Raw genomic sequence first — 121896 nt, 5'->3', positions numbered from 1 at the left:
GGGGAGCATGTGCAGAGAAGGGAACCCTTGTGCACTGTTAGTGGGAATGCAGAGTGGTGCAGCCACTGTGGAGTTACAGTAAAATCTCGATAGAACAGACTAATTCAGGCGAGGGGTATCTGTTAAAGCCAGAAGTCCATTATATATTACAGTAGGTTTTCCCAATGCATATGTTAAAAGATTGACAAATTAGTTTACCTGTTTTTACTTATGTAGACACATTTGGGTAATTATGTATGAAAAGTTTAATTTCACAGAAAAGTTTTCTATATGTATTATTGTAATTCTAAATTGATACTGAATAGGCCTAGTAAGTGTGTGCATTCACCTGTCACTGAGTGTAAACAAATGCACACAGCTGGGGCGTGGCTTAACACACATCAGAATATCTGCCTACAAGTGTTAAAACTGCTGCAGAAAGTCACACCATGCTACAACAGAACCAATCACCTGGCACGATGCGGTGTGATCACGTGCTAATCATTCCCTGAATTGTTTACCAGTAGTGACTCTTGGGTTTATATATGTATAGTTGTAGATAAGTAATATTTATGTTGGCAAAATTACTAGTTTTTTTCCAAACATATGAACTATTCACTAAATTTTGTTAAAAATAACAGTGAATCAATAACAAAAATAACCTGTTAATTTGATTATAAGTAAACCTTCGTTAAAAGCATTCTAAAATTAACGGTGTTAATTTTCACCTATGACATACAGACCAGAAATTTTGTCCATTAAATCTAAAGTCTGTTAAACTGAGGTCTGCAAAAATCGAGGGTTTACTGTACCTCAAAAAATTAAAAATGGCTCTGGCCAGTGGGCTCAGTGGTTAGAGCATCGGCCCTCACATGGAAGGGTCACAGGCTCAGTTCCCAGTCAAGGGCATGTACCTGGGTTGCAGGTTTGGTACTGCCCAGGTCAGGGCACATGTGGGAAGCAACCAATCAATGTGTGTCTCACATCAATGTTTCTCTCTGTCTCCCCCCCTCCCTCGCTCCCACCCACTCTCTCTAATCAATAGAAAAAATATCCTCAAGTGAGGATTAAAGAAAAAAGTTTTTAAATGGAACTGCCTTAAGACACAGCCATTCCACTTCTGGGAATTTATCCAAAGAAACCTGAAACACTCATTTGAAAGAATATATGCCCCCCTATGTTAATCGCAGCTTTATTACAATAGCCAAGATCTGGAAACAGCCCAAGTGCCCATCAGCAGATGATGGATAGAAAAGCTGTGGGACATTCACACCATGGCAAAGTACTCTGCCGTAAAAAGGGAGAGAATTTTACCCTTTGCAACAGCATGGATGGACTTGGAGAGCATTATGCTAAGTGAAATAAGCCAGTCAGAGAAAGATAAATAGCATATAATTTCACTCATGTGGAATTTAATGAACAAACTGAACTAACAAAGAAGAGACAGACTCAGAGAGAGCAGGCTGACAGCTCTGGTGAGGGGAGTGCTGGGGTAGGGGTAACGGAGGAATTGAGCAAAAATGAAAAAAAACCCCTCGTGAACAAAAGTGTCGCGATTGCAGGTGGGAGGTGGGTGGGTGGAGGTGGAAGAGCGCATAGAGGGGATAAATGGTGATGGAAAATAAAACAGGAAATGTATACATCATATGAATGGACCAGAACCCTTAGCTGGCACACCCACAGAAGCTGTGTGCTGCACTGAGAAGCTGCAGCTTGACCGCATGCTCTGCCATTGCCCACAGGGACAGGAAATGGACGTGGTGGTGGCGGCTGACTCAGGAACACACATTTGGGGTAATGCTCTCCTCTTCCTTTTTTATTCCCATCAGTCCCAGGCCAGGGAGAGATCCGTGAGTGCTGCAACGAATGAAGCGCAGAGACGAGTTTCATCCACAGGGTTGAATGGTTAGAAACACACAGGGGAGGCAGGGCTCTTCTGGGGGTATGTGTACGTGTGCCATGGGGCAGGGGTGGGGGTGGGCAGCTGAATCGCTATGGAAAGCTGCCTGCTGCAAACAGGTTCAATGGAAAGAACACTGGCCCTGGTTGGGCAGTTCAGTTGGTTAGTGTAGTCCCAATACGCCAAGGTTGTGGGTTCAATCTCCGGTCAGGCCACATGCAAGAAGCAAACAATAAATGCACAAATAAGTGGAACAACAAATTGATGTCTCTCTCTCTCTCCCCCTTTTCTCTCTCTAAAATCAATAAATTAAAAGAAAGAAAAAAGAAAATACTGGTAGTGCTGGAGGCCTAGAATCAAATCCTAGCTCAGTCAACAGATGCGAGGCACATCTCAACCTAAGGTGAATGACCTCAAGCTGAGCCTCAGTTTCTGCAACTCTTACACATTTAAATTACTACATCACAGGGCTTTTGTGAGGACTACAGATGATCACAGCGAACATATGGAGGGAGCACTTACCACATGGCCAGCATCGTCTAAACTCTTTCTTTTTTTTTAATGATCTTTGGGGGGGAGGAGGGGGAAGAAAGATTGACTGGTTGCCTCCCTTACTTGCCCTGATCAGGAACTGAAGCTGCAACCTTTTGGTATACAGGATGATGCCCCAACCAACTGAACCACACTGGCCAGGGCTCTGAACACTTTCTATGCGTTCTCATTTAATCCTCAAAAGAACTCATATACCTGGTGTAGGTACTGATACAGGTATAATCATTATGTCCACTTTTCAAATAAAAGAGGCTCATAGGCATAACCTGCTCAAGGGATATGACTTAAGTGACAGGTAATAATGGCAACATGCCACCCAAGTCCTTTTAAATTGCTGTTAGAGTTTATTCTTTTGTTGCTTTTACTTAAAACACCTGTAGCACCTACCATGTTGCAGGCACTGTTTGAAAAATTTTACAGAACATTAACTTACTTAATAATTTGTATTGTAAACTATCTAGTCAGTGCTTAGAATTTAGGAGTCATCTAACCCATGTTAGTTCCCAGCCACCATGTAGTCAATATTCATGGAACTGGGTTAGAAGGTGGCAGAGCTCTTCAGGCAGAGCAGGCAGAAATAAGCAAAAACAAACCCAGAAGCTGTCTCCCCTGATGCCTTAACAGAAGCAAAGCAGCATGAGGCCTTCTGGGCTCTGAGTGCTGGAGTGGCTCAGGAGTCACGTCATCACAATTCACCCCGACTGCATCTGCCATCTGTGTGACCTCAGGCCAAGTTACTTAATCTGAGCCTTTTTCTCCACTTGTTCAGTGGTGAGGTTCAACAACCTCAACCAAACATGCATATCAAAGCATTTAGCACAGTGCCTGACACTTATTAAGGGTTTGATGAATTATACAAAATATTAATATTTTCAATATTAATTTTAGCAGCTACCAGAAATAGTGGAGTCAGACCCCCAGCATAAACAAACCTTCTATTTTCGCCCTACCAGGTTTTGCTCAGTGGTTAGAGCAACAGCCCGTGGACTGAAGGGTCTTGGGTTCGATTCTAGCCAAGGGCATGTACCTTAGTTGCAAGCTTGATCCCTGGCCCTGGTCCGGATGCGTGTGGGAGGAAACCAATCCACGGTTCTCTCTCACATCGATGCTTACCCCCCCCGCCCCCCCATAATTTCACTCTCTCTGCAAAGCAATGAAAAAAATAAATATCCTTGAGTGAGGATTGAAAAAGAAAAAAAAAAGCCCGGCCAGTGTGGTTCAGCAGTTGAGCATCAACCTATGATCCAGGAGATCGTGGTTTGATTCCCAGTCCGGGCACATGCCTGGGTTGCAGGCTCAATCTCTGGTAGGGGACGTGCAGGAGGCAGCCGATCAATGACTCTCTCATTGATGTTTTTCTTTCTCCCTCTCCCTTCCTATCTCTGAACTCAATAAAGACATATTTTGAAAAAACAAAACAAAAAAACCCATTCTCTTTGCTGTCTTCCTGAGTCACTTTTACGCTTTTCCCAGGGTTGTCTGCTGGCATCATGCATACAGCTGCAGACAAGGCCCAGAGTAAGCTGCATGCTCCTGCTGGTGGTTTCATCAGTACCCACAGAAATCAGAGGGCAACTTACAGGAAAGGAGTAGTATCAGGTTTCCTTACTGTAGGACTTGCTATTTCCAGAGTTTTCTCCTGACTTATCGAACATATCTTAGGACCTATGGTTTAGTCACAGCCTAAGCCTTTTTGCTCCCTGACCCCAACACTCGCTCCTTCAAGACCTCACCTACTGAAGAACATCTTGGCCACTTCTGAAAAGAGAAAGCTTTGGCCCACTCTTGGCTATTTACCTGCACCATGGGGAACATGAAGACCAGTCTCCTATTCTACCCCTAGTGCCATACACTGGACATGAGAAGCTGGCCAGGGCAAGTCTGTCTGCTGCCCAGTACATGTTCTTCACCAAAAAGCTGTGTTGGCAATTTTCAGTCACTTTTTAATCTCCTGCTGTTAGCCTCCCCACATGCCTGTTTAAAGAATATCAGTCTGAACACCTAATACTTTTGTTTTTCAGAGACAGCAGTCCCCTAAAGCTGCCCAGCAGGTAGCCTATCTAACTAGTGGTCCTGAGATGCCTGTGACAAGGATTTTATGACAGGAAATTTCTGATGCAGGATTCAAAGCCTTAGGCACTGTTGTTCTGTTACCTGGGACTTAATTTTAAGGGACTTTTTAGAAATAAGATCCAATGATTTTCAATTTATGCTCAAAGAGCAAATGCCTTCCCTCCGCTCACTCGAAATACAGACTCCTTCATCCATCCCCTCCCTCCCAATACAGAGATTCCTTCATCCATCCCCCCTCCCTCCCAATACAGACTCCTTCATCCATCCCCCCCTCCCTCCCAATAGACTCCTTCATCCATCCCCCCTCCCTCCCTCCCAATACAGATTCCTTCATCCATCTGTTCCCTCACTGGCTCCAACTGCCTGTCTTACACTTTAAGATTTAACACAAGTTTTTTTGTAAAGAAAACCTTTATAGTTAAAAGGGTTTGTAAATCACTGCTTTACTCCAAAAATCCCTAATTTTACCGAAGGGAAACTGAGACCCAAAGTAGGAAAGTAGCTTGGCCATGTGTCAGAGGCCATAGGTGACAGAGCTGGGACTGAAACCTGAGTCTTGCTCTAGTTTTCCTCAAGTTTAAAATCAGCAAAACAGACCCTATCACAAATTAACAGAGGTGGCAAAGGGGAGGAAGGGCAGAGAAGGCAAAGGCACACTCCTCTCATGTGTGAAAGGGCCCCAGTCACAGTGAAGCCTGCGCACTGCCCTAGAACTTGAACTCAAGTGGAGTCAGGCAACTGCCTGCTGTCCAAGAGAGGCTGTGGGACCTAAGACTTCTGCCTTTAAACTGGGATGAGTCACCTCCTTGAGGGACCTGTAAGATTATAGAAGAGTGTTTACATACTATTTATATGGCTAGACATCAACAAAAGGCCTTTCTCTAAGAACAGCTGAAGTCCTGGGGCCAGAGTCACAAAGGGACAACCCTCAGACCTTACCTCTGGGTTCCCGGCAGCAGGACGAGGCAGAGGGTGCCTGCGCTCAGGATGTCGTAGAGCTTTCCTATCTTCCGGCCCCAGTGCCAGGCTGCTATCTTCGGGTGGTCCGACTTCAGAGTCTAGGATCAAAGCCATGTTGACACTCAGCCAGAGTGCCATCTGCTCACCTTCACAGAGGCTGTCAGGCTCCAGGGCAATGGGGTCCCAGAAAGGCCGTGTGTAAATCCTCACTCCCAAGCTGGAACTCACACTGCAGGGTTCCCTGTCAATCCAGCATCCCTAGGCCATCAAGTCAGCTTAGGAGAGGACACCTGCTGCTCTTCCCTTCAGATGGGTCCTCAAGGTCCCTGAGCTCTTGGAGCTAGAGCACTAACGAGAGCTCTGGTCCTGCCACTGCCATTAGTAACTGTGACCTGGGGAGGTCACTCACCAGCTAGGAAACTAGACTAAGACAAGAGTTCCCAAACTGCAGCTGTTCACATTCCACCTGTACCTTCTGCTTGTGTATCCCTCTGAGGGTTTTTCTTAATAGTCACTTTCTTCCTTAGCATCATTAAAATAATACTGTCCATGTAATCACAGGTTCAATGAATGTGGTTGTTGTATATCTTAATGGGTGCTTATAAACAAGTTCATAACTATGAAAGTGAAAAAAAGTCCATTTAGGACCACCAAAAATCGTGTATGTATACTTTTAGAAACCCCAGATCACTAAAGACTTGTCCAGATCTCCAACCTCCTAAATCAATACCTCAAAGTCCCAGAGACAGCCACCTCAAGGACAAAAACCAGATTTTAGCATGTATGCAGAAGGCAAGAGAGTATGAGATCATGGAGAAAAAAATGATGGAGAGTGAAATAAGACTAGTGCCAGGGCAGAAAAAGACTAAAGGCTGAGTGTCACTTGACCAGGACTCTCCTAAGGTCCATGACCATCAGAAGGCCAGGTAAACCAGCTCCCTTTCCAGGACGCCATGACCCCCTCCTTCACTCACCTGCAAAACCTGCTGCTCTGAAGGAGGAGGTACGACGCGAAGTCCTGGGGGCCTTCCAGATTCAAGAGGAAAGCCCCTGAGCCATGTGTGGAGGTGCCTCGGGGTTAGGGCATGTCTGCCTTTCAGCTTCCAGTCCTTGCCTGTGAGAATGTTGAGGGCCCTCTGGGCACTGCCAAAACTTTTGAATTCTGAAAGCAAGAATACCAGTTTTGTTATTCTGGTTGCCAGAAAAGCAATCTGATCACCAAGCCGGAACCCAACCAGAGTCAAGGGAAAAGAACAAAACCAGAGCTGCTGGCCTGGTCCAGCCCAGGAGGACTACCTGGGAAACATCTTTCTGATGTCATCACGTCCCCCGTATTCCCCAAGGCTACATTCAGTGGCATATACTTACTCAGGAAACAGTATTTTTTCTGCTTTCCACTTTTAAGATCTTTAGGCAAGATCACAGCTTCCAGGCCAAAAAAGAGGTTGGAATGCTGCAACAGGTGTTCTCTGAAGGTTTCGCTCACTCCGGACAGGTAAATGGTACCTCGGTTCTCAGAGTCTCGTTCCAGCTCATTCACAAAGGTGTCACAATCAAGGGTGAGCTCCGTCACAGGCCTCTGCACCTAACCAAGGAAAGATGGCATTGGTGGTAGAAAGTCACCACCTCAACCCCCATGCCTGTTATATACTAGCAAGTAACTTCACTTTGCAGTTTCCTCATCTGTATAAGGAGGCTACTGGTAACTGCCTAACGGGACTATGGCAGAGACTTAATAGGCGATACGGATATGTAAATATTTTATTTAAATACACTCCCTCCTCCTTTCCTCCCCCTCACCACCCAGCAATGGAAACCAGTTCCCTGTCTTCTATCCCATGGGATTGTTTACTTGCATAAGAAACTTCAAAATAGTACCATCTGATCCCCTGAAAGTCAAAGGAAAAGTCAACCACACAAAAAATCACTCTGAATAAATAAGCTGGGCACTAAGCAGTGATAATGAGTACAAGGACGACCCCATGTTGCCCAGGCTGATTTGACAAAAACAAAAGCTGTCACGTCTTAGGCAACCGTAAACACAGGCTGTGCTACGCCAGGGCTGAGGGAAGGGTGCTGCTTTTTGCCTTCTCTGGCCACCCTACCTTGATGCAGGTATCATCTACCAAAATGCCATCCAAGGACTCTATGGCCAGCTGGGCAGCCTCCAGGACTTCGTATTGTATACAGAAATGTGGCTGCAGAAAAAGCAAGATTTCCTTACAATTGCTCTCCAGGCTCAAACTGCCAGAGAAGGGGCTGGCAAGAGGATCAAGCTACAGTGGTCAGAACCACCAGACCGGATGTCCTTGCTGCACTGGGCTAGACAGTGATGAAATCAGGTCTCAGAGATGCCCGCACACCCGTCTTCACAGCAGCATTATTCAGAACAGCCAAAGCGCAAAAACAACTAACGGGTGGATGAAAGGATAAACAAAAGGTGGCATATTGACACAATGGAATAACACTCAGGATTGAAAAGGAACGAAATTCTGACACAGTTCAACACGGATGAACCCTGAGAACATATGTGCTAAGTGGAAGAGCCAGACACGAAAGGACAAATACTGTATGACTCCACTTACATGATGGCGTACGGTAATCAAATTCATAAAGACAGGAAACAGAACAGCGGTGACCGGCCTGGGGGAGAGAGGACTGGGGAGTGATTGAATGGGCAGTGTTGCAGTGGGGGATGACGAACCAGCTCTGGAGAAAATGTACTTAGTAAAAATGGTTAAAGAGGCAATTTTATGTATATTTTACCAAAAAAAAGTTATAGAAGTTAGTCCTTGGACATACCCTGCCCATCCTTCAGTCTTTACCGACTTCCTGCTACAGCCATGAAGATGGAGGCTTCCTTGTTGAGTCCTTTTAAATAGTATGAATTTTTTAAACCACCCGCAAGTATAACTTTTTTTGAAAATTAATTTAGAGAGTTTTAATGTAAGTAACAAAACTTACTCCAAGAGACTGGAGAACTGACAATAGCAGCAGCAACAAAAGCCCAGCCATAACGTTCCTCCCACATCTCAATCCAGCTATAAGCCCAGAGAGAGTAAAGCCCTACAGAGATTTCCCAAGACGTGGAAGTCACTACTCTTTTTTTGTTGTTGTTAATCCTCACCTGACGATATTTTTTTCCACTGCTTTTCAGGGAGAATGAAAGGGAGGAAGGGGGGGGAGAGGGGGAGAGAGGGGGGAGGGGGAGGGGGGAGAGAGAGAAATACGATGTGAGAGAGACACATCAATTGGTTGCCCCAAACATGTGCCCCAACCAGGGGTGGGGAGCAAACCCACAACAGAGGTACATGCCTCTGACTGGGAATCGAACCTGAGACCCTTCAGTGCTGGGGGCCAACGCTACTGAGCCACATCTGCCAGGGCCACTGCTCTTTTGGAAAGGGCATTTTATCACTTAAAGCTAAGGCCATGAGCAGGAAGTCCATAGGCTACATTCAACCAGGAGCCATACTTTTTGCCTGGCTCAAGTGGTATTTAAGAAAATTGGAGCCAACCTACAAAAATTGGCAGATTTCTCAATTCTCAAAACAAAACCAAACAATCAGACCTGTCAATACTGAGTACATACTCTTGTGGGTCAACAACTGAACTGCTGCCATCAGATAGACCACGGCTCATACTCCAGTTGGTGACAATTAAGCTCACATCACTAATATTTGTTATCCAAATGGCCCCAGTTGGAAACTAAATTTCCAGAGCTGGTCTAAAAGGTCAGAATCTGAGTTTCATTGTATCATTACCTGATGGGTTTCAAGAACAAGAGACATTGACTGGATTGGGCCGAAGCTCTTAAATAGCCTCTTCAGGGCCCCGAGGTTGCAGTCGTTGCTAAACGGCCCAGCATAGACAGTTGATATCTCTGTCCACTTGATCCTCATCTACAAGGAACAACAGAACATGGTGAGGGGCGGATGTGGGACAGAATTCAGTCAAGTCTAAGGAACCCTAAGTCAGAACATGGGATAATTCCACTTCACGGAATTTCTCATCACAAACCAACATCTGGCAAATTGCCATGATCATTTGGAAGAGCAAACACTTATGGAGCACAAATGATGACAATGAACAGGTCTGTCACACAACAGGACACTACAGAGCCACTGAAAACAAGGGAGGTAAGTTGATGTGCTGACATGGACAGAGGTACCAGGTATACTGTTAAATGAAAAAATAAAGCTGCAAAACAGTATCTGTGGTCTGAATCGGATTTTTATAAAAGTGTATTTTCTAATATGTTAAAATACACATACAAAAAAATCTGGAGAAATAAACAGTCAACTTCATTAAGTACGTATTACTTTCCTTGAGGCGGGAGATTATAAGTCATTAAGTCAGTCACTCAGTAGAACCCATTCAACTTACCCTATTGTTCATCTCCTCAGTGAGGGTGGGTGAAAAGGGTTCAAAGGAGAAGTGGACAATGCTGAAGGGAAACAGGGGGATTTCCACTCTGGCCTGCTCGAGGACCTGCAGAGGACAGCACAGCCTGGGTGAGGCAGGCACCTAATAATCTGCTGTGGCTCCTGGAGGTGAGCCATGATAATAGAAACAATGCTTATCTCTTTACCCATATTAAGAAGAAATATAGGGCTGACTTCAAGGTCTGGAAGAAAATGGTGACACCACACAGCCTCCTAGAAAAACCATACAGTCAGTAAAGAGAATAAAATCACATATGACCCATACCTTTAGCATTACTAAGAAACAGAGATGACTACAACCTTCAGATTTCCTCTAAGGAAAGAAATAAGTTCAATTCCAACAGAGCTCCCACCATCTCACACTGGTGCAAACCTGTGAGTAAAGAGAGCAAGGAGAAAAGGCTTGAGAGACTCTGGAAAAAACCATGGGGCAGGGAGACTTACATGAAGCACAAACCAAATCACCTGAGAGAGAAAAAGCACAAGTAGTGAACACAGGTCAGAACTGGCAGCCTCAGAGAAGCAGTGCTTCTGGAAGTATCAGAAACAGAGAAGAGGTAACAGTTCCTTGGAGACACTGCAATGAAGGGAAATAAGGAAATAAGGGGGAAAATGAAGGATCTTGAAAAAAGATAAACAGATGAACACCAATCCCTCTCAAGAACATTATAAACCCCTAAATTCTTCCCAGCACCACAACATCATTCTCAAAAGAAACACTTTTAAAAAGCTTCAGGTCCTCTCTCTCCCAGACACCGAGTTAATAATACACAGACCAGAATACCTTTGTGAGAATTCCAGAGGCCAGTTGAGAAGCTACAGCACCCAAACCAACATCAAATCAAGAAGGGAATCCATCCAAAGGCACAAGAAAGGCTGTGGTGCTTTGCATGCCCCATTCGTGCTCCTCCCCAACCTGACCAAGTATAGAGCAACCTGGAGAAAATATGTTCATGCCCTGACGCATCCCTCCTGCTTTACACACACAGCAATGACAGATAAAATAGAAAAAGAGAAAACAGAAAAGAAGTCAGGTTAAAGACCAAGATAAACATCTCTATGAACAAGAAACAACAAAATTTCAAAATAGTGTGCAAGGCCAAAGCCACAGGCCTGCTAGGCTCTGGAAGCAGACACTAGAGGCTGACAGTTCTGCTCCTGTGGGGTACCTGGGACAGAAAGTGCTCAACACAAGATGTGAGACAGAAGCCAGGCTTCTATTAGTAGTCAACGTGCTAATGAAAAAAGCTTGACACTTGTAAGAGTTGCAAAGGGTTACATTCCCCTCTGCTCTGGAAGCAACCTTCAAAGAGGCAGCAGGCCACTCACCTCTTTATTTGAAAGGCACTTAACAGTTTGACAATTTCTGGAAGAAGAAAGTTCACTAGTATCTTCCTCCCGGGTCAAGAAAAGGAGCTTCTGACCCATTGACTCCAAGCATTCTAGAACACTGTAAAGAAGAGGCCAAAGTGAGAACAGTTTTCCCAAACCCTAGAGTTATTCCTCTAGACTCCTGCCTGTCTAATGTATCAGCCACTAGCAACACGTAGCTATTAAGATTAAAATGAAATAAAAAGTCAGCTCCTCACTTGCACTAGTCACACATACAGTACCCAACCTGTAGAACTTACTGCAGAGACAGCACATTTCCATCACTGCAGAGACCACACTGGACAATGCTGCTCTGTGCAGGGAGAACAAACACACTCAAACGCTCCCTATCAGAGCTCGGGCCAGATTCTACGGACCTGACGTGTGTATCATGGTGTAGACAAACCTCTTCAGAGTTTGTGCTTTGTTTCCCCCCCAATCTGGGCAATACATCAAAGCTGTAGAGGACTTCCAGAGTTCCTTTGTCTTCTAATCAAAACACCTACCATCATCTCTCCTAAGGCTACTTACTTAGTTCAATGTATTTCAATGTCTTGCTTTTTTATAAGGAAGTCATTGTAAAACCAGTCACTAGATTAAGAAAATTAGCAAAACAGATACTATTTGGGGCAGACGGTGGTCTTTTCCTCTGCATGGTTTTGTGATGGAAGAATGTTACACTATTGGTAGACATTTTTTAACAGACTCAAAGGAGAAAACAAATTCCCAGGTTTTGTTGTTAAGAAACCAGATACCCCATTTGTCTTTTCTCTTGTTCGGAACTGAACACTGTTACCTTGCACTTGGCTGCTGAACAACATCTGCTGCACCGCTCCGTGCCGGGCCTGCTGCTTGCAGCTCTGGGTGATAAGCTAGTGCCTCCAGATTTAGTTCTGCAATCTTGATGAAAATAAAGTGGTAAAAATCATCTAATTTCTTGCAGATCATTTGAGGTAAAAAACAAACTAACTAAATCCAAGAAAAATCCACTCAAGTGGTGTTCCCTGCTTCTGTAGACAGTGGCTTTGCCATTGTCCTGGTCCCAGGCTGGCTTCAATAGTTACCAGATGGTTTCAGATGGCCTAGACAGAACGGCAATCTGTTACCAGCTGTTGATGTTGTCACATGCATATGGGAAAAGGCCAAGTAGGGCTAAGTGAAAAGGGATGGCAATTTTGGCTCATGATTCATTCGTCACTTAAAATTTACTCCTCCGCAAACACGCATTTGGAAATGACAAAAGAACAGCTTTTACAGCAACATCAAAATAAGACTTTTTATTGGTTTAATTCAAAACCATGAAGTCTATTCTAGTTTACTCTGCTTCCATACAGTGGGAGACCACTTGGGAGTTATAATGTAGGCAGTGAGATACAAACTTTTTATTTAGAATCGTATTACATTTACAGAAAAATTACAAAGATAGTACAGAGGCTTCCTATTTTCAACTATGATTAATATCTTAGATTAATATGGTACATCTGACAGTTAATGAACCATTACTGATAAGTAATTATTAACTAAAGTCAGCTTAATTCAGATTTCCTTAGGTTTTTACCCCAGTGAGATACAATTTTCACTGGAACTTGAGCAGCAGCATAATAGAACGCAGTAGTTTTAAAGTGTGGTTCTCAAAGTGTGGTTCGAGAACTCCTGAGGGTTCCAGAGGCCCTTTCAGAAGTTCATGAGGTCCTCTCCAACTAAACAACTCGAGAAAGTCACTTGTCTGCTATTAAGCTAGACATTAAAGAGATTTGCAAAATATGTAAAACAATACTTTTCACATCAATTTTTTTGAAAATGTTTTCTCAGAAAAATTCATTTCTGTGTTAACATCATTTTTGATATTTAAAACAAATTAATAAATATTAAGATGATTTTTCTTCACATTTTATTTCTAATATGGTAAATGTTGATAGATATGATCTACATAAACAAAAGCCCTTTGAGGGTAAATAGGTCCTGAGATGAAAAAGTTTAGAATTTCTGTTGTGGTTTAGATCAGGGGCTGGCACATTCTAGTCATCGGGTCAAGTCTAGCTCAATGTCTGTAAAAGTTTTACTGGAGCACAGCTGTGCCCTTTCATTGACGTAAGTTGACTAGCTGTGAGAGACAGTATGGCCTATAAAGCCTAAAATATTTACTATCTGACCTTTATAGAAAGGTTTGCCAACCCCTAATGTAGAGCAAAGATAGGCTTTGGAATCTGACAGACCTGGGTTTGCATCCTGGCTCCACCTCTCACAAGCTGTGGCACTCTAGATTAAATTATCTAACTTTTCAAAATCTCAGAACGCTCACACATAAAATTGAGATAATAAGTTAACTCACAGGGTTGCTGTAAGGATAAGATCATGTACATAAAGCATTTTAGAACACCATTCTTAGTAAGATCTTAGTGAATGGTGGCTATTGTTATTTACATGCCCAGTAGGCATTTTAGAATGCCTTTCTACCACCATGACACAAAACACTATTCTGGTAGTTTATTATCCTATGTGGACTACCATTTATTTCATAATGGAATCATGATAGAACCTATTACGCAATGGGACAATCTAATAGGTTAGAATGTGGTATAACAAGGTCTACTATAAACTATGTCCTCTTCAAGTATCTCCCATATCTAATCTACACCCACTGCACTGCTATTGAAACAATGGTATGCTCCCCATACCCACCCCAAGAGAGCAACAGTCTATGCAGATTTTTATATTTATTAGAATTAGCATCAGCTAAAATTACCAACACCACATTATGGTGCTTAATATAGTATTCAAGACACTAAGCTAAGAGCTTTATACATAATCTCTCATTTGCCCTCATCAATGTCCCAGAGAAATGTGTTCCCATTTTACAGATCTAGAAACCAAAGTTGTTCAGAAAAATTGACCCAGGTCACATATTTGAAAGCAGACTTCAGAGACTACACACTTCACCACTGCACCAAGCTAGTGATACAGGTCTTCCTTCTGCATACAGGCTTGGCTTGAATTACACTCCCATTTTTGTAAAAAAAGGTAACAGGAGATGGCAGTCTGTGACTACCTGTTCTAGTCCCATAATTTTAGGAAAAGTAAATACAAAGGTCAAGGATACTAACCTTCTTTGGGCCATATTTAAGAAAATACTGAGCCAATTCAAGGGCTGTTCTAGCATCTTCTGTGGCATCATGACCAAGTCTACCTGGACTCTGAATATCCTTCCTGGAAAAGCAACATAAAATTGACATATCTGGGAGTATTTTTTAATGATAGGTTCTTTCAACTACCTCAAATATTCTGGTTATACGTAAAATTTCAGCATTCTGATAAATCAGCTTTGCATCACAACTATCAAGACTCCTTCATTCCTAACTGCCAGGACCTGAGAGACATACTAAGGATGTAGAATGGTCAGGAATGACTTTGTCCACAGCAAGCATATCTTCTGAAGGACAAAGGGCTACCCAATAAAAAGTCTCTTACCTACTCCCCACTTCCTTTGTCTCATTTCTTAGAGGTAACCATTGTTTAAAGTTACCTTCCAGAAATTTTCTATCTGTACATAAGTGTCTGTATGTATTTAAATCCTTTTTGGTTATTTTTTTTTTTTTTAAATCTTAAAAAATACATGTTTATGTCAACAGATATAGGTAAATCTAATCTACATCATATCACTGTCTAAGCATCTATAGAGTTTGTTCTGATTTCCATTTTATTCTCAGTAGTATCATAGAGAGATTTCCTTATTAGATCCTTCACAATCTTTTGAACAACAATAACAAAGTATTCAGTAACACATATAGCCATAATTTATTCAACCAGTCCTATAGGATAGCTGCAGTTTTTTGGGCTATTTTAAACTGTACTACAGCATAATGAACATCTGTCTGTAAAAGAATATATCCAATATAGAAATGTCATGTTATGAAATTTGGTTAGCTTTTATGACCCTCCCTGTCCAAATCTATCCATCAATCCTCAGCTGTGCATATAAAGCCCTTCTAGTATTTCCAAAAATTTTTTCATTTCGTGTCATACTTCTCTCCGGAGTTAGGATCCCAGGATTCATAAGAAATAAAAAGAATAATGCTTACAAACTAAGAGGGAGAACAGAGACTCCAAATTTTTCAATATGGATTAAATAAGATACTATATGCTAACTTACATGCAATTTTGTCAGGATAATATTATAATACACAAATAAACCTACCCCAAAATAGCTTTGGCTAAGAACTTTAGCTTAAATCTTCTGCCCTGCTCTCTGACGTAAAGCAATGATGTATCAATAACATATGGATGTATCATCTGAGGAGGAAAGAGAATAGAATGAGTAGCAGCTTATGCTAAAGGAAAAAACAAGTGGGCTGGGGAAAGAAGAGCCCAAGGCTTTATATCTGAGATAAATGGAACAGGTACATATACTAGAAAAACTAAGTCCTACACCAGATACTCACTTTCAGTGCTTTGAGATCCAAGTCTAAGGAGTGGCCCACTAACACAGCATCAGGAGGAAGTAGTGCCTTTAACTGTCTCTGGATATCCTTGAGTTTGGTCGTTACTGGGTTCAGAATCTTCTTTGTGATTCCTGAGTAGCTTTCAATAAAAAAAGAGAAATGGACAGGCCAGGATATTAACAAGTTTTCCTCCCTAGAAAGTAATTTCAAAAGAATATTAAAAAAAAAAAAAATTAATATACGGTCTGTGTTGAAAGGTTAAAAATACAAATAAGAAGCCCTAGCCGGTTTGGCTCAGTAGTTAGAGCATCGCCCTCAGACTGAAGGGTCCTGGGTTTGATTCCGGCCTGGGGTGCATGCCTGGGTTGCAGCCAATCAATGTGTCTCTCTCACATTGATGTTTCTCTTGCTCTCTCCCTTCCACTCTCTCTGAAAAGCAATGGAAAAAAAATATCCTCGGGTGAGGATTAAAAGAAACAAAAACAAATAAGCAAAGAGGAAATTTAAAATTACCCCTAATCTCACCACCCGGAGATCACCACCTTTTACATTTTAGTAAATACCCATTCCTATTTTTTTATTATATTCATTTATATATTTCCTTTTTATAAAAATGCAATCATAATGCATATGCTACTTTATGGCCCTGGCAGGATAGCTCAGTTGTTAAGAGCATTGTCCCTGCTAAGGTTTCAGGTTCAATCCCTGGTCAGGGCATGCATTCAATCAATGAATGCATAAATAAGTAGAACAACAAATCGATGTTTCTGTTTCTTTCTCTTTCTCAAATCAATAAATTAAAACAAACAAATAAACTGCCCTGGCCAGAGTGTCGTCCCGATACAGTAAGGTTGCAGGGTCGATCCCTGGTCGGAGCACACACAAGATAAAAATAATAGATAAGCCTGTATGGCTCAGTGGTTGAGCATCGACCCTGGAACCAAGAGGTCATGGTTCAATTCCCAGTCAGGGCACATGCCCCAGTTGTGGGCTCGCTCCCCAGTAGGGGGCATGCAGGAGGCAGCTGATGGATGATGTTTATTTCTCATCATTGTTTCTAACTCTCTGTCTCTCTCCCTTCCTCTCTCTAAAAAAAAAATCAATAAAAAAATAATAATGCATACACTACTTTATTACATGACTTTTATCATTTATGATAGATCATGAACAAACTTTCACATCAATTAACCTATTACAGCACATCCTTTGAAAAGGTTACAGAATACGCCATTATACGGATGTTACCATATTTTAATCAACCCTCTACTTTTCAGATATTTATATTCCCTAATTTTGCAATTCTGTGACAAACACGCTTATACATACATCTATGACTATTTCCTATGAAACTAATTATCATGCCTGCTAATAGTACAGCCTTTTTTATTTAACTTCATTGATTTTTAGAGAGAGGAAGAGAGAGTGAAAAAAGAAAAACGGATCTGTTGTTCCAGTTTATTTATGCATTCGTTAGTTGATTCTTGGTATATGCCCTGACTGGGGATCAAACCTGCAACTCTGGTCCATCGGGGCGATGCTCCAAGCAACTGAGCTACCCTGGCCAGGGCCTAGGACAGTCTTTATCATTATGATGGCCTCTTGGTGCCTAAGTAAGCATGAATCTATAGCTATAACTTCAATGGGCAGAAACAATAATGACTCACTGGCTTTTCTCTGCCTAATCACTGTAGTGTATACATATGAAATTACATGCTAATCTCTGAAAAGAGAAAAATGGTTGAGCTTCAAATTTGTCATGAAAAAACTTAGTTTAGTTTAGTTTTGTTTTTTGAGGTCAGGGCAGACTAACCTCTAAGATCATTTGACTGCCCAATGATTTACAGATTTTTCAGATGAGGTCTTATCAGAAAGCAACACTCCAGCTGTTTGGCAGTTGCTAGATGATTAACTGGGAGATTCTATAACAAGGAAGATAATATTCTGTTGACTTGAGGTCACAGGAAGATTAGAGAGCAAGAAGGGTAAGAGCATTAGACACTGGCGCTGTGCAATTTCAGTATTAAAATTTACAGCTGTCCCCAGCTGACTTGGTTCAGCGGGTGAGCACTGACCTATGATCCAGGAGATCGAGGTTCAATCCCCGGGCAGGGCACATGCCCTGGTTCCCGGCTCGATCCCCAGTCAGGGGCGTGCAGGAGGCAGCCAATCAATGACTCTCATCATTGATGTTTCTCTCTCTCTCCTTCTCCCTTCCTCTCTGAAATCAATAAAGGCATAAAAAAAAGATTACAGTTGTGCCCCAGCCTTTTCTTCGATAATATATATATAAGTAGGTCATACCTAACTAAATAGAAGCTACAGGCTATTTCTGTGAAGTCTCATTCCACTTTAGTCTGACAGCTCTAGACTAAAGCTAAAGGCAAGGTAAAAAATACCTGGTGAGGTAGTCCAAAATCTTTTTGTCAGGTTTAACGAGTTCATCCATAACACAGCCACCTCCTTCAGCAACCAGTGAGATGCGTGTTAGTTCTCTTCCCCTAGATGTGAGGCACTGAAAGACCAGGACATAATCAGGCTCCTGCACTGTGGAACTTTGACATAGCCTGTTACTCAGACTATGTCAACTGCCATCTACCCTAATCTACTGGGGTCCCGGTGACAACAGCACAGCCTTTTGCTGACCTGAGGATCCAGTATGAATGAAATTAAAGCTAGGCAGGCTGCTGAGCATTTACTTAACGTGACCAATACAGTAAAATTTCTCTGGGAAGGATGTGCTTAAGGAAGATGAATGGGAATAATAACACCAATCATAATTATATCATTTATTAAGTGTATATTACATCCCAATATTAAGTTAAGTACCACCTGATAAGTTATTCTTATTAGCACACTTTATCATCACCTAATGCAGTACTAAGCCATTTTATATACACCACCTCATAATAACCCTTTGAAATAGCCTCTACTGTTGTCCCCACTCCAGAGAGAAAAGCTGAAGCTGAGGGAGGTTAGGGAATTTGTCCAAGATGACAAATCCACTAACAGGCAAAGCCAGGATACACACTGTGACATGACAGATTCCAAAACTTTAGCTCTTAGCCACTCTGAAGAATAGAGAAACTGTCACCTAAGCACTAAATGAGAGGGGATGCAATGTCTTTGAAGGGAGACTTACTAATTAGAAAAAGTAAAACACAAGGGAGCTTAAGCAGGGAAATCCTACTTCTGATCTTACATGTACAAAACTAAGCCTAACAGATGGTAATTGAGGCAAAGTCTTCAAGGCAACAACAAATCACTTGTTCAAAAGACAGGAGTTAATGTACAAAGGTTTCATTAAACATAGCAACTAGAAAAAACTTATGTGATAGTTAGTCTTCATCCTGGAGCACAGATCTAAGTTTTCTAAAATGTGAGTGAAAGAGTCTATTTTCAGTTATTTAAAATGAACACTGGAACTGAATGCACTGGTTCACTGGTGCACTGGAATCAAGACATCATCCACTAGGCCCTAGTTTGCAACACTCCAGTTGAAAAAGTAGTACTTACCATTTCACAGTCAAGTCCAAAGAGAGGACTTTTGTCTGTTACAGGACCATTACATTTGGTTGGTACGAAGTTTTCACACTCAGGAAAACCTAGAAGAAAAGGTTACCTTAGAACCAGAGATGATAAACATCATTACATTCATCCTGGGAAACCTGAAATAACACATTTGCTGGGCACCTTCTTTAAGTGAGACACTTGAAAAATAAAGATTAAAAAAGAGACCATCTGTCCTCAAGTTTTCTCCATCCCCTCACTTTTAGATTCTGGAAGAATAACAAACATTGCTGTTACAAGAGAGAATAGAGCCTGGGCTTCCCGAAAGCTACCAAGGAACAATTTTTCCTCCTGTTAGAAAAGAGACTGTAACTAAACTGTGGCTGAGTCCAAAGGCACTAGACATTTCCAAGTAGGCACTAAGGAAGGATGAATAAAGTATGCAAATGACTGGATGTGGCATTTTTCTTTCCTAAACAAAGCAAGAGACACTAGGGATGAGGTTCTATCCTGTCAAAGATCTAAAAGGATTTCACTGTAAGCAAAAGGTTTATGTAATAGTCACCAGTGCACCCTGCACCCAACTCTACCCTGGAAATCTCTCTTGAAATCTGTGTCTAGAAATGTGCTTCCATTTTCTGAAATCATACCCTGAAGACTTCCTACAGAAGTTCAGCTAGGGTACCCCCCCTCCTTGTGTACTCTAAATCAATAACTAGGCATATTTAGCTCAGAGGTCTGAAAGCATTTGGATCACTGAAGACTCCAACTTTCATACAGAGGCTGCCAATAAAAGGTCATACCTAGATCTTGTCTGACTAGAAACAAAAGAGAGTTTGAAAAGTTTTGACCAGTTTCTATGCCACAGTATCCTGAAATTGCTAACTGATTACAACTGAAATCACCCAAATATGATCCAGGTCAGAAAAGAGAAGCATCCTCAAATCTGGGAGACATACACTTGCTGCCCTCCTCACCTATATTATCAGTGGCAATAATGATAAAAAATATCTAACATTGTATAGCACTATGTGCTAGCCACCACTTTTGTACAATAACTCATTTAGTCCTCATAGAAACCCTAAGGTATATAAACTATTTTACAGAGAGCGTTTTCACTTAAATTTATTTTAAAAGGAAATTTGTTTCCAGAATATATAAAGATCTCTAATAACTCAATAATAAAGACAGCCCAATTAAAAATTGGACACAGGATCTGAAAAGATATACAAATAGCCAATAAGCATAGGAAAAGATGCTCAACATCATCAGCCATCAGAGAAATGCAAATAAAACCACAATGATACCACTTCACACCCACTACAATGGGTGTAATAAAAAAGACAGAGAATAACAAGTATTGGTAAGAATGTGCAGAAATTGGAACCCTCATACATTGGTGGGAATCTAAAACAGTATAGCTGCTTTAGAAAATAGCCTGGTAGTTCCTCAAAATGTTAAACAGAGTTACCTAATGACCCAACAATTCCACTACTAAGTACATATAACCAAGAAAAGTGAAAATATATGTCCAAACAAAAACTTGTACCTAAATGTTCATAGCAGCATTACTCATAAAAGCCAAAAAGTGGAAACAAGCCCCGTGTCCATCAACTGATGAATACTTAAATCAAATGTGATATATTCATACACAGAGCAGGATTAGAATAAAAATAAATGAAGTACTGATACATGCTACAACATGGATGAACCTTGAAACTTTATGTTAAATGAAAGAAGCCAGGCACAAAAGACCACGATTCCATTTATATGAAATGTCCACAGGAGGTAAATCTATAGACAGAAAATAGATTAGTGGTTGACTAGGGCTAAGGGTGTTGTGGGAGAAACAGTAGTATGGGGTTTCTTTTGGGATAATAAGTGTCCTAAAATTGATTGTGGTGATGCCTGTAAAGCTCTTAAAAACATACTAAAAACTACTGAACTGTGTACTTTTTTTTTTTTAACTGTACACTTTAAATGGGTGAATTGTATGGTAAGTTAGTTATATCTCAATAGAGCTGATTTAAAAAAAAAAAATTAACATCACTGCTGTGATTAAGAGCTAATAAAGAAAATAAAATAAGCCCTGGCCAGTGTAGCTCAGTAGACAGAGCTTCGGTCTGTGCACCTAAGGATCTTGGGTTCAATTCCCAGTCAAGGGCACGTGCCTGGGTTGCAGGTTCGATCCCTGGCACATGCAGGAAGCAACCAATTGATGTCTCTCTCTCATATTGATGTTTCTCTCTCCCCCTACCCCTTTACTTCCACTCTATCAATGGAAGAAATATCCTAGGGTGAGGATTAACAAATGAACAAACAAACAAATATGTTAAATGAAATCAAATCATTTCTATTAAATTCTTGCTGACCAAGGCTGAGCCCAGGCCTGCTCTATTTGGTGAAGAAAATGGGGGTGGAGGAGGGAGGATTAGAAGTATTGAAGAAGTGTTAAAGACATAATGACTTTTTAATATACTAAGAAGAAATGAAAGAAAACTGAGAAAGGAATAACTTTCCCATTAAATATTTCAATGCTATTTAAGGTCCCATTCATGTACTACCTCAAATCATCACTATACCAACATGGTACACATCCTACACTTTAGGAAACGTTGCACTTAAAATAATTCTCCATTAACAGAAGACAGAACAAGTCACTTGGAAAGTAGCCAAAAAGAAAACCAAAAAAAATTTTCAACAGTATTATTTTTACATAAACTGCTAGATATTCTTATATTGTTACCAACATCAGATTAAATCTAAACCAACCTTGTAATGGAAAGTGAAATGTTTTCATTTCCTCCTTTGTGAGCAGGCATTGGGTCAAGCCCACTTTCTTACAGCCATACTTTTGAATGATGGGGTCATTCTGCAGATTGATGCTGACTTTTGAACTGGCAGAAGGTAAAGACCCTGAAACAAGAAGGACAACTGAGTGTATCTCATTCAATCTGTGTTTAAGAGACCTCAAAGGACATGGCTCGTAATATTGTAAAGGTAAGTATGGAGAAAATCAAAAGATGTGCAAGACCCAACCCCAACTTTTTTAAGGAGCTTGCACCCTAATACAGTTATAGGAAAACAAAGAAAGTAAGTTCCAAATGGTCTATAATAACAAGGGCTATAAAAGGAAAAGGAAGACAATACACTGGCTGGAGTGGTCAGAGATGGTTCAAGAGAAGAAAAGATTAGCTGGGTCTTGAAGGCAGAATTCATATAATTGGTATATTAGACCTGTCCATTACAGTGCCTGCGACTCCTAACAGCCCATTCTAGCAAAATCTACTCCATCCCTAGCCACTTAATTCAAGCATCAGCCTAGCTTAGGAAAAACCATCTATAAACTGACCAATGACTTGATATTCCTTGTCAAGACATGTTCAATGGTAGCTAAGCTGGTCAGATTGCTCGCTGCCAGAACTGAACCAGGAAACACAGAAAACTGACTAGTTAGAAGAGAACAGAAAAAAGAAGCTGCCCTGAAAGAGATAGAGAGCAGCTTTTCACTAGAGGCACCTAAGATTCCTGATGTATTTCTAGTCCACTTGTATCCTTCAAATAATACCCCTCTCACTTAAGGTGCCTAAGTTTTTGGTCCTTGCAACCAAAAAAGCCAGTCTCCTAAGTAGAAAGAAGGCATGCCAAGCAAGACAGAAATGTATAAAGCAAGGCTGGTATGGCAGTGACTAGACCAGCTGGGGAGGAACAAGGGTCTGTGTGGAGAGAGGAGGAGAAAAGTAAACTGTAGGCCACAGTGAATGTCTGGCTTGAGTCTGGACTTTAGTCCATCATTCAATACGTAATGGGGAGCAAAAGAAAGTTCCTGAGAAGGGAAGTGGCATAACCGAACAGTATTTTAAGCAAGATCAATCTCAAAGGTACATAGGAAACAGCGCAGGGAGAGAAATGAGAAAAGGTCTGGATTAGGACGGTGGAAAGGATGGATGAAAAGGAATATATGAAAGAAACATTACACAAGAAAAACTGGTAGAGCACAGTGACAGAACAATTCAATTCGGTCAACAAAATACTTACATGAAGTACTTGTATACCTGACAATGTTTAAGCTACTAGAGATTCCCCAATAAACAAGATCAACAAAACTCTCCATGGAACTTTTTCTAGTTGGGAAGATGAACAGTAGACTAATAACATAAAACAGCAGGTGAGGACAAGGGTGATGGAGAAGGTAAGAGGTAGAGGAGGAGCTGTGGGGCAGGAAAGGAACTGCTGCCATATTATAATGATCAGGGGAGGTCCCTTGTAAGGTGACATCTGAACAGAGTCAGAGGAGCAAGGGAAGGAGCCATGCAGATTGGGTATGGGGAGCCAGAAGAAAAATAATTCTTAAACTCAAGACTGGTGTCTTAGAGAAAAATGGTACCAACAGAAAAGGGGATTGGAAGATGGAAGTCTATTATTTAGGGATGAGAAAAATGCTTTTAGCTATTTTATGATTGAGGGGACAGTGGACTATCCAAGTAGCAACATCCAGCAGGCTGTCAAAAATGCAGCCCTGGAATCTGGGACACGAGTCCTAGAGATAAAAATAAAGGAGTTACCCACAGAAGAGTGATAGGTAAGCCTGGAAAGAATAGATGAGTATTCCAAAGGAGGATAGGAGTGCTACAGATTACACCTTGGGAGCTTTGGTATTTAGGATGAAAAAACAAAGTGAAATCTTTAAGGGGACAGAGAAATAGCCATGACCCTATGACTCCTCAATGCGTACATAATAATCCAAAGTCCTTCACGTGGCCTTTACAGCCTACAGGACATGGCTTTAGTCTACCTCTCAAGCCTCATCTCTCACCATTCCCTCATTCCATCCCTGTCCCACCTAATCATCCCAACCATCTAGTCTTCAGTCATGTCGAAGTTATTTTTCCTTATTATATCTTTTCTTTTATAACTTGCCATTTTTACATGAGCTTTGACTCTCATGACGACTACTTTGTGATTTACTAAAAAATGTTTATAGTTCAGGTTCAATCAAACATAGCTGAAGTCAGATATGGGGACCTACTGGAGAGGAGTCATGGACAGGTAGGAAATTAGATGCCTTTGAGACAGAGGATAGTAGGAAGCACAGTACTGGAGGAGATGGGAGGAAAGCACTGCTTATTCCTCACCACTTTTCCATGTCCCCTGAGTGCAACTACTCAACTATTTATTTTGAAACACAGAAAAAGCATCACTGAACAATACTTACCTTACTATGTGTAATGAACTCTGATGAGTTCTAGTCTATTCCACCACTTGCCTCCTTCCCACCCCAAAACAGGTTAGCTAGAATTTGCTCATGAGACACAACCCACAGTTTGAAAAACACTGCTATCAGTGAAAGGCAAGATCTTCCTTCCCATCTGTACACTTGTAGGTACAAAGGCCCAGTGACAGTTTAAAAATTATTCACAATAATACACAAGAGTCCAATGTCAGTGATAACCAGAGGAGCCTTAGCTATCTAACATAACCAGATGGTTTCTGAGGCATTAAATCCTAGCTATGACTTCTGTTGTCTAATCTCCCTACATACTTACCCATTTTTTCCTTTAAAAAACTGCTTTCTGCCCAGCCAGAGTGGCGCAGCAGTTAAGCACTGACCTAGGATCCAGGAGATCCAGGTTCGATTCCCGGTCAGGGCACATGCCTGGGTTTCGGGCTCGATCCCCAGTAGGGGGTGTGCAGGAGGCAGCTGATCAACGACTTTCTAATCATTGATGTTTCTATCTCTGTCTCCCTCTCCCTTCCTCTCTCTGAAATCAATAAAGACATTTTTTTAAAATATTGCTTTCTGCTGAAGATAGTTAGAATTGAGTTTTGTTGCTTGCAAGAATAAAAATGACTGATAAACCTACTCAATATCTTTTAGAATGAGCAAATAAAACTAGAATCACAGCCATACCTGCAATTGTCTTGGACAGATCCCCGGTTGTTCGTTTTTTTTGCAGCCCAATGATATCAGCTAGAAAATCAGATGATGGAGGAGGCAAGCGGAATTTCTGCAAATAACATAACAGGTGTTTATAAAAATGCTTCAAAGCTGTTAAAAGACTGTCAAAGACCTGGTCTTTCATTTCATTGTTATCTCAGTGCTAGAGAAGGTCTGGACCTTAATCGCTTGCATTGTAAAATGAGGACTGCTTCCTTAATGTGTAAAGTGACTAGGTAGATGAAGCCACATTTATCTCACTCCAGAAATTTTCTTTGCCTCTTCAATTATACACTGCAAGTAAGACAAACACTACAGAAATGTAAAACTTAGAGAAGTCCCTTATATTTTCAAAGCACTCCCAAATGTATTACTTTAGTGGACAGCATGAGGGTAGGTTAGGACAGATATACAGCAAAGCAAAACAGTTGAGAGCTCCAGCCTCAGGCTCACCTGGGCTTAAATTCCAGGTCCACTATTTGCTGTAATTTGGACAAGTCATTCAGTTTCCCTATGTATAAAATGGGAATAAAAGATTTATCTCTTACAAGACTATTGTGAGAATTAAAGATGATGCACGCAGCATGATTAATGTATGGCTTAGCACATAGGTAGTGTTCAATAAATGAAAGCACAAAAGAAAATGGAGACCCAAAGAGATTAAATTAGGGCTCACCAACTCAAATGCCCTCAGGGGTAAATAGATGAAACAGTCCAACAGAGACCGGTTGAGGCTATGAGAGAATGGAGAGCACATGTCTCTTCTAAAGATGACAGCTGCTATTCAGCTCCAGATACTGTTCTAAAAGGGCCCAATCTTGTGGTGTTGTCAAGAGAAACTGAAAAATATAGATTTTACAATTTTTGAAAACACCATAGCCCAAATAAAATAGGACAAAATCAACCTGGGAACTATACACTACAATCTGGGAATAAAAGTTTTGCCTAGATTACCAAAGAAAATCAAAGACAAACCCAATCTCAATACAAGATCTCTGCATCTTGGTCTTTTTCACCTTCTACAACCCCTATTGCTTTTTAAATCAGGTCGCCAAGGAGCACGGTTTGGGACATGTGCACTAATGTCTGGGTGGGAGAACCTGACTCCAGGCTCCAGTATAAAGTTTTGTTAACTTACATGTCTGAATGCCTTTCGGAGAAATCCAAACTCCAAGTAGAACCTGTAAAAGTGTAGCTGACTCATTCCCTGCAGTACAAAAACCACGACGTTGTTCAGGTGGTTTTGGTGCAAAAGCTGGCACCAGCTGTTGAAAAATCAAACCAACACATCTAAGAGTGATACCATTGAGTTGGTTACAGGCACACAGAAGGCAAGTGTGGAAAAAAAGCAGTGAGCAACAGCTAATGGAATTTCTCATCACTCACTGCCTACAAATGGAGAACTGCTATTACTGCCCAGAATTCAAACACAGAGCTCTTAATTACTGCATTCAAATCAAGTAGAATAGCATGTGAAAAGTAATGTACTCAAACCCAAAATTCTGTTAAACTTTGTTTCAAATCCTAAATTCGGATTTGTTTTAAATAGGAACTAATCTCAAGATACTAAGCTGCTTGGTAGTTCTTCCTACGCAGGTAATCATATAACTGGCTGAAAAAAGCTGGTTTTGGATAAACTGGCAGACTGATGGTAATGTCTGTGAATACAGAGGATGGCTTTTGAGGAATCTAGCCAACCTCCCCCCAGACATTTGAAAATCTCTCTATTGGTACATATAAAAAAGCAACTTTTATTGCACATTTAATAATGGCATTAAGGATATCAGAAGAGTAAATTCTCTTTGCCGCTTATTTGTAAAAGAAGGAAAAAAGACTGGGATTCTTGCCCTAGCCAGTTTGGCTCAGTGGTTAGTGTGTCAGTCCTCAGACTGAAGGGTCCTGGGTTTGATTCCAGCCAAGAGCACCTACCTTGGATGCAGACTCAATCCCCAGCCTGTCAGGGTGCATGTGGGAGGCAACCAATCAATGGATCTTTCTCACATCGATCTCCCCACCCCGTCCCCCAAAAAGCAATGGAAAAAATATCCTCTGGTGAGGAATTAAAAGAAAAAAAGGTTGGGATTCTTAACATATGATCATATTATTTCACTTTTTTTCTTTTTAATTTTCAATTACAGCTGACATTCAGTATTATTTTATATTAGTTTCAGTTATAAGCATAGTGGTTAGATATTTATGTAATCTACCAAGTGATCCCCCCACGTGGCACTACACCTAGTTACTACAATATTATTGACCACATTCCCTATGCTGCACTTTATATCCCCTTGACTATTCTGTAACTACCAATCTGTCTGTACTTCTTAATCCCTTCACCTTTTTCACCCAGCCCCCAATCCCTCTCCCCTCTGGCAACTGTCAGTTTGTTCTCTGTATCTATGAGTCTGTTTGTTTTGTCCCTTTATTTTGTTCTTTAGAATCCACATAAAAGTGAGATCATACAGTGTTTATACTTCTGTCTGATTCATTTCACTTAGGATAATACCCTCTAGGTCCATCCATGTTGTTGTAAATGGCAAGATTTCCTTCCCTTTTTCCGCCACCTAATATTCTATTGTATACATATGCATTGTATTTTTTTAAGTCTTCGACCCATTGATGGACACCTGGGCTGCTTCTGTATCTTGGCTATTGTAAATAATGCTGGGGTGCAGATATCTTTTCAAATACTGTTTTCATTTCCTTCTGATAAATACCCAGAGTGGGATTGCTTTGTCACATGGTAGTTCTACTTTTAATTTTTTTTCGAGGAACCTCCACAGTGGCTATACCAATTTGCAACCCCACCAACAGTGCAAGAGGGTTCCCTTTTCTCCACATCCTTGCCAACACTTGTTATGATCATTTTATTTCAATCAGGTCTCCACTGGGGGTTACAAACCAAAATATCTATAGCAGCCAGATACTGTAAACAAGGAAAGCTGGCCAGGTGGGACACTGAAGTGCATATGCCCCATCTAAAGGGGGAGGCCACTATTCAGCTTTGACAAATTGTTCCCATGTGGGAATACAGGGACAGTTGCAGATCTTTGAGTTTTTGAAGAAGTAAAAAAATCTGAATTTTTATAAAGGACTTCCCAAATAAAATTGTAGGCAACTATCATAATTTTTTTAAAGGAAATTCTGTATGGCAGACAAATAATGTCAGTTAAGGCAGGTATAGCCCTCTAGACACTGAGGTTTGAAACCTAAGGTCTATCCCCACCTTTTAAGTTCATCTCATACCTAGGTTTGGGAACACTGGATTTGCCCAGAACTGCGTACTTCAGCAATTCACATAGCTGGTTATGGGTTACTTCACAGTTTTCAGCAAATAAAATGGTAGATAAGCGTGCTTTCTGTAAAGATTAAATCGGGGCATATCAAATTATGATTATCAAGAACAGCAACAAAGCAAGGCATATTATTAAAATATTCTAGTTTCTGATGATTTTAGCATATATCTGAACATGAGGGTTATAATTAATCAGAAAGGAAGGTCTAAAACCACCACCTGTGATATGACATTATTAATGGAATACTTAATAAACATTGACACATAACCTTAATTACAGATACTTGGTTATGTACTAGGGGTAGCAGGATGAATAAAACATGATTCATGCTCTCATGGAGTCCATTCTACTAGGGGGAAAGTACAGAAACAGGTAATTCCAATACAATGTTGGGTATAGGAGCCAAGAGGCAAACTGCCTTGAGGGTTACTGTGTTTGGGGGACAGCTTCACTGAGATAAAAATAATGGGGTTGAGCCCTGAAAATAAAGAGTCAGCCAGGTAGCAGGAAACACTGTGTCTAAACATGTACTGTAGTATGGTTTGGCCAGAGCCAAGATTGCATGTTGCAGAGCAGTAGAGATATGAGAGGAGAGAAGTGGGAGCTAGACGACAAATCATATTGTCTAAGCTAAGGAGCAACAGGGAGTTCACTGAAGTTCCACCCCTCCTTTAAAATAGCTAGGCACTTATATCTGGTTATTAAAGTATATTGTACTTGTTTAAAAAGAGTCAGATAATAGAGAAAGGTAAAATAGATAAAAGACAGACAATAAATGAAAATAAAGTCACCTGCCCTGTACTTGAATAACTCAAGAGATAATTACCACTTTCATTTTAATCAGGGAAGCAGCAGAGTATAGTGAGGAGCTCACATCATGGACTCACACAACCGGAGTTCAAATACCAGCTTTACTGTCTGGGACAAGTGCCTTAACCTCAAGATGCAGTTTCTTCATCTATATAAAGTAATTATAATTCTACCTCGTGAGATTATTGGGAAAACCAATGAGGTAGTGCAAGTACAATAGACTGAAGCTAGTGCCTGAAGTATTGTAGTACTTAATAAACAACAGATATTGCTATTTTTTCCCCTATGACTTTTTAATTTTGATAGTCCATTCTCTAAAGTTACCCAAAAACTTGTAATTTCTCTGGGGGGAAAAAAATCCCTAATGATGACACTGTTTTTTTAAAAATTATAAACAGTTTTGTGAGTATCCTTGTATAGACATCTTTGTACATTTATTTTCTTAGGATAAATTCTTGGTCAAAATAAGCATGTATATATGATATTCTGACAAAGATTGCTAACTCCTAAAGAAATGTACCAATTTATATTTACCAACCAAAAATGTGTGAGATTGATAAGGTGGAACTGAGTAAGGCGGGGGTTTATATGGTTGCTGAGCATGGGCAGTCAGAACCTGAGAAGGGAGAAGAGGACACCTATATAGGAGAGACGACCCAGGATTGGGGGTAGGCATGCAGTACACACGCGTGGGGAGCCAATGTGGGGTGTCAAAGCCTGAACAGTATAAGGGCATCCATGCAGTGGGAAGGGAAGAGCAGCGACCTGGCATCAAGTCAGAAACTGTTTAGGATAAGGAGGGCATAAATGCTGAGGGACAACAGTGGCATGTATCACAAGATTCAGAGCCTGAACAGGGTGAGGGTGTCCATGTGAGAAGGATGAGGGTAGCAGCCTGTCACAGTAGTGATGAGGGCATTCACACAGGAGGGTAACCTGGTATAAGGTGCAGTGTGACAGAGCCCAAGCCGGATGAGGAGGGTGTGGGCAGATGCAATGGGGGACTAACCAAATATATTAAAGATAATGGGAGTTAGGTTTTTCAAAGGAAATTATGAATACGAAAAGGCAGAAATTCACAATGAATCATGTGGAATTGGGTTGAAAGTAGAGCTACTGATATGAATTCATGGTTTTTCAATATGTATGGATCCATGTTTAACGCAATATGAATTATATGTTTAAATATTAATTTAATTAAATACTTTTATGACTAAATTACAAACAACTTTTATAAATAAAGTTAATTTGGTAACATGAATTACACATTTAAATATAAATATTTAATGTCATAAGAATTTAGCTATAAATGTGTATGTGTGTTTGTGTATATATTTCCTAGTTCTTTTGGGAGTATTAACATCCTAATAGCAATGAGCACATCTAGTACCCAAGTCTTGAGTTTCTAAATGTCATTCGCTACTGAAATAAACCAAATCTCCCAGGAGAAAGAGCTGATTCCAGGGCTGGGGCAGGGAAAGCACAGATGAGCCTGGAACACCTGTGCCAGAGAAGTGAGGAAATGCTCCAAGAATGATGGGGTCACGTCAAAAGGACAAGCAGCTCCCTCAATGGCCAAATCTGGGATATTTTCAGCATCAAAATATGAGAATGGATTATAACCCACTGAATACAATAGGTAACCATGAGTTCACACTGAGAAAAAAATAAGTAAATTGCTAGTTTAATGAGAAAGCATTTCCCCACAAAATTAGAGAAAAGGTAACTTTAGAGAAGTTTAGCACACACTTATCTTAATCAACTAATCATGGTTAATATGACCAAATGGGACAATCAAAACCCTGTGCAAGCCGAGGCCAGTTTGGCTCAGTGGTTAGAGTGTTGGCCTTAGGACTGAAGGGTCCCAGCTTTGATTCCAGCCTGGGGTGGGTGCCTTGGTTGCAGAAGGCAACCATTCGATGTGTCTCTCTCACAGACGTCAATGTTTCTTTCTCTCCCTCCCCCTTCCACTCTCTCTAAAAAATCAATAGGAAAATATTCTCGGGTGAGGATTAAAAAAAAAAAAAGTGTGCAATCTGATAAAATACATGAGAACAGTATCACTTCTGTGCTACTTCTGCCAAAGATTTATAATCTGAATCCAATCACTAAGCGAACAGGCCCCCGGTGGCCCAGTGGGTTGGAGTGCCCTTCTGTGCACCAAGAGGTTGGGGGTCTGATTCCTGGTCAGGGCACACACCTGGGTTGCAGGTTCCATCCCCTGTGGGGGTGAGAACAGGAGGCAACTGATCCATGTTTCTCTCTCTTTCGAAAAATCTAAAATAATCATATAAAAAAAACTAAAAATCATGTAAGAAAATCTCCCTCTCGCCCTAAAAATCAATAAAAGCATACCCTCCGGTGAGGATTAAAAAATAATAAGCAAACAGACAAACCTAACTTGAGGGACATTCTGGATGATAACTGTTCCAGGATTCTACAAAAGCAAGGTCATGAACATCAAGGAAAAAGACTGGGGGACTGGGCTGAAGGAGACGTGGCAACACAACAGCACAACACACCATTCTGCTAAAAAGGACAGAAACTCAAAGGGGTCCGAGGATGAGGCGGCAGGTAACACCTCTCCACGTTACCTCCTGATTCTGACGGTGGCACTGTCACGTAGGGCTGTTTGTAGAAAACACAGCCTAGGACACCCGGGGGGGCGCACCGTGTTGTCAGCTGGTTTCAATGTGTGAGTGTGTGTGTGTGGGGGGACTGTTCTCGCAACTCTTCTGTAAGTTTAAGATTGCTTCAAAATAAAAAAGTGATGAGGCCCAGCCGGGCGTGGCTCAGCGGTTGAGCGTGGACCTAGGATCCAGGCGATCGGGGTTGATTCCCGCTCAGGGCACAAGCGCGGGTTGCGGGCTCGATCAATGACTCTCTCATGATTGATGTTTCTGTCTCTCTCTCCCCCTCTCCTTTCCTGTCTCTGAAATCAATAAAGATATATATATTTTTAAAAAGTGATGAGGCTGTCAATTTCCTTACACTTCTTACATTAACCTTTAAAAAATTGTTTTGCCAGTCTGACAGGTAAAAAATGGAATCCCATTTTAATAAAGGATGCCCCACAGCGCCACTTCCCGGCTAACCTCTACCCGACTTACTCATCCTTCCAATGCTTTCCCCCCGTCTCTGAACCCCCAGCGCCCGGGTGCCCACGGCCCGGCCGGCAGGGCGCTCGCAGCTTCGCCCGGGGGCGGCACCGGCGCCCGAACCCGGAGCGCCCCCGCGCGAACCTCGGTACCGGCCGAGCGCGCGTTCCTCCCGCCGGCCGGCACCTGCCCAGCTGGAGGTCGCCGGCGGGCGCCCGAGGGAGGGGGCGGCACGTTCCCACGTTACGGGTCCGAAAGCAGGTCCCCGGAGGCCCGCGGGAGCCTGACCCGCGTCCAGGGCCCGCGGCGGCGGGGCGAGGGCCCGGCCGCTCCCACCGGCGCCCGGCGCTCACCTTGGCCGCGGGCGGCCTCTCCTCACGCTCCCCACCGGCTCTCCTCGCCTCGGCCGTGCCGACCAGCGCGCTCGGGGCGCGCCTCCGCTTCCTGCCCTCCTCGGGGCGCCTCCCGGCCTTCCCCCGGGCCGGCTCCATGGCTGAGGGGAGAGGGCACCGCCGAGGGGAACCGCGCCGCGCCTGAGTATCCGCAGCCGCCCTCCGCCCGGAGCTCCGGGCACCGAGCTCTCCCGCTCGCCGGGAGAGAGGGCGCCGCCACCGTCCCGGTCCCGCGGCGGAGAAAACCCGCGCCCACGCCTAAGGGCTTTACCGTCGGCGCCGAGCGGGGCCCAGCCGCCGACCGCGCCCCCACACGTGGGGAAGAGGGAACGGGGCGGCGCCGCGTGGCTCCCCTACCTACTGCTGCTCCCCTCAGCCCCGGCCGAGACCGCTGGGAGAAGCGGGGGGCGTGACGCCGCCGGACTCCGCCCCGGCGCGCCCACCGCCCAGCTGCGCGGGCCGTTAGAACGGACCGGAAGTGAGGGCCCGGAGACTTCCGGAAGCTGGGCCGCGGGGCGACGTACGGGGAATGGCGACCAAGAAGTTGGCCCGGTACGCGGAGGGCTGAGGGCGGGCGTCGCTCCGGCGCGGGCGGTGCGGTATGAGCGTCGCTCCTGGTGTGCTGCGAGCAGCGCGGCCGTCGCTCCCGGTGCGGGGGGCGGGACCGGGGCTGCCGCGGGGGCTGCCTCCGTCCTCTGCAGCCCGGCGTCTCCGACCTGGGCTTCGAGCGGGTCTAGGCCTCCGGGGAGGACGACGCGCGTGTGGCCGCCCGGAGGTGGCAGGCAGCCGGCCCCCTCGTTGCCCAGCCGCCGCCCCCTCGCGAGCCTCCGGCCGCGGCTCCTGCCCGCTCCCGGTTGACTCCCCGCGCGGGCCGAGGTAGCAGCGAGCGGCGCGGGCGCAGGGCACCATCCTGCGCTCCCGTACCAAGCGTGCTCCTTGGCGGCTTACTGACTTCATCTCCTCATCATTAAAAAGCGACCACCTCGTACCGCCGAGGATTAATTAAATGAGGTCACGCGATGTAGTTGACCGCGGGCGTCTGTTTTTCTTTACCCAGGTATTTTAAGTCCCTAGAAGCCTAGACCTGCCCTGTCTCCTCAGAACTGTGCTGTGCACACTAGCGAGGGCTTGAAAGGTGCAGAGGCAACAAGAACAAACGCCTCGGCGCACTTTTACCTCTACAGTCACTCGAGTTCCTCAGCATTGCTGTAAAATAAGGGAAGCAGAAGGAAGCAGTCTAGGTTTGCAAATGTGTACTTTGAAGTCCGTGTAGGTCCATGGTTACTAAAATCGAGAGAGAGTAGCGGTTAGTGCAAGAGCCGAAGCCTTTTGCGCTCAAAGTCTAGGTCCGTTTCCCCTCGGCCCCAGCCCGTCGGTAATGAGTTACACCGCGAGTCTGTCAGCTGTTCGAGCGGGTGTGCCTGAACGTGTTCAGCAGGGGGGTTGCTTTCCGTTCTTTAGGCAGCTTGGATTAATCAGGAGAAAGTCAGTGGCGCCAGCAAATGCACATCTAGGAAGGAGCAAGTTCAGTAAGTAGTGTGCCTCGTTTCTTCATATTTCGTGCCTTGCACTTTTAACACTGGTAAAGCGTTCGGACACCCTGATCTTTTGCAGAGCAGTTATTTGACTACTTGATTGTTATTGATTTTGAGTCGACATGTTGGAATGATGGGAAACGCCACCAGACCCAGGAAATAAGTAAGTCTGGACTGCCCATGGCCAAAGCTGGCTGTCATTAGATGTCACTTTAAAGTTTATAGATATAAGCAAACAGTTAAAGAAAACAAGATCGTCTATGAATTGGTAGCTTACTATAAAACCTGACCCCCAAAACAGAAAACAAAAACCTAATGCCTAAATGTGTTGTCATATAAAATGATTTTTTTAACGGGGCAGGTAGAAAAGGGTATAGGGGGGATAAATGGTGATGGAAGGAGACTTGTCTTGGGGCGGTGAACACAATACAGATGATGTACTATAGAACTGTGCACCTGAAACGTATGTAATTCTGTTAACCAATGTCACCCCAATAAATTGAAATAATAAAATAATTGTTTTAGGATTACCTAAAATCTAAATTGCATAGAAACTGGGGGAAAAATACCTTTGCAAAAAGGAGTATGTATATTTTAACTTCCACATGGTCATTATATTTAATGGTGGAAATATATTGAAGGGTTTTAAGTAGATACACTCAACTTTAAGGTTTTGACATTCTTTGGCATAACTTTAACCATTACATCATACTGCTTTAGTCATTCTAATATGATTTTACCGAAACAGTGATTGATTAAGGGTCAATTGATGATTCTCCCATGTAGTTGAATTTCCAGCAGTATTGCTGAACACATCAACTGGAGAGATTGAATCTGAGTTCCATGCTTATGTTCAGCCTCAGGAACACCCAGTTCTTTCTGAATTTTGCATGGAACTGACAGGCATAAAGCAGGTATGCCCTTCCCTTTTCCCCACCTCTCTTCTCACCCCCTCCCTCCCCCAGCTCTCAAACAATAAACAGGCAGGTATGATGAAAATATTAAATTCAGAAATCAACTTCAAAAAGAAAATAAAAGCTATATACCTTTTGGAATTAGATTTATTTAGTGTTAGGAGAAATAATGTCCCCTCCAGAAGTCCATTAGAATCTTTAAAAATTAGAAAGAATAATGTAAAAATGAATAGCAAATTTATTTTGTGGAAATACATAAAATTTCTGGTGATCTGAATTTAATTATATTTCTGTGTGATTTTAAATTGGTAACCTAATTTTTCTTATTCTGTAGAGTCCTAATCATCACATTATCTCTTTCCCATGTTTTCAATAGATAAACTCTTTGTCAGTAGAACTTCTTTGTTATATACCCCACGGTGCCTGAGTATGTGCTCAATAATTATGAAATTCGATTGTTGAATTCAGATTTTGTCACTGTTCAGGCTCAAGTTGATGAAGGAGTCCCTCTGAAGATTTGCCTATCTCAGTTCTGTAAATGGATTCAGAAGATTCAGCAACAGAAGAAAATTATTTTTGCTACCGGGGTTTCAGATCTGTCTACTTCAGAAGTAAAATTGTGCGCATTTGTTACTTGGTCAGGTAAAAAAGGGTTATATCTATCAATCATAAATGAGTATTATCACCACTATGTAATTCTTTACGTCTAGTAAGAGTTATACTTGTTAACCTGGGCGAGGAAAAGAAATCCAAGTGCCCAGTTGATGTTAATCAAGAAAAGTAAATTGATTTATATTTTCAAAATTACCATTCTGGGATACCTTAAAACTGTAAGCCTTAACTTGAAGAATTTTTCTAGATTGTTTCTCTCTATTCTTCTGAATCCAGGTAAAGATGGTTTAGTGAAAACTCTAATCATGCTATTTTTATACAACCTTGACTAAAAAGATTCCTTGTTCAACTCATATCCTTTGTTTTTATTTCACACTCACTAATGTATACATCAAGGGAAAAACAGGCCATTTAGAGTAGATCTTTTGTATGCCTGTGATACAGTATTGCCATTACTTCTCATTGATAGCAACGGCTGTGCCATTGCTGCTTAGCATTGATAGTGATACTTGGTTTCAGGTGTTTGGTTTCTCAATTACATGAGCATTCTCTTAGAATGTTGAAAGCGGATAACCATCTCCATAGAGACCTTATAATTTGAAATCTTACTATTTTTGAAATGGTCATTGTGTCTTACTGAGTGCTAAATTTCATTTTGGAATTTAGTCACCAACTTAATTTCTTAGCAATAAAGTTACAGAAAGTGAATAATTGCTAGATATTAGCAAGGCAATTAAATCTTACTATTCTGTTATATTATTATAGTATGTACATAGTATTACATGTTATATTATTCTAAATCATACTATTCTATTTTATATCATTTTTCAGCATGTTATTTATAAAGGATGATTGCATAAGCAAAAACTGCCGGCATCATTAACTTTGCTCTATTTTAATATACTTAATGCAGACTGGGACTTGGGGGTTTGCCTCGAGTATGAGTGTAAAAGAAAACAGCTGTTTAAACCTGTGTTCCTAAATTCTTGGATTGATCTCAGAGTCACTTACAAGGTAAGATTCAAGGGTGGGGGCATGTTCAGTTTCTTTCTGTTGAAAAATGATTAAACTTTATTCCACACAAGGGTATGGATTCCTACAAATAAAACATTTTCTCTTGAAACATTCACTTGAATACGTTTCTTATAGTCTGTAAAAACAACAAAAATAAGCACGTTCCAAATCTAGTACTAAAAATTATGAAAAACGGTTAATACATAGCCTTCCAAATAGTAATCATTTTTTTAGACATATCTTCATTTATTTCATTAGATTTTCTATAGGAGAAAACCAAAAGGACTGCGGGGTGCCCTGCAGGAAGTAGGAATAGAATTCTTGGGACGAGAACATTCTGGTTAGTATAAATTGAAAATAATTTTATTATGTAAGTAATTTTATTTTTTATTAAGTCTTTTATGTGAATCTCATTGTTTATGATGTCGTTAATAAGGAGTATCCTTCAGCCTAGAAAAAGCTCTTACTAATCTATACAGTTTAAGTTGTTTCTAAGACTCAAATTACCACTTTCATGAAGTATTATAAGATAAAGACTGCCATCTAGTGGCTGTCCAATTGCTAAAAAAGAATGAAAAGAATTGGCCAATCAAATGGAATTAAACAAATGCCCAAATAATACAGTGGACTAGTGAAAAATTGAACAAGACTGTTAGATTACTCACAAAACATGGTCCCTGCAGAATGTTGGTCACATTTTTGTGAACTAACAAATTTTCACCTCCTCTGTAAATGTGAGAGATTTTGTCTTTCATTGGTAAGGCTGCCACAGCTTTCCACAAGACCAGTTTATCATGATTAAAACTAGTAGATGGTCATAAAACTAATAGTTCCAATTTCCATTTAAGTGGTGGTTTTTTTGTTTTTGTCATTTTGATATATTTCTGTATACTGGTCCTCCTAAATTCAGTGTTTGATATTTATTTCCTCAGGACTGGATGATTCTCGGAATACTGCCCTTCTCGCTTGGAAAATGATCAGGGATGGTTGTTTAATGAAAATCACAAGGTCCTGGAATAAGGTCAGTGACATCTTGCTCCTTGATTCTGTTATCTCAAACTTCAGAAGTAATTGTAGGGTCACTGAAAAGTAGATGTCATGTGTGCAATAATTTATGTCAATCAATGATGGCATCTGTTTCGTCATATAATAACGTATACTAAAGAAATTCTGAATATACAGTTGCTAAAGCTATTGGATTTGTCTGTGGAATCATAGGTTCCCACCAAGAAGAATCCCAACATTTTGGCCAGAAATTCTAATACCAGTCAAGTTAAAGAAACATCGGCCTGCAGTGGTAGCATTCAGGGTCCCAGCATGTGTGACAGGGAGCCTAAAAGGACAGCACACCGTGAAGAAGTTCAAATGAGGCCAGTTGGTACGAATTCTATAAAGGCACAGCAAGATGAATTGCAACCAAAGAGCAGTGTAAAAGTGGGTCTGCGCAGTGTCACAAGCTGTTTATCTCTCTTTAATGCTCAGTCCTCTACCTCTCTGGGGCAGTTGCAGTGTCCCAGCTTCAGTACACCCGTGCAGAAGCAAATAAAAAACGAACATCATGCATTTAATACCAAATCTAAGTCTTCAACAGTGGGTTCAGAATTGGTGCTTGTTTCAACTACTATTTCATCTGTTAATCATGTTTCTGATATGGAGATGAGCTCTGCTCTTGACTGTTTACCTATGTTGGCCGATTGGGAAGATGTAGCTTTATTGCCAGCATCTCAGCCTGAGCAAAATATAGATTGTATGCCTCCTATTAGTGATTCAAATTTAATTACTTCATTTAATTCTGGAGAAAGGTTAGTGGTTCTAAAAGAATCTGAAATGCTAAGTTATGGAAACTTTGGAGGCACAGAAGAAACTCCTCAAAAATCTGAGACCTCTAAGTCAATTGTCTATAAGAGTCCACATACTACTATTTATAATGTAAAAGAATCCAAAGATCCAAGTTCAGATGTTTCGAACTTTAAATTACCTGAGTGCAAATCAAGTAGTCTGAACAGTGTTAAGGCCAATATGTCTTATCCTTCAGTTTTGGGGAAGTGTCTTCTTTTAGGTGGTACTAAAAGGAATCTATCCAGTCCCCCAATTTCCCCCCTATCGAAAAAACAGACCTTCACTATTCATGAAGAAAAGCCTACATCATCTGATGGCTCCCCAGTGAGAACTTCTTCTTGGAAGGTTCCCTCCTCTGTCTTAACTCCTGCAGTTAACCTACAGGAGCCTTGGAAGAGTGGGAAGATGACACCTCCATTATGCAAGTGTGGCCGAAGGTCTAAGAGACTTGTTGTTTCTAATAATGGACCGAACCATGGAAAAGTCTTCTTCTGTTGCCCTACTGGGAAATACCAAGAAAACAGAAAATGTGGTTATTTCAAATGGGAACAAACACTTCAAAAGGAGAGGGCCAACAGCACAGTTTGGTCTCGTTCCTCAGGGGCCTTCACTTCTGGTTCTCCAGAAACAAGTCATGTTTGTGATCAAAATGTAAATGTTTCTGCTAAAAATTCATTGAGACTCAGACCTTCCATGAGGAATTGATAAACTTTCTTTGTATCTAAACCATGTTTTTACTTTAATGCGACTTCTAGTGTGGTAAAGAGAAAAGGAGTGTATACGGCTACAAGTTATGAGGACAGCATATCTGAACTCTAGACTGCACTGGGGCTATTACACACACAACACATACACACACACGAGAGAAAATAAATTTCACAGGCTTCTAATTTCAGTCACCAGCTACCTAACTTTTGTCTTCTGTTCGTGTATGAATCCTCATTGTTCCTTGAATTCCCAAACATTATGAGTATTCTTAAAATGTCTTAAACTGTTTTATTTATATTTCATATATTGACATTTGCCAAATTTATCATTCTTTTTTGAAGAACCATAAATGAAATATTTTGTAAACTGCATTTATTAGATTAAATATAATAAACAATAATAGTATATGATATCTTTCTTTTGCAGTTAGACCTTGAAACTAATTTTAAACTGTTTTAAGTTAATTGAGTAAAAATATGACTAATAAAAATCACTAGCCTGTTTTTCAGGTAGATACTTATACTTTGAGAGTAATCTGGCTTTCTTGTGTTTCTAAAAGCTTGTGTTAGTTTTATTTCAGTGCTTGAAGATTGGTTCTGGTTTGTATATTAACATATCATAAGAGTTAACTCAATTAAGATGTGAAAATCAACAGATCAGAGATTTGGTTCAGAAACTGCTTCTATACCATACGTTTAAAAATTCCTTATCAGTTGATGGTATTCTTTTTGTATTAGCAAATTATAAGAACACTGATACTAACGCAGAGGCATTTACTATTTCTTTTCAGAATCCAGCCTCTGGTGCTACGGCCACACGATATTTTAAATCAGTAGTTCATAAGCATACTGTCACAGTTTTATCACCTCTTCATAATCTTGGGTTTCTACAGTCTTTGTTTTATGGATGCTGTGATAGTTAAAAGAATGGATTTAAACAGTTTCCCATTCTTTCTTCCTCAGTTCATTTCTTTTTATCTTCCCACTGATAGTCTTTGGCAGCTCTTGAACAAATTCTACCTGTTGGTATCAAGGGAAGAAAATCAGCCCAGTATTCATCTTTAGACAAAGTCAATTCTATAGCAGCTCTATTATGAACTCTATGTAGAGAATAGGACACATTGGGGTGGGATTCTGGTAACAAGGGGGAAGGGGGGCACTGTTGAGATTTTTCTTGATATTTAATATTTTACTACCAGTCTGGTGAGCCAGGTGACCAAACAAATTTGATTTAAGAGTTTCATGTAATCTCAAAGGTTCTGATTCTTAACCATGCCGTTGATTCAGTTTAGAATATTGGGTGTAGCATGTTTGAGGAGAATTTCATTAAAATTGAAAAAATAAACTGCTTAAATTTTCCAGAACACTAAGCAAATATTTATCGTAATTAGAATACCTACCTTTCTAGGATATTTGTAGGGTGCTGTAGTTTTTTTTACATGCTCCTGAATTTCCTCTTTTAGTTGTTCTTGGCCATGTGACTGGTAATTGGGGTTCAGAACAATAAAAGCCTTGACTACCTAAAATAAATATTTGAAACACCAGTAAGATGAATTGTGTATTTTTATGCTTTAGTGTGTCTTGTTTACTTTCTCTGACTGGGAATCTAAGTGCTTGGTGGAAGGCCAGAAGGTTTAACAGAGTTTGATCCTAGCTCTGTTCTTAAGCCAGGCATTTGGTGCTCACACCTCCTGGTTTTCGTTTTGTTTTGTTTTTAAATATATCTTTATTGATTTCAGAGAGAAGGAGAGAGAGAGAGAGAGAGAGAAACATCAATGATGAGAGAGTCATTGATCAGCTGCCTTCTGCACGCCCCGACTGGGGATGGAGCCTGCAACCCAGGCATGTGCCCTGACCAGGAATCGAACCCCGATCTCCTGGATCCTAGGTCCGTGCTCAACCACTGAGCTACGCCCAGCCGGGCCACCACCTCCTGTTTATCTAATACAGGAGAGCTTCTGGGACCCCTGCTTTGTGTATGATCTACACTTGAACCTTCTCATCTAACTACATCTTGAACTCTACTTTCTCACCTGTCTCTGGTATCTCTGTTTCTGTCTTCTTGCCTCATCTTTTATCTCCTTCAAAAAATTGTAGTGTACTGGAAATTTGGCAATACACTAAGCACAGTCTCTTGTGTAGCAGCCCAGGCTTGATCTAGCCTAGCTTCTAGGTCCCCACCTTATGAACAGTATTCACATGGCCTATCACATGCTTGTTGAAAGAACACATCTTTGAGGCCATGCACTCTTTATTCGATAACTGCTGTTGACGCAAGGCTGCGAAGGTTCCCACAGCTGCTTTACTGTTGCTCTGACCCACTTTCCTGACCCTGAGGAACAGGAGTAGATGTGGGGGTGGCCTTGCTCTCTAATTGGCAGAAGACGAAAGCTTTCATCACTCTGTGCTCAGAAATCCTGCTCAGAGTTTACCCTTTCTTGAACTGCTTTGCCGAACCCTGCTCAGAGTGTTTGGACCTTTAATGGAGAAGGCAGAAGGCCACCCCTCATGTGGAGCCCCTTCAAGAGTGTATTGATATTATAAATGTTCTCTCCTGGCACTGCCAGCACTGCCTTCCCTAGAGGCAGCTCTGGGTGAGGCAAATAGTAATGCACCACCAAATCCAGATCACCAGCCAGGCCCTCCTTGGAACGATGCTTCCTCTGGTCACAGTTCCAGGAGGCTCCTGCAACTTTGATGATGAAATTTCTTGCACTTAAGAGGCTGAGATCTTATTCACAGGTCATGTACTCAGCTTGAAGATAAGCTGCCAACGTTATCTGCCCACTATAGCCTGGGAATCAGTGTTAACTGAAAGTGAATTTTTTGGAACAATAAACCACTCTGGGCAACCAGTTAATGAGAAATGGAGATTTGCAGTTATCAAGTTTTCACATGTTGACCGTTGTTTACCAATGAGCAGTTTTACAACATTTTATGAGCATTTATTTTTGTCTTTACCAAAACCCCTTAAACATTTCTAATTTACATGTGCCATAGGGCAGTTGCACAACTGTGTGAGTATATGTCTGTATATGCATGTATATAATTGTATCCTATCCATATTTTGACATTTCTTAAAAATTATTTGTATTTATGCCTGCTCTGCTGCTTTTTTAAATGTTCTTACTGATTTCAGAAGAAAGGAGATGGAGGGAGAGAGAGAGAAAAACATGAATGATGAGAGAGTCATTGATCGGCTGCCTCCTGCATGCTCCCTACTAGGGATTGAGCCTGCAACCAGAACATGTGCCCTGACCGGGAACTGAACTGTAAGCTCCTGGTTCATGGGTCAATGCTCAACTACTGAGCCACACCGGCCTGGCTTTATGAATTTTTTTTTAAATTTATCCTTGCTAGCCCTGGCCAGTGTGGATCAGTTGATTGGCTGTTGTCCCATGCACCAAAAGGTTGCAGCGCAATCCCCAGTAGGGGGCGTGCAGGAGGCAGCCAATTAATGTTTCTCACATCAATGTTTCCCTCTCCCCTCTTCCTCTCTAAAATCAATTAAAAAAATATTTTTTTAATGTATCCTTGTTTTTGTTTTTTGTGTTTTTTTTTTAAATATATCTTTATTGATTTCAGAGAAAGGAAAGGAGAGGGAGAAAGAGTGATAGAAACATCAATGATGAGAGAGTCATTGATCGAGCCCGCAACCCAGGCATGTGCCCTGACCGGGAATTGAACCCCGATTGCTTGGCTCCCAGGTCAGTGCTCAACTGCTGAGCCATGCCCGGCCAGGCTAAATGTATCCTTGTTATAAGTGACTTGTTCATTCAGAGGCAAATTATTTTTAGAACTAATGTTTGGCCCGGCCGGGCGTGGCTCAGCAGTTGAGCATCAACCTAGGATCCAAGAGATTGGGGTTTGATTCCCGGTCAGGGCACATGCCCGGGTTTCGGACTAGGCAGCCAATCAATGACTCTTTCATCATTGATGTTTCTATCTCTCTCCTCCTCCTTTCCTCTCTGAAATCAATAAAGATATGTTTTTTAAAAAAAAAAAACTAATGTTTGTAATTACTGCTTTGCATATTGGTGACTTCTGCACCTTGGATAAGCCTATCTTTATAACAGTCTTTATAAACCATTACAGAAAATGATAAATTAACAAGGAACAACCTAACCTCGTCGAGAGCATGAACTCTGAAGTGTGACAGCCTGGGTTCACGTCATACTTGTATAATCCTGGGCAAGTTAGGACACCTCTCTGTGCCTCAGTTCCCTTCTCTATAAAAAGTTGTATGGATTAAAGTAACGTAGGTATAAGGCTTACAGCAATACCTGGGATATACTAAGTCCTCAAAAACATTCGTTATTAGTTGTAGTAGTAGGAGCACAAGATTTATTTTAACCTGAAAACTAAGTGGGCTTCAAAGTTTCTCTGAAACACTCTGCAAAATTTTGCATGTTTATGAGAAGAGTCTATGTTTATACTATTCAGAATGGTAGCCACTAGCCACATGTAGCTATTTACACTTAAATTAAAATGAAATAAAATTTCCTTAGTCATACCAGGGGTGGCTATTGTATTGGATGGTGCAAATACAGAACATTTTCATCACTGCATAGGTCCAGTGGCCTTCAAATTCCAAAGAAGCTGTGTGGTCCAAAAAATTTAGGAACCGAGCACCCAAGACAAATACTTCTCAGCTCCTTATTTCACATGCCAATGTTAAAATAGTACTTAAAAGCTAAATGTTCTTGTCGGAAGAAGCAACGGTAACAAAGTCGTCCATCTCTTTGTCCCTGTTGGAAGTTACGTCTTTTAAAGAAGCCTTGTGGAAATCACACATTTTTTAAAATTATGAAAATGTAGCTAAATTAAGGTAAATGTAGGTAAATTAATTCACTGGCTGAAAATTTTTAAAAGCAAAGGAACCAGGCCTGACCAGTGTGATTCAGTGGTTAGAGCATCAGCCTGCACAGCAAACCCATCTGCTTTTGGATAGTTTACCTGAGGAAAAAAATCATAAAATTGTCCAAGTACTTAGTTAGGATTAGCAAATAGCATTAGGAATTTTTAAAGCTAAAACACTGCAAAATAGACAACAGTGTGAAAATGTACACAGTAAGTTGCAAGACTATGGAATGTAAATAAAAATGATCAATATTTTGGATATTGCCATAAAGTCTTCATTTTATCTGTTCTGTTTCTTTTAAGCCTCAACCCAGGCTATTTTTTCCATTGCTTTTCAGAGAGAGTGGAAGGGAGAGGGAGAGACATCAATGTGAGAGGCACACGTCGATTGGCTGGTTGCCTCCTACACAAGCCCAAAGTGGGGTTGGGGATCGAGCCTACAACTGAGGTTCGTGCCCTTGACTGGAATCAAACCTGGGACCCTTCAGTCCGCACGCCAACACTCTAACCTCTGAGCTAAACTGACTAGGGCCATTTTATCTGTTTTTGGTCAATTCTTCTGGAACTTGCTACTCAATCCTAGGTCTGGGAAGACCTAGCCTGGAGGAAGACTGAGCCCAGCTAAGACAGGCCTGCTACCAGAAGGAGAGGAGCTGCCAGAAGCATAGAACACAGCCACCTTGTTGAGGACACCTGGCTCAGGACACCCACCCACATCTGCCGGGAATTGTTGCTGCTCACTAATGGGAAATGGAGCTGGGCAATCTTTTCTCCTCACTTGGCTAACCCAAGCCCTACTCCAGGATCCCTGTGTGGGCAGACCCAAACCCACTTTGTTGTCTTATACTCTAGGATATCAGCTGACTACCAAGCATCTGTCTGGGTAAAATCAATGAGGACTGATGCTAGGGGAGAGGTTCAGGAGGAGCTGAGAGTCATGAAACCCTTCTGGTGGAATTCAGCTCAAAGGGATGAACTTCATTAATCACTGAATCTGTCCCCTGCTGTTACTCACCTGGAATACTGGGAGTCTGGCAAAGGGCGCCTGATGAGGGGCATGGAACCTTTAAGCCCAAACTACCAGGTGATCAGCCCCAATAGGAGTGAGCTTTCAGGACTTCTGTCTTTATAGCTTATTTCCCTTATCCTCTGGTTATTTACCTACCCAGCCTGCTTCTGGTTGCCTCGGTTCCTGCCCCAGACCTTGCTCCCACCCCCCGCTTTGTGATGCCAGCCTATTCTCGTGCTACTCCAGGGACCATGTCAGTTTCTAGACCTCTGGGTAACAATGTGACCCAACCTAGCTAAACTCTGACACCCTACCTGGTGTAAGCCTGGGCTGTGGCATTCACACCCCCTTTGCCCTCGCTCCATGGAAAGGATTCCAATTCCTTATAGTATGTATTTTGCAGTCAAATTTTGTAGCAGTTCTTTCTGACCAGCATATTTCTATCTGACTTGCACAGTAAGTGGGTGAATTATTTGGGTAATTCTGTTTTAATGAACTATTATTTAAAAGTATGTGTTAGACTGCTAACACATTATAAAATGGAGATGAATTCATTCTTGTACCTCTCCTCTGATGGGGTCTGGGCTGCTGACCACAGCTGACTCTGCCACTGCGGGATGCTCAGCCAGGACACTCTCTACCTCAAATGGTCCGATTCGGTAACTGGGAAGTAAAACATACAACAGGAATTTATAAAGGTGGGCAGCAGGTTCATTCCAGAACACTGGTGATCAGTTAATAAAGACATATGCACAGATGAAAAAATTACCCAGAGGATAATATGACATCATCCGATCTTGCAACAAACCAGAAATACCCATCTTCATCCACATAGCCTCTGTCCCCAGTGATATAGAAGTTGCCTCGTAGAGTTGAGGCTGTTTTTGTAGGGTTATCCTGTGAAACAAATAGCATTTTGTTATTGTGAATGTGACTTTTCTGTTCCTTTGAACTTTTAAATGTTCAGGAGAAAGAAGTCCGCTACCTTTGAGAAGCCCAAGAATGAAGAGGAGCCAGCATGTGAAATAAGGACGCAGTCCCAGCATTGAGCAGCCCAGTGTGAGGAAGGTAAACTAATTACAAAGAGTGGGCATGCTTCTACCCTGAGTTTCCTTAGAGAGATCACAAAATATATACTGCAGGAGCGCAAGCTCAGAGGAGCAGGCTAAGTCTTTTGCTAAGTGACTAACACCAAACACTATTAGGAAAGAGAATTGAACACTCAGAGTTAAAAGAAAGCATCTACACCTAATAATTCAAAGAAAAGACAGGATGTTTTTTCTGTGGCTTGTGGTGGTGGTTTTTTTGTATTTTGTCTGGTTTTACATGAAAACAGAATTGGTTCTGTAACTTTAGCAGGAAGAAAACTGATGTGTTGCTATATTACGTAAAATTCACCAACAAGTAGAACCTAGACCTTCGATTATGTCAACTTTGCTCTTATTTGTATACTGTGATTACAGTTGAAAATACATTTGTAAGGAGCTCAGAAGGCCTTCAGTGGAAGAAATATACTTAATGTTACTGCCGCCATTCTCTATCCGTCTCACCCCTCCCAAGAAGGGATTTCAGGAAGATGATTGGTGGTGTTGGATAGCAGAGAGGGCCAGTGTGTATTAAGAGACTATCTTCTTTCTGGGGCTGCCTCCCCGTGCCTTCGTGGGCCTGGAGCAGTGTTACAGCCCAGGGGAGCCCATGTGCCCTTCTCCAGCAAGCATTTGGGTGCTTTTTCAGTTCTCTGTCTGAGGACAGTGGGTCTCAAGAAAAGGTCAAGTACCTGGACAACCTGGATGAAATGGACAAATTCCTAGAAAAACTCAACCAGGAAGGGTCAGAAAACTTGAATAGGCTGATAACTACTGATGAAGTTGAAGCAGTAATCAAAAAACTCCCAGCACACAAATGCCCTGGGCTGGACGACTTCACAAGGGAGTTTTACCAAACATTCAAAGAATTAACACCTATCCTCAAATTTTTCCAACAAATCCAAGAGGAAAGAATACTTCCAAGTTCTTTTTACAAGGCCAGCATTAGCCTAATTCCAAAACCAGATAAAGACACTACAAAGATAGAGAACTACAAGCCAATATCCCTGATGAACACAGATGCTAAAATCCTCAACAAAATATTAGCAAATCAGATCCAGCAATACATTAAAAAGATCATACACTATGACCAAGTGGGATTTATTCCAGGGATGCAAGGCTGGCACAATATTCACAAATCAATAAATGTGATACATCACATAAACAAATTGAAAGACAAAAACCACATGATCATATCAATAGATGCAGAAAAAGATCCAACAAAATCCAGCACCCAGTTTTTATAAAAACTCTTGAGCAGAGCAGGAATAAAGGGATCATACCTAAACATAATAAAGGCCATATATGACAAACCTACAGCCAATATCATACTCAGTGGGCAAAAATTAAAGCCATGTCCCCTAAGAACATGAACAAAACAGATGTCCACTTTCACCACTCTTATTCAACATAGTACTGGAAGTCCTAGCCACAGCAATCAGACAAGAAGAAAACATAAAAGGCATCCAAGTTGGAAAAGAGGAAGTAAAACTGTAATTCACAGATAATATGGTACTGTACATAGAAGACCCTAAAGACCCCACCAAAAAACTACTAGATTTAATAAAGGAATTCGACAACGTAGCAGATAACACCCTGAAATCCCTGCCATTTTTATATACCAGTAGTGAGCTCACAGGAAACTAAAAAGGCAGTCCCATTTACCATTGCAACAAAAAAATTGAGATACTTAGGAATAAACCTAACCAAAGAGGTAAAAGACCTGTGAAAAACTACAGGACATTGAAAAAGGAGAGAGAGGAAGATATAAACAAGTGGAAGAATATACCGTGTTCATGGATTGGTAGAATTAACATTATTAAAGTGTCCATACTACCTAACGTAATCTATAAATTCAATGCAATCCCTATTAAAATACCAATAACATACTTCACAGATCTAGAACAAACACTTCAAAAATTTATATGGAACCAATAAAGACCCTGAACGGCCACAGCAATCTTGAGAACGAAGAACAAAGTTGGAGGGATGACAATACCCAATATCAAGTTATACTACAAAGCCACTGTAATCAAAACAGCCTAGTACTGGCACAAGAACAGACATATAGATCAATGGAACAGAACAGAGAACCCAGAAATCGAACCAAACCTTTACACTCAATATTTGACAAAAGAGGCAAAAGCATACAGTGGAATAAAGACAGTCTCTTCAACAAATGGTGTTGGGAAAACTGGACAGGTACATGCAAAAAAATGAAGCTAGACCACCAACTTACACCATACACAAGAATAAACTCAAAATGGATAAAAGACTTAAGAAATGTAAGTTGTGAAGCCATAAAAATCCTAGAAGAAACCATAGGAAGCAAAATCTCAGATGTCTCTCGTAGCAATATGTTTGCCAGTACATCTCCTAGTGCAAGGGAAACAAAGGAGAAAATAAACAAATGGGACTACATAAAAATAAAAAGCTTTTGCAGAGCAGAAGAAACCATCAACAAAAGGAAAAGAGAGCCCACTGTATGGGAGAGCATATTCACCAATGATACATCTGATAAAGAGTTAATATCCAAAATATATAAGGAACTCCTACAACTTAACAAAAAGAAGACAATCCAATTAAAAAATGGGCAAAGGACCTAAATAAACACCTCTCCAAAGAGGACATTCAGATGGCCAAGAGACATGAAAAAATGCTCAGTCACTAATCATCAGAGATGTAAATTGAAACCACAATAAGATATCACCTCGAACCTGTCAGAATGGCTGCCATCAACAAATCAGCAAACAACAGGTGCTAGAGCGGGTGTGGAGAAAGGGGAACCCTAGTGCACTGCTGGTGGGAATGCAGACAGGTGCAGCCACTGTGGAAAACAGGATGGAGTTTCCTCAAAAAATTAAATATGGAACTTCCATTTGACCCAGTGATCCCACTTCTGGGAATATATCCTAAGAAACCCCAAACTCCAATTAGAACTTACGCACCCCTATGTTTGTAGCAGCATAGTTTACATTAAGATCTGGAAACAATCCAAGTGCCCATCAGCAGATGAGTGGGTAAAAAGCTGTGGGACATCTACACCATGGAATACTATGCAGCTGTAAAAGAGAAGGATCTCTTACCCTTTGGGACAGCATGGAGGGACCTGGAGAGTATTATGCTAAGTGAAATAAGCCAGGCAAAGACAAGTATCACATGATCTCACTCATGTGGAATCTAAGGAACAAAATAAACTGAGGAACAAAATAAACCACGGAGCAGTCGGACAAATTTTAGAGGGAAGGTAGGGGTGGCGAGTGGGCGGGAGGGGAGTAATCAGGAACTTAGATGTATATATACATATCCTATGGACACAGACAGTAGTGTGGATAAGACCTGGGGGGGGGGGGTGGATGCCGGGTGGAGGGGATCAACAGGGGGAGGAGAGGGGGAACATTTGTAATATTTTCAACAATACTAAAAATTAAAATAGAAGGCCAAGTACCTATCCTAGGTATGTTTTGTGACAAGTATAGATAATTACCAAGGACTTTTGAGAAACAAGTAGAAAATAAGAGGTTATTTAATAAGTCTCTTACTACATAATGAGTGAAAAGGCCAAATGGTCGTTTGGGTAGAACTTGAAGGCCAATGTCTCCTTCTTGTCCAGGAGGTAGAACATTGCCATTTGCATCTAAAATCTAGGAAAAAACAGAACAATTTATTGAAGGGAATTTTTACTTAATGCCACCTCTTAAATCTTTGCTTTGCTTGTTTTGTTTTGATTTTTTGCCATTTAAGAATGCAGACTTTAAACAAATTTTAAGAATACTTTAATTCCTAATAGAAATGTACTTAGTTAAATTCTTATTGCAAAATATATAAAATGAAGGTTAGCAACATGTGAAAAAAGAATAAAAGTTTTCTTTAATTCTACCATCCAATAATAATCACATTTTGGAAATATTTTTGAAGATTATTTAGACCTAGGAAAAAATAGGATCATTTTATAATGTACTGTTTTGCAACCTGCTTTTATCATTTAGCAATATATCTTGCTTGTCTTTTCCTCTAAAACAGACATTCATTACTGGTTTTCAAACTTTGTGGAACAAACAAAACCTGACTTCAGCAGCCCAACGTAAGAAAACAGTTGAAGCGGTGGAGGGTAAGCCCTTTAAAGCCTCGCTCTCCGACCCTTTCCCCAAACCTCACGGTTCCCTAAGAGAAGCAAGCATTTATTGAGCACTTATTCCAAGTAATAAATCCTAACACTTTACGAACTGCACGTCTTATTTCCTTTAGTCCTTACAATAATCCTCTTTGGTTAGAACTATTGTTATGCTCATTTTACTCATGGGGAAACTGAGGTGCAGAGAGTTTAAGTAACAGTGCAGGATTGAGCAGGAATTCATCCCTGAGCAGTCAGAGTCCAGAGCCCATGCTTTTCGCCATTACACTCCCCTGTGGAATCTCTCCAGGGAGTGCAGCCCAAGTTTTCTTTTTCAGTCCTCACCCGAGGATATGTTTTAGAGAGAGAGAGAAGCACTGATGTAAGAAACATCGATCGGTTGCCTCCCATATGCTCCCCGACTGGGGATCAAACCCGCAACCTAGGTGTGTGCCCTGACCAGGAATTGAACCCGTGACCTCTTAGTGTACGGGAGGGTGGGCCACCAAACTGAGCCACCCAGCCAGGGCCAGTTGAAATTTTAAAAATCCAAATTAGCATTTCCAGGGTTGATTGCTTACCTTATGTACCGGATTTTGCTCTAAATAACTTTAGCTGTTCCTAAGTATGAAAACTCGACTCTGCTTTGATGTCACCCGCCGAGAACCATTAGGCCTGAGATGTGGCCGGTGTGGAAAATAAAGACCTATTACTTATCTGGCTCTTTCCAGAAGGAAGAGGGCTATGTCCTCAATGACAAATTGAAAGGCAAAGGAATTCCAAATATAAAACCTTACTGTTAAGTTCTTGTAAATTAAAAAAATATGAATTCCCACCCAGTCATCTAAAGAAATACTTGGCTCCAGGTATCAAGGAATATTGATAGAAAGGAGACATTTTAGGAGTTGCAAATACTTATCACAGACTAATGGACAGGGAAAAGACAAAATGTTCTGTCGCTGGAGAGAATCACATTCCTTATTGTTCAAGGGGTCCAGAAATGTTAAACATGAAAATTACAAGCTTTGGGCTTTGAAGTTACGTGAACTTGATATTCCTCTGGTTGGAGCACATCCCCAGAGGCTGGAGTGTCATCGCAGCTGCTTTTAGCTAGGTGAGAGCTCACCCAAAGACACTCCCCTACCAAAGAGCAGTCAGACCTGAACCACTAGGCAATCCTATCTTTAGACAAGGTTCCCACAGCAAAGTTAAGGTGAAGGAAAGGACCCAGCATCTGGTTTATATAAAGAGTGGTATCAGCAATCAATATCATCTAAACTTTCTCCAACTTACCTGATCTAAGAACTATCTGGATGCTTGTTTCATACAGATTTCAGGGGCCTGCCCTAAATGCATCTCTAGGGAAGGGGCCAGAAAATTAGTATTTTTAACAAGTGCCCATGTGATTCCTATGATGGAATAAGCTTGGGAAGCATTGATCTTGTCTACAACCTTCAGTTAAGTTTGGTTCTGAGCTCTCTATAAATTCATCCATTTTGCGTTTTTATTGCTCTTGCTTTCTTTTATTTATCAGTGTAAGTTCCTTTGGCTATACCTAGCTTTGGCTGGGTTGCTATAAGAACAGTTCCAACCCTGTACGAGAGTGCTGATGAGATAATAGGATGTCACTTAGGGCTAAGGGGTGGAAATGGCAGTGCTTACAGAGCCAGAGGTGGCCAGACAGGCCTGAGGGAAGAAAGAAAGAATGCTGCACCCATTGTAAACTTCAGCCTCTCTTGGCCCACTGAACCCTCTTAGGAGTCTTGACCTCCCTCACCAGAAGGGGCAGTGTGGTGTTGGGGTTAAGAGTAGAGACTCTGGCCCTGGCGGATTTGGCTCAGTGGTTAGCGCATCGGCCCTCGGACTGAGGGATCCCAGGTTTGATTCCAGCAGAGGGCACTTACCTCGATTGCAGTCTCGATCCCTGGCACCGGTCAGGGCATGTGCCCGAAACAACCAATTGGTGTGTCTCTCACATCGGTATTTCTCTCTCCCCGCCCCCCCACCCCCCCACCCCCCCACCCCGAAAAGCAATGGAAAACATCCTTGGGCGAATGTTAAAAAAAAAAAAAAAAAGAGTAGACTTTGGAACTAGATCACTTGGGAATGAATCCCAGCACTAGCAGCTACTGTGTGACCTTGGGTACATTCCTTAACTTCTCTGGGCCTTGCTGCAAAATGGTTCTAATATTACTATGTCTCTCATAGGTTCCTTCTGGAAATTAAATGGGTTAATTTTATAAAATGCTTAGAACTACTAAATGGAGTGCTCGCTTCAGCAGCACATATACTAAAATTGGAACAACAAAAAAATGGAGACCAACAAACTAATATTTCTAGTCCATTTCCATTTTTCCATGGAAGTTAAGATATCATGAAAGTAACATGAAATTATCGCCCAAACTAGGAGTGTAAGGGAAGGTAGAAGTGGGGGAGTGGTAAAGGTACCTAGTTGTTATAGATTCCCCTGGAAGTGTATGTACTGACCTTAACATCAAAAGCAGGAGAAGGCTTTCCCATTGAGCCAGGCTTAATTTTCATTCCCTTAAAATTTCCACAGATTAGCACCTAGTTAAGAAGAAGAAAATAAAATAACGTGACAAGTAACATAAAATGTATTCGTTCATCCACCATATTTATTGAGAACTTAGTATGAACTAGGTTCAAAATAAAACAAATTCTCTGCTCTCATGAAGTATAGAGACACTAAACAAATTATATATAATAAAGTTATAACACTTAATAAATTTATAATTGCTAAAATATCCATATTATGAAAACATTTGTACTCATATGAGCATGATACGCTGTTCCTATTTAATTTAATAAATTTGTCAGTTTTAATTTTAATTTTATTTTTCGTATTTTCATTGTTGACCAGGCACTACATTCTTATGGTTTATTAAGTTGAAGCACTGTAAAAAAGATACACTTGGAAAATGTTCTTTCAGCTTTTCCCTCACCTGCTCCATCTTACCCCTCCTCTTTTCTACATAATTACCACTTTTGTTATTATTTTTTTCATTTTCTCCAGGATTTCTTATTCCTATTTCTACAAGCTCTTTAGGTAACCCTTGTTAGGGTATGCTTGTCAAGGCGTTGTCCAGCAAACTCCTACTGTTTTAAGTAATTAGAAACTCAGGATTTTCTATTTTTGAGGCAGCCCTGACTAAGTTCCCTATTACATAAGGGGAAATCTCTCTGTAGCTCTAGTATTTTTTTCTTTTAAAAAATATTTTAATGCCTTTACCTTGGTGAGTTATACAGCAGTTTTTCTCAATGAATGGCTATTTCCATTCCAGGATGTAATGCTAGGCTGTTTAAACAACAACTGTGTCTGTTTCAGAGCTTTTTTGCAACTAGCTTCCCTCAAGCTTTATAAAAACTGCTCTGACCACTCCATTCCCTTCTTGGCCCTCAAATGATCATAGGGATATCAGGAACACTGGTTTCTAGTCATCGGACAAAGTAGGACCCAGCCCTGTCTGTCCAGTGAGGTCCCTGTACCGTTTCGGTCTGTCCGTATCCTTCATAGATGTCCAGCCCTGTCCTCCTCTTCCACTGCTCAGTCACGTCAGGGCTGATGGGCTCCCCAGCACTCACACAGTGCTTTAAGCTTCTGAACTTACAGCTTCTCAGAAGACAGATCACAGATTAAATTTAGGAGGAAAAATGGAAGGAAATGGAAATTAAGATGATTTCTAATGAAATGTCAACATTAAGTGTGTTTCAGTTCTTAACTCCCCTCTCCAATACAAAAATAAGCCATTCTAACATTATAAAGTGACTCCCCAAACACCAGTTTTCCTTTTTCTTTTCTCCCTTTTCTTTGGGGGGGGTGGGGAGCATGATTTACTGCAAAAAAAAATCCTTAGGGAAGGTACCACACATGTTGATCATATTTAATATTTTAAATCAGGATTAGAAGTTTGCTACTGATCTGAATTGGACTATAATATATTTATACAATGGAATAGTATACAGCTGTAAAAAAGAACACGGAAGTTCCTGGGTGGTGCTGTCCAATAGGGCTTTCTGTTACCATGGAAATTTCTCTAATCTGTGCTATCCACTATAGTATCCTCAAGCCCTGTGTGGCTACTGAGCACCTGAACTATGACTAGTGCAACTGAATTTTATTTTATTTTTTTAAATATATCTTTATTGATTTCAGAGAGAAGGGAGAGAGAGAGAGACAGAAACATCAATGATGAGTCAGTCATTGATCGGCTGCCTCCTACACGCCTCCCACTGGGGATCGAGCCTGCAACCCAGATATGTGCCCTGACTGGGAATCGAACCTCGATCTCCTGGATCCTACGTCGATGCTCAACTGCTGAGCCACGCCCAGCCGGGCTGAATTTTATTTTTAAGTATAATTGACATGTAACATTAAATTAGTTTCAGGTGTACAACATTTGTATATATTGTGAAATGATCACCATAATAAGTTAACAACCATCATCCTACATAGTTACAAAATTATTTTTGCTTGTGATGAGAACTTTTTAAGATTTACTCTCTTAGCAACTTCAAACATGCACTACAGTATAATTAACTATAATATGTAACTGAATTTTTTATTTTACTAAAATTTAAATTTAAACACGTGTGGCTAGTCATCACCACTCTGGACAGCACAGTTCCAGAATGTATTGTTAGGGGGGAAAATGTGCAGAACTGTGTGCACATTATGTTTCCATTTATATGTATAAAAGAGAGGGGGAGAGAACATATGCCCATTGGCTTGTGTACACATAGATTTCAGGGAGGAGAAATGAGACTGAGGACAAGGTTTGGAGGAAGACTTTTAATATATATTCTTATATACCTCTTGAATTTTATGTCATGTGAACTTCTCCTACTCAAACTTAAGTAAAATCAATTAAAAATATTTACCAGTTCACCCTTTCAAATGGAATCAGTGACACCCATCATGTTTCCTGTTTGCTGGGATAGGGTTCCAAATAGGGGTGACTTCTTCCCTTTCTCGGGCCGGGGAACACTCACCATCCACTGGGCTCTCAGGGCTACGCACATGGCTGATCCTGCCCCGGACGCAGTAATTATTATTACAGAATGGAAGCAAGAGGAGAAGAGATTGCTAAATCCCATACCTACCAGTCTGGAACTGTGTTTTTAGGCAGAAAGATCTTTTCTTTTAGAGCTTCCTTTTTGTCTCCCCTGTCCCCATTATGTGCCTGTTTACCAGCCTTTCTTACCTGGTCATATCATTCTGTACAAGCATTCGGTATACAGTTGGCACTGAACAGAAGACGGTGATGGGAAACTTGGAGAGAGTCTGCAATGTACAAGAAGCACTCTTGGTCTTTCTACAACTTTAATAAGTGCCTAAGTGTCTGTGGGAGGCACGGCACAGCTTAAACTTTGTTTATTCTAACATAAATGCACTTGCACCTTTCCTTAGTTTATCTTTTCAGGCTTTTTTACTTCCCAGATGTGAAATATCTTAAATCATGTTGTATTCTGATTTCTGCAAGCGACTCTATGGGACAGTCCTGTCAGTGGCCCTGCTAATGCATCTCTAAATGCTGACCTCTTGTGCTCTGCCTTACCTGCAAGATGCAAGTTGGCTCAAACTGCGGCAAACGGTGTGCAAATACGCATGCTCCCTGGATCCATGGCGAAAACACGCTGCTCCATGCAGACTTTGCCCAGCCTGTGTCAGAGGTATTCCACATCACATCCGAAGGCGTCAAGTCCAGCCAGAACCTGGGAAGACAAAGAATAGCCCTGATCTATTTGGGGCAACAAATCCAAAAGACCAATAAAGGAATCATCACCTTAGCACGTGTTGACACCTCCAGCTGCAGTTCTATGAACATACCTTCCGTTTACAGATAATCCTAAACCAAAACTGCTGTGGGTGTGTGCAGTCATTTTAGGAGATCCTGTTGTCCCGCTGGTGAAGTAAATGGCCATGATCTCATCGTGTTTTGTCGCCACACAGGTATGGTTGTCAGTGGCCTGCCTAGGAAGGAAGAACTGCAGTGATTCTGCAGGTTAAACACCGCAGCACAGACTCAGCACAGAACAGGACTCAAGGACCCATCTACTCGGGGCTCACTCTCCCACTGGTCAGGCCCCCAGTGATTTAGGTTGAATTCAGAAGTAAATGCCATCTCCCTCTCCATCTTTTTAGGTGCTTTGCAGAATTGGCTTAACTGCCATCGATAGCCCGTTTGTAACGGCCCATTTCATAGCCTTTTACTGTGTGATAAAAAACAGTGACAGTATTTTCGAAACTCAAGAGTTTTCTCATACCTGAAGCAGAATGAGGATTCTATGGTGGTGTAAGCATGGATTTGTGAAGAACTGCCTCTCCACCGTGGATGCTTTAAAATGTGATTAAAAAAAAAAAATTAATGTCTTAAGAGAAGTCTCGGGTAATGGTATAAAGCTGAGGTCTGCAAACTACAGCCCACAGGCCAAATCTGGCCCACCTCCTGTTTTTGTAAATAAAGATTTATTGGAGCACAGCCATGCCCACTCATTTATATATTGACTATGACTGCTTTCATTCTACAACAGCAGAGGTGAGTAGCTGGGACAGAGACTGACTGCATGGCCTGCAAAACCTAAAATATTTACTATCCACTCCTGTTATAGGAAGCGTTTGCTGACCTCTGAAAGGATTGTTTTTCTCTTTCCCATGAGTCTACATAGTTCTGAATACAGTAAACCCTAACACTTAAGGGGATCTAAGCACCCATCCAGGGATGGAAGGACCCCAGTTAAAGAGAAAGAAAACATTTAGTTCTGAAGGAGAAGCGGGCTGTATGTAAGTCGTATGTTAGGGTGGCTGAGGGTAGGTCCGCTTGCACATCCAGTGTCTAAGAAGCATACAGATTTTCTTAGGCCAGGAATGAATGAGTCAGAAACATCCAGGCCATGACAGATATAGAAAAGCTGTTTTCAAAGCCTAGCAGAGCTGGACCAAGTGTTTAGTCTATGATTCCATAATTATCTTCCTCAAAAATAGGTAGTACCTATAGCTGTGTACCTGTCACTTCTATCGCATGGCTTCTTTTGAAACCTAAGGCAGAGTTATCATACCAATCTCTCACTACTAGAGGCAGTAAGCAGCAGAGACAGGAGTGTAGGCGCAAGCCAGACTGCCTGGGTGGGAACTAGCTCTGCCAGACCCTAGCATTTGACCTTGTTCATCTGTATAATCCCAGTGCCTACACCCTCGCTTATTGTGAGATTAAATGAGTTAATGTATCTCAAGTGCTTGGAATAGTTTCTGACACACAACCAGAGCCAGAGAAATGGCAGCAATTATAACATTATTTTTATTGAAACAGTACTTGGCCTTTGGTGAGAACTCAATCCCTGCTAGCTATTTTAGAGAAGGGGAGTAAATCCACAGTTGCAAGCATGCTCACACTAGAGAGGGAATCTATTGTCAGCCTGAAGCTGAGAGTAAACCAGCACATGACAAGAGCTCTAAGTGACCCCTGAAGGCATCCCAGCAGGGCTTGGACATCAGAATAATTTAGTTTTAAGTGTTGTTCATTATTGCTTCATTAAGTGTTGTTCTTATAACCTGACAGAAGTGTTGATGTCACAGGGAGTTATATACTGTAATCCGTTTTCCTGGGAGCCACTCCCAGCTCTGTGGTTGATGCTGACACACCTCCTAAATCTGAGGTAGGAATGAAGGACATACTGCCCCAGGTGCTCGGAGCCCTATTTAAAGATGGCCTTGGCTGAAGACAGCTGCCTTGTCCAAGGTCAGGACTCCTTCTAGAGACAGCCCCCGCCCATTGCTGATCAGTCTGCGCATGTCAAGGCCAGGGCCTCTTACTTTAGCTGGGGAGAGCTTTGAGGGGCTATCCAAACTCCAGAGGTCTCAGTGGGTCAGCTGAGGGCTTTTTTGGGGGTACATGGCAGATAAATTTCTTCTTTTGCCCAATCCCACATCTTTCACCTTCCTTCACAGGTGTTGATCCCAAGATAACTCCTTGATAAACTTCTTAATACAACTAATTTCTGTCTTGGGGTCTGCTCCCTGGAAATCCCAAGCTATGAAAAACACCCAAGCTCCTTCCTGCCTCAGAGTGTTGACTGTCAGCACAATGATAATCACCAACTGTTCCCTTTGCCGATCACATCACTCGTGGGTTGAGTATCTTTTCAATGTTTCCCTTCTTTTGGGGAAGCTGTTCTACAACAATTATGACTACTCACTTCATCATCTCCTTGAGATCCCCCCACCCCTCTCTGGGGTTCTGAGACACAATTAGCTTGGAGTGCAGGTTTTCACATTTAGATGCCACAGCGTCCACTGCTGGGGCCACAACTTCGTTGGTAATAATGCACTTGGCTTTTGAAGACTGCAGTCTGTAGAGGATGTCTTTCTGGGTCAGCTGAGTGGTTCCTGGAATTAAAACTGTACCTAAAGGAGCAGAAGAGAAACAATGTTTGGAAAGAAGGATTTTCTTCATCCTGTTAGTCAGGGTTGTGGAGATAGCCCCGTATATTCTATATTTCTCAGAATGGCTTCATCAATTTCCCAGGCAAGGTATCTGTCTTCCTTTCATTATTCTGCTTTTGCCTTTCATGGGATCTCAAAGCTATGACCCTTTTGACCTAAAATGAAAGGATGTTAAATGCTGGATGATTATCTTCTATCTGAAGACCATTCATACCATTCAGTTTGAAGAGGGTTTTGATTGAAAAGTATATCATTACCCAGCATTTATTGAGTACTTGAGCGCCAGGTGCTATTCCAAGTGGTTTTGCATGTTTTAACTCAATACTCACCAAAAAACCCAAACACAAAAGCTGTGAATAACTTGCCCAGCATCACCAAAGTAGAAGGTAGCCGTGCAGGGACTGAACCCTGCAGCCTGACCCCAGAGCTAGCTGTGCACTTGACCACTTCATCCCACGTCTCTTAAAATGTACATGATTGTCTTATGGTTTCTTTCCAAAGGGAAAGATTGACACATGCACCCTTTTCTGTGCTGCTACTGCCACCTGCTGTAAATTGCACTGGAAGGTGAAGTGCAAAGGCTGAGAGTATATCCTGGAGCCAGGTACTCAAATAGGTTGGCCTTGGACAAGCCACTTCATCTCCATGAGTCCCAAGTTCTGCTTTTCTGTTAAATATCTTCTCTTTTTAAACAAGACAATGTAGCAATGTTTATGAGGTTTAACTCCAAGGTTATTTCTTTAGATGTTTCACCTAGGGATAAGCAACTACCTCACACTGCCCATGATTTAAAGGCACTATCAACAAGTCAGCACTTCATGAAGAAGCACATTATTTAAACACATCACCCTTAGATAATTAATTTCAGCCAACATAATTCATATCACATCTTTTTTTTTCTTTTTTTTTAAAGTTTTAGACATGAGTTTGGGGTGCCCATGTACCCATGGTACAGTGGAACTTTCCAGCAAATATAAGGTCTGTCTCCAGCTTAAAAGGGAGGAAACATTGGAGATATGATTTGGGCCCTTAGATAATACACAGCATTGAAGGTTTAGAGTCTCTACATATCATATCTTTAAAAGAACCTATTAACAGTGATCAATCTTACCTATTAAAAATACTTCCTGTCTAATCATTCTGGGAAGCATTACATAGTTTCTTGCCAGGGAGCAAATTGTTACTTTAATAAAAAATAATCTTTCAGCCTGGCCTGTGTGGCTCAGTGGTTCAGCATCGACCCAGGAACCAAGAGGGCACCGGTTTGATTCCTGGTCAGGGCACATGCCTGGGTTTTGGCTCTCTCTCTCCCCCTTCATCTCTCTGAAATCAATTAAAAAATATACACATACATACATAAAAAAGTAAAATAAATAAATAGAAAGAAAGAAAAGTGGACTATGGAACTCTAACATATAATTTAAATGTACATGAGATTAGAGCATATAATTCTGCAAATGCAAGTAATGATTATAATAAATTAGTAATGGCTACTTAATATGATTTATTATGACAATAGAGATAATTAAAAAAATATTTTGAGGAGCATTTACTATGACAGTCATTGGAGGTCAGAGATGAATATATTATAGGCATTGCCTTTTGGGAGCCTACATAGTCCTATGAGAATGACAGATTTATGAGCAAATAGTATACCCAGACAATATAGTACAGGTTAAACAGAAATACATGTTTTTTTGGTGAGCTTAAAAAAGAAAGCACTTGCAGAGCCAGTGCACCTGATGGCCAGCTTCAGACCACACCAAAATACAATCCTACCATATCCATGGGTGGCACACTCAAGGGGCAGACTCAGAGAGCACCAAAGTCCCACTGAAGCAAGCCATGCTCCATAGTGGTATCTCCTGCAGAGCTGCTCTTCCGCTGTAGTCACAGCTGGTCCTCACAACCAGCTGGCCTGGGAGTCAATCCCTCCCAGTGCCGCCAACAGCAATCAAAGCTCAACTACAACAGACAGTGCACATCAGAGTGCCCAGCTCAGGTAAATGGGAAGGCTGAGCCACTGGTCCCTACAGGACACCTACTACACAAGGCCACTCTACCAATTCCAGAAGACATAGCAGTTCTGCCTAATATGTAGAAACAAGCAAAAGGAGGCAGCCAAAATGAGGAAACAAAGAAACATGTCACAAATGAAAGAACAGAAGAAATCTCCAGAAAAAGAACGAAATGAAATGGAAGCAAACTACCAGACACAGAGTTCAAAACAATGGTTACAAGGATGCTCAAGAAAGTTAGTGAGAACTTCAAGAAACTTAGTGAGAACATCAACATAAAAAAGGTACGGTCAGAAATGAAGGCTACACTAACTTAAATGAAGAATAATTTACAGGGAATCAACAATAGAGCAGAGGACACCAAGAATCAAATCAGCAATAGGGAATATAAGGAAGCAAACAACACCCAATCAGAACAGCAATAAGAAAAAAAGAATCCAAAAATATGAAGATAGTTTAAGGAGCCTCTGGGACAACTTCAAGAGGCCCAACTTTCATATTATTGGGGTAATAGAAGGAGAAGAGAGGGAGCAAGAAATTGAAACCCTACTTGAAAAAATAGTGACGAAAACTTCCCCTACCTACTGAAAGAAATAGACTCACAAGTCCAGGAAGCACAGAGAGTCCCAAACAAGAGGAACCCAAAGAGGCCCACACCAAGACACATCATCATTAAAATGCCAAAGGTTAAAGACAAAGAGAGAATCTTAAAAGCAGCAAGAGAAAAGCAGTTAGTTACCTACCAGGGAGCACCCATAAGACTGTCAGCCGATTTCTCAACAGAAACCTTGCAGGCCAGAAGGGAGTGGCAAGAAATATTCAAAGTGATGAAAAGCAAGAACCTACAGCCAAGATTGCTCTACCCAGCAAAGCTATCATTTAGAACTGAAGGTCAAATAAAGAGCTTCTCAGACAAGGAAAAGCTAAAGGAGTTCATCCCCCTCCAAACCAGTACTACATGAAATGTTGAAGGGTCTTCTTTAGAAGAAGAAGAAGAGGGATTAAAAAAAAATGAACAATAAAATGCCAACAAATACATATCTATCAACAATTGAATCTAAAAATCAAGATAAATGAACAAGGAGTCTAATGAACAAAATAAACTGATGAATAAAATAGAACCAGAGGTATGGAAAAGACTGATGAATCTCAGAGGGAAGAGGGGTTGGGGGGGGGGGGTTGCATGGGAAGAAATTAACCAAAGAACTTATATGCATAAATGCATTACCCACGGACACTAGGGTGGTGAAGGCCTGGGGCGGGGTGGGATCCGGGTGGAGGGGGGCAATGTGGGGGAAAAGGGGGGGACATCTGTAATACTCTCAACAATAGAGATTAAAAAAAAGAAGAAGAAAGCACCTGGAGTGGGGCATCAGGGTGGGATTGCTTGAGGAGGTGACATTAGAGCCAAGACTTGAAAGTCTACAAATAGTTATCCAAAGAAAACAGTGTGCATAAAAGCCAGGAGATGGGAAAGGTCACAAACCTCCCAGGAAAATATTTGACACCTAGTATAAGGGTGAGAAATGAGAACAATAAAGGGAAGATGGCTAGAGCCTTCCATGATATACGTGAAGTTCAGATTTTATCTGGGAGGCACTAGGGAGTAATTAAATAATGTCAAGCAGCCAATGTTGGGATAAAATGTGTTTTCTAAAAAGAACACTGACTATGGAGATGAACTGGATTGAGGGAGGATATGGGCACATACAAGACAGAATTAGGGAGACTTTGGGGGAAATCCATTCAGGAGATGGTAAGCATGTGAAGTAAAGCAATGGCAGTAAAACAGGAAAAGACAGACTCTGCAGGGCATGTAGGAAGTCAAATTTACAAGGTGCAGGAACTGACTGGGAGGAGTTGCAGATGCCTGGCTTAGACTCCAGAACAATGGCAATAATCATGAGAGGAATAAAGCCGTGCCACAGGAGCTGGGGTGGGTTGTCTGTTTGTGGTTGCACTGAGTTTTACATGACCATGCTGTTCCTATAGGAGGAGGAAAGCAGTAGGTATGAGGGTATTTAATTGTTTTTTGGGGGTGGGTTTTTTTGGCATTTTGATCAGAATTTAATTGCATTTATTGAACAATAAAGACAGAATTGGCATATAAACAATATTAACATTCCATTAACATAGCATATTTTCTATTTATTTAAGTGTTTTAAAATGTCTTTCAAAATAATATTTTTAAAATTTTCCATATTTAATGCATATCTTTAGATATATTCCTGGGTACTTATAATTCTGTTGTAATCATACATGTTTTTTATAATTTTTAAAAATTTATCTTTATTGTTGAAAGTATTACAAATGTCCCTTTTTCTTCCCCATTGACCCCCTTCATGCTGCCCCCCCCCCCCCAGGCCTTCACCACACTATTGTCTGTATCCATGACTTATGCATATATGCATGTATGTTCTTAGGTTAATCTCTCCCCACCCCTGACTTCCCTCCAAGATTCATCAGTCTGTTCCATGCTTCTGTCTCTGGATCTATCTTGTTCATCAGTTTATTTTGTTCATTAGATTCCACATATAAGTAACATCATGTGATACCTGTCTTTCTCTGACTGGCTTATTTTGCTCAGCATAATACTCTCCAGGTCCCTCCATGCTGTCTCAAAGGGTAAGAGATCCACAGCTTTTTTATCCACTCATTTACTGATGGGCACTTGGATAGTTTCCAGATGTTAACTATTGTAAATTGTGCTGCTATGAACATAGTGGTGCATATATTCATTCTGATTGGTGTTTCAGGATTCTTAGGATATATTCCTAGATGTGGGATCACTGGGTCAAATGGCAGTTTCATTTTTAATTTTTTGAGGAAACTCCACACTGTTTTCAACAGTGGCTGCACCAGTCTGCAATCCCACCATCAGTGCACTAGGGGTCCCTTTTCTCCACATCCTCACCAGCACTTGTCATTTGTTTATTTGTTGATGATAGCCATTCTGACAAGTGTGAGGTAACCACTGTCATTTTAATTTGTATCTTTCAGATGATTAGTGACTTTGAGCATTTTTTCATATGTCTCTTGGCCATTTGTATGTCCACTTTGGAGAAGTGTCTATTCAGATCCTTTGCCCATTTCTAAATTGGATAGTTTGTCTTCCTTTTTTAAAGTTGTATAATTTGTTTATATATTTTGGAAATTAACCTCTTATCAGATGTATCATTGGTAAATATGTTCTCTCATACAGTGGGTTCCCTTTCCATTTTGATGCTGGTTTCTTTTGTTGTGCAGAAGCCTTTTAATTGATGTAGTCCCATTTGTTTATTTTCTCCTTTGTTTCCCTTACCCTAGAAGATGTATGGCTAACATATTGCTATAAGAGATGTCTGAGATTTTGCTGCCTCTGGTCTCTACTAGGATTTTTATAGTTTTACAACTTAAACTTAAGTCTTTTATCCATTTTGAGTTTATTCTTGTGTTTGGTGTAAGTTGATGGTCTAGTTTCTTTTCTTTTTTTTTATGTACTTGTTCAATTTTTCCAGCACCATTTATTGAAGAAACTGTCTTTACTCCATTGAATGCTCTGGCCTCCTTTGTCAAATATTAATTGAGCGTAATGGCTTGGGATGATTTCTGGGTTCTCTGTTCTGTTTCATTGAGCTATATGTCTGTTCTTGTGCCAGTACCAGGCTGGGTTTGTTTTCGTTTTTGTTTTTAAATATCTTTATTGATTTCAGAGTGAGGAAGGGAGAGGGAGACAGAGAGACAGAGACATCAATGATGAGTGAGTCATTGATCGGCTGCGTCCTGCATGCCCCCTTCTGTGGATTGAGCCAGCAACCCAAGCATGTGCCCTGACCGGGAATTGAACCTCGATCTCCTGGATCACAGGTCGATGCTCAACTGCTGAGCCATGCCTGGCCAGGCTACCAGGCTGTTTTGATTACAGTGGCTTTGTAGTATAACTTGATATCTGGTAGTGTGATCCCTCCAACTTTGTTATTCTTTCTCCATGCTGTGGCTATTCTGGGCCTTTTTTGGTTCCACATAAATTTTTGGAATAATTGTTCTAGATCTGTGAAGTATACTGTTAGTGTTTTAATAGGATTGCATTGCATCTATAGATTACTTTGGGCAGTATAAACATTTTAATGATATTAACTCTACCAATCCATGAACATGGTATGCTCTTCCACTTGTTTATATCTTCCTGTATCTCTTTTTCCAATGTCCTGAAGTTTTCTGAGTACAGGTCTTTTACCTCCTTGCTTAAGTTTATTCCTAAATATCTTAATTTTTTGTTGCAATGGAAAGTGGGATTTTTTTTTTTTTTTTTTTTTTTAGTTTCTCCTTCTAGGAGTTCATTATTGGTGTATAAAAATGCCATTTTTTTCTGGGTGTTAATTTTGAATCCTGCTACATTGCCAAATTCACTTATTAAGTCTAGTAGTTTTTTGGTGGAATCTTTAGGGTTTTCTACGTACAATATCATGTCATCTGCGAATAATGACAGTTTTACTTCCTCCTTCTTTCTAATTTGGATGGCTTATATTTTTTCCTTCTTGTCTGCTCGCTGTGGCTAGAACTTCCAGTGCTATGTTGAATAAGAGTGGTGAAAGTGGACAACCCTGTCTTGTTCTTCTTTTTAAGGGAAATGGTTTTAGTGTTTGCCCATTGAGTATGATGTTGGCTGTAAGTTTGTCATATATGGCCTTTATTATGTTGTGGTATGATCCCTCTATTCCCACTTTGAATTTTTACCAAGAATGGATGTAGAGGCTATTTAACTGTTTGTTGGCATTCACTTAATAAAGCTATAGCATTTTGAAAAACCCACCTACTAGTTTAGGTAAAAAGATATGGCCAATTTCCAACATATTTCTAAGGTTCTAGCAAATAATACTATATTGAGTACAGTAACTCAAATCATTTACCCAAATAAATGTCTCATGATGACTTAGATGTTTTGGAAAATCCCCCATCCAACCTACTTTAAATATGATCAGTTTTCGAACATTACTCACCTGTTCGCAGACAGGCTACATTTGCAAGCCACCACTCTGGGATCCTGGGCAGAATCACAATGACCCGATCTCCCCTTTGCAGGGCACAGGCTTCTGTAAGTATACTGGCAAATTTCCTGGACAAAGATCCCAGTTCCTCAAAACTCCATCTCACTTCTTCTCCATTTCCACTTACCCACCAGAAGGCTGGATTGGAAGGTTTCTTTCCAGCCTGAGGAAAGACAATCCAGTAATAGATTTAAAGTCTGTTATCAAACTAATGGAATATTTTCTCTGAAGAAAATTTACAGGTCATTTGTTAGACTACACATGGAGTTTTGGAAATAATTCTGGAGTTCTTATTTCTAGATGCTGGAAGCCATGTCATTTCTTCTAGCATCTGCCATTTCTTATTTAGCCCAATCCCTTTATACTTATCCCCTTAGTACTGTATCTATGCCTCATGTCCTTGGAGTCACTTTTCACTCTACTCCTTTTTGTTTTTTGTTGATTTTTTTAATCCTCAACCAAGGATATTTCTTCTATTGCTTTTCAGAGAGAGTAGAAAGGAGAGAGAGAAACATCGATGTGAAAGAGACACATTGATTGGTTGCCTCCCGCACTCACCCTGATCAGGGGTGGGGATCGAGCCTGCAACCAAGGTAGGTGCCCTTGGCCAGAACTGAACCCGGGACCCTTGTCTGCGGATCTATGCTCTAACCACTTAACCAACCAAACCAGCCAGGGCCCTTTTTGTTGTTGTTGTTGTTGTTTTAAAAAAACTAACCTATAATCATACATTTTTGTAACTCCGGCTTTTTCAACCACAGAACCATTAACATATAATGGTTTTCTGTTGGGGACTGATAATCCTTTTCTGTTGGGGACTGTCCAGTGCATTTTGGATATTTAGCAACATCCCTGGCATCTATCATTAGCACACACTCTCCCTCAAGTCGTGGCAACAAAACGGTCTCCACACATTGCCAAATGTTCCCTGGGGGCAAAATCACTCCCAGTTAGGAACTATAGACCGGCCCTTGCTACATACCTTTTCCATATGGGTCCATTGGTCCAGGACGTCCTTAGCAAAGTTGAAATACTCTGGAATCTCCAGTTTGAAGTCCTTTTTCATGGACTCATAGTTGGAAAAATTCTGAGGGGTCACTGTTCTATAATCTTTATGCAACACTCTCATAGAACCAGGAACTGCTAGGCGCTGAAAACACTTGGAACGAAGTAATATCTCCATGGTGACAAGAGACAGCATCAGTTTTGTTGGATGTTTTAGCACCTGAGGTTTCCTATGAAAACTGACACACATAGAAGACAAGCAAAATGACATGTTTGTTTCTGTCCTGAAGGTAGCCATACCCCAAAGCAGCAAAGTTTCCTTCTCCCCCCTCCCTCCTTCTCCATCATCATCATCATCATCATCATCATCATCACACCATTTTCTGAGCACTCACTAAGTTCCAAACACTGTGCTCAGCGTTTTACTTACACATAATTTATCATTAAATCATCAAAGTAATCCTGTGAGGTAGATACTATTATCATCTCTGTTTACAGACAGAGAGAATGACTAGTAAGAAGCTGCTTAGTCAGCTCTGGAGGCCATAATAAAACACCATAGACTGAGGGCTTAAACAACAGACATTTCTTTCCCACAGTTCCGGAGGCCGGAAAGTCCAAGATCAGGTGCAGACCCACTTGGTTCCCTGTTTCTGGTTTGCTGATGGCTGCCTTCTCAGTGTCTTCACATGGTAGAGAAAGAGAGAGCTCTGGTCTCTTCCTCTTCTTATAAGGACACTAATCCCATCATGAGGGTCTCACCCTTGTGACCTCATCTAACCCTAATCACAGCCGAAAGGTTCCCCCTCCAAATACCATCATGTTGGGAGGACACAAACATTCAGTCTGTAACAGGAGCATTGGTTGGATTTGAACCAAGAACCGTCTGGTTCCAGCCCATTCTCTATGTTTGTATTTCTAAAGGAAAGATCTGGGTCACCAGTTACTCTCAGTGAAAGCAAGGGCTAAGTCTTCTCACCTAATCTCTTTGACCTGGATATTTCAAAGTACAGTGGTACATCGGTTTTCTAATGTAATCTGTTCTGGAAGACTGTTCAAGGTCTGAAACATTAGAAAACCGAGGGATCAACAGCCAACAGCTAGGCCTCAGGATCTTGCACTCAGCGGAAGCCATGTGGCGTGTTTGACTTCTGAGGCGTGTTCGAAAACCAAAGCATTTACTTTCCAGGTTTACGGCGTTTGTAAACTGAAATGTTCGTCAACGGAGATGTTCAAAAACTGAGGTACCACTGTAGTGCAGAAATGTCAAGGAGAGTTTTCACTGTGGGGAATTCACAGATGAAGAAACCGAGAGTGGACCAGTACCAATTAGGAACAAAAGCACCGTCAGAGATCCTCTAGCTTACAGCTGTTGTTCCCATGCTCCCATTAGGAGCCCATGCTGCTTTCGAGTCAAGGCTTGGAGCTGCACGTGCCAGAGATGTAATGATAGGGCTTCAACCTGTGGGACTTCTGTGGGGGAGGATCCTCCAGGTCACCCAGCCTCCCTGCTTCTGTGGGAAATCATTTCATCACGTTATCATTTACTTGGCTGAGATCTCATAAATGAGGCTGTTAAAAACACAGTTCTAGGGACGTTAGGGTTCACTTCTTTATACTTTCTATAATCTTCCAAATTCCCTACAATGAAACACTACTCTCACAATGATTGAATCATTTTTAACTGCAGTTCTAGCTGTGTGGTGTGTAAGGCAGTGTGGATACATGGAAGCATTTCTGTAGTGACAAACTGCCAAACAATAATTAATAGCAGATGCCAGCCACAAGTTTCACCCTAGGTGGACCTGGCCTTCGGGCACGGTGTTGCTACACTCAGCACATCGGGGGGCCCGGGTGTTTCTCCTGCCCCTCCCACCCATTTGTGTAAGGACCTTATGAGTCAGTGAGCTTGAGCCTTCTAAGATCATCTGGTTTCAGTCTCCTCATTTCCCACCTGCAAAGACAATGGGGCCCCAGAGAGTGGAAGCAACTTGCTTCCACGTGTCATAGCAGAGAACTAGAACTTCATCATTGGATTGCCATTTGAATGTCCTCTTTATTACAGTTCAATAAGATTTTAATCGAGCAGTGATTTTCAACTCTGCTTATATATTTGAATCACCAGGAAAGCTTTTTTAAAAATACTGATACCTAGGTCTTGGACCAACGAAATCTGAATCTCTTGGGGAGGGGAAGGGGGGCATCATTTTTTAAGGTTTCCTCGGAGGATTCTAATGTGCAACCATAGTTGAGAGTCACTGATATGGAGGCTGGGATCTCTGAACCAGCAGCATGTACCTCACCTGGAGGCCAGCTAGAAATGCATATTCTCAGGCCCCAGTTCACACTTTACCAATGTGGAGGAAAACAGGCCCTCTGCCAGAGTTGTCCCGAAGACTAAATGAGACGATGCCTGCAAAGTGCCTGTCATGGTGCCTTGCAGGTCAATACCTACTAGAACAGGGACTGGCAAACTTTCTCTGTAAAGGGCCAGATAGTAAATAGTTTAGGCTTTGAGGGCCACATAGCCTCTGTTGCGACTGCTCAGCTCTGGTTGGGATAGCCACTGACAATACAGAAACCAAAGGGCATTGCTGTGTTCCCCCAAAACTGGTGTCTGGACACTGAAACTTGAATCTCACGTGTCATGAATTATTCCTCTTGATTTTTTTCAAATATTTTAAAATGTAAAAACCATTCTTGGGTCACAGTCTGCACAAAAACAGTTGGAGGGCTGGATTCGCCCTGGGGCCTTAGTTTGCTGACCTTTGCACTACAAAGTAAATGCTATGAGGATCCAGCCTAGTCTTTTATGTTCATGGTACTATCCCTGGGAATGATAACAGTTTGGTCCTAGGAGGTGCTTAATAAATATATTTTGAGTGAACGAATTACTTTAATTAAGAAGGAAGAACTTCCAGCCAGGCCGGGTGTGGCTCCTTTGATCCAGGAGGTCATGGTTCAATTCCCAGTCAGGACACATGCCCAGGCTGTGGGCTCGATCCCTGGTGGGGGGCATGCAGGAGGCAGCGGATCAATGACAACTCTCTCATCATTGATGTTTCAACTCTCTTTCTCCCTCTCCCTTCCTCTCTCTGAAATCAATAAGGATATATATAAAAAAAGGAAGAACTTCTGGATGCATTTATTTCAGTCAGTTAGGACTACAATAGAGCGTAGCTGTGCCCCCACCACTTTAAAACAGACATGTGCACCATTCACATGTGGGTATTTAGATTTAAATTAATTTAACTACTATTTAAAAATCAGTTCTTTAGTCCCACCAGCTACATTTGAAGTGCTTACTACGCAGCTAGCAGTTACTGGGTGCAGGGGGTTCAGACCTAACGCATCCCTGTCACTGCAGGACATTCTCGTGGGCAGAGCTGCTCTCTATTGATAAGGGCTCACAACTGGAGTGATCAAAACATTAAAATACAGCCCAGCTGGACGTGGCTTAGCAGGTGAGCATCGACCCGGGATCCGGGAGATCCGGGTTCGGTTCCCGGTCAGGGCACATGCCCGGGTTGCGAGCTTGGTCTCGGTTGGGGGCGCGCAGGAGGCAGCTGATCAATGACTCTCTCATCATTGATGTTTCTCTCTCTCTCCCTCTCTCTGAAATCAATAAAGGTATATTTAAAAAACAGTAACAACAACAAAAACATTAAAATACAGGGACATTGAAGGGAAGGGTTCCCAAGATCAGGTTTCTGTAAGGGTTCAGGTTTAGTCAAGTGTTGCCCAACCCTGTTCTTACCTAAGGGCCGTGGGAGGGGAAGTGTCCACATCTCAGGCTCTAGAAAAGGCTGCTCTTTAGAGGGGCATGAACCGCAAGTCCTGGAGCACACTCAGCGGCACAGTCGAGGAAGGCCCTCCCCTGCTGTGTGCTGGCAGGTGGCAGCCTGCACCCTGGCAGCTCTCCCTTCCTATAGGATTAGCATCAGGCTTCCTTCAACCAAAGGAAGAAGTTAAGTAATCAACACTAAGTTTTTATATATCACTTTTCTCCCTTCATTTTTAATTTTTTGGACAATGCTGTCAAGTGGTTCAAGAAGCAGAAAGGTGCACAGTGAGGAATCTGCCTCCAGCCCCAGCCTCGCAGCTGCCCAGGTTCATCCCTTCACTCCCACGGGTGCCACTGTTATGATTTCCATGCCTCTTTTCAGGGTTTCTTTATGCTCATTCAAACTCATAGGACTACAGATTCTAATTTCTCAACCACTTTTACTCAATAGGTAGCCTATAATATATGCTATTCTATTCATTAAAAATCTTTTTACAATGACTTTGTGGTAGTCTTCTATATCAGTACACAGATATCTGCCTCTTTCTGTTATTTTTTTAACAGGCGCTTGGCATTCCAATGAACAGCTGCACCATAATTTCTTAATTATCAATTAAGAAAGTCCCCTGTTGATCATCAGTTGAGTTGTTTCCATCATTTTGCAATTTAGATGCAATTCTGACACTATTTCTTTCACCCGCCACATTTAAACATACATTGAAAAGAAAACTGACCATTCATTCAGACCTTAAAATGAGCTCACCCATTCTGTTCTACCAAAAAGAAAACACTGCCACCCTCCTGTAGAAACTGGAAGACTGCCTTCTCCCAACAAAGTCGTGTTTCTCTCTTTTCAGTGATCTTAGCATCGTACAATATCCATTTTCCAGGTTTCCAGTATTCTTTGCTGGTGAAAAAGTTAAGATACCTTTCCTAGTGTGAGCCCAGACCTTTATACTGAGCCCCAGACAACTCTTCCAAGGAAGAGTACCACGGCGGGTCAGATGGGCTCTGAAAGAATTGAAGGTCTCATCTGAAATGCAAGCAGTACGTGCATATAAAGAGAAGTGCTTAAGTATCTCCCTAACAAGTATCCAAGCAACGACAGTGGTTTGGCATATATAGCCTCAAAGCAAGAAGCCCCTACTACTCCCCCCAACCCTAACCCTAACAAGGCCCTGCCACACACTTCTATCCAGGATTTTTGGAGCTTCCCTCGACCACCTAATGCCTTTGCACATAACAGTGAAAAAATCAGTTGCTACTCAGACTCAAAAAATTTTCCCTAAACATTTAATCAAGTTAACACATACACATAAGCTTTTAAAAAGTTAAATGGTACCAAAAGGCTTAAAATGAACAACTCAGCAGCTGCGTTTACAGGTTTGTGCATGTACATACTCCTAGTCACTCACTAAATAATATTAAGCAACAGCTAAGACATTCTAATAGAAACACTTTGGCTGCCCAAGACTTCAGAGAGAACATTTTTGACTTGTTGGTTTGTTTGCTGTATTTGCTTAAAAGTATATGTACCAGCCCAGCAAACCTTCCAATAGGAGACAGATCAGGAACTCACTGAACTGACAGGTTCCAACGCAGGTGGAGGGGATGGCAGATCTGGTTCCTAGAAGAGCAGCCCTGAGACTTGAACTTTTGCGTCTGCTTTAGTCCTGGAGTAGCCAAAAGAAGAGGGAGTAGTCTGACAGCTGGAAAAGCAAGATGTGCCAGGGTGCCTTTCCTGGATTGGTGGAGACATTCTGGAGGGAGGAGCAGGAGTGCTGGGATACATTTACCCCACAAGTTTACGCAATCCCTCAACCACAGAGTGATTTACACACCACAAGCTTTTGGAGTGTGTATGTGGTGGTGGGTGGGTTGCTGGGAAAGTAATTTATTCACAGGGAGGAAAGTGTCCATGGGGTTGCTGGAGGGTTTGTGGGAGGAAAGAAGAAAGGGTGGAAGACACAGAGGGGTTTTGAAATGGAAAGGAAAGAAGTCGAGGGGTAGGCCTGGGTTACTACTCTAGGTCTCAGCTGTGTTTATCTGTTGAACTGGTCGGGACTACACATAAACTCTGACAAACTATGAGCATAAACAAAAAAATCCAAAATAAAGTATTAACAAACTGAAACCAGCAATGTACAAAAAAATAAGAAGAAAGAAAACAGGAAAAAATCCATTATGACCAGTTTGAGCTTATCTCAAGAAAAGGTAACAGGAGAAAAACCATATGAGCATTGTAGCAAATATAGAAAAAGTAGCTCGTGAACTTCAGCCCTCATTCATGACAACCCCCTCCCCCAAGGCAAATGTGAATCAAAGGGAATTTCCTTAATGTGACAAAGGATATCTATGAACAATGTTTTGATATTGAAACATGAGACACATTTAAGGGTGACGTGTGGGAGCCACCCCATACTAAAGGCCCTGTGGGCACACTGCAGATGAACTAGAATGCAAGTACTGTATGTCTTGCTCATCACTGAGTTCCACATAGCTAGAACTGGGCCCAATATATTATAGGCAATAAGTAAATATGTATTAAATGAGTGAAAAGCCACAGCTATGAAAGCGATACAGGTGTACCTCATTTTACTGCACTTCACTTTATTGAGTTTCACAGATATTACATGTTTTTGTTTGTTTTGTTTTCTACAAGTTGAAGGTTTGTGGCAATCCAGCCTTGAACAAGTCTATCAGTACCACTTTTCCAACAGAACTTGCATCTGTGTCATGCTTTGATAATTCCTGCAAGATTTCAAACTTTTTCATTATTATTATATTTGTTATGATGACCTGTGATCAGCGATTTTCGGTGAGACTGTTGTAAATTTTTTGGGCACTATGAACTACACCCACATAAGATGAGGAACTTAATGATAAATGTTGTGTGTGTTGACTGTTCCACTGACTGGCTGTTCCCCCCCTCTCTCTCTCCTCAGGCCTTCCTATTACCTGAGGCACACCATTATTGAAACTAGGCCAATTAATAACCCCACAATGGCCTCTAACTATTCAAGTAACAGGAAGAGTCACATGTCTCTTGAAATCAAAAGCTAGAAAAGATTAAGGTTAGAGAGGAAGGCATGTTGAAAGCTGAGACAGGCCGAAAGCCAGTCTTCTTGCACCAAACAAACAAGTATGAATGCAAAGAAAAGTTCTTGAAGGAAAGTAAAGGTGCTACTCCAGTGAACACGAGTAATAAGAAAGCAAAACAGCATGATCACTTATATGGAGAAAGTTTTAGGGGTCTGGATAGATCAAACCAGCCACAACATTCCCTTAAAGTTAAAGCCTAACACAGAGCAAAGTTCTGTCTTTAATACTATGAGGCTGAGGGAGGTGAGAAGCTGCAGAAGGAAAGTTTGAAGCCAGCAGAGGTTGGTTCACGAGGTTTAAGGAAAGAAGCCGTCTCCACAACATAAAAGTACAAGGTGAAGCAGCAAGTGCTGATGGAGAAGCTGCAGCAAGTTATCCAGAAGATTTAGCTCAGATATTTAATAGAGGTGGCTACGCTCAACAACAGATTTTCAATACAGACAAACTGGCCTTCTACAGGAGGAAGGTGCCATCTTGGACTTTCATAGCCAGAGAGGAGAAGCCAATGCCTGACATCAAAGCTTCAGAGGACAGGGCGACTCTCTCATTAGGGGCTAATGCAGCTGGTGACTAAGTTGAAGCCAATGCTCATTTACCATCCCAGGGTCCTGAAGAATTATGCTAAATCTACTCTGCCTGTGCTCTACAAATGAAACAACTAAGCCTAGATGACAGGACATCTCACTGTTGGAACAACTAAGCCTAGAGGACATTTTAAGCTCACTGTTGAGACCTCTGTTCAGAAAAAAAGATCCCTTTCATGTATTAGTGCTCATTGACAAGGCACCTGGTCACCCAAGAGCTCACTTAATTGTGCACTTCATATACTACAGTATAGTGTAAACATAACTTTTATATGCACTGGAAAACCAAAAAAAAATTGTGTGAATCACTTTATTGCAATATTCGCTTTACTGCTGTGGTCTGGAACCAAGTCCACAATATCTCCAAGGTATGCCTGTATACTGGGAAAAAAAAGCTAGAAGAAAATAACGAATAATTATTTTTACATGTAAATAATTCATGTTCATTTTAAAATTCAAGAAACATAGAAAAATATAAAAAAGGTAAAAAAAATTTCAAATCTTTACATGAGGAAGCAACTGTTACTGCACACACCATTTTAGATATTTCTCTATGCATATTTATAGATGAAAGGTGGGTAAGCTGATAAACCATGAATCATAATATATATAAACATAATATTTTAAAATACATAAACATATACATAATATTTTGAGTAAAATGATACTAATTACACGTTAACTGACCAAAACACAATTGAAGTGAAACTAAAGCATAGTCAAACTCCAGTTAGCTATCTCTTCTCCAGAAACATCATTAGTTCCTAAAAGATTCCATCAAACATAAGAAAAACCTTAAGTGACTAGAGTCATTTTTAAAACTGAATTTTCTGTTTAATCTGTGTTGATCAATATCTACTTTGAAAGATTATTGATTGACACATTCTCTCTCTCTTACCTCCCTTCCCTTAGTCCCTTGAGTTTTGTTCGTGGTTGTCAGGTTTTGAGGCGTGTGCTGCATTCTCTTCTGTATCCATAACTTCCTCAATTATCAAGCAGTAGTTTGTCAGTGTTTCCCAGCTGGGAGCATTTGTGCCCAAAGGGGTGTTGGGCAATGTCTGGAGGCATTTTGGGTGACGCTCTTGTGGGGGAGGTGTCAATGCTATTGGCATTTAGTGAATGGAGATTAGGGATGCTGCAAAACATCTTACAATGTATAAACAGCCTCGACAAGAATTCATCATCCAGCCCCAAATGCAGCAAGTGCTGAGGCTGAAAACACTGGTCCATGCGTAAGTGGACCCAGTACTCACCAACAGGCCTTTCACACAGCTTCTCCTTCCTTGTGTTCGTTAATATTTTCCTTTGTTAGATGAATTTAATATTTAATAGATTTCTTTCGTTTTTCTTTTTTTAAAAAATATATCTTTATTGATTTCAGAGAGAGGAAAGGAGAGGGAGAGAGATAGAAACATCAATGATGAGAGAGTCATTGATCAAGCCCACAACCCAGGCATGTGCCCTGACCAAGAATCGAACCCCAATCGCCTGGATCCTAGGTCGTTGCTCAACCACTGAGCCACGCCCGGCAGGGCTAGATTTCTTTCTTTCTTTTTTTTCTTAGAATTTTTTATTCACAAGGGCTTCTAATGACTGTATTCCCTTGCCTAGTAGTATCCCCTTGCTTAGTTGGTAATTGACTTTATATGGAGAACAACTTGGCTGGGTATAAATTTCTTGTGTTAAATTTTCTCTCAGAAAACTCTAGACTTTGTTCCACTGTTATCTGGCATTAAATATTACTTTGGAGAAGTTCAAGGTCAATCAAGTTCATTTCTTCTGGTATGTGCCTGCTGTATAGTAAAAAAAGTGTCCTTTGTTCCTGGTTCCTAAGTCCTTGGAGACTCTATATCCTTGGAACTTCCTGAGTAATAGGAAGGCCTTTGTTATTCATAGACCCCTTAAGTCACACCTGAGCTTAAGCTAGCAAGATGACTCAGGATGAGGGGTCTGTTCACCAAAAAGATCAATCATGTGATTAAAAGGCTGGAGCTTGAAAGCTAGCCCAACCTCTGGGGAGACTGAATTTAGTCAAATGACTCATTTTCTAATCATGCCTACATAATGAAAACCCCAATAAAAACTCGGAGAAGCTACCTGGATGGTGAACACATCCGTGTGCCAGGAGAGTGACATTCTATGGGAGTGAACACAGAAGCTCTGCATTTGGGATTCTCCGACACCTTAGCCTATGTTTCTCTTCATTTGACTCGTCCTGATCTATATCCTTTATAATAAAACTGTAATCATAAGTATAGCACTTTCCTGAATTCTGAGAGTTGTTCTAGTGAATTAACAAACATAAGGGGGTTGTGGGACCCTCTGGTTTTATAGTCAGTTGGCCAGAGTATGGGTGGCCTGGGAACCCCCAAACTTGTAATCTTGCTGGGGACTGTGCCCTTGAAGCTGTGGAGTCCGATGCTAACCCCAGACAGTTAGTGAAACATGGTCTTATAGTGCTTTGCTTAGTATGCCCAGGTGCTTATATGATTCTTTCTTTATCCATAAAATTAATTAAGTTCAGTCAGAGATGTTTTGGTGTTGTCAGCTCTATCAGATCTTTCCCGGAACACAATGTGTCCTGTTGTTCTGCAGTCTTTCTTCTGTTATGCTAGCTTATGGTCTTTCTCTATTATAATTTCTGCCATTATTTTTGGTAATTTCAGTCTTCATATGAATGGTCCATTCAATACCTTGGTGTTTCATTCCCTTGATCTCCTCTCTGGCAGTGACCTTGTTCCTTCCAGCCTCAGTTCCTCATTCTTGTGATCATATGCTACACTTTCTCATTACCACCATCAACAGTACTACCTACAAAATCTGTTTGAATGTCCCGTTTTTGACTAATTCCTATTCTCTTTCTAGTTAATTCCCTTTTAATATCTTTATCACAACAATTCTTGTGCCCCACTAAAATCTTCAGTCCATTCACTTGAACACTGCCTCCTCCATACCCTCACTTACCACTTGCCTATCTTGAATTCTATGTATTACTCAGATTCTTTGCACTGCTCTTCCACCTTACTCACTGGGCAAAACCCAGCTCTTTGCAAAGCTCCAGGTAGCTCTCTGCCTATTCTGTGCCTGCACATGAGCAGCTGAACATGGTTCTGGAGAAATGTTGTTGGTACTTACTGAAGGGCTTGAAAAAATCCAGTGGGCCCTCCTCCCTGCCTGACAGCCCCACTCTATTTCTATAGTTGGAGATAACCATTTCACACCTTTCCCTATTTCTCTAAACCATCACTTCTCCTTTCTCCATCTAATTTCACTGAGATTTATAAGTAGCCAGAAGAGAAGCCTCTAACCCTCTACCCCCTACCACCTAACCCACCTATACTCTTATGAATATGCTCATACACTCTGCATTTCTTCCCACCATGTGAATGAGTTGTCCAAGTTCCTAGCTGGGCCAGCCTCTCCACTGTGCGCTTGATGTCATTGGCTTGTCCCTACTCAGGGACATTACTCCTTCAACTACTCTTCCTCTTTTCCTGCAGCATCAATTTCTTCCCCCCTTTTTTGGACTAGGAGTTGTAGTAGAGAAAGACAGTCAGCCACAAACACAAGAAATATCTTAGGTCATTTGTCCTCCTCCACCTCTTCATTCCTCTTCTCTTTATAGCAGAATTTCTCAAAATAGTTATCTATACTGTGACCTTTACTTCTTTATTCTCTATCGGTCTCTTTTCTTCCTCACTGTGGAAAAATTTCAAACATATATACAAATAGTCGCTCAGCTCCAACAACTGTCAACACACGGACAATATTGTTTCATGGCAGAACTGAGATTTGAACTTGGTTTGACTTTAGGATTTGGGTTCTTAATCATACACGATACCAACTGAAGGTATTAAAAAATGAAGTCAGCAGGAAATCGGGTTTTAGTATCAGGACACATATTACCTAAAGATGCTGGGTAACAAGAGAAAAGGCAGAAAACCCTGGATGGACAGGAGGTCAGAACAGGAAGAGTGTCTAAGTGTCTTCTACTCTTGTTCAGGGACAGGACGGATTCTGTACTGAACATATAAGTACAAGTTAAATGGCAGTAACCTTGAAGGTTAGGAAGAGAGTTGAGGTTAGCAAAGGTTAGGTTACTGAGGAAAGGGAATTTAGAATGCCTTACACCATTTGCCCCTTGGTGGGCTGTAAGCCCTCCTGAATAGGTGAAGCAGATAGATTAGAAAAAAAAGCAAATTCCTCAAAGCACCTTTATCCACTCCACAAAGTGTCAAGTGCCCCTTTTTAGAAAACCAACATTCCTTCTCTCAAAAACACTCATGAAAGACATATACAACTGTATGAAGATTACCAGAGGGAAAGAGGGGTGGGGGTTGGTAGAATAAGGTAAAGGGAGTCTAAGGTCTGATGATGGAAGGAGACTTGGCTTTGGTGGTGGGCATACAATGCAATATACTTGGGTGTACAATGCAGAACTGTACACTTGAAACCTATACAATCTTGTTAACCAATGTCACCCCAATAAATTTAATAAAATAAAGTAAAAAACATTCATCTATACAGGAGCCAGAAGAGGGGTTTATAAGCCACATCACAGAGCCGCTGGTGCCCAATGATAGACATTAGTCCACTGACCATGACTGATAACCTAAGGAGGTAAAAATTAACACAAGTAGAAACTTTTTACACATATGTTTCCAGCATTGCCAAGAAAATCTCTTTCTTAATGAAATAATGATGTAGTCATAAAGAAAAAATAAAGAGGAATAAACAAAGTATAATAAGCAAAGGTTGAGTGCTTTAGAGCTGGACTAAGGGCCTGGTTCAGAAGGAGGTAAGTGCAAGCGTCATGTGTGGTTGCCAAGGGATGAGGAGAGGAGGGGCACCATAATTCTAACATCTCGACTGGGGGTAGGAGATTTGCATACTTTTATGACCTAATAAGGGTGCTCCTGGCATAGTCAGCAAACAGGAAATACAATAAATTGAGTTTGGTTTTTCAAGTTTGCCCCCCCATTTGCAATTCCAGCATGGAGGACACAAATATGCTTGGGGCTAAAAGTGAATAGAAGGAAGGAAATAATAAACATCAGAGTAGAAACAAATAAAATAGAGACTAAAAAAAATACAAACAATCTATGAAACCAAGAGCTGGTTCTTTGAAAGGATAAACAAGGTTGATAAACCTTTAACCTTACTTATGGAGAGAGAAGGGGGGAAACCCAAGTAAATAAAATTAGAAATGAAAGAGTAATAATAACTGATACCACAGAAGTACAAAGAATTATAAGAAAATATTATGAACAACAATATGCCAACAGATTGGATAATCTGGAAGAAAATAAATTCCTACACACAGACTGAATCCTACACACACACAAGACTGAATCAAGAAAAAACAGAAAATCTGAACAGGCCGATTACAACCAACAAAATTGAAGCAGTAATAAAAAAAAGTCCCAACAAACAAGTCCTGGACCATGTGGCTTCACAGGTGAATTTTATCAAGCATTCAAAGACTAACACCTATTCTTCTCAAACTATTTCAAAAAATTCAAGAGGAGAGACTCTCAAGCTCATTTTACGAGGCCAGCATTATCCTAATTCCAAAACCAAATAAAGGCACTACAAAGAAAAAGAATTACAAGCCAAGATCCCTGATGAACATAGATGCAAAAATCCTAAACAAAATATTAGCATACTGAATTCAGCAAAGCATTAAAAAGATCATATACCATGATCAAGTGGGACTCATTCCTGGGATGCAAGAATGGTTCAATATCCACAAATCAACACCGCATAAACAAAATGAAGGATAAACATTATATGATCATATCAATAGATGCAGAAAAGCATTTGAAAAAAACCAGCACCCATTTATGACAACTCTCAGCAAAGTAGGAATAGAGAAAACATACCTGAACACAATAAAGGCCATATATGACAAACCCACAGCCAACATCATACTTAACTGGCAAAAACTAAAAGCCTTTCCCTTAAGATCGAGAACAAGACAGGGGTGTCTGCTTTTACCACTCTTATTCAACATAATACTGAAGTCCTAGCCACAGTGATCAGACAAGAAGAAAAAAAGCATCCAAATTGGAAAAGGAGGAAGTAAAACTGTCATTATTTGTAGATGACATGATACTGTATATAGAGAACCCTGAGGATTCCACCAAAAAACTTCCAGAACTGATAAAGGAATTCAGTAAAGTAGCAGGATATAAAATAAATATTCAGAAATCGGTTGCATTTTTAAAATATTTTTTTATTAATTTGAGAGAGAGAGAAAAAACATCTATGTGAGAGAAACATCAATCGGTTGCCTCCTGTACGCAGGGACCAAACCTGCAACCTGGGTATGTGCCCTGACTGGGAACTGAACCTTTCCCTGCACAGGATCCATTTATGAATTCAACCAACTGAGCCACACTGGCCAGGGCTTGGTCGCATTTTTATACACCAATAATGAATTATCAGAAAGGGAAAGTAAGAAAACAATTCCATTTATAATAGCATCAAAAAATAAAATAAAAAACACCTAGGAATAAATTTAACCAAGTATTTAAAAGACCTGTACTTGGAAAATTATAAGACACTGAAGAAAGAAATTGAAGAAGCTACAAATAAATGGAGCATATACCATGTTCATGGACAGGAAGAATTAACCTTGTTAAAATGTCCACACTACCACAGCAATCTATAGATTCAATTCAACCCTTATCAAAATACCAATGGCATTTTCATAGAACTAGAACAATTTAAAAATTTTTAACAGAACCACAAAAGACCATGTATAGCCACAGCAACCTTGAGGAAAAAGAACAAAGTTGGAGGTACCATGCTATCTGATATCAAACTGTACTACAAGGACATACTAGTAATCAAACAGCATGGTACTGGCATAAAAACAGACACGTAGATCAACAGAACCAAATAGAGAGTCCAGAAATAAGCCCATGCCCATATGGTCAACTAATAAATGACAAAGGAGACAAGAACACATAATGGGGTAAAGGCTGTATATTCAATAAATAGTGTTGAAAATATTGGACAGGGCGTAGCCAGGTGAGCATTGACCTATGATCCAGGATACTGAGGTTCAGTTCCCGGTCAGGGCTCATGCCCAGGTTGTGGGCTTGATCCCCAGTAGGGGGTGTGCAGAAGGCAGCCGATAAATGACTCATCACTGATGTTTCTCTCTCTCCCCCTCTCTCTGAAATTAACAAAAAGATATATTAAAAATTTTTTTTAAAAAAAGAAAATATTGGGTAGATATATGCAAAAAAAATGAAATTAGACTATCTTCTTACACCATATACAAGAATAAACTCAAAATGGTTTAGACTTAAATTTAAGACTCAAAACCATAAAACTAGAAGAAAACATAGGTAATAAAAGTGCAGACATTTCTCTTAGCAATATTTTTCCTGGTATATCTTCAGAAGGGCAAAGGAAACAGAAGAAAAAATAAACAAATGAGACTGCATCAAACTAAAAAGTTTTTGCATGGTAAGGGAAATCATCAACAAAGTGAAGAGACAACCTACAGAATGGGAGAGCATATTCACCAATGGTACTTTCAATACGGGACTAATATCCAAAATTTATAAAGAACTCATACACCTCAACGCCAAAAAAACAAACAATCCACTTTAAAAAATGGGCATAGAACCTGAATAGACACTTCTCCAAAGAGGACATACAAATGGCCAATAGATATATGAAAAGATGCTCAATATCACTAATCATCAGAGATGCAAATCACAACCACAAGATATCACCTCACACCTGTCAGAATGTCTATCAGTAAATCAACAAACAGTAAGCGCTGGTGAGGATGTGGAGAAAAGGGAACCCTCGTGCACTGTTGGTGGGAATGCAAACTGGCGCAGCCACTACAGGAAACAGTATGGAGGGTCCTCAAAAAATTAAAAATGGAACTGCCTTATGACCCAGCAATTTCACTTCTAGGTATTTATCTGAAGAAACTGAAAAAACTAATTCAAAAAGATATATGCACCCCATGTTCACTGCAGTGTTATTTACAGTAGCCAAGATATGAAAGCAACCCAAGGGAGCATGAATAGAAAAGTGGATAAAAAACTAGTATATGTATATACAATGTAATATTACTTGGCCATAAAAAATAATGAAACCTACCTTTTGGGACAGCATGGATGAATCTAGAGGGTATGACGCTAAGTGAAATAAGTCAAACAGAGAATGACAAATGCCATATGATTTCACTTATATATGGAATACATATATGTATGTGTGTATATATATGTGTGTATATATATATATATATACATATATATATAAAATCAACTCATAGACACAGAGAACAGACTGCTGATTGACAGAGGCAATGGGGGTTGAAGGGATGGGTGAAAAAGGTGAAGGGATTAAGAAGTACAAATTGGTAGTTACAAAACAGTCATGGGATGTGAAGTATAGAATAGGGAATATAGTCAATAATATTGTAATAACTATGTACAGTGTCAGGGGGTACTATACTCTTTAGGGGCATCACTAAATAAGTTATATAAATGTGTAACCAGTATGCTGTACACCTGAAACTAATACAAAATAACATTGAATGTAAACCATAACTGAAAAATAAAATATATACTTGGGGCTCAAACTACATATTTTTACTTTTATCTGTATGCTAACTTGTAAGATCCTGGTGCCAGAGGGCAGTGTATGGGCAACTGATATGTAGCCAGTAGAAGACAGACTCTTTGAGAGATCAATGCCCTTTTCTAGTTTAGTTTAGTGGGATCAGGACTTGGGTGTGCTTTCCTTCTTAACCTTTTCCTTTATCATCATTTTTTTTGTATTAGTTCGTTTCAACAACATTTTTTGATTATTTAATATGGACCAGGCACTGAGGATGAAAGGAAAAAATAAAACAAGAGTTCCAGCCAGCTCTTCCTATGCTTCCTGACGCCACAGCGACGCCAGCATAACGAGACTGTTCTGCATAACCAACCGAGGACCTCCAGAACTCCGCGCTATGCGAGCCCACCAATGACATTCTGCAGTAAACGCTGTGATCAATATATAGGTAGAAGCAAAAAATCAGTGTTGACATGCTTTTTGGAAAGACTGGTAGATCTGGGGTTAGGCCCAAAAGTGAAGAATGTGATTTCCTGTCCAAATCAAGTGCACTTGGAACAATAATTCACCAAAATGTTACTGTCACTTGTTACAACACGAGTGTCAAACAAAAGTGGGTGAAGAATTTGATACAGACAATATTTCTGGTATTAATATAAATATATTTTACAAGTTAAAAGTGTTCCCATCAAAACAATTTAACGTTAAGAAGCTTGGGTAAGTTTCCCTGTATTTTGTATTTCTCATTGTGATCATCGGGTTTCTGACTTAAACGAGATCCTTGTATTTCGTGTCCTGTTTTTCTTTGTACCTCTGGGGTCCTGCCACAGGAGTATTAAAGGAGCGCCTATTTAATATGCACATTTCAAAAGGAGTAAAAGTAAGTAGTATAGTTTGGAGGCCCCACTGGCTTATATGAGCAATTTAAAAAGTGTATCTTGCTTGACCAATAGTCTCCACCTCCGTATTCGGCAATTACTGGCGCACGTCGAGGGAAGCCCCTCCTTCCGGGGGGCGGGGAAAGAGCCTGTCAATCCTCGCGGGGGGCGGGGCGGGGCAGGGGAGGGCACCGCCGCTCGACGCCGGAGCCGACCGGCCTTAGAACCGCGCGGCGCGGAGAAAGCCGAGGCGGGCCTAGCGGAGACCTTGGCGCACGCGTGACGTCAGCAGCCCGCGTCGGCAGGAAGAGCGTCGCCCTCCGCCGCGGGGAAGCACGTCGCCGGCCGCCTCAGCGCGCGCACCACAATGGCGAGCCCGGGCCAGCAGCCGCAGCGAGGTGGGAAGCGCAAGGGCAAGGCGCAGTACGTGCAGGCCAAGCGCGCGCGGCGCGGCGACGGCGCGGGGCCCCGGCAGCTGGAGCCCGGCCTGCAGGGCATTCTCATTACCTGCAACATGAACGAGCGCAAGTGCGTGGAGGAGGCCTACAGCCTGCTCAGCGAGTACGGCGACGACCTGTACGGGCCGGAAAAGGTACGGGCCCAGGCGAACGGGCCGGCCCTTCACCTGCCGGGGGAGGCGGACAGGCCGCCCGCCTTCGGGAGCGGGCTTCTGCGTCTGCGCGGGGGCGTGGCCTGTCCGCGTCCCGCCCCCTCGCGTGCGTGGTAGCAGAGCCCCGCCTGGTCCGCGTGGAAAGGCTTCCACCTTGCAGCTTTCTGCGGTCGTTAATCGCGCTGGCTCTCACTTATAGAGTGCTTCCTGCGGCCCAGGCTTGTGTTTCTGAAGCTGTTTCAGAAACGTTTACTTTTTACGACAGCCTGTGAAGTCATGTTCAGGAGGACACGGCCCAAGTTCACGAGCAGCGAACTTCATGGGTCCCCAGGGCTTATCTGAGCACCTTGGCCGTAGCAATGTGTTTGTCCTAAGCAGCGTCCCTGAAATAGTGGGTTTAGTATTAGCTCTAGTTATTTCTCAAAGGCATGTATAAATAACATTTTCAAAGTAAGAACTCTTGTACCAATGGCACATCAAACCTAATTGTCCCATCGCAGGTTGCAAGTCATTATATTCTTGGCTTAGGATCTGGACTGACACATAGATCGACACCCCAAGAATTAAGTGAAGGAGGGTTAGTACAGAGGGGATTTAAATTTAAGTACCATCAATTAATGGCTCTGAGGCTTGGGCATGGGCAGGTCATTTAATTCTGCTGAGTTAGATAAAAAAGAGAATGATAGTACTTTTTAAGGTTGGCTAAAAAGTTGCTTATGTACATAAACTACATCCTGGTGTATAATAAAGGCTCCAAAAATGTGTACAGTTATTATTAGTGCCTGACTGGCAACTCCATTGATGGGGCAGAGAACTGGGCAACAAGTGCTTGTCCTTTCTACACTGGTACCTGGGGCAAGTTCTTGAATTGTTTCTTGTTCCTTAGTAGAACAGGGGTAACGGTTTTTAATTCCATAATTGTGTGGCCTAATCTCACCAAAAGGAGAGTGTCGTTAGGCACCGAGATGACTAGTGATGGGATTAAGGTCCACCCTGGAATGATGTATCTGGTGAGCACATTTACCGCTTGTGTCCCTAACTGTCAAGGTGCTTTTGAAAACATTTTTAAATTATAGGCACCACAGACTTCCTCCTCATTTTGGAGGGAGTGATGTCTTAGTATCTTAATGAAAGGCTTTGTTGTCAATATCGAGCTGTCTGTCACTGGGGGCTTCACATAAACAGTTAATTACAGCTTTTCCCATGAGCTCTTTTGGCGTTTCTGCTCATTAGCTTTATGCAAACAGTTTACAGACAAGGATCAGCAGCTCTCTGGAGGCGAGGGAGATGACGATGTGGAGGTTGCCTTGAAGAAAGAAGTTGGTGACATTAAGGCATCTACGGAGATGAAGCTAAGAAGATTCCAGTCAGTGGAGAGTGGAGCAAATAATGTAGTCTTCATCAGGACACTGGGGATAGGTGGGTCTAATACGCCTTAAGGTTATTGATCCTATAATATCTGGACATCTCCCGATCATAGAGAACACTGCCCACAACATGGCTTCACAGTTATGGCTCCCTCTCTACACTGTCTGAGCACTAGGCATATATGGAGGTTCAATGGGCTGATGGACATAGTATTGACTTAGGAGTAGAAACTTGGTTTTGCTACTTTCTTTGTATGTAACAAGGTAAAACAAGAGTGTATGTTCTGTCTAAAAGGAGTAGATGCTACCCAGCTCTAGCCTATTTGGAATGGCTTAGAACTTTAGGGAATGTAGTCCTGGTAGGGCCAAATCTTCTAATTTTTCAAAAGAAGTTGGAAATCTGGAGAAGTTTCTAGATTTTTTAATGCAGTTAACTAATTTAAAAGTATTGAAAGCACTCATTAGTCCCAAACAGATTTGTATATTATTAGGTTATGAATCTGAGGACGGCATCACGACCTTGTGCAGTTCATAGTCTGGGGCTCCTCCAAGGTCTGAGATCTAGATTTCTGTACAAACTTAGCTAATGGATTAATTAAATCTTTTTAAGTGACTTGTAGGTTCTTCTTTGTTTGTTTTTATAAAAAAAAGTTGTACTATTTAATGTTTGTTACTTTGATAGTTGCCATTATGATAGGAAAACAGCAGTATGGTTTTGTCATTGGGTAAGTCAGACATCACAAAAATGTAACTCCACTGTCTTCATGAACAGTTGTTTTTGATGAAAGCAGCAATAATGCTGGAGAGTTAAAATATTAGATATTACATAGTATTAATACGTAGTACACACTGAAGAAATATTAGTTGGAAAACATAGTTGGTTAGACTTATTTAAAATCCATTATGATCATTTCTTCTACTCTGTTGTCAGCTTATGTCACTGACAATGAAAATTCATTTTAGAGATTTTGAAGAGGCTTTAAAATATCTGAGAACTTAGACTCTCAACTTGTCTCTTCCATGCTGGGGTTTTTTCCCTTTTCTTTTAGAACCTGAGAAATTGGTACATCACATTCTCCAGGACATGTTCAAAACCAAGAAGAAGAAGACTCGGGTTATTCTGCGAATGCTACCCATCTCAGGAACATGCAAGGCTTTCTTAGAAGATATGAAAAAATATGCAGAAACTTTTTTGGAACCCTGGTTTAAAGCTCCAAATAAAGGGACATTTCAGATTGTATATAAAGCTAGAAATAACAGTCACGTGAATAGAGAAGAAGTTATCAAAGAATTGGCAGGTATGTTTCAGTGATTTTACATTGGTGTGCAATGGTAAGTACTTGTTCTTGTTTAAGATTTTTTTTTTTAGGAACCTCCACACTGTTTCCCAAAGTGATTGCCCCAGTCTGCATTTCCACCAACAGTGCACTAAGGTTCCCTTTTCTCTATACCCTCTCCAGCACTTGTTGTTTGTCGATTTATTGATGGTGGCCATTCTGACAGGTGTGAGGTGATATCTAATTGTGGCTGCGATTTGCATTTCTCTGATGATTAGTGACGTTGAGCATCTTTTCATGTGTGTATTGGCCACCTATGTGTCTTCTTTGGAGAAGTGTCTATTCAGGTCCTCTGCCCACTTTTTAATTGGATTGTCTGTTTTTCTGGTGTTGACTTGTCAGTTCTTTATAAATTTTGTGTATTCATCACTTATTGGACATGTCATTGGTGAATATGCTCTCCCATTCTGTAGATTGTCTCTTCATTTTGTTGATGGTTTCTCTTGCTGTGCAAAAATTTTTTCATTTACTGTAGTCCTATTTGTTTGTTTTTTCTGTTGTTTCCCTTGCCTGAAAAGATGTGTCAGAAAAATATTGCTTAGAGAAATGTCTGAAATTTTACTGCCTATGTTTTTTTCTAGGAGTTTTACTGTTTCAAGTCTTTTAAATTTAAGTCTTTAATCCATTTTGAGTTTATTCTTGTATATGGTGTAAGAAGGTGGTCTAGTTTCATTTTTTTGCATGTATCTGCCCAATTTTCCCAGCACCATTTATTGAATAGACTGTTTTGCCCCATTGTACGTTCTTGCTTCCTTTATCATATATTAATTGACTGTTAGGCATGGGTTTATTTCTGGGCTTTCTATCTGGTTCCATTGATCTATGTATCTGTTTTCATGCCAGTACCATGCTGTGTTGATTTCTATGGCCTTGTAGTATAGTTTGATACTAGGTAGTGTGATAATTCCCACTTTGTTCTTTTTTCAAGATTTTTGTCGCTGCCCTAGTCCGTGTGGCTAAGTTGGTTGGAGCATTGTCCCAAGCACCAAAGGGTTGCAGGTTCAATTCATAGTTAGGGCACATACCCAGGTTGTGGGTTTGATCCCTGGTCCAGGCATACAGGAGACAGCCAATCAGTGTTTCTCACGTCTGTGTTTCTCTCCCTCTCCCTCTCCCTTTCTCTCTCAAGTCAGTTAAAAAAAAATTTCTGTCACTATTTAGGGTCTTTTTTGTTTTCATACAAATTCTTGGATTATTTGTTCTAGTTCTGTGAAATACGCCGTTGGTATTTTGTTAGGAATTGTGTTGAATCTGTAGATTGTTTTGGGTAGCATGGTATGTGCTTCCATTTCTTAGTATTTTCTTCAATCTCTTTTTTCAATGTGTTATAATTTTCTCTAACCTCCTTGGTTAAATTTATTCCTAGGGCCCTGGCCAATGTGGCTCAATTGGTTGGAGTGTCATCCCGTGCACTGGAAGGTCACAGGTTCAATTCCTGGTCAGGGCACATACCTAGGTTGTAGATTCGATCCCCAGTCGGGGTGTGGACGGTAGGCAGCTGATTGATGCCTCTCTCACATTGATGGTTCTCTCTCTCTCTTCTTCTCTAGGATCAATAAAATAAATTTTAATAAATTTATTCCTAGGTGTTTTTTTAATGCAGTTGTGAATGGGATTGTTTTCTTAGTTTTTATTTCTATGAACTATCAGTTCATTATTGGCATATAAAAATGCAACTGATTTTGAATGTTTATTTTGTATCCTGCTACTTTACTGAATTCTTTTATCAGTTCTAGTTGTTTTTTGCTGGAGTCTTTAGGGTTCTCTGTATATAGTATCATGTCATCTGCAAATAATGACAGTTTTACTTTCTCCTTTCCAATTTGGATACCTTTTATCTCTTTTTGTCTGATCGCTGTGGTTAGGACTTCAGAACTATGCTGAATAAGAGTGGTGAAAGCGGACATCTCTGTCTTGTTCCTAATCTTAAGGGAAGCACTTTTAGTTTTTGCCAGTTGAGTATGATGTTGGCTGTGGGTTTTTCATATATGGCCTTTATTATGTTGAGGTGTGTTTCCTCTGTTCCCACTTTGTTGAGAGTTTTTATCATAAATGGGTGCTGGATCTTATCAAATGCTTTTTCTGCATCTGTTGATGTAAAGAAATGCCATGTGACCCAGCGATTCCACTTCTGAGAATATTTCCAAAAAAACCCAAAGCACTAATTCAGAAGAATGTGTGCATCACCATGTTCCTTGTAGCATTTACAATAGGCAAGATTTGGAAGCAAGCCTAGTGCTCGTCAGTAGACAAGTGTATAAAAAAGCTGTGGTACATTTACACAGTGGAGTACTACTTGACCATAAAAAAGAAAGAAATCTTAACCTTTTGTTACAACATGGATGGATCTAGAGGGTATTATGCTAAGTGAAAAAAGTCAGAGAAAGACAGATGCCATATGATTTCCCTTACATGTAGAATCTAAAGAACAGAATAAGCGGACAAAATTGAAACAGGCTCATAGTCGATACGTGGGAGGAGGGTTAGGGGACTGGGTGAAAAGGTGACGGGACTGAGAAATACAGATTGGTAATTAAAAAACAGTTACAGGGATGTAAATTACCACATAGGGACTATAGTCAGTAATGTAGTAACTATGTAGTGGGTCAGGTGGGTACTTGAAATATGGGGGGGAACTACTCTGTAAAGTATGTGATGCTGTACTTATTAAACTAATACAGAATAATATCGAATATAAACCATAAATGAAAAATAAAATTTTTTAAAAAGAATTTTTTAAAGGTTTAAGGCTTACATTTTTTTAGTGTAGAGCAAATATATTAAAATGTCTTTAAAATAATATCAAACCTAACTGATTTCAGTATGTTGGATATGAGATTTTCTGATCGTTAGATGTTATGTCTTTTCCAAATCAAGATTGACTTTTCCTTTGGAAAACAAATACTTTTATTAAATATCTCAGGATTTCATTTGCATTTATTTTTTTGAAAGAGTTCAGGGTATGTGACTGAGATCTTTGTAGAAGAGTGGACTTGTATGTGTTTTGGTTTAACAAGTCCCAGGCAGAAAGAGATGAAACATTGTTTTTGTACCCATCAAGCGTCAGGGTATCCTTTTCAGCCTAAGTGCTTCCCTCTTCTTTTTGTTACAGGAATAGTAGGAAGCCTCAACTCAGAAAACAAAGTGGATCTTACCAATCCGCAGTACACGGTAGTAGTAGAAATCATTAAAGCTGTCTGTTGCCTGAGTGTTGTGAAAGATTACGTGTTGTTCAGAAAGTATAATCTCCAGGAGGTGGTAAAGAGTGCTAAGGACTCGCCACAGCTTAACTCCAACCAGGCAGCGCAAGCAGGAAACGGGGAAGAAGCTAAAGTGGAAGCTGGTGACAGATCAAATCAAAATGACCAAGCAGAAGGAGAAAATAACCAGCCAGAGAATACTGAGGAGCTGGGGCAGACAAAACCTGTATCTGAGACACAGGTGGCGAATGAGGGAGGAGTTAAACCTGAACTTGCAAGTCAAGTCACAGAAGGATCTGAGTCAAATGAAAATGACCTCTCATAGGAAAAAAAAAATCATTTGGTGTTGGAGGTGAGTTTCTCTACTGGGATTCTGCGCGCTGTTCCTGGGGTTCCATATAAAATTGTTACTGAAAATTTTGTTTTTGACCTTGTGCTGTACTGCACTGTACAGTAGTGAACAGTGACAGAGGAGCCCTGTTGACAGTTCTCTTAGCGATTGTGTCAGCCCTGGATGGCGGCGTGCAGTAGGCCCACCTGCTTTTGGGGCAGCTGGGAGAAGCTGTGGGTAACTGGTGAGCACTGTTACAGAGGGGAGTGTAGTAGGAGTGTGATGCTGGCGTCTCCCTGATGATCACCTTCCCCAGCACTGCCACCTGACTAATGGGAGTGAACCAGCTCTAAAATACAAACCTCAAGGGAAATTTTCATCCTTAGGAGGAATTCTTGTGTGTTGCAACTCAGTTGTCTCCTGACACTGCTGTAAACTGCAAAACACGGGTCGTAAAGGTTAGAAGTGAATTGTTCTGTGAGGTTTTTCAACTTTTTGTGATTTTTTGTTTAGTTGTTAGGCCTGTTTTTGTGTTTCATTAACATTTGTTTATTACAGACAAATCTGATGGTCTGGTGCTACAGTTTTTGAAAGCAAAGTGTAAGGTAGAAGGGAACCACACTAGGCATAGAACACGGGCATTTCTGATAAGGGTAGTGATGATGAATTACAGTCCTCTGAGGTTCTTGCGTATATTGGTGCAGCAAGGAACAGAGAGAAATTGTTTCTTTACAATGAAAGCTACTTTTTAATGGTTTTATATGGATGTATAATCCAAGCTGTCCTATTCCCCTGTACATCGTCTGTGGAATGCAACCTATAAACCTAGCTGTTGGTCCAGCAGTTGTAACTATAAATCATAGCCATTTGATAAGTAAAGATGTTGATTGCCTTGAATGGTCTTTGGAATATCAAAACAGTAAAGCTTTTGTTCAAAAAAAAATCACATTCAGTGAAAACATTTAGGAAGCAAATTACCTAGTAGCGTAACTTATTCCACAAAATAAAATCTCACATAGTTGGTAAGAATCTAATAATACCAACATTGAAATGCTAGGGCAAGAAGTTCAAGAAACTGAAAAGATTTTACTCCAGTTTAATAAATTGACTTACGTCACATGATGCTAAAAGGTGTTTTTTTTGTCATTAGCAGCTTCTCTATCTGTGTTGACAAGTCAACAGATTCCACGAATATATATTTATTAATTAATTTATTTTTTCAACTACAGTTGGCATTCAATATAATATTAGTTTCTAGTATACAGCATAGTGGTTAGACATTTATATAACTTATGACAAATATATGACATAGTGTAGCATTTGCAAGATTTGTAAATGATGGTGAAATTCAAGAAAACGTTTGCCGCAAGGTGCCTCCCAAAACAAAGGCTAATATAAATTCAATAGGTCTTCGTATCTGGTGCCCCATCACTGGTTGGCTTCATGACAAGTTTTGCCTCATTTCACAGAAAAGTTCTGATATAAAAAACTGGATGACTTGAAAGTTTTGGGTAATGCTACAAAATGGTTACTTTATTAGAGACCCATTAATTCAAGTATATTTTTTTAAAATCCCCAAACTAAAACATAAACAAAGAGCACATAACTTCTTTTACATATAGAAGCCAGTGGCTTATCAGAGGAGGATACTTGGGTTGAAGATGAATTACCAGAGTATTTACAAGAAAATACGGGGCCAGATTTTGCTGAATGCTGTGGGGATATAGAATGGCTACAGATTCAGTCTACTTAGCAGACATTTCTCACTGGGTGAACAAAAAACATGTTTCCGCAAGGTCCTGGGGGAAAAGTTTTTCTTAAAAGTGACGGGATCCTTAGATTAAAAATAATGGACTCTGGGACAACCACTTGGGAATGAGAGTGAAGAAAGTAACAAGTCTCAGGCCACTAAAACTCTCCTCGAAGAACTGCAAAACCAAATTAAATAGCATTTTCCCTCCTAACACTTGAGTATGGCTGGGAGAGGAACCCCTTTTCCCAAGTCTCAGCCTGAGATTTTTGTCTGCAAAGAGAATGAATTGAGTCCTAGACTGACGTTCTGGATTTCTGTGACATTGAGTTTCCTTCAGTTTGGTGCTCACACTCACAGGCCATGAGGATTCCCTTAACTTGAAAGTTTTTTCAAGGGTTCCTCCAAGGCAAGACTATTGAAAAAAGCCCAAAGAGACAAACACCAAAGAAGGTTGTGAGATGTCCAGACTGAGAATATTAAGGGGCTGTAAAGTTAGCTTTTGGAGATTTATTCTTAAACTATAAAAAAGTTTGGAAGTATTACAAATGGTAAGCCTTCCCTCACCGATGGCGACGTTGGTACAGTGACTAGTGAGCATGGGAATATTTTTTTATCCCAGGTGGAGTCCTGCTTGGCAACCCGGAGTGGAAGGATTTGGGGGGGCGGAGGATAGGTGGCTAATGCAGGCGAGGCGGAGGCAGGTGGCTAATGCAGGCGAGGCGGAGGCAGGTGGCTAATGCAGGCGAGAACAGTAACCCAGCAGGTTGAAGGCATCCTGAAGGGATAAGCATTCCGAGGGCCATTTGGGGAACACGGTAGGATTTTGGTGCCTTCATCAGACTTGCTCCAAGTCAAAGATTACTTTTATTTCAACAGTGCAAGACTCGGACTCGGAATAAAACTGGCCGTATGCATAGAGAACGCACAACTCCACGGAGCTGGGTTCCTTTTACTTTGTGAAAGCTGCTACTCTACAGAAAGGCTTTGGTTTAGTGGTTTGTTTTAATCCCTTTTGTGTTTATTTGCGTTCAGTAAGACCTGTGTGACAGGAGCTGTTCTTCTCAACTATAAAGTGCTGTATTCTGTTGGAATCGGAATTCATTCAGTGAAAGACTTGTGTTCAAGTTTACCTGCTTTTTTTTCTCACCGACATTTGAGCATGTTATTTTATAAAGGACGAGATTCCAGGTTAGAATTGAATGCTTCTTTTTTTTCTTTGAAAAAAATTATGTCAGTGTAAAAAAGTCCACCTCAGCTTTGTGGTTCGGTAAACTTGTCATGATTTCTGAATGTTATTTTTACTTGTATCGCTTTTGGTTTTACTTGTATTGCTTTGGGTACAAGCCAAGTATTGAGCTTGTTTTTTTATAGTTCCTGATATTTTTAGAAAAAATCAAAATAAATTTGTTCCATAAAGATTGGTGGTCTGTACTCTTTCTTTCCTTCTTTCTTTCTTTCTTTCTTTCTTTCTTTCTTTCTTTCTTTCTTTCTTTCTTTCTTTCTTTCTTTCTTTCTTTCTTTCCTTCCTTCCTTCCTTCCTTCCTTCCTTCCTTCCTTCCTTCCTTCCTTCCTTCCTTCCTTCCTTCCTTCTTTCTTTCTTTCTTTCTCTCTTTCTTTCTCTTTCTTTCTTTCTTTCTTTCTTTCTTTCTTTCTTTCTTTCTTTCTTTCTTTCTTTCTTTCTTTCTTTCTTTCTTTCTTTCTTTCTTCTTTCTCTTTCTCTCCCTCTCTCTCTCTCTCTCCCCCCTCCCTCCCTCTCTCTCTCTTTCTTCTTTCTCTCCCTCCCTCTCTCTCTCCTTTCTCTCTTTCTTTCTCTTTCTTTCTTTCTCTCTCTCTCTCTCTTTCTTTCTTTCTTTCTCTCTCTCTCTCTCTCTCTCTTTCTCTCTCTCTTTCTTTCTTTCTTTCTTTCTTTCTTTCTTTCTTTCTTTCTTTCTTTCTTTCTTTCTTTCTTTCTTTCTTTCTTTCTTTCTTTCTTTTCTTTCTTTCTTTCTTTCTTTCTTTCTTTCTTTCTCTTTCTGCCTCTTAGTAAATCTCTTGCTTTATAATTGACATATCATAAAAGATGTTTTTATGTCAAGTTATGTATCAATAAGTTATTACATCGTCCTAAAAAGTAAAGATATAAAAATTTTTATTAGTATTTATTTTTAAGTGGTCCAGGTTTTCAGATATTTTATAGTGAATTTGCTCCAAAATAATAACTAGTAATGTAGTACTTAATTAAATTTATTTATTGGCTTTTGAATCATTTTTATTTCTCATTTTAACATTACTTTAATCCATCCTAAAGAATTAGTAATATATAAAAATGTTAAGCAGAATTCTGTCTTGAACATTTCTCTTAGAATACTTCTAATCTTTATTTTTATTTAATCAGGCACAAAATAAATTCATTGTCCACTGTGTATTTCCAAGCAATCATTGACTCTTGCAATTTTAAACACTATAAGTCATAGTCATTGCCTTTGTTGGTTTGGTGATCATAACAATTTCTTCCCAATATTTTGATTTTTATTTATTTTTTGGCTAAGTACAAAACACAGACTCAGTTGAGTTTTCTTTTTAAATATATCTTTATTGATTTCAGAAAGGAAAGGAGAGGGAAAGAGAGAGAGAGAAACATCAATGATGAGAGTCATTGATCGGCTGCCTCCTGCACGTCCCCGACTGGGGATCGAGCCCGCAACCCAGGCTCTGACCGGGAATCGAACCCCGATCACCTGGATCCTAGGTCGACGCTTAACTGCTGAGCCATGTCTGGCTGGGCTCGGAGTTGAGTTTTCAACCAGGAAAAATCTTAAGCATTATAAGAGAGTTGTCACTGAATCATCAGGAAACAAAGACTAAGAGCAACCCTGTAAGTACTTCATGCCTCAGTTTACTTCCAGGCTATGTCCGTCCCCATTCATGGTCTCTTAGAACGTTGCGTTTGATTTTCCCAGTGATTGACTTTGGGAGATTTTCAACAAATTCCACCTAATTAACAAAAACATATTATGAGACACTTGATTCCATTTTGACTTATCCCAACCGTCAGTACAATAGGAGAGTGTTCAGGAAACTCTGGTGTTGAGTTTCAGAGTCTGGGTTTGTCTGAACCTAAGCTCATTGAATTTTGGGAGCACCAGAAACTTCCATTTGTATAGTAAAGATGACAGTGGCACTTCATCGTGGTTTTTTAAGTACCAATTCAACTATATGCTTTGCTAGAAGAATGTAATCTTTACTCCATTCCTTTCCTTCAGTTCAGACTAGACCTAGGCCTCTTCTGCCCCAGGCAAATAGAGGCCACACCTAAATGCAGAGAAATAGTTCAATTCTAGGGTTTTGAGCTTTTAAGAGCTGGGGCCTAAAGGTTCTGAGGGAGACTTTTTAGAGGTAATTTTGAATATACAGTTTTCTCCTTATGCTTTGACTTGTGCTCCCTCAAGATAAGACTTTAAAATATCCTCAAACATTTCTGAAAATCAGCTGATCATTGATTTAGTGAATTTAATGGAGAAACTGTAACTAGTTCTTAGGTTGAAATTACCATTTCGCCAGTTGAAATGGAATTCTTATGTCATTATCAACCAATAGCATGTAGAATTATAGCCTCAAAATATTTCACAGTTTGGATATCTTTGTCCTGAGCCTTAAATTCAGTCACTTGATGCTTAAAGGGCTATGCTTTGAATTTAGGAGTGTATTATGGCCCAAGAATACTATGGTAGAGGAATCGGATATGCCTTTAGGCACAATTTCCCCCCATTTTTTTCTTCTCATGGAATGGGACTGATTTAGTCCAACAAGGCTTCTTAGTTACTCAGTATTACAGACTTGATTAAAACTTCTAGTTTATCAAGCATTTATTGTGTCCTAATACAAAACATTTTAAAGCAAAACTCTTAGAGCTAAAAAAGTTGAAATACATATCTTCTGTATATGATGAGCTACCCTAAAGTCAAAAGCTAGTAAGACTGACATACTTACTAGCTTAGCCCCTTGTTTGATCACATACACTTGTGGGCAAAATACTTGCCTTTCTTGGATATTTGTAAGGTGCAGTTGATTTTCTCACATGATCCTGGAGTTCAAGAGTTAATTTCTCCTGGTCAGATGATTTAAAGGGTGCAGATAAGACGACAAAAGCTTTCACTACCTGCAGGAGAAGAGTGAATTTGTAGTGATATGTTTTCAGGCACAGGAAGAGTGGGAACCAATGCTGAACACAGGCACTCATCATTTGTTAATAGTAGCTTGAGTGATGCGTGCAGGTGCCAGAGATCCCCTCTGAATCTCAACAAAGCATGGGGACTGCTCTCATTCCCCAAGTTTCCTTTCACTGGGTTCTAAGTAGGCTTCTGGGGCTTGTTTTGCAACCTGGCCACAGTCTCCTACTTGCATTGTTTCTGTGAGAAGACATATTCTGAGTTCTATGACCATCGTACATACAGTAAAGCCTGCAGCTTTTGCTTATGCAGTATCTGCTGTCCCCTCTTTGGTAACAGTACCCTGATTTTCCTGAGGAGGATTACCCTAACTTCTCTCTGGTGGGGTTGACACTAACTCCTTCCACCAGTGACCAGCGTATGATCCAGGTCTGGCCAGTCAACATATACCATCTCCCAGACCACGTTGGTTAGAGATGTGATCTCAGGTAGGCAAACGCATCCTGGGAATTGCTTGAAACTTGGAAAGGAAGCTGTCTCCTTCCCTGGGGTTGTGAAGCTGTGCACGTCTGGAGTTGGTTGGTGGAGGCAACAGGAAGAACAGCAGAGCCAGCAAATGGAGAGACTAAGTTTTTCCACCTTCACGTGAAGCCTTGGGTGTAAGCTGTACCTGTAGACCTCACTTGTGGGTGGGCCAATAAATTCCTTTTTTTTTTTTTTTTTAATAACAAGTCAATTTGAGTTGAATTTTTGTCACTTGCCACCAAAAGAATCCTAATACATCCTCTTTGGGACACAATCTATGTGTCAAGTTGATTGCCAGTGTACATTTTTGCCACATGTGTGCCTCAAGAGTTACATGGCTATTCTCGATTCGCTCTTCAGAGTGGCCAAGTGGACAGAACTTGAAAGTGTGAAATTGCTACTTTCATTAGTGACATTCACGCTACCTCTCCTCTGATTGGGTCTGGACTGCTGACAACGGCCGATTCAGCAACTGCTGGGTGCTCAACCAGTGCACTCTCAACCTCAAATGGCCCAATACGGTACCTAGCAGAAGAAAAGAGGTCTTAGAGCACCACCCCAAGTCAGAAATCTCCCCAGGCAAGTTGCTACTTTCCAGCAGTGGCAGATGTACAAACCCAGAGGATATGATGACATCATCAGCTCTGCCAACAAACCAGAAATACCCATCGCTGTCCATCACTCCTCTGTCTCCAGTGACATAAAAATTCCCTCTTATCGTGGAGGCAGTTTTCTCTGGGTTGCCCTAGGAATCAAAGATGACAGGGTTAATTTGGTCAGAATAGAAAAAGGGGTATGGCACCCATGAAGTGGCTAATACATTGTACATTCTATTTCTAAAAGAAATTAATTTTTTTTAAAGGTAGTTTATAGTATAGAACACAAAAGGCCCGAGAGTATCATAAAAAGTAAATCTTTCTTTCACTTCAAGTCCCCTATATAACACCCTCTCCCCAGCAGCCTGTCCATGCGTGCTTTCTGAGGACAACTACTGCAGCCGGTTTCTAACACATAGAAGGTAATCTTTACAAAACTCTTCGGAGTTAGAAGATGGTCTCCCCCTTTTACAGTTGATGAGATAGCCTTGGATGTTGTGACTTGCCCAGGGTCACACAGCAGGACATGGTAGGTATGAAGTCTAGACCCAAAGTCTGTATGGCTCCCAATACCACCTTTTCTGTTAAAGTGTAAACAGCATGTTCTACATTCTCTTACCACATATTCTGAGAAGAAACAGAAGGGCCGGGTAGGCTTTTGTCTGATAGCAATGTCTCCTTCTTTGCCAGGTGGTAGGATGTTGCCATTTTCATCTATAATCTAGAATGAAAATGGGTTAGGAATAGTAATATAATGAACAGCAGAAAATAATGTGAAACATTCTCTATTGAACCAGTCAGATGTGACCCACCTGGACATCATAGGGTAGGATTCCCTTCCCCATCGAGCCGGGTTTGATTTCTTGTCCTTTCAGATTGCCACAAATCATCCCCTATTGGAAGGGTATTTTTATGTAAGTATGTAAAATTCATCTTCAGTAGCCATTTATATCCTGACAATGAAACTTAGGACTCAGGTTTGACTGATTTTCCCAGTATGCAAGCTCATATTCTGAAATATTTTAGACCAGTGGTTCTCAAACTTGAGTGTTTATCAGAATCACCTGGAGTATTGTTAAAACAGGCTGCTGGGCCCCATCCCAGAGTTTCTAATTCAGTACGTCTGGGGAGGGGAGTTCTGAGAATGTGCATTTCTACCAAATTCCCACCTGCTGCTACTGCTGGTTTAAGGCCCCCACTTTGAAGACACTCCTTTAAGCTAAGGGTCCTATTAAGGGCACCTTGTAATAAATTCCTCAGTGGGGATCTCTGGGGTGCTTCCCAGTGTGATGGAAAGATGGGCTGCAGAGTCCTGGCTGGGTGCTTCGCTTGGTTAGAGCATCGACCCGATACGCCAAGGTCGTGGGTTCAATCCCCGGTCAGGGCACATACAAGATTCAACCGATGAATGCACAACAAATCGATGCTTCTCTTAAAATCAATCAATAAATAACAACAACAATAATAATAAAGATGAGCTGCACAATTCTGAACCTCGCCAATCCCTAACCTCTCTAAAACTTCTGTGTGGGGAGGAGACAGGAGGACTACGAGGAATGATCACAGTTCCCCTCCAGCCAAAGCTGACTGGGTAATGCAGAGGTTCTGGTAACTGCTGGCAGGGTAAGGGATCCCGAGGAGCTCCCTGAAAATCTAGAGCGCGATGGGGACACTCCCGGGCCTCAGGTGTCAGTCCCGGGGGTGAAAGGTTCCCCCGTGCACACTTAAATTCTGCCCGTTAAAAGTACCACTTCCGTCTGTCCGTAGCCCTCGTGCAGCTCCAGCCCCGTCTGCTCCTTCCACTGTTCCAGCACCACGGAGTTGAGTGGCTCCCCGGACGTCAGGCAGTGCCGCAGCTTCATGAATTTATATCTTGAGAGACAGAGTCGCATGGGGTCTTTGGGGGAGAAATCTGAGTGCCTTTCATTATAAGATAATTAGGGTGTTCTAGCAACAAGCAATGGAGCAAGTCTCAGGAGAGTTCATTTAAGGAATATTCGTTGAGCACCTCCAGTCTTGCCCGACATTGTTCTAGGCATATTAGTGATTGAAACAAAGGCTCCTGACAGAGCGTACATTTTAGCAAGTCAGTAAAGAGGAGAAAAGGTAGGAGAAAATGCTAATAATGAGATTAAGCACATACTGTGAGCATTTTCAAGGGATAGAACAACAGCTAACATTAGTTGAGCACTTACTAAGTTATAAGGACTTTAGGAGCATTCTCATAATCCTCGTAACCCCTGAGGATTACAGGTAAGGAAACTGAGGCTGAGAGAAATTAAAGAACGTGCTTAAGGCCTCACCGTAAAGGGCTGAGCTCTACGCCCTGTGCTCTGCACTTAGCACTTGTCAGGTGCCTCCCCAACCATGCTGCTTGCATTGAATTCTCACCACAACCCCACGAGGTGCTCTTAGTTCTCTTATGGATGGAGTTAAGGGGAGCTTATCAAGGTCACCTTGAGTGTCTGAGGTCGCACTATTAGTAAGTAGCACAGCTCCACCTTTTTGACTTCGGAGCTTGAGCTTTAACCACAGGACTCGGGTGAGAAAGTCTGGAACAGCCTTACTCTGGTACAGTGAGGTTCTAACTGGCCAGGAGGGTGTGGTGGGACCTGAATGGTGCCTATCCAAAATGACCCTTGAGTGGCCCTTGAGTTACTCTTGAAATGTGACCAAGGTACTCACGTCTGAGGGCCACAAAGGAGCTGACACTGACTCAGCCAAGAGAAGATACATATCTGCTTTATTCTGCCTCTCACAGCGCTCTCCCTCCTCCTGGGTGTCCACACCTTGGGGGAGCAGAGGGTGGGGGAGCCTGCACTTCTTAAATTGTTTCTCTCTTCCCGTCTCTCCTCGTGACTGCAACTCCACTGGGTGTTCAGCTGATTTGGCCAAATTGCATGGAATCTTCAAATCATAAGACTTGGTCATCTTCTGGTCAAGGTGGTATAGATGTAGTTATGGTTGTTTTCTGGGGGGGTGGGAGTTCTGGGCCTGTGGGACTCTGGTTGCCCCTGGAAAAGGTTCAGTGTCCCCTAGAGGTGATCCCAGTTATTCTTAAAAGGGGAAGGGGCACTTTTGTCCCCTTTCCTACCCCCGAAGACTGTAGGCTATATCTGGGGACATATCTGATGGTCACACCTGGTGGAGAGGGAAGTATTAGTGGCATGAGCAGGCAGAGGCCAGAGAGAACGCTGCTCAACAGCCTACAGCGCACGGGACAGTCCCCAAGACACACAATGATCTGCTCCCATGACAGCTTTTGCTGGTAGTTCGAATGGAGATTTCTGCCCAAGTACCTCTTAAGGTCTTTCTGCACAAGCATCCGATACACAGTGGGAGCGCAGCACAGGGTCGTGATGGGGTAAGTGGTCAGCGTCTGGGTGATGGACAGAGACAGGTGTCAGAAGCGGTTAATTAAAGGCCACCACTAGGGACAACGTCTACACCCCCAATTCTCCTGTGCCCATCTCACAGGAATAAGAAAGTAAATATTTATTAGTTGTCACTGGTGACTGTATGTCAATTGGGAATTCTCAATTATTGGAAGGAATATATATATGTTACAGTAATAGGCATACACAGTCAAATTCAACAAAAAGTGAATTGTTGCATTTGAGAACCACTGCAAAGTATGAACTGGTATATTCTACTTTGGGGCTGCAAATTACCTCTCATGGTGGAATTCTGGAGTCCTGACAACGGGATAGTACTGACCACTGCATAGTATCGACTCTGGATCTATAAGCTACCAAAACCTTTCCAACACCTTTTCTGTACGACTTCAGTCCTTTTGAGTGGATTGATGAAATGCATAAGTAAGGCATTTTTCAGGCCTTTGACTGATTAAGATTTGCAGGGCTCATTATGCCTCTGGCTCCTTAAAATCAAAGGCACCTTAGATCTGGAGAAATACTATCCACTATGTCACATAATGAATCGGCAGTTTGTATTAAATTTAAGTGTCTGAGAGAACACTCTCAAGATGTATGTCTAGACTATCTGGGTTGTCATAGATCAAGTATAACTCTTGATCTGTAAACAAGAATTTCTACTGTGTGTACTTGCTCCCTAGATTCCAACTGTTCTTAATAAGTGTAGTGTCTATAACTAAGAATAGTGTATCCTCATAAACATTTTTATAGCACTTTGAAATGTATGCGTTATCTTTGTAAAATAAGAATGCTCTTATTTTAATATTTTATGCAATGTTATATTAAATAATAATAATATAACATTATTACATTAACATATCAATTAATAACATTAACAATATATTGTTAATATATCTTACTTAATATATTTAATATATTATATTAAGAGGTGCCTTTAAATAAAAAACTTTAAGTATAAAATATTTAATATTTTATAAAAATATAGTTATTTTAGCCCTGGCTGGTGTGGCTCAGTTGGTTTTAGCGTCGTGGGTTGGATTCTGGGTCAGGGCACATACCTAAGTTGCAGGTTCGATCCCCTGTCGACGGTAGTGCAGGAGGCAATTGATCGATGTTTCTCTCTCACATCAATGTTTCTCTCTCTCTCTCTCTCTCTCTCCCTCTCCCTCTCCCTTCCTCTCTCTCTGAAATAAATGGGGATGTATTAAAATAATAATAATCATAAAAAAGAACACTGGGTTCTGAGAGTTAGCAGAGTTTCTCATGGGGAGAATGGAAGGAGCTGCTCTGGCAGAAAGGTAGCCCCACCTTCAGTCTCCTCCACACAAGGGTCAGATCTGTCAGTTACTGTCTTTGTTTCGCTAATCAGAAACCATATATTTGATTAGACTTGAGACTTTTAATTTGTTATTTATTTTTAATTCTCACCTGAGAATATTTTTTCCATTGCTTTTCAGAGAGAGTGGAAGAGAGAGAGAGAGAAACATTGACGTGAGAGAGACACATTGATGGGCTGCCTCCCTCACTTGCCCCCACCAGGGCCAGGGATCGAGCCTGCAACCCAGGTACATGCTCTTGGCTGGAATCAAACCCGGGACCCTTCAGTCCGAGGGCCGGCGCTCTAACCACTGAGCCACACCAGCCAGGGATAATTTGTTGTTTAGAATTAGACTCTTCAGCTGCCACAGATTTAGTGACATTAGCAAATCCTAAACAATTTGAAGCGTAAGAGTGGGCTTTACGCCCAGGAGTGTGGTGTGTGTTCCCCTCTCCGCTCGGTTAAGTACATTCAAAAGCTCCCAAGACTCTGCATCTTAAAAAGGAATGATCTTGCCCTGGCCGGTGTGGCTCAGTTGGTTGGGGCACCAAAAGGTGGCAAGTTTGATCCCTGGTCAGGGCACATGCCCAGGTTGCAGGTTTGATCCCCGGTCAGGGTGTGTTCGGGATGCAACCGATCGATGCTTCTCTCTTACATCTCTCTGTATTCTGAGGATTCATTTCTCTGCGGTTCCAGGGGAGACAAGGCAGAGCTGTAGCTAGAAGTTATGACTTACATCTAGGACGGTGTCACTGTCAAACTGTGCCATCTGATGCACGAAGACACAGGCTCCCTGAATCCAGGGAGAAAACACACCGCCAATGGAGGCCTTGACCCAGCCGGTGTCGGACATGTTCCATATGATATCCGAGGACTTCAGATCTAGCCAGTACCTAAATGATACGGAGAGGTGACAAGAAAGAACAAAACAAAACAAGACGGCCAGGAAAGCAAATACCCTGGCGTCTTGAAGGACAGACAGGAGCCTCAATGACCACAAAGAAGCGTCCAAAGCCCCAAGGCAGGATGAGTGGTTCTACCTCTCACTTTTGTTGGAAGACTTTTTCAGAATCCTAGGTAGTCTGAGAGTAGAGTGGGAGGCTGGGTTTGGCATAATTTTCTGAGTTTGTCTATTGATGTGACAAATCTTTATTGAGCAAATAATATATGCTAGGCCCTGTTTTGCGTAGCATAGTGAGCGAGGCTGACCAGAAGATCTCTGCTCTTCCTTAGGGAGCTAGATAGTGAATAAAGTGCATTAGTATGTATATCAATATCATAATTTTCCTCGTGGTAAGTGCTGTGAGGAAAATAGAACAGGGTGCTGTGACGGTTTGGGGATATCTAGGAAGGCCTTTCTGGGTGTGTAAATGCACCTGGCGGCGAGGAGGAGCCAGACTGACTCTCGTGGGAACTGACCCAAGGTTGATTCCTAAGTTCTCGCCTGATCTGTTAGTGAGCTGGGGCCACTTACTGAGCTAAGGCTGGGCAGGGGCCTCAAGAGGTCTGTTTTGCTGAGACATCATGGGAGATATCTGATGGCCACGCAAGCAGAGGTGTCGCCAGGCAGTTAGAGACACACGTTAACAGCGCAGGGAAGACTTTAGCAAAAACCGAGTTTTCCTCCCTACCTTCCACAGATGGTATTCCCAATTCCGAAGCTGCTGTGAGAGTGCATGGCCATCTTGGGGGAGCCTGTGGTCCCGCTGGTGAAGTAGATGGTCGCCGGCTCTCGGCTTCCTGTCTCCACACGGCTGTGCTCTGCAGAGGCCGATCTGTAGAGTATGGGCCCCAGAAGGTGGCTGAAGATGGCAGAGCAGCTCAACTCTGGCCTTCCTTTTGCTCTGCTACTTATGCGCTCTCGATACCCAAGGTAGTTAACAGAACAGAACCCGAGAGGAATTTCTCACGAAACCTGAGAGGGCCTTTGCAGACCAGTGCTAAGGTTTAACAGCTCACCTCTCTCTTTTTAAGCTCCACCTCCCCATAGGCCAAAGAGATAGCCAAGATCACTTTCAATTAAAAAAAACCCCAAGATGTGCACTTTATTTATTTAAACATTTTTTTCTCAGTGCTTTTTTAATCTATGAATTTTTAAAAATACATTTTGAATCTTTGTAAATTGTTATTAGCATTTCAGGAGTTTTTATGATTTAAAGGAAGATCTTTGGGCATTTGAATCAAAGGTGTTTTTTTTGTTTTGTTTAGTTTAAATATATCTTGATTGATTTCAGAGAGAGGAAAGGAGGGGGGGAGAGAGAGAGAAACCTCAATGATGAGAGAGTCATTGATCGCCTGCCTAGCCCGCAACCCGGGCATGTGCCCTGACCGGGAATCGAACCCTGATCACCTGGATCCTAGGTCAACGCTTGACCGCTGAGCCACACCCGGCTGGGCTGACTCAAAGTTTTTAATACTTTTTACATAGTATCTTCGATATCGCTGCCAGACACAGTTAGTTGTCTACCTGTCCTCTGTTTTGCTCTGATAAAACTGATTTGTTCAGGTATCTGGTGGCCATGTGCTTCAGCGGAGACCTGTCTACACAGCTCTGGGGTGGGGGTGGGGGGGGCTGAACCCTGATGGCCCTAAGCCGCACGTGGTTTGGGGACGGGCACATGCTGCAGTTGTGCTCAGCGAGGTCTGCAGGCTTTATGGGAACGGTTCCCTTGCTCTGGAGTCGGGAGGAAGGGGTGCTGCCTCCCCCCCCCCCCCCCCGCCCCGTCTTGTTCTCTGGCCTTTGGATATCGCTGTGAGAGTGCATGATGCCTGGAGCCACCTAGCATTCTGGGGTCCGAAGGGGATCAGCAGACACCCCCCGGCGGCATGGTGGAAAGATGAGTGAATCCGGCTTCTTGCTAGCTTCATCACACCACTCAGTTAGCCAGCTCTCATTCCACCTCTGTACTTCTTATTTGTGGTACAATGAAACTGTTGATATTGTTTAAGCCACTTTTGCTTGAGTCTCCTGTTACTAAAGCCAACAGCATTCTAACTGGTGCATTGTCGGTTCCTTCCACCCCTGCACAAGGGTGTCCTCTGGCTTGAGTCTGGGCTGGCCTGTGGCTTCCCAGGGCCAGCAGAGGGAGGCAGGGGTTCTGCCTCCGCTTCATCGGGGAGCACAGCCGTCCTGGGAAAGCCTGCGGACCCCCGGCTGGGCCCCGAGGAGCGGTGGGGGGCTTCAGCCCTCACCAGCGCCTCCACACTTGGCGAGCAGACTCCGCGATCGGTGCTCTACATCACCGAGTTTCAGGAGGGTTTGAGACTCTTGTGTCATAGTTTTAATCTCCTGGGTTGAAGGAAACAGGGTTGAGGACACCGTTAGAATTCATCCTGATGACGGAGGAGTAAGGTTGTCATTGAAACTGTAAAACAGTGAGGATTAATTACATAAACATACGCTGTACTGTCAAAAGTGGTTCACGAAATATTAATGTGGTTTTCTTGCTAACTTGCCTCTTCCCCCCAAAAGTAAAAAAACAAACTTCATTCCATTGAATTGATTCTTTTCAGAATACGTGTAGGGTGAAGCCGGTATGTGTTGGGTTGGGGAAAAAGGGGTTTCTTCACAGTATCTAATACCCGTGAAAACAATAAAACCTCCCATTTTGACTGCTTTTCAAGGTTTTTTATTCTTTCTTTCACCGAAAGAAGAGCTATGGCAACGTGTGCGTGACACGGAGATTCTCAAGGAGTGACTCCACTGTCTGACTTGTCTCCCTTTCTTGGGACACTTGGTTGTCTTTCTGGATTCTTCAGAACCGATTAAATGCTGATGACTTCCAGAACTGTATCTTTATCTCCTTGAGTCTGAGTCTCGTATCTGCCACTTGCTAGATATTTGGATGTTCACAGACCCCTCGACCTCAACATGTCCAACTTTTCACGCTTTCTGCGGCTCATGGTAGCCATGCACTCAGTCGCCCCAGTTAAAAAGCAGATCAGCTCACCTCCTTCCTTCTCCCTCCAATCAGTCTCGAAGCCTTGCCAGTTCTTTAGCGTCCCTCCTTCCCTCCATCCCACCTACAGAGTGCAGATGTCGACCCTCAGAGTCTCTCTCCTATGTTAGGCTCCAAGATGGTCTCTCTGATTCCAATTCGGCTCTTCCCAAATTCATCCTTTGCACAGCTGCCAGAGAAACCTGTTTAAAACCCAGAACTGACCTGGACACTTCCCTTCGTAAAACTTGTCAATGGCTTCCCTTGTTTGTAGGGTTAAGTTAAAGATTTAGCCCTCGTATGAGGTCTTTATATTAGAGGCCGTAATCTGGCCTCCGCCGTGACTTCACGATTTGTTCTCCAGCCACCCAAAACGGTCCATTCCCTGCACATAGTGGGACGTTTTTAGTTCCATATCTTTGCTCATGCTCTTCCTCGGCCCGGAACATTGTTTCAGTCCCCTCAAGACTAGAATTCAGGGTTCTAGAGCCACAGGGAAGGATCCTTTCTACTAAGACAGGAAAGGAGAAGCATCAGTCTGGCCCATAATTTTGACCTTTTCTGCATCCTTTTGTAAATATTCTGGAAGGTGTTCATGGACGTCTATCCTTGGGAGGCAGAAGGAGGGTGAGAGGCCCTACAATGAACTCCTTGAATAGAAGATTGACTCTAATAATGTGAAATTAGGCCTGCTTCTTGCTGTGTATGGATTTCTGGAAGACTGGCCTACTGTTGGCAATGCCAGCTCTCCTTTCCTTGGTTTTTCGAGAAAGAGTCCATGCGCTTTTGGAGTTACAACATTCTAAAGTTGCTCGTTTAAAGCAGGGATTCCCTTTATCTTGAAAAATACCCCCCAAAGGTGAAATTTTCAATTTTAAATTCACATGAGTTCAAAGACCTTTTTCTTTTCCCAACTTTGTGGCACCTTTAAGGTTCCTCGGGGACGCTGCAGACTGTTGCAGGGTTGTTTAAGACGGGGGTCTCTGAAGTGGGGGTGCTTGCTGCCCAGGGGGTATGCAGCACAGCTGGGATGGGGAAGAAAACAGTAGAACTTCAAATTATCTGTATCCTTTTATTAATTCTTTAAATTGTTTATTTTTTACATGTGTGCAATGCACAAAGGCACATGTATCTAATTTGTAAATAAGTAAATAGACATGTGTCAGGGAAGTATGTTAAAAATACTTTCCCGATGGGCGTACGTATCCAAACCTCGGGATATCAATGCCGTAGGGAATACCTGCACTACTGAGGACTTTGTTAGCTTGAAAATGATAAGGCAAAAAAAGAAAAAAAAGAAAATGATAAGGCAGCATTATGATCTCTCTAACACTGCGCCAGTCATGCTCAGCACCCCACATGCTTCGTCTCATGTGCCTCTTCTACACCCCCGTGAGGGAGACACTATCCTCACCACATTTTATGGAGAAGATACAGAGTTTCAGGGATGTTACCTGACCTATCCAAAGTGACACCGTTTATAAAAGACACAAACAGCATTCACTGCCACGGCCCTTGGGAGAGAATTTGGGAATTGGCCAATAGGATTTGGTTTGTATTAATTAGTAGGATAAAACTTTGTTCTCTAAAGGAAACTGCTCTATTATTCAACGGTTCTTCGTGTCTTTTTTCTTCTCATTTTTAAGTCATATCTTTATTGATTTCAGAAAGAGGAAGGCAGAGGGAGAGAGAGAGAGAGAAACATCAATGATGAGAGAGTCATCGATCGGCTGCCTCCTGCACAGCCCCCACGAGGGATCGAGCCCGCAACCTGGGCATCTGCCCCCCTGGGAATCGAACCGGTGACCTGCTGCTGCATGAGTGATGCCCAACCAACTGAGCCAGGCTCATGTCTTTTTTTCTATAAATTTCTCTGGAATTCCACATAAGCTATTAAACAGCTATTTGAAGGATCATACCATTCACAAACATTTTACCCTCTTTTTTGCAGTTTAGGAAGCACTTTCTCACATTTGAGCTGATTTTATCCTCAATCACCCCTTGCGATGAGTGCAGTGTAATTATTCCCAGTTTACATATGAAGAAAACTGAGGCTAAGCGAACTACTCTGTTCATTCCTTCCGGAAATATTTTTTAAGCGCCAACTTTATGGGAGAAACTGGGGATAAACAAACAGTGCCTCGGCCTTCTTGGAGCAAGTTTACAGTTTAGGACAGGAGTCAGCAAACTTTTTTCTGTAAAGGGCCAAATAGCACATATCTTAGGCTTTGTGGGCCTTATGATCTCTGTTACATCTACTCAACTTCGCTCTTGTAAGATGAAAGCAGCCATAGACAGTATGTAAGCAAATGGGTGTGGCTGTGTTCCAATAAAACTTTCTTTACAAAAGCAGGTGCCTTGCCAGAACTGGCCCATGGTCCCTAATTTGCCAGTCCCTACAGTACAGGAGGAAAACAGTAAATAAGGGAAAAAGTGACTGGCCCTGATGCTCACATAGTGTCGAGGGCTGTGAAGAACACAGTAGCATTCAAATTCCATACCCCAGATGGGTGGCCAGGGACGGCCTCACCGAGGGGCAAACATCCAGCTGAAATCTCACAGGAAGGAGTCAGCCCTGGGAAGGACTGGGGAAGAGCACTCCAGGCAGAAGAAACAGCAGGTGCAAAGGTGCAAAGGCCCTGAGGTAGGGCCTGTTTGAGAACTAAAAGGGTGGCCAGAGAGAGCCAAGGCAGGGAGGGTGGTGGGAGGTGTGGTCCACAAGTTGGGCAAGGACCACCCGTGCAAGGTACTCAGCACTGGCCGAGGTGGGATGCAGGGAAACGGAGGCAGAGCTGCACCCCTTCCTTCTGTCCTTAAAACCTTCCATTAGGCGCTTTTTTTTCTGGGAAGGATCCTGGAACAACCCACAGGATTGCTGAGTCCATGGAGGCAGGGAGACTGGGAGACGCAGCTGTGGGAGCTGCTGCTGCTCGGCAGAGGTGGCGGGAATACTTACTGAAATAACGCCTGGAAGCTGAGCCACCCGGGCCGGCTGTGGGGAGACACCAGGAGCTTGGTCTTCAAGTCAGGACACTCTGACACGATGGACTCCACTGCTGGGGCCGCTTCCTCACTGGTCACAAGGCACCTGGCCTTGGAGGCGCGAAGCCGATAGAGGATGTCCTTTGCAGTCAGCTGCAGTGTTCCCGGCATGAAGACAAGCCCTGGGGAGGAGGGGCCCCTGAGCTGGACAGAGCTGTTGTCCATGGGGTAAAACTGTGGACCATGGCACTTGGGCTTTGTGCCTGGGTGGGGAGGAGCTGGGCAATCCAGCCTTCGTCTGCCCCTGCCTTGTTCCCCTGGGAGATCCCACAGGACCCCGTCCCTGGGAGAGCCTTGGGGCACTGGCTCTAGAGCCGACAGTCCCTGGGGCTAAAGCTGTCCTTGCAACTTGCTAGCTTGGTGACCTTGAGCATGCTACTTGCTCTCTCTGTGCCCTCCTTTCCCAATCTGTAAAATGGGGACAATAACAGTACGTGTCTGGCACAGAGGAGGCATTGTAACGGTGGGCATTGCTGTGCAGTGTTTCCACGGAACATTTTAATAACACTTAAATCGCTCTTTACAGCTTGTAACACATTTTCATGAACACTTTTGAACCAGTGGTCTCCAAAGTGGGTTTTGCAAGATAATTCACAGGGGATGAGAAAATAAATTAAAATTAAAAAAAAAAAAAAATTATTGCAATATTAGTTTTTTATCTCACTTTTGTACATATTTTATAACATGCCTATTATATTAGTGCTGAACGACATAAATAACTGGATCCAGATGCGAGGATGTGCATCCCAAATATCTTTATTGATAAATTGCGTAGCCAAAAAAGCCTGCAGACCAGACCACTGTTCTAAGCAGCCGCGTGGGTCTTCGCAGTGGCTGCCATGTGACCTTGACCGTGACCGGCTCTGAGGTGGGCTGGGGAGGGCGCGGTCGCCCTCAAGCCTGGGTCACCGAGTCTATCCCACCCCCTCTCTTCACCCTACACGCTGGCCTGAGCTGGGCCTGGTGGTAGAGTCCCAGTCCCTTCGAGAAGAGAGATGTGGGAGAGCGAGATGAAAGGCAGTGGGGAGGCGGTTTGTTCCGTCTAAAGTGAACCAACTGAGAGGAAGCAGAGTGTATGTAAAGAGCCACTGCCATTTACTGAGCACTTATTATGTGCCCGGTATCCCACTTATAAAGAATCCCAGTGTATACATGACACCTGGTCCCCGGGCCGCAAAGTCAGTAAGTGGCAGAGCCAGGATTCAGATACACATCTGAGGCTCACAGGCCTGTGCCCTACACCAGGTACTCATTTCTTGCCGAGTTCTCTGAAGTCAGCTAAAGAGGAAGAGGTAGAGTTGAATTCCTAGGAAGGAGACTTTATTTATAGAATATATTTTAAAAGCTCTTATATATCATCCCCTCAGGATGTCAGATTGTTCGCTCCATACAAAAACATAAGATTATTTATTTTGCAAACCACTTGTTCTTACCAGCTCAGAAATTATTAGTACTCTTGGCGGATTTCTGATGTGAATGGGTTCAATGGGTAGCATCTAGCTTGGGGGTAAAAGGGGAGTTCTCCTCTAGCAGATTCTCGACTGTATACATTTTACAGCAAGAGCAAAATATTTTGCTGTGAGTTGTATACAAGCATCTCCAGATTCACTCAGGAGACTTAATAATTTTGAGTTAGAAAACAATCCTCAGCTGCTTGCTTAACATTTAATTAATTGAATGCTTTTGACTCTTCAGCTTCTGGGTTCATTTTTAATCTTCACATTTCACAAATTGCATAAGTCATGTTAAGTAATAATAAATACATTTTTATGCCAAATAAACCACCTTCAACTGCTTCCAATTCACAACTGGCTTCACATTTGCAATTACCTTTTTATAGTGACTGTGAAGTAAATTGTATAATTGCTGTTTTGATTTAACATGGGCAATAGGAGCGTTTTCAACACCATGATGACAGCCTTCTAATGGTCCTTTAATGGCATCCATGGAAGTGAGGCATTGTAACTCCAATTAGCAATAAGCTCATCTCCACTAAACTCTAGTTTCAGTTAAGGTATCATTCATTTGATCAACTGTAACCAACATCTCTGTGTTCTCTACAGAGTATATTCTTACTTATTGTTCATTGATCTGTAAACATGTGTGTCACCTTCTAGAGCAGGAATCAGCAAACTTTTTCCGTAAGGGGCCAGATGGTAGGTGCTTTAGGCTTTGTGGCCAGTACCATCTCTGTCTCAATTAGCAATTCTGCCGTCGTAGAACAAACAGAGCCACAGACGATCTGTAAATGAATGAGCGTGGCTGTATTCCATTAAACCTTAAAACTTTATTTACAAAAACACATGGCCAGCTCCTAGGCTGTGGTGTTTGCTGACTTCTGTCCTAGAGGAGAAGAGGACCCTGTAGAATTTGGGGCACACTATAAGATGACTACTTTGGGAGAAAATGTGTCATTGAGTACATTCATCTTTTTGTCTGGAAAGAGTCAGGGTTTTCCCACTGGGTCCACAGTCGTACTTTTACAAGTCCCTGCATTCTAAAATGCTTTTTCTTCCTTTTGTACTTTCCTATCAGGGAGAATCCAAGTACACCCAGAGAAGTAACTTCTGGATCACCTGGATGAACACGTCACAGTCCAGCACTGCCAAGAAGCATTGGCACTCACATCGGCTTTCGTAGAGCTTTGTGTTTAATCCCAGTTGCATAGCTTTCTAGCTGTGTGACTTTGGGCAAACTTCTTAACCTCTCTGAACCTCAGTTTCCTCTCTTGCAAAATGGGCATCACAAAAATACCTACATTTTAAGGTAGTTTATTATTATTATTACATCATGATTGCCGTTAATTTCAACTCTGATTTTGCTGTCCTTTGTAAGCAACTGCTTCAGTCAGAACTAACAATTCAGAAAAACCTCAACTTTCAGTCTCGCTCTGTTTCTGCCTGATTTACAGAAGTTAAATATGGACACTGACCTGTTCTCATACAAGCCACGTTGACCAGCCACCACTCGGGGATTCGGGGCAGAATGACAGCCACTCGGTCTCCTTTCTTTAGGCCGCAGGGCTCGGTGAGCACATTGGCAGCCTTTCGGGTCAAGGTGCCCAGTTCTCCAAAGCTCCATTTCACCTCGCCCCCTTTGCCATTCACCCACCACAGGGCTGGATTGGCTGGTCTCTCTCCTGTCTGGCCATAGGCACATGAGAAAGAGAGGGGAAGGCTTATGTGACTGGTCACCAAGTAGATGGGACATCTGCGGTTACTTCCCCTCAGCACCTATGCCGGTGGATTCAAGTAACAGCACACCAGCCAGCGCTTTGGGGGAACTACTCCTCTCCTACCGAAGACAGATTGGGAGACATCCCACCAGGGTGCTTGCCCTTCCCTGACCAGTGGGTGGGCATGTGACCCAAGTCAAGGAAATCAAATCTCTCCTGGGCCTATCAGCTCTCGGTGCTTATGTGCCCTCAGGGAGCTGTCTCAGCTTCTGTCCTTGCTGGACTGACACTCCAGCTTCCAGCCCAGTTTTTTGAGCTCTCCCATATCCCTCCAATAAAGTTCTTCCATGCTTAAGTTAGATTCTCTTCCATCCAAATAACCCTAATGGATGCTCCAAAGTTGATTAGGAATGTGACATCTGTTTCTACTCATAAGGCTGGGGAGTATGTTTTGTAGGTAAGAGAGAGCAAGGTGGAAGGTCATGGGGTGGGAAGAGGCATAGCTTGATTGACTGATTTCTGGAGGCAACGTCTCACCCAAGATTTTACCAAGCGAGGCATCTGTGCTGCAAAACCTCTACTTTACACATTGCCCGGGGAAAACTTACTCCACTCTTTCCCCTGTCAGGAATGCTCGGTTTACCTTCCCTGGTTGGAAGACTTCAAAGCCCAACTTCGCCTTTGCCCTCTGCGAAGCCTTTCTAAGCCTGTTTTCCCACTGAGCTCTCTGTGTTCCTGCAGCTCTGCTCATATTCCAGGGACTCCGCTGTCCCTTCCCTGTAGACATAAGCTCAATGAGGTCAGGGGCTGGTTCAGGGGCCTTTGGACTTGACCTCAATTAAGTAACCTAACTTCTTCAAGGTCAAGTTCCTTATCTGCAGCCCCAGGTGGTGGTGGGAATTTGCTGGAATAACCTAGGCCAGTATTCCTCAATCTTTAGTCACTAACGTTTGCCAGATCTGCCTACAATTGTGCTTCTGCTCTTTACAGAGACTCACTTCTACTTGCATACATTTACTTTAAAAGGAAGTGTGTTTAATCACCACCATAACCGGACAATCAGCACCACTTGCTAAAAAGAGTTTACTGAAAAATAAGTATATTGAAAAGAAAGTGTGCCTTTAAATTTTATCTAGAGATTATCAACTCCTATGTGCTCTCTCTGTTCAAAAGAGAATTTAGCAAGTGTTAGAGGAGTTGAAACACAGGGATTGAAAGGAAGACACTTCCCTCTGTCGGAAGGGTTGACTCAGCCTTATTTAACCTTGTACGCAGCACCTGATGCCAGCTTCGGAAGCCCAGGTACTTGCAGGGCCTGTGGTGAGCACCGCAGGTGAAGGTTTAGCCCTGCCTGCGGGGGCGAGGCTCAGGGAGCAGAGACCCTGACCTGAGGCTACGCTGCAGACACTGTAAGGGTTGTCGCTTTTTTCTTCTCAGCCTCTGAGTCTCCTCATTACCCCGGGGAAGACTGTCCCTAAGATCAAAGTGCAGATTACTGTTCTTTGGGTTAGCCCGTGACCAGCCCGAACAAATGAGTGGAAAGCAAAGACCTGTTGCGAAGGACCCCGAGACTGAACAGGAACAGGAGGAAAAGACACATGGCTGAGTAGCCCTGCTGCAGGGGACCTGGAGGCCCCAGGGCAGGACAGCCGTGGGTAGCTGAGGCTCAGGCATCTCCCCTGGGGAGAAAAGAGGGCAGATGGAAAACAAAGGAACCCAAGAGGGATGAAAGAATTGAATTAAAAGTGACAAGTGGACCCCAGAGCAAGGAAAGGGAAGGGACACCAAGCATCTAGTGGAAGCCCATCATTTAATACCTTCTCCTTTTGGGCCCACTGGTCCAGCACATCCCCAGCGAAGTTGAAGTTCTCAGGCAAGGGCCTCTCGCAGCGATTTATGGCTTCCAAGTCAGCAAGGGTGAGGGGCACCCGCAGCTGGTGATCCCTGTGAAAGGGCCTGCTGGCCGGCTTGGTGAGCCAGAGGAGCCGGAACGCCCAGGAGCGGGAAATGATCTTCATGGTTCCCGAAGGGATTTGTGGGCTCACAGGGTGGGGAAGTACCACACAGCCTGTGGGGAGAGAGGGGCGGGGAGGGTTAGTCCCTCCCTATGCTCTGTGGAGAAATTGGAACGTGGACTTGTGGTAGTGTGCCCCTGGCAATTGAGCAACCCCTGAAAAACACCCCATCCTGCTCCAGAGCGGGAAGAGTTAGCCAAGAACGAGCCTCCCGGCCACTGGGCTCTCCCAGGTCATTCTGTCTGTGACCAGATTAGCCTTGAAAAAACACACAACCAAACAATGCCAGCCTGGCCTGGTGGCTCAGTTAGGTGAAGCACCACCCCACACCAAAAGGGTGCAGGTTCAGTTCCCCATCAGGGCACAGACCTAGGGTGCGGTTCAATCCCTGGTCAGGGCCTGTGTGACAGGCAACCGATCGATGTTTCTCTCTCTCACTCTTGACTCCTTCCTCTCTCTCTAAAATCAATAAAAACATATCTTCGAGTGAAGATGAAAAAAAATCCCCACAACTGTGGAACTGTCAAGCTCCTATCTTCAGTCTCTACCTCCCCTCCAACCGAACAGTAGACAGAATATTTGCTGCCTGGATTGACATTTAAGGCCTCTCTGTCTGCCTTGTACTTTTTTTTTTTTTTGCCTTTGTGTTTTTTGGAATTATTTTTGCGACCTCCTCTACTTGAATTTCCTTTTCTAGTAAAAGCAGCCTGTTCACTTTTCATAAATGTCCATTTCCACCACTGCAATTTAGTCTTATCATTCCCCTTGCTTTTGGCTGCCCTACTTTCCTCTCCCATTCACTCCTCCATTATAACCGCTTAGGAACCCTGATTTAGTCCTGGCTCAACTCCCTTCTGGCTGTAGGACTTTGGAAGAATTACTTAATCCTCCTGCACCTCAATTTTCTTATCTCCCAGGGTTATTATGAGGGTTTAATAAGCTAATGCATGTAAAATGTGTAGCATGTAAAAAGTACCTTCAAAGTGTTAACCAGCATTATTGGTAAGATTATTTTCATGAGTGCTATTACAGCATATTTTTATGAAGCAGTCTTATAGTGTGAATCAGGAGACCTGAACTTGACTCCCAGCTCTTTCAAAACTAGCTTTGTGACATGGGCAAAGTCACTTTTCCTCACTGGACTGCAAACTGTAATCTAACATTTTTTTCTAATTCTGTGATTATTTCCTCCTTTGAATTTCCATTAACATGCATCAATACTACTCATGTGACAGTTGGCTGTCCTGAATTATTAATTATTGTTGTGAACATATGTGCCCTGTCTCAGACCTGCCTGGGTGGTGTGCATCCTGAGCACTTCACGTGGCTCACAGAGCTCTCCTCAGCAATGAAGGCCAATGCTTATTAGGTGCTTGCTGTGGACCAGGCACTTTGCATTTCTCATAGCATTCAACATTAGGACAAGCTTGTGAGGCCGGTGCTATTATCATCTCCATTTTACGGATGGGGAGACTGAGGCCCATGTAGACTTAAATAATTTGCCCAAGGTCATCCATCTCATGATGGCAGAGGCAAGGTTTGAGCCTATGTGGTCCTGCCTAGTCGACCTCTCTGCTTTTCAGCCTCCTTTGTTTTGCCTGCTTCAATAAAGATTTCTTGCTGGTGGCGAACTCCCTTGGCCTTTCGCCCTGCAGGCCTGTTTGGCTGCCTTGTATGAAGCGGAAAAACCTGCAGGTGCAAAGGACGCCCCGAGTCTGCTGCTCAGAATGACGCCTGGAGAAGGGGCAGGCCCATTTGGTGCAAACACAACTTTACCGTGGCCTAGGAAGAGCTATTTCTGGCAATACCGCTGCTATTGACCTCTGTTATATCAAGATAACAAGAAGGGGGACAATGCCTCACCGGGGCAATTTTCTGGAAGTGTGATGGAGGCACCAAGAGTAAAAAGGGGAGGCAGGGAGAGGGGCAGCAGAGGGCCATGTCTGCGATTTAGCACACCCCTGAAAGTGAGGCCCCACCTGCCTCCTAAGCACACGCATCCCCACGCACGCACAGACGCACACAGCAACGTACTCGCATCCACACTCGCCTCCCTGGGCGGCCTGTCCGAGCTCCTTGACATTTCCAGGTGCCGTTTCACCCGCACAAGGGGGGTAACGCTGCTACTTTCTTCATTGGTCTGCCGTGGGTTTAAGCGGGCACCTCAGCGCGGTGCCCGGTGCGTGGCTGGGAGTCAGCAAACACCGCTCATTCGAAACCAGCCTGGCAGAGGCTTCAGCGGCTCCGCATACACGAAGCGTCTTGGTGGCTCATCTTATTTTTGCCTCTGTCGCTGTGCTCCAGGCTCTTGGGGCTGAACTGAACCCCCACAGGTCTGAAGCATTCTAGGCCTCACCTCCATCATTTTGAACTTTCTTGTTGCAAGTTTAATGATGAATTGGAAAGACTATCACGACCTGTGGGACATGCTTGCCTCCTAAGAATGTTGCAGGGAGTACAGGGGACAGTTTCTAACACAAATCTCTCCATCTTCTCCTCCAAATTGAAAAATGATTTTTAATGAATTGTTCTTATTTCCCATTCCTCCATGAACAAATTTTTCATTTCTTAATAAATCATCAAATTAACATACCAAATATCTGAAACTATTTTTAAGAGTGCAGCCCTTTAGTTTTGCAAAGTTTCTGCTTATAGTTCTGTATATTAGGTGACTGTGTTTTACAAATACTGTTGTTTACAAAAACACTCTAGCTGTGCAAACTTGTTGCTTTGTAAAAATGTACATGGTCTCATTTCTACTCATCCCAATATATATTTTTAAAGCATGCATATAAGTTAACTTTTGTGTGGGAAAACTACTCTATGTGCTGTCACATATAGTATTTTATGCCTATTTATATATTTACAAAAGTTTATCGGTTTCCAGAACCACATAGAAGTGTACATTTAAAAATCTGTAATGTAATAGTGTGTGCTGCCAGGTCTCAGAAAACAAAGGTATGGGTTAGGTACTGCAAAGAAAACAACTAGAGAATCCCAATATGTTGGAAGAAAGAAAGAAAGAAAAAGAAAGAAAGGAGGGAGGGAGGGAGGGAGGGAGGGAGGGAGGGAGGGAGGGAGGGAGGGAGGGAGGGAGGGAGGGAGGGAGGGAGGGAGGGAGGGAGGGAATGCAAAGAAAACTAGCTTGCTTGGGCTGGCAAATTCTTACCCAGGATATTCCTGGCAGCGCAGCTGGTTTGGTAAGCTGCCTTCTGCATGTGCCTCTGGGCCAGCCTGTGAGAGTGCAGAGTCTGTGCTCACTGCCTAGCCCATGCTTTCAAATGTACAATGAGAGAGAGTCAGAAAGTTTTCGCAAAAAAGATCTTGAAAGGAACTGTGAAGTTTTGATAAAAAAGAAATCTGCAATAAAGTGAAATCACACTAAAACAAAAAAATATTATAGTATCTGTTTTACATTTTGTATAGTCACACTTGTATATTTCTGTTCACTTTTAGTCTCTGTAATGAAAAATATTTTTATACAGAACATACTAAAATTTTATAAACAGATATTCAGCATTTCCTGTGTTATGTGAAATAGGCCTTGCATATGCAAACACAATCTTTAGTAATAAAATACAAATCAAACTATCACAGAGTAGGATTTTTCAATTCAAGTTAAATTTATTTGGCCAGTAACCTTCCTCCTTTCTGTCTCCGGTGTACTCTCTTCTGAATAGGTGGGTACAGATCGGCCGTTAAAGGAGGCAGAAACTGATGAGCCACCATTTCGCATTAAACAGCCTTTTCCTGACTTGGGGTTTTGTGGGAAGTCCATGCGATTCCAGGGTCGAATCTGATGATCACTGACCGTTTGAGGTCATGACATGATCTCTGTAGAAAATTCTCTATAAATGTGTTTAAGAGACTATCTCCAGAAGGACTCTGTGGAAGTGAGAGCTGAACTAGGAGTTTCTGAAGGCTCAGTGATTCCAGACTTAATGTTAAGGGGAACCTTACAGTGAAGGGACACTGGAGCAATCGGTGTACACCCAGCACGGCCTTTTTCCGTGGAATATCTTGTTTAATTCTCTCCCCAGCCCTAGGAGGCAAGTATCTTATTTCACATACAAAGTGACTGAGGCACTGAGGGGCGAGTGATTTACGGAAGGCCATTCATCCAGCAAGCAGCACGAATCCCAGCCCGCATTTGTTGTCCCCAAAGCCGGTGCAAGGAAATGCTATCACAGAGTCCTGCTCTAGTCCTACCAGCCCTCATAAAGGAGGAGAACCGTCCAGGGGGCTGCTTTCCTGTTAAGGGAACATGTTCCAGGGTTGGGACTGCAGTTACCCAGTTATGGCAAAGCAACGGGACTCTCCTCTTACTGCTGCGCTCCGGTCCTCAGCGCAGGCTCGCAGCCTCCCCGCACCAGGAGCCTCCCTGCGCCGGGCGCATATGTCCTTAGCAGAGAGGGTGCAGGTGGTCGGTGATCGGTGATCGGTGATCGGCAAGGCCTTCAGCCCCTTCAGGGACGCCGCTGTGCCCCTGCCAGAAAACTACCTCCTTCCTCCCACTCTCGTCAGCACCTGGGCACAGTGGGGAGGATCAGCACCCCAGGCAGGAGGCTTGTGGTTTCTCTGGACAACCTGGTTAAAGGGACAGCAACCTATAAGGCGCGGGGGGGTGGGGCTCACGATTCCGCGTCCCACAGTGCCTAAGCCCCGCGTGCTAGTGGTAAATGATTCTTGGCCATGGAACTGATGGTATCAAGGTCCACACTGCTCACGTGGCCTGTGGCCAGAGCCTCCGGCAGGATTGCAGAGCAGCCCAGGACACGGGCAGGCCAACGGGCCTGCCTGCTGAGCCTGCCCATGCCCCGCCATCAGAGGGGATTGCTGGGGACCCTTGGACCCCCTGGCTCTCAGTGAGCACTGACTGTGCCAGCCATTGTTAGCTGTCTTTCCTGAACTTTACCTCGTTTGGAAATTATTTTGTGACAATGCTGCTCACTGGTTTGGACATAAACTTTGCCTGCCTGTGCCCTCGTGAATGCCAGTTCTTGGCAACAGGAATCGAGTTTCTTGAAGTCTGTGCATAACTGTTACTTGTTGGTGAGAGTGATGGCGACAGCGGTCAGACAATGGCACTTTCCACCTTAAGAGTTCATTGGCACCTCACATGATATCCAGACGAGAGCATCTCTTACGGGCTCGGACACGAAGAGGGCTTAAGTGGATGGAGTTCAAGGCTAGCCCAGCGCGGCAGACCAAATAAAGGCCCTCAGAGATGGCCACGTCCTAACCCCAGAGCCTGTGAATATGTTACCGTGTATGGCAAAAGGGACTTTGCAGATGTAATTAAGTTTAGGATCTTGAGATGGGGAAGTTATCCTAGATTACCTCGGTGGGCCTGATGTAATCACGAGGGTCCTTATAAGAGGAAAGCAGCACTGGCCTAGCACCTGGTAAGGAGCGCAGGCCTAACCAATGACAGCTGTGCCCCCTCCTCCCCTGCACATTCCCCTGCAGGAGTTCAGAGATAACGGAGCTCCCTGTGGGGAAAGCTGGGGGGGGGAGTGGCTTTCTTGGATCAGGCAAAGGTTGAATTGGGCTTCGGAGGGTGGCAAGACTGCGAGTCGGAGGAAAGAGAGCTACTAGGTATTTAGAAAGAGGACAGCAAGGTGGAGAAGGAAAGGACGTAGTGATGAGTGTGATTGGTCAGGGGTGGTAGGAAAACTAGCCTCTAGACTAGAACAAAGCTCTGTGTTGGGCGACGGTGGATGATAAAGTTGAAAAGACAGGTTCTGGAAGACCTTAGAGGCCAGGCACAGAAGTTTTGACTTTATTCTGTAGTTAACAGGGAGGCTGATGGTTTTCAGCTTTTGATCAATGGTGGTAACAGCAATAATTTATTACTTTATTTCTAGTCTATCTGAACAAAACATGATGAAACTAATTGAAATTAAAATAGGTTAGGAAAAACTGTATACAGAATTTTTCCCCCATTGATTTTTAGAAAGAGAGGGAGGGAGGGAGGGAGGGAGGGAGGGAGGGAGGGAGGGAGGGAGGGAGAGAAAGAAACATCAATGTGAAAGAGACACATCAATTAGTTGCCTCCTATTCATGCCCCGACCAGGACCAGAGATCAAACCCTCAACCCAAGTGCATGCCCTTGACTGGGAATAACCACTTAGCCACACCGGCCAGGGCTATACAGAATTTTATATGTAGTCTTGAGCTAGATTGGACCTGATGCTGAGTTGAGGATGTATTACAGTGACAACTGAGGTAGGGCAAAAGTTATTTTCACTTTGTTTCACTGTAGGACCAAGAAACAAGCAATACAAAGACTATACCAAGGTCAAGGATGTGCGGAGGTGCATCACAGCAAGAGCAAGAGAAGATGGGATCGTGGAGGACATGTCAGCACTCAGGACAGTGCAGTGCTGGTGAATGTTTAACAGCTGGCCTTCTGAGAAGAAAATAAGCCTTGATTTGTAGTATTTGCCAATTTCTGTGGTGTAAATACTCCCATCATGGCTGATGTCATGCTGAGTTTTCACCCATTAGGGTGATGTCACTGAACACAGCTGGGAAGAGATGTGTACATGTGACTCTTGTGAGCTGGTAAGAGCCCACTCGAACATACCACTGCCCAGAATCTCCCTTCTTATCATAAAAGGACATTCTTGACATGCTGTAGTGCATATACTTATGTTTTATGTCTTGCTGTGCTATTGGGCCTCCTTAAGTTTTGTGTGTTTTTTTGGTTTGGTTTTTTAATATATCTTTATTGATTTCAGAGAGAGGAAAGGAGAGGGAGAGAGAGAGAGAGAAACATCAATGCAAGCCCCCGACTGGGGACCGAGCCTGCAACCGGGCATGTGTCCTGACTGGGACTCGAACCCCGATCGCCTGGATCCTAGGTCGATGCTCAACCGCTGAGCCATGCCTGGCTGGCCTGGCCTCCTTAAGTTTTAATGTAATGGGCTTGGCAATAGTCTGACACAATATGATCCCAATTATGTAAAACAACCTGCAGATGAATAAAAATAACATGGCCAGGCACAGGGTCCATAAGACAAATACAGACTGGTTGCCTAGAAAATTTTTCTGATATTTAGACCAGAGGGCAGTTTTTCTCCTGCATCTTACCATGACCATCATCTTCAGTAAATTCAACGAGTTTTTCTTTAGTTCATTTCAGCAATATGTAATCTGATGAAAGCAAGTTGTGTGAAGGTTGGGGAGCAGAGAAGTAGCTGGGACACAGCAGCTAAGTGCAGATGTTCTGCTGAGATGGGAG

At 42.1% G+C, this 121896-nt stretch overlaps 5 protein-coding genes across 10 annotated transcripts; 2 read left to right on the top strand and 3 right to left on the bottom strand.

The window, feature by feature from the left end:
* Positions 1-1364: 1364 nt before the first annotated feature.
* REXO5 (RNA exonuclease 5) lies at positions 1365-32859 on the bottom strand. 4 transcript variants are annotated; one of them, XM_087815817.1, is made up of 19 exons: positions 32722-32859; positions 28411-28523; positions 26303-26429; positions 25138-25234; positions 21999-22142; positions 19233-19321; positions 18116-18231; positions 15720-15858; positions 15476-15570; positions 14385-14487; positions 12077-12180; positions 11239-11359; positions 9851-9955; positions 9229-9366; positions 7570-7662; positions 6833-7049; positions 6439-6626; positions 5444-5562; positions 1365-1836 (listed from the first exon to the last, which is right to left on the bottom strand). In XM_087815817.1, exons 1-19 carry the CDS (start codon positions 32857-32859, stop codon positions 1755-1757), a joined length of 2328 nt encoding a protein of 775 aa, XP_087671943.1. In that variant the 3' UTR covers positions 1365-1754. The 4 variants fall into 4 exon arrangements, with proteins under 4 accessions (XP_087671943.1, XP_087671945.1, XP_087671946.1 ...); XM_087815818.1 differs by lacking the exon at positions 1365-1836 and adding an exon at positions 1914-2080; XM_087815819.1 differs by lacking the exon at positions 32722-32859 and having other exon boundaries at positions 15720-15912; positions 28411-29713.
* A 402-nt stretch (positions 32860-33261) lies between these two features.
* ERI2 (ERI1 exoribonuclease family member 2) lies at positions 33262-56963 on the top strand. 3 transcript variants are annotated; one of them, XM_087815815.1, is made up of 11 exons: positions 33262-33312; positions 34222-34289; positions 34375-34458; positions 35082-35209; positions 35695-35851; positions 36735-36835; positions 37094-37175; positions 37768-37856; positions 46218-46318; positions 50359-50446; positions 55951-56963. In XM_087815815.1, exons 1-9 carry the CDS (start codon positions 33290-33292, stop codon positions 46239-46241), a joined length of 756 nt encoding a protein of 251 aa, XP_087671941.1. In that variant the 5' UTR covers positions 33262-33289; the 3' UTR covers positions 46242-46318; positions 50359-50446; positions 55951-56963. The 3 variants fall into 3 exon arrangements, with proteins under 3 accessions (XP_087671941.1, XP_087671940.1, XP_087671939.1); XM_087815814.1 differs by lacking the exon at positions 55951-56963 and having other exon boundaries at positions 50359-50555; XM_087815813.1 differs by lacking the exons at positions 46218-46318; positions 50359-50446; positions 55951-56963 and adding an exon at positions 38054-40925.
* Positions 39721-84556, bottom strand: ACSM3 (acyl-CoA synthetase medium chain family member 3). Its single transcript, XM_087815816.1, has 14 exons — positions 84408-84556; positions 66938-67199; positions 65908-66118; positions 58664-58871; positions 56298-56441; positions 55985-56182; positions 55672-55770; positions 53957-54080; positions 52937-53017; positions 49878-49979; positions 46020-46147; positions 45814-45913; positions 40782-40901; positions 39721-40401 (listed from the first exon to the last, which is right to left on the bottom strand). Exons 2-14 carry the CDS (start codon positions 67154-67156, stop codon positions 40315-40317), a joined length of 1821 nt encoding a protein of 606 aa, XP_087671942.1. The 5' UTR covers positions 67157-67199; positions 84408-84556; the 3' UTR covers positions 39721-40314.
* Positions 84268-93916, top strand: THUMPD1 (THUMP domain 1 NAT10 acetyltransferase adaptor). Its single transcript, XM_016222690.2, has 5 exons — positions 84268-84492; positions 85758-85929; positions 86927-87175; positions 90327-90766; positions 93375-93916. The coding sequence occupies exons 1-4, from the start codon at positions 84268-84270 to the stop codon at positions 90737-90739; spliced, it is 1059 nt and encodes a 352-aa protein (XP_016078176.2). The 3' UTR covers positions 90740-90766; positions 93375-93916.
* A 1468-nt stretch (positions 93917-95384) lies between these two features.
* Positions 95385-114653, bottom strand: LOC107544755 (acyl-coenzyme A synthetase ACSM4, mitochondrial-like). The gene is made up of 13 exons (XM_016222663.2): positions 114453-114653; positions 112393-112603; positions 109375-109582; positions 104112-104255; positions 103217-103373; positions 101067-101146; positions 99516-99639; positions 98580-98660; positions 98387-98488; positions 97789-97916; positions 97597-97696; positions 96517-96636; positions 95385-95471 (listed from the first exon to the last, which is right to left on the bottom strand). Exons 1-13 carry the CDS (start codon positions 114651-114653, stop codon positions 95385-95387), a joined length of 1743 nt encoding a protein of 580 aa, XP_016078149.2.
* Positions 114654-121896: the final 7243 nt, after the last annotated feature.

This window comes from Miniopterus natalensis, chromosome 3 (genome assembly GCF_054644295.1).
Source record: "Miniopterus natalensis isolate mMinNat1 chromosome 3, mMinNat1.hap1, whole genome shotgun sequence".
Classification (NCBI taxonomy): Eukaryota; Metazoa; Chordata; class Mammalia; order Chiroptera; family Miniopteridae; genus Miniopterus; species Miniopterus natalensis.
Note: the sequence above shows the minus strand (reverse complement) of the source record. Positions and strands in the feature narration are given on the sequence as shown.

Bases quoted from the DNA above. Each gene is read 5' to 3' on its own strand.
- REXO5 (XM_087815817.1), bottom strand. From the start codon at position 32,859: ATGGAGCCGGCCCGGGGGAAGGCCGGGAGGCGCCCCGAGGAGGGCAGG. The intron at 22,143-25,137 runs GTATGGCTGTGA...TTCTTGTTTCAG, and splicing joins TCTGTCCAAGACAATTGCAG to GGTCTTTACCTTCTGCCAGT. The intron at 15,859-18,115 runs GTATTTTTTACC...TTTTATTGAAAG, and splicing joins ATTTTGGACTACCTCACCAG to CTACTCAGGAATCACAAAGA.
- ERI2 (XM_087815813.1), top strand. From the start codon at position 33,290: ATGGCGACCAAGAAGTTGGCCCG. The intron at 34,459-35,081 runs GTAAGTCTGGAC...TCTCCCATGTAG, and splicing joins CCACCAGACCCAGGAAATAA to TTGAATTTCCAGCAGTATTG. The intron at 37,857-38,053 runs GTCAGTGACATC...GTGGAATCATAG, and splicing joins TCACAAGGTCCTGGAATAAG to GTTCCCACCAAGAAGAATCC.
- ACSM3 (XM_087815816.1), bottom strand. From the start codon at position 67,156: ATGCTGTCTCTTGTCACCATGGAGATATTACTTCGTTCCAAGTGTTTT. The intron at 66,119-66,937 runs GTATGTAGCAAG...GTCTTTCCTCAG, and splicing joins AATGGACCCATATGGAAAAG to GCTGGAAAGAAACCTTCCAA. The intron at 46,148-49,877 runs GTAAGAGACTTA...TTTGTTTCACAG, and splicing joins GCCTTTTCACTCATTATGTA to GATAACCCTACAAAAACAGC.
- THUMPD1 (XM_016222690.2), top strand. From the start codon at position 84,268: ATGGCGAGCCCGGGCCAGCAGCCGCAGCGAGGTGGGAAGCGCAAGGGC. The intron at 84,493-85,757 runs GTACGGGCCCAG...TTATGCAAACAG, and splicing joins ACCTGTACGGGCCGGAAAAG to TTTACAGACAAGGATCAGCA. The intron at 87,176-90,326 runs GTATGTTTCAGT...TTTTTGTTACAG, and splicing joins AGTTATCAAAGAATTGGCAG to GAATAGTAGGAAGCCTCAAC.
- LOC107544755 (XM_016222663.2), bottom strand. From the start codon at position 114,653: ATGAAGATCATTTCCCGCTCCTGGGCGTTCCGGCTCCTCTGGCTCACC. The intron at 103,374-104,111 runs GTAGGGAGGAAA...CGTATCATTTAG, and splicing joins GGGAATACCATCTGTGGAAG to GTACTGGCTAGATCTGAAGT. The intron at 97,917-98,386 runs GTAAGAGAATGT...TTTGATTCCTAG, and splicing joins GTTTCTTCTCAGAATATGTG to GGCAACCCAGAGAAAACTGC.